This window comes from Hordeum vulgare, chromosome 5H (assembly GCF_904849725.1).
Source record: "Hordeum vulgare subsp. vulgare chromosome 5H, MorexV3_pseudomolecules_assembly, whole genome shotgun sequence".
Lineage (NCBI taxonomy): Eukaryota > Viridiplantae > Streptophyta > Magnoliopsida > Poales > Poaceae > Hordeum > Hordeum vulgare.
This window is the reverse complement of record NC_058522.1, coordinates 544,383,114-544,527,292: the sequence shown is the minus strand read 5'-3', so window position 1 is coordinate 544,527,292 and position 144,179 is coordinate 544,383,114. Positions and strand designations below refer to the sequence as shown.

Below are 144,179 nucleotides of genomic sequence, written 5' to 3'. Positions count from 1 at the left end.
TTCAAATGTATGAAGATGCACTCACCCCTCTCTCGTTTCTAGTCTCTCCATAGGAAGATCTGAATATGGCGTAGGAAATTTTTGAATTTTTGCTACGTTAACCAACACCTTCCTCCCTCCTATATATACTAGAGGAGAGGGAGGCAGCCGCACGAGAAACAACCACGACGCTGCCCTCTTCTCTCTCTTGTAGTTCCTCTCTCTCGTTCTGTCGTGGCACCGCTTGGCAAAGCCTTGCCGGGACAGCTCCACCACCACCACCACCACACCATCGTGTTGCTGGGAACTCAAGCTACCACTTGACCATCGCTTGCTGGATCGAGGAGGTGAAGGCGTCATCGAGCCGTACGTGTGCTGAACGCGAAGGTGTCGTCCGTTCGACACTTGATCAGGACGTTCGTGATTGGATCATGGGGCAGATCATGATTGAATCGCAAAGACATTCGACTATATCAATCGTGTTTCTGAACACTTTCGCTTAGCAATCTACAAGGGTATGTAGATACACCCCCCTCTCGTGGCTGTTGATCTTCATAGATTGATCTTGATGAGCGTAGGAATTATTTTTTGTTTCCCATACGACATTCCTCAACAAATAACAAGATATTTAACACACGACTCACTAGGTACCATACCGTTGCGAATTGTTTTCCACGCTTAATAATGTTTTCATGTTTGCTAGTAGGTAAAGTGGGAGGAAATCGTATACAACATATGTGATAATAAATTATCCTATTTTTTCAGATATATATCGATTATTTAATATAATTATGTGATATCGAGCCATCGACCAAAAATTGAGCGAGTGAGTGTTGGCTTAAGATCAGCTCGTTTTGTAATCAAGCTACATAAAATGATCATACTCAACTCATTTTTTATCGAGTCGATTTTGAGTAGAGCCAAACTACGAATCGATCTTGATCCAGTGGCTCACGATCCTCGAGCTTTTCTTGCAGCCTACTGCCACCCTTTTTAGGCCTCGTTTGGTTAGCAGGTAAACCACGTGGTTTGCCTGGGATCTCGACCCAATCCACGTGGGTCGTTTCAGGCCGGGAACTGTTTCACGTGGGTTTTATTTTGTTGTTTGGTTTGGGCCACGGTGGGGAAAATCCCGGGCCAAAACACGTCGGTCCGCTACATTCCACGGAGTCCAGAAGAATCGTGTCAAAGGCGTGGAACTAAATCCACACGAGATGAGGCACCAGACCTAGGGTTGACGAGGCGAAAGTGGCGGCGGCGACGCGTTGTCTCCGGCAACGACAACGAGCGGCGACGCGGTGGCTCCGGCGACCACGATGGCTTCCTTCTCTCTGGTAAGTCCTCTCCTTTTTCTTGCCGATCTGCTGCATCTTTGCTCCGTCGCCGGCGCCGGACAAAATCGTCGTGGGGCTCGAGTACAACTGGAGGGAGTAGGAGAGAGGGAGTGAGTGAGAGATGGAGAGAGGAAGTGAGGGCGGCTGCACTGGAGAGGTCGCCGGTGTCGGCCGCGCTCTCCGGGACACGCGTCAGAGCCAGGTTCATGCGTAGATGTCTTCTCGAGTAGAACACAAAAGTTTTTGTGGGCGGTGATGTGCGTTTTGCTGCCCTCCTTAGTCTTTTCTTGATTCCGCGGTATTGTTGGATCGCAGCGGCTCGGACCGACATTACTCGTACGCTTACGAGAGACTGGTTTCATCGCTACGAGTAACTCCGTTGCTCAAAGATGACTGGCGGGTGTCAGTTTCTCCAACTTTAGTTGAATCGGAATTGACCGAGGAGGTCCTTGGATGAGGTTAAATAGCAATTCATATATCTCCGTTGTGGTGTTTGCGTAAGTAAGATGCGATCCTACTAGATACCCATGGTCACCACGTAAAACATGCAACAACAAAATTAGAGGACGTCTAACTTGTTTTTGCAGGGTATGCTTGTGATGTGATATGGCCAACGATGTGATGTGATATATTGGATGTATGAGATGATCATGTTGTAATAGTTAATATCGACTTGCACGTCGATGGTACGGCAACCGGCAGGAGCCATAGGATTGTCTTTATAACTAACGTTTGTGCTTGCAGATGCGTTTACTATTTTGCTAGGACGTAGCTTTAGTAGTAATAGCATGAGTAGCACGACAACCCCAATGGTGACACGTTGATGGAGATCATGATGATGGAGATCATGGTGTGAGGCCGGTGACAAGAACATCGTGCCGGTGCTTTGGTGATGGAGATCAAGAAGCACGTGATGATGGCCATATCATGTCACTTATGAATTGCATGTGATGTTAATCCTTTTTATGCACCTTATTTTGCTTAGAACGACGGTAGCATTATGAGGTGGTCTCTCACTAAAATTTCAAGATGAAATTGTGTTCTCCCCGACTGTGCACCATTGCTACAGTTCGTCGTTTCGAGACACCACGTGATGATCGGGTGTGATAGACTCAACGTTCACATACAACGGGTGCAAAACAGTTGCGCACGCGGAACACTCGGGTTAAGCTTGGCGAGCCTAGCATGTGCAGACATGGCCTCGGAACACATGAGACCGAAAGGTCGAGCATGAATCGTATAGTTGATATGATTAGCATAGAGATGCTTACCACTGAAACTATTCTCGACTCACGTGATGATCGGACTTGAGATAGTGGATTTGGATCATGTACCACTCAAATGACTAGGGAGATGTACTTTTTGAGTGGGAGTTCTTAAGTAATATGATTAATTGAACTAATTGTCATGAACATAGTCTAATGGTCTTTGCGAATTACGATGTAGCTTGCGCTATAGCTCTACTGTTTTTATATGTTCCTAGAGAAAATTTAGTTGAAAGTTGATAGTAGCAAACTTTGCAGACTGAGTCTGTAAAACCGAGGATTGTCCTCGTTGCTGCGCAGAAGGCTTATGTCCTTAATGCAACACTCGGTGTGCTGCACCTCGAGCGTCGTCTGTGGATGCTGTGAACATCCGACATACACGTTTCTGATGACTGCACGATAGTTCAGTGCAAAATACTTAAATGGCTTAGAAGCAAGGTGCCGAAAACGTTTTAAAACGTCACGGAACATAAGTGATGTTCTAAAGAGATAAATTGTGATTTCATGCTTGTGCCCTTGTTAAGAGGTACGAGACCTCCAACAAGATTCTTTGTCCACAAAGTAAAGGAGAAAAGCTCAATCGTTGAGCATGTGCTCAGATTGTGTGAGTACGACAATCACTTGAATCAAGTGGGAGTTAATCTTCCAGATGAGATAGTGATGGTTCTCCAAAGTCACTGCCACCAAGCTGTGAGAGCTTAGTGATGAACTATAACATATCAAGGATAGATACAATGATCCTTGAGCGATTCGCGATGTTTGACACTGCGAAAGTAGAAATCAAGAAGGAGCGTCAATAGTTGATGGTTTGTAAAACCACTAAGTTTCAAGAAAGGCAAGGGCTAGAAGGGATACTTCGTGAAACGGCAAAACAGTTGCTGCACTAATGAAGAGACCCAAAATTAAACCCAAACCCAAGACTAAGTGCTTCTGTAATGAGGGGAACAGTCACTGAGGCGGAGCAACTTGGTAGATAAGAAGGCTGGCAAAAGTCGAAAGATGTGTACTTTACTAGTACTCCTAGTAGCATGAGGGTATTGGATACCGGTTCGGTTGCTAAGTGATTAGTAACACGAAATGAAAGCTACGGCATAAACGGAGACTAGCTAAAGGCGAGGTGACGATACGTGTTGGAAGTGTTTCCAAGGTTGATATGATCAAACGTCGCACGCTCCCTCTACCATCGGGATTGGTATTAAACCTAAATAATTGTTATTTGGTGCTTGCGTTAAGCATGAACATGATTGGATCGTGTTTATTGCAATACGATTATTCATTTAAAGAGAATAATGGTTACTCTGTTTTCTTGAATAATCACCTTCAATGGTTTATTGAATCTCGATCGTAGTGTTACACATGTTCATGATATTGGTGCCAAAAGATACGAGTTGATGATGATAGTACCACTTACTTGTGGCATTGCCGCTTGAGTCATGTTAGTATAAATTGCATGAAGAGGCTCCATGCTGATGGATCTTTGTAATCACCTGATTTCGAATCACTAGTGACATGCAAATCATACCACATGAGCAAGGCCTTGTTTTCATTGAGATGAAATAAGATAGTAACTTGTTGGAAGTGATACATTTTGATGTATGCAGTCCAATGGGTGCTGAGGCACGCAGTGGATATCATTATGTTCTTACTTCACTGACGATTTGAGTAGATACTAGAGTATTTACTTAATGAATCACAAGTCTGAAATATTGAAAAGTTCAATTCTGTTTCGGAGTGAAGTTCGTCGTAACAAGAGGATAAACTGTCTACGATATGATCATAGAAATGAATATCTGAGTTACGAGTTTTGGTACGCAGTTAAGACAATGTGGAAATTGTTTCGCAGTTCATGCCACCTGGAACATCATAGTGTGATGATGTGTCTGAACGTCATAGCCACGCACTATTTGGTATGGTGCATACTATGATGTCTCTTATCGAATTACCACTATCGTTTATGGGTTATGCATTAGAGACAACCGCACTCACTTTAAATAGGGCACCGCGTATTTCCGTTGAGATGACACAGTATAGACTGAGGTTTAGAGAAATCTAAACTGTCGTTTCTTGAAAGTTTGGGGCTTCGACACTTATGTGAAAAAGTTTCAGTCTGATAAGCTCGAACCCAAAGCGGATAAATGCATCTTCATAGGATATCCAAAACAGTTGGGTACATCTCCTATCTCAGATCCGAAAGCAAAGTGTTTGTTTCTAGAAACGGATCCTTTCTCGAGGAAAGGTTTCTCTCGAAAAAATTGAGTGGGAGAGTGGTAGAACTTGATGAGGTTATTGAACCATCACTTCAACCAGTGTGTAGCAGGGCGCAGGAAGTTGTTCCTGTGGCACCTACACCAATTGAAGTGGAAGCTGATGATGGTGATCATCAAGCATCGGATCAAGTTACTACAAGCCTCGTAGGTTGACAAGGTCGCGTACTACTACAGAGTGGTACGGTAACCATGTCTTGGAGGTCATGTTGTTGAGCAACAGTGAACCTACGAGTTATGGAGAAAGCGATGGTGGGCCCAGATTCCGACAAATGGCTGGAAGCCATGAAATCCGAGAGAGGATCCATGTATGAAAACAAAGTGTAGACTTTGGAAGAACTACTTGATGGTCAGAGGACTATTGAGTAAAGATGGGTCTTTAAAAGAAAGACAGACGATGATGGTGATAAATCACTATTAAGAAAAGCTCGACTTGTCACAAAGATGTTTCCGACAAGATCAAACTGTTGACTATGATGAGTCTTTCTCACTCGTAGCGATGCTAAAGGTCTGTTAGAATTATGTTAGTTGTTGATGCATTATTTATGAAATATTGCACATAGGATGTCAAAACATTGTTTTCTCAACGGTTTCTTTGAGCAAACATTGTATGTGATACAACCAGAAGGTTTTGTCGATCCTAAAGATACTAGAAAGTATGCAAGCTCCAGTGATCCTTCAATGGACTGGTGCAAGCATCTCGGAGTTGGAATATACACTTTGATGAGATGATCAAAGATTTTGGGTTTGTACAAGGTTTATAGAAACTTGTATTTCCAAAGAAGTGAGTGGGAGCACTATAGAATTTCTGATAAGTATATGTGGTTGACATATTGTGGATCAGAAGTAATGTAGAATTTCTGTAAAGCATACAAGGTTGTTTGAAAGGAGTTTTCAAAGGAATACCTGGATTGAGCTACTTGAACGTTGAGCATCAAAGATCTATGGAGATAGATCAAAAGCGCTTAATAGAAGTTTCAACAAGATGCATGCCTTGACAAGTTTTTGAAAGAGTTCAAAAATAGATCAGCAAAGAAGGAGTTCTTGGTTGCGTTGTGAGGTGTGAATTTGAGTAAGACTCAAAACCCGACCACGGCAGAATAAAGAGAATAGACGAAGGTCGTCTTCTATGCCTTAGCGGTAGAATCTAAAGTATGCCATGCTGTGTACCGCACCTGATGTGTGCCTTGACTCAAAATCTGTTGAGAGGTACAGAGAGTGATCCATGATTGAATCACTAGCAGCGGTCAAAATTTATCCTTAGTAACTAATGGACTAAGGAATTTTTCTCGATTATGGAGGTGCTTAAAGAGTTCGTCGTAAAGGGTTACGTCGATGCAAGCTTTGACACTAATCCGAATAACTATGAGTAGTGAAACGGATTCGTATAGTAGAGTAGATATTTGGAGTATTTCCGAATAGCACATAGTAGCAGCATCTATAAGATGACATAAAGATTTGTAAAGAACACACGGATCTGAAAGTTTCAGAACCGTTGACTAAAACCTCTCTCAAGAGCAAGATGCGATCAGACCCCATAACAATATGGGTGTTGGATTCGTTGGAATCACATGGTGATGTGAACTAGATTATTGACTCTAGTGCAAGGGGGAGACTGTTGGGAATATGCCCTAGAGGCAATAATAAATTAGTTATTATTATATTTCTTTGTTCATGATAATCGTTTATTATCCATGCTATAATTGTATTGATTGGAAACACAATACTTGTGTGGATACATAGACAAAACACTGTCCCTAGTAAGCCTCTAGTTGACTGGCTCGTTGATCAAAGATGGTCAAGGTTTCCTGGCCATAGGCAAGTGTTGTCACTTGATAACGGGATCACATCATTAGGAGAATCATGTGATGGACTAGATCCAAACTAATAGACGTAGCATGTTGATCGTGTCATTTTGTTGCTACTGTTTTCTGCGTGTCAAGTATTTATTCCTATGACCATGAGATCATATAACTCACTGACACCGGAGGAATGCTTTGTGTGTATCAAATGTCGCAACGTAACTGGGTGACTATAAAGATGCTCTACAGGTATCTCCGAAGGTGTTAGTTGAGTTAGTATGGATCAAGACTGGGATTTGTCACTCCGTGTGACGGAGAGGTATCTCGGGGCCCACTCGGTAATACAACATCACACACAAGCCTTGCAAGCAATGTGACTTAGTGTAAGTTGCGGGATCTTGTATTACGGAACGAATAAAGAGACTTGCCGGTAAACGAGATTGAAATAAGTATGCGGATACTGACGATCGAATCTCGGGCAAGTAACATACCGAAGGACAAAGGGAATGACATACGGGATTATACGAATCCTTGGCACTGAGGTTCAAACGATAAAATCTTCGTAGAATATGTGGGATCCAATATGGGCATCCAGGTCCCGCTATTGGATATTGACCGAGGAGTCTCTCGGGTCATGTCTACATAGTTCTCGAACCCGCAGGGTCTGCACACTTAAGGTTCGACGTTGTTTTATGCGTATTTGAGTTATATGGTTGGTTACCGAATGTTGTTCGGAGTCCCGGATGAGATCACGGACGTCACGAGGGTTTCCGGAATGGTCCGGAAACGAAGATTGATATATAGGATGACCTCATTTGATTACCGGAAGGTTTTCGGAGTTACCGGGAATGTACCGGGAATGACGAATGGGTTCCGGGAGTTCACCGGGGGGGGGGGGGGGGCAACCCACCCCGGGGAAGCCCATAGGCCTTGGGGGAGACACACCAGCCCTTAGTGGGCTGGTGGGACAGCCCACAAGTGCCCTATGCGCCAAGGAGAAGAAAATCAAGAGAGAAAGAAAAAAAAGGAGGAGGTGGGAAGGAAGGGGGACTCCCTCCCACCAAACCTAGTCCAACTCGGTTTGGGGGGGGGAGAGTCCTCCCCCTTGGACTCGGCCGACCCCCTTGGGGCTCCTTGAGCCCCAAGGCAAGGCCCCCTCCCTCCCACCTATATATACGGAGGTTTTAGGGCTGATTTGAGACGACTTTTCCACGGCAGCCCGACCACATACCTCCACGGTTTTTCCTCTAGATCGTGTTTCTGCGGAGCTCGGGCGGAGCCCTGCTGAGACAAGGTCATCACCAACCTCCGGAGCGCCGTCACGCTGCCGGAGAACTCTTCTACCTCTCCGTCTCTCTTGCTGGATCAAGAAGGCCGAGATCATCGTCGAGCTGTACGTGTGCTGAACGCGGAGGTGCCGTCCGTTCGGTACTAGATCGTGGGACTGATCGCGGGATTGTTCGCGGGTCGGATCGAGGGACGTGAGGACGTTCCACTACATCAACCGCGTTCACCAACGCTTCTGCTGTACGATCTACAAGGGTACGTAGATCACTCATCCCCTCTCGTAGATGGACATCACCATGATAGGTCTTCGTGCGCGTAGGAAATTTTTTGTTTCCCATGCGACGTTCCCCAACACATTACCGTCAGCGTCCGTCTTCTTCTTAAAGATCCATTTGTTCTGAATAGCCTTGCGGCCCTCAGGTAGTATCTCCAAAGTCCACACTTTGTTCTCATACATGGATCCTATCTCGGATTTCATGGCTTCTAGCCATTTGTTGGAATCTGGGCCCACCATTGCCTCTTCATAATTTGCAGGTTCATTGTTGTCTAACAACATGATTGATAAGACGGGATTACCGTACCACTCTGGAGCAGCGCGTGATCTCGTCGACCTGCGTGGTTCAACAAAAACTTGAACTGGAGTTTCATGATCATCATCATTAACTTCCTCCTCAACCGGTGTCGCAATGACAGAGGTTTCCCCTTGCCCTGCGCCACCCTCTAGAGGGATGAGAGGTTCGACAACCTCGTCAAGTTCTATCTTCCTCCCACTCAATTCTCTCGAGAGAAACTCCTTCTCGAGAAAAGCTCCGTTTTTAGCAACAAACACTTTGCCCTCGGATTTGAGATAGAAGGTGTACCCAACTGTCTGTTTTGGGTAACCTATGAAGATGCACTTTTCCGCTTTGGGTTCCAGCTTTTCAGGCTGAAGCTTTTTGACATAAGCATCACATCCCCAAACTTTAAGAAACGACAACTTTGGCCTTTTGCCATACCACAGTTCGTATGGTGTCGTCTCAACGGATTTTGATGGTGCCCTATTTAAAGTGAATGCAGCTGTTTCTAATGCATAACCCCAAAATGATAACGGCAAATCAGTAAGAGACATCATAGATCGCACCATCTCTAACAAAGTACGATTACGACGTTCGGACACACCATTACGCTGTGGTGTTCCTGGCGGTGTTAACTGCGAAACTATTCCACATTGTCTTAAGTGAGCACCAAACTCGAAACTCAGATATTCACCCCCATGATCAGACCGTAGGAACTTGATCTTCTTGTTACGATGATTTTCCACTTCACTCTGAAATTGCTTGAACTTTTCAAATGTTTCAGACTTGTGCTTCATCAAGTAGACATAACCATATCTACTTAAATCGTCAGTGAAGGTGAGAAAATAACGATATCCGCCGCGTGCCTCTACGCTCATTGGACCACACACATCGGTATGTATGATTTCCAACAAGTCACTTGCACGCTCCATTGTTCCGGAGAACGGAGTCTTAGTCATCTTGCCCATGAGGCATGGTTCGCACGTGTCAAGTGAATCAAAGTCAAGTGACTCCAAAAGTCCATCAGCATGGAGTTTCTTCATGCGCTTTACACCAATATGACCCAAGCGGCAGTGCCACAAAAATATGGTGCTATCATTGTTTACTCTAACTCTTTTGGTCTCAATGTTATGTATATGCGTATTGCTATCAAGATTCAATATGAACAATCCTCTCACATTCGGTGCATGACCATAAAAGATGTTACTCATAGAAATTGAACAACCATTATTCTCAGACTTAAAAGAGTAACCGTCTCGCAATAAACAAGATCCAGATATAATTTCCATGCTCAACGCAGGCACTAAATAACAATGATTTAAGTTCATCACTAATCCCGATGGTAGCTGAAGTGACACTGTGCCGACGGCGATTGCATCAACCTTGGAACCGTTTCCTACGCGCATCGTCACTTCGTCTTTCGCCAGCCTTCGTCTATTCCGCAGTTCCTGTTTCGAGTTGCAAATGTGAGCAACAGAACCGGTATCAAATACCCAGGCACTACTACGAGAGCCGGTTAAGTACACATCAATAACATGTATATCAAATATACCGGATTTTTCTTTGCCCGCCTTCTTATCTGCCAGATACTTGGGGCAATTGCGCTTCCAGTGACCCATACCCTTGCAATAGAAGCACTCTGTTTCAGGCTTAGGTCCAGCCTTGAGTTTCTTCGGCGGATTGGCAACAGGCTTGCCGCTCTTCTTCGAATTGCCCTTCTTGCCTTTGCCGTTTCTCTTGAAACTAGTGGTCTTGCTCATCATCAACACTTGATGCTCTTTACGGAGTTCAGACTCTGCGACTTTCAGCATCGCAAACAACTCGCCGGGAGACTTGTTCATCCCTTGCATGTTGTAGTTCAACACAAAGCCTTTATAGTTTGGCGGCAGTGATTGAAGGATTCTGTCAGTGATAGCTTCTTGCGGGAGTTCAATCCCCAGCTCAGCTAGACGGTTTGAGTACCCAGACATTTTGAGCACATGTTCACTGACAGACGAGTTTTCCTCCATCTTGCAAGCATAGAATTTATCGGAGGTCTCGTACCTCTCGATCCGGGCGTTCTTCTGAAAGATAAACTCCAACTCCTGGAACATCTCAAATGCTCCATGATGCTCAAAGCGACGTTGAAGTCCCGGTTCTAAGCCATACAAGACTGCACATTGAACTATTGAGTAGTCCTCCTTACGTGCTAACCAAGCGTTCTTAACATCCTGATCAGCCGTAGCGGGTGGTTCATCTCCTAGCGCAGCATTAAGGACATAATCCTTCTTTCCAGCTTGTAAGATTAGCTTAAGATTACGAGCCCAGTCTACAAAGTTGCTTCCATCATCTTTCAACTTAGCTTTCTCTAGGAACGTATTAAAATTCAGGATGACTGTCGCGTGAGCCATGATCTACAACACAAATATATTCAAAGTGGACTTAGACTATGTTCAAGATAATTAGAGTTCAACTTAATCAAATTATATGCTAAACTCCCACTCAAAAAGTACATCTCTCTAGTCATTTGAGTGGTTCATGATCCACTTACACTATCCCAAGTCCGATCATCACGTGAGTTGAGTATAGTTTCAGTGGTAAGCATCCCTATGCTAATCATATCAACTATATGATTCATGATCGACCTTTCGGTCTCATGTGTTCCGAGGCCATGTCTGCACATGCTAGGCTCGTCAAGCTTAACCCGAGTATTCCGCGTGCGCAACTGTTTTGCACCCGTTGTATGTGAACGTTGAGTCTATCACACCCGATCATCACGTGGTGTCTCGAAACGACGAACTGTAGCAACGGTGCACAGTCGGGGAGAACACAATTTTGTCTTGAAATTTTAGTGAGAGATCACCTCATAATGCTACCGTCGTTCTAAGCAAAATAAGGTGCATAAAAGGATTAACATCACATGCAATTCATAAGTGACATGATATGGCCATCATCACGTGCTTCTTGATCTCCATCACCAAAGCACCGGCACGATCTTCTTGTCACCGGCGCCACACCATGATCATCCATCAACGTGTCGCCATCGGGGTTGTCGTGCTACTTATGCTATTACTACTAAAGCTACATCCTAGCAAAATAGTAAACGCATCTGCAAGCACAAACGTTAGTATAAAGACAACCCTATGGCTCCTGCCGGTTACCGTACCATCGACGTGCAAGTCGATATTTCTATTACAACATGATCATCTCATACATCCAATATATCACATCACATCATTGGCCATATCACATCACAATCATACCCTGCAAAAACAAGTTAGACGTCCTCTAATTTTGTTGTTGCATGTTTTACGTGGTGACCAAGGGTATCTTGTAGGATCGCATCTTACTTACGCAAACACCACAACGGAGATATATGAGTTGCTATTTAACCTCATCCAAGGACCTCCTCGGTCAAATCCGATTCAACTAAAGTTGTAGAAACCGTCACTTGCCAGTCATCTTTGAGCAAAGGGGGTTACTCGTAACAATGAAACCAGTCTCTCATAAGCGTACGAGTAATGTCGGTCCAAGCCGCTTCAATCCAACAATACCGCGGAATCAAGAAAAGACTAAGGAGGGCAGCAAAACGCACATCACCGCCCACAAAAACTTTTGTGTTCTACTCGAGAAGACATCTACGCATGAACCTAGCTCATGATGCCACTGTTGGGGAACGTCGCATGGGAAACAAAAAATTTCCTACGCGCACGAAGACCTATCATGGTGATGTCCATCTACGAGAGGGGATGAGTGATCTACGTACCCTTGTAGATCGTACAGCAGAAGCGTTAGAGAACACGGTTGATGTAGTGGAACGTCCTCACGTCCCTCGATCCGCCCCGCGAACAATCCCGCGATCAGTCCCACGATCTAGTACCGAACGGACGGCACCTCCGCGTTCAGCACACGTACAGCTCGACGATGATCTCGGCCTTCTTGATCCAGCAAGAGAGACGGAGAGGTAGAAGAGTTCTCCGGCAGCGTGACGGCGCTCCGGAGGTTGGTGATGACCTTGTCTCAGCAGGGCTCCGCCCGAGCTCTGCAGAAACGCGATCTAGAGGAAAAACCGTGGAGGTATGTGGTCGGGCAGCCGTGAGAAAGTCGTCTCAAATCAGCCCTAATTGCTCCATATATATAGGAGGAGGGAGGGGGGACCTTGCCTTGGGGTCCAAGGACCCTCAAGGGGTCGGCCGAGCCAAAGGGGGGGAGGACTCCCCCCCCAAACCGAGTTGGACTTGGTTTGGTGGGAGGAGTCCCCCTTCCTTCCCACCTCCTTCCTTTTTTTTCTTTCCTCTTGATTTTCTTCTCTTGGCGCATTGGGCACTTGTGGGCTATCCCACCAGCCCACTAAGGGCTGGTGTGGCTCCCCAAATGCCTATGGGCTTCCCCGGGGTGGGTTGCCCCCCCCCCCCCCCGGTGAACTCCCGGAACCCATTCGTCATTCCCGGTACATTCCCGGTAACTCCGAAAACCTTCCGGTAATCAAATGAGGTCATCCTATATATCAATCTTCGTTTCCGGACCATTCCGGAAACCCTCGTGACGTCCGTGATCTCATCTGGGACTCTGAACAACATTCGGTAACCAACCATATAACTCAAATACGCATAAAACAACGTCGAACCTTAAGTGTGCAGACCCTGCGGGTTCGAGAACTATGTAGACATGACCCGAGAGACTCCTCGGTCAATATCCAATAGCGGGACCTGGATGCCCATATTGGATCCTACATATTCTACGAAGATCTTATCGTTTGAACCTCAGTGCCAAGGATTCGTATAATCCCTTATGTCATTCCTTTTGTTCTTCGGTATGTTACTTGCCCGAGATTCGATCGTCGGTGTCCGCATACCTATTTCAATCTCGTTTTACCGGCAAGTCTCTTTACTCGTTCCGTAATACAAGATCCCGCAACTTACACTAAGTTACATTGGTTGCAAGGCTTGTGTGTGATGTTGTATTACCGAGTGGGCCCCGAGATACCTCTCCGTCACACGGAGTGACAAATCCCAGTCTTGATCCATACTAACTCAACTAACACCTTCGGAGATACCTGTAGAGCATCTTTATAGTCACCCAGTTACGTTGCGACGTTTGATACACACAAAGCATTCCTCCGATGTCAGTGAGTTATATGATCTCATGGTCATAGGAATAAATACTTGACACGCAGAAAACAGTAGCAACAAAATGACACGATCAACATGCTATGTCTATTAGTTTGGGTCTAGTCCATCACGTGATTCTCCCAATGACGTGATCCAGTTATCAAGCAACAACACCTTGTTCATAATCAGAAGACACTGACTATCATTGATCAACTGGCTAACCAACTAGAGGCATGCTAGGGACGGTGTTTTGTCTATGTATCCACACATGTAAATGAGTCTTCATTCAATACAATTATAGCATGGATAATAAACTATTATCTTGATACAGGAATTATAATAATAACTACATTTATTATTGCCTCTAGGGCATAATTCCAACAGTGGGGACAGGGCCTATAGCCCCGGCCCGTAAGGGGCTTTAGTCCCGGTTCACCAACCGGGACTAAAGGGGCGGGACTAAAGGCCTAACCTTTAGTCCCGACCCTGTTCCAAGCCGGGACCAAAGGTGCTCCTCGTGGCCGCCTCGGAGGGAGTACCTTTAGTCCCGGTTCTACTTACGAACCGGGACTAAAGGATTCGTCTGTTTTTTTTTTGGTTTGTTTGACCCGAAAAGGTAGATTTTTTTAATTTTTTTCAAATTTTATTTTTGAATATTTTTTATGTTTTATTCCAATTTTCTAATCTTTGAATTATTTGACAATTTAATGTCTAATCACCCATCCTCACTGCTCTAGCGTGGATCACTCATTTCAAATCGTCTAACTTCCCGGTCGATCATCCATCCTTTCACTGCTTCAGCCCGAGCACACTTAACTTTCTGGTTCTATCGCCCCTAGTTACCAAGTGTGCACTTGTTGTTTTCCTGACAATAGTAAGCTATCAATCCTAAACAACTTGGGTCTTGATGTCATGCCATGTTCCTCAAATGTATGATGCACAGACTGCAAAGCTAAAAATTCATGATAAGGCTTTATAGCATGAGAAAATATGTCTACATATACAAGAACACATCATTATTTTCACAGCAAACAAAAAATACAAATCAACATACATAAATAGCCAAAACAAAACCCTGAGTATATGGGACTCGTCAAAGCCCCTTCAACAGATATAAAGGTCCTATTCATACATATGAACTGTGGTACTATTTGTAGAAAGCTAGTATATATTATTTCATCTACCACGCTTTGCTTTCTTCTAGTATGTCTTTGCAATTGCATTGAATCTATATAGATGAGCTTTATGTATATGCCAGTTGTGGAGACACACGAGTCATAAACATTACTATGGTCTAATCTAAAAATAGGAACCTGATACATGCTCCCTTGTTCTTCACATAGAAATAGGAAAAGATGCAAATCTGCATTTTGCAATTTCATTTTCGATATGGATACTAACCTACTACCTTTGTACCATAATATATGACGTTTTAGCAGCTCAAATGAACTGCTAAAACGTCATGTATTAGGGTACGGAGGGAGTAGTATTTACCATTGGAAATTGACAACTCTATATAGCCAATCAAGCAGAACCAATTGTCAATCCCTACACTGACAGCCCTGCATCAAATTGGCAAGGAGAAAAAATAATAGTGAAAATCAGAATTAATTTGGTGAAAGAGGAAAGGTAGGAAGGTGAACCATGGCAATATATTCAATTAAATTCGATGGAACAAGAAGCAATTCACAAGAAATCAGAAATTGCTAGTATTAATTTCCGATATATGTACAGTGCCACATCCATAATGTCCAGTGTCAGCCAATCATCAAATTCACAAGCAGTAACGCAATTCACAGTAATGGACCCATATAACCTAGCTCATTACAAGCATCCATTTAGGACAGAAAACAAAGAGAGTATATAAAATAGAAGCTACTTCTATGCGATAGAAGGGAATTACAGCAGTATAGGCACATGACTGTCGTGGGCCTTACAGCCATGATTTTATTGATTCGTTAATAACAACTACACAACCAGAATATCCTAAATAATGGAGACCTGAAAGTAGTCAAAATAAAGCAACGAGGTTAAACTATACACCTAAATTCTTTGCAAGGTATATATTTAGTTGAGCATATAACATGTTTGACTGCAGTGGGGGCCCGAAAATGGTTTTGCTCAGTTTGATACGAGCCATGTTATTTTCTCTTGCATATCACACGGGTTTTTCTTTCCAAGTATGTTAAAAGAACAAGAATTTTGCACAGCATAATTTTTTGAGAAAGCTAAAAAAAAAAAGAAATCCGCACAGAATATTCAGGGAAGAACTTATCTCCTATTTTCTATGACAAGAAACAAGAGGACCACTAAGGAAACAAAAGACAAGTGTATGATAAGAAACAAACATGCTTTTAACAAAGCGGTCCATTAATCCGGTGCCTGCTTAATTGAATTCAATGTAGCAAAGTGGCTCATTAATCTGTGCCCGCTTACTTTGGGGCTAAGCTCTTGTTGGTTCGCTAGCATTGTTGTTCAATGTTGGTAGCTTGGGATGTTCCGAGTAAAATGACTCTGACATGCAAGTGTATGATCATTCCCAGCCTTCATATGCTACAAATAATAGGGCCAAAGGTTGTGTTGTTTTGAAATAGCCTGTCAAGAATAAGAAACACTTCCTATCTTTTAGTTTTTAAGATACCATAATTTCACCAGTAGTTACTTTAAGCCAAAGGGATAGATGAACTTACTATAGAAGTGCAGATCACTGCATGTTCTTATAGACATTGTACATGGAGCATATGTAGAACCACACACTGGACTTCATAACATGACTCTGACATGCAAGCGTATGTATCATCCCCAGCCTGCTTATGGTACCAATAATAGGGCCAGAGGTTGTGTTGTTCTAAAATAGCCTGTCCAAAAATAACAAGCACATCCAATCTTTTAGTTTTCAAGATAGCATAATTCTACCGGTGCTTACTTTAAGCAAAAGAGATAGATGGACTTATTACAAAGTGCAGATCGCAACATGTTCTTATAGACATTGAACAAGGAGCACATGTAGAAGCAGATACTGGACTTCCAATGTCGTGATCATTAACCTACAGGAACTATTTCAATGAAGAGGACAACCATACTCCAAGACATGCATGGAAAGAATCATAGGTTAAGCAATCAGACCAGACATGACTAACGTAGTAACAATAAATGCATTTTCCTTAGTATCTGAATCTCCATTATAGCTAAGAAAACATATTCTCTTCAACAGGATAATACATGACTTTCTGATGCTAATCACAAGAGAACCTGAAGAACCCGCATTCAAGTATGCAACTGAATAGATGGTGACAATTGAGCATATCTGAATTTATGTCACAGTCCAACTACCAAGTACTTCCTCCGTTCCTAAATATAAGTCTTTTTAGAGGTTTCACTATTAGACTACATACGGATGTATATAGACATACTTTAGAGCATACATTCAATCATTTTGTTCCGTTTGTAGACCCCTAGTGAAATCGCTTAAAAGACTTATATTTAGGAACGGAGGGAGTAGGATATAGACGAAGTTGTTCCATTATCCTGCAGGTGCAAAAAAATGGAGGCAAATTAAGTAAGACTGAGTCCTAGATTCCTCGCAACATTGCCAACAATTGTATTCCAAACTGAATACTACCATCAATGAGGGAATAAGAACAAAACACTTTCATAAAAAAAGAATAAGAACAAAACACAGACCTCCCCATCCCCGCGGTCGAAATGCAGCAAGCTCTCGCCGAGCAATTAAATCCTCGCGAACGCCGGCGCCCCCTCCGCAGCACGACAAACATCACAAACAACCCGAGGAACCGCACAACGCCGTCCACCCCATCGGTGACCATCCTGCCCGCCTGCCGCGACAGCTCCGCACGCGCCCCGTCAGAGCCCGACGCGAGAGCCTGGACGAAAGTGTGATCGTGGGGAGCTTAGTGTGAACCAGCGGGGCCGGAGCAGAGGACGTAGGAAACGAGCGCCGCTACGGCCTTGACGAGGCGAGGCCTAAGCGCGGAGACGGGGGGCGGATAGGGCGTCGTCGGGGCGAGGATGTCGGCGCGGGTGTCCGCGACGCGGGCGAGCGATGCTGAGGCGTAGGCGGCAATAGCGGCGTGCGGGTAGCGACGAGGGAGGAGATGACGTCGCGGCCGGCACCGGGGAAAGGAGAGGAGAGGAGAGGGCAGAGTGACAACCAGATTGCTCATCCGCAGATTTATTTTCTGCAAGGCCGAAGCGGGCTTCACGCCAAATTGAGGGCCCAATTAACCACAGGCCTCCGATTAGGTTACGGGAGCAGCTGCCCATTTAGGACAGTCGGTCCAGTTGCTCACAGTACTGCCCTTACAGTTTGATCGAATGACCAAAAAATGTTTAAAGATGAGATCGGACGGACCAGAATGCTAAGGGCGTGAGAGGCCTGGGATTAGGCTCAGTTTTACTGTCCTAATTATATATTGGACCTAGTCAGATGATCCAGCAATTGATGAAGTATTCTTTTGTAGTAGATTCAAACTATTTGTAGTAGACTGATGACATTGTACATGATAATTCAGACTATTTTTATGCAATTAATGACATTTAGGACAGTAAAACTGAACCTAAAGCGAGCCCTCTCAGCGTTTTGCTTTTTTAGCCGTCCATTTTAGCGACCGGGTCATTTTTAGCCGTCGGATGTGATGTATACCGCCACCTCCAGCACACTTTTTCATCGTCGGCCCGACTGTCCTAATGGGCCGCTGCTCTGGTGGCCGAAACCGTGTTATCTGATGAAATGGGCCTATTTTCTCAGCCCATCCAGGGTCAAAAAAATTCATATTTTCCATATGTTATCTACAAAATATATGCGAGTACACAAATGAAACATGCATAATTAAACAAATAAATTTATATTACCAGTTTCAACACCATCCATTCATGCTAATTTTATTCGAACAACAAACCTACAATACACAATAAATTTCAACAAATTTAACATACAACTATTACTCATTATTCAAAAAAAATAAAGAATTAAAGACAACAAAGTTTAACAAATATAATCATACCTACAACCAACACAACTGAAAAAGAATTAAGTCCAGCTCACAAACTAAGAACTGCATACACCAACATCGAAACAAACAGAAAGGATGGTGTATATATATAGAGCAAGTAAGCTACTAACGTCCCTCTACTTATAACTACCGTTCATAAATACAAACGTCAACAAAGTTACAAATTCTAATGCAAAACCTACAGCCATTCCTATCCTAGATCAATACCAAATTAATGCCTCACTAAAAACGTTCAACATACACATCAATACACAAAAAATGCTGACGCAAAAGTATTAATACCTAAACAGGCCCATATCACCCCAATTACAATATTACACACAAATTACAAAATTACTATTATGTGGCCCATAACACCCCAAATTTTCCAAAAAGTAAAACAAAAAAATTGCATCAAAATAAAGATCGCAAACCACAAGAAAATAATTAATGTAATACAAATATATCTTAAGCGATTATGATCCTATGTAAATATACAGAATTAAACCCTCACTAAAAACGTTCAACATACACATCAATACACAAAAACTGCTGCTGCAAAATTATTAATACCTATGCAGACCCCTATCAGCCTAATTTAAATATTACACACAAATAAGAAATTTACTATTATGTGGCCCATAACACCACAAATTTAAAAAAAAACAACAAATAAAATGCAACAAAATAAACATCGCAAACCACAATAAAATAATTACTGTTATACAAATATGTCAATAATAATTTCATCCTAAATTCATAATAGACGGACGCAGCAACGCGCGCCTTTCATGATCTAGTTGTACATGATGATTCAGACTGTTTGTAGTAGATTGTGTAGTACTTGAGTATCTTTGTAGCAAAATCTGATAAACTGATATCTTTTATTCTCTTTTTGTTTTGTAGATCACTTTCTTTGCAGGTCGAGTGGGAGAGGACGAATTACCTCCGTCGTGGGATCCAGTTAAGACACCAGTTCATCATCTAGATAAACGACATAAGCAACAACGTCGAAAAAATCAAGTCAAAAATTCAGGTTTGATACCATACGAAAGTTACGTCCTCTCAAACCTCTTGCAAAGGATTCTTTGTTCCTTTCCTATGTTGCAAACAAACAAACCAAAATCATGTACAGTTAAGGTGAAGGTGGCATTGCAATCCTATATGTTTTTTATTATCTCTGCCTTTTTAAATTCGTAAGAATCAAAGAAACCATAGTGCAGATTAATTTACTGGCTAGCACATGAACTAATAACTTTTATATTTCTTTACGGATGGAGTAAGTTTTAGCATCATTGTCTGCTTTGGACGATGGTGGTCTCTTTTGCTAGAGTCGTTTTCAGTTTCCCATGTCCGGGTATCTTTTGCTAGAAGTTTATGCCGACTAGTCGAAGTCACGACGATTATACATTTTCCTGTCCGTTATAAAAGGTTATTCCTCCGGGTATTTTTTACAGCATTTAGTGCCCCTTTTTTGTGGTCGAGGGAACCCTTTCTTACTACCTGAAAGGTGAAAGCAAGATCCGTGAGTCCTAAGATAGGAGGTCCCTATTTTCTTACTACCTGAAAGGTGAACTTTTTATTCAGCAAAATCTAATACTAATAGATAAGTTGCTCTAGGATATCGAATGGGGTTGTTGTTTATTGAGCTGTGCTCTTCTTGCTCACTAATATGAGATGCTAAGTTTGCCATTAAGAAGAATGATCTGCTACCATCCCTTCCTTGTTATTGACTAGCTTTTGGTCACTTTATTAATCCTTTGTTCCTGTGTTGTGCTTGTGGGTTCTTCAGTTTTGTTTCAAGCTTTGGTCTGATTCAGTTTCCTGTAGTTTTGCAAATATATGGGTCCTATTATCCTGTAGTTTTGCTTAATTAGGTCTTTGTTTAATGATGAGTTCATGGTTCATGACCCTTATTATGCCTTGCTTGAACCAGAAATGCCAGCTGAAGAACATGGATATGAGTAGGCCCATCGGCGGGAAGTGCACAATCGTGGAACAAGTGTTGTTTATTTATTTTTCGAATGAATCGCAAAAGTTTGAAGTAGTTTGTACTAAATTATCAAGGATGATATGTAATCTGTGCTGAATTATCACAAAAGTTTTTGCTTATATATGCTAGTGCTGCATTCAAATGCTATGTTGCACACCATTTTTTGTATGATTATCAAGGATTTTTGTTTATCTTGTTATACGGTGCTCATCAATTTTGTATGGTTATCTAGGATGTTTGTTTTTCTTGTTGAAATTGATGGGTCATTAATAACTGAACCAAACCTCTCTTTGAGTTTGAGAGAACCAAATGAGTCTGAAGAGAAGGGGTTTGACATGAATGAGCTATGCAGTGGATTGGTGACAGACATGGATTAATTCGATCCCCTTGTGGATTAGTTCCACTAGGGGATTAGTTTAGTTTCCCTGGAACCAAATAAGGCCTTAGGTGTATCTAAAAGAATGGGATATGTATTCTAGATCTCCTAGCATTTTTGGTGAGATTCTCGAAGCCAGAACGAACAGCAGATATTCCATCAAGAATAATGTGTAATTTAATTTATTTGTATGTGTATAGCACGAGTGGAACAACTAATAAATCTTCATGGTATGGGCAACATTACATGGATCGAGGAAGTGCGATTGATCACACCGTGCACGATGTGATGACTAGCAAAAAAACAGACACGAACAACGTATAGTTGGTACCGGCCGGGCTCTGGCCGGCAGATCATCACCACTTGGAAACAAAGGGCCGCCTGGACTTGTGAGGAGTAGACGACGATGGTACCGTCGACGACGGAGCTGGTGCAGGTGCAGGCGCAGGCGAAAGCGCGTCCGCCGCGAGGATGGTGACGTTGAGCTTCATGCCCATCTGGCAGTGGTTGCGCACGGTGCATATGAACCACCTCCTCCCCGCGTCGCCGAGGTGCACCTGGTCGGCGCCGGACCTCCAGGCGGCGGCGCCCTTGGTGTCCTTGCACGCCTTGAAATCCGGGCCGCTCACCTCCACCACGTTATGGAGGGCCTTGTTGTACTTGAACACTGCAAGCGCGCACATACACACGTCCATGAATCAGTAATCGTTTCGTGCAGCGAGAACGAAGGGCACGTGGTAATGGATGATGGATGCATGCATGATTACCTAGCGCGTCACCGACCGTGAACTGCTTGCTCTCGGACCAGGTGGTGTAGTGGAAACCGAGCGTCCACCCACTGCCGTCGCCCACGGGGTGGACGGTGGCTGAGGCGGCGAGCAAGGGGAGGAAGACCATGGCGATTGCCACCGCAACGGCAAGCATCTGCTTGGAAGCCATAGAGATCGTACGTCGAGCCCTGAAACTGAAACTACACCTTCCTATTTACTTCGTGCTCTCAGGCTGTGCTACCGTGTGATGAGAACAAACTGCATAGACATGGTTATATATATAGGGTGACACTGATCGTGTACGTGCATGGGAGAAATAGTCAAGACACGGGCTGGTGCTGGTAGCTCATCGTCGGAGTTACCAATGGAAGGATTGTGATGTATGGTTGACACGGTCTGCATGCATCTTCCTTTGCAGACCTTCGTCCAAATGTCATCTGAGAGCACAGGTTTGACACTTTCACCAGACCCATCAGGACAGGAGCAAGAAACAACGGCTAGTAAAAACAAGATTTCAAATATTAATTTTGCTCTTGTACTTTCGAGTTGATGAATGAAAATTTTGGAAAGCACACAATTCTGTACCTCTTTGTTTAGAGTAAAATGCATCAGTGCACCCTAAACTTGCTGGTTAGGACTAAAACAGTCCTCAAACTGTGAAACTGCATTAATACAGTCCTAATACTTGTTCCTACAGTGTTTATGCGGTCCTCCAATTTGGTTCATAGGTCCTGACGTACAGGCAACATACGAATTCGCTGTACAGAGCATATTGGGGTGGTCACGTGAGCGTTCGTAGGCTGAGTTGACTTGGTCTCTAGTGGGCAGAAATCCCCAAATCGCTCTTAAATCACTAACCCTCGCCATGTGCTCCTGCAGCGCCCAAATCCCTCCATCAGCTGTCGCACTCATGTAGCTGCCACGCATGTTGCCGGCCATCAGATTTGCACAAATTAAGCACACATAAGCATTATATTTGCACTTGAACAATCTGGTCAATTAAGTTGCACAGTACAAATAACACAAAGTCTGTAATAGTTGTTTCCTAATAAAAGACAGCTCTTCCACTTCATGATCAACGCAATGATCCTAAAAAAAGTATTGCCATTACAAGTTTTGCGCCTGATCATAAGCAGAAACACAAAAAAGAGATGAGGATTGTTCCAAACTTCACGTCCCTTTACCTAAATTCATCGAACATGTTAACCTTTCTAGGTTTCTTAAAACATGTCATGTTCTGATTGGTAGGTGCAGATTTTTTCTTTGTATTGTTTCCTTGAATAGGGCATGGATTAAATCTTGCCTCCTCGGCCCTTGAACTAGTTGCTGCAGCTCTTTGTTTTATTTGTTCCTCCAACGCAGCTTGCTTCCTTGCTTGACCTGCCATATTGTCATCCATTGCTTTCTTGTTTGTTTCTTCAGCTCTCCTCTTTCTCAGCTCCCATTCTTCATTCCTTGTCGTGTCTTGTTGATTGTTCTGTTGCTCCCAAGCATTTTGCCTTGCAGCCTCCTCATCCTCCTTGAATTTTCTCCAACTCTCGTGCCTCTCAAACTCCTCTGCTTGATGTATTAGAAAAGCTGCCTCCTCCTGCTGGTATTTTTTATTTGTAATCATTTTCTTTTCCTCTGCAATCCTTCTCTTCTCAGCAGCCTTCTTTTGTTTTTCCATCTCTGCAGTTCTTTTCCTCTCATCCATCATTTTCCTTTTCTTCTCTGCCATTTGAAGTTTCTCCTCTTGGGCTTTTCTCTTTTTTTCCTCAGTAGCTCTTCTCTTCTCTTCTGCAGCAAGTCTCTTTTCCTCTAGAATAGTTTTCTTCTTTTCCTCAGTTGCTTGTTTCTTAGCTTCCAACTCTTCCTTTCTCTTTTGAGCTGCAAACTTAATTTTGTCCTCTTCTTCTTTCAACTTTGCCTACATTGAAAGCTAGTCCTCTGGCCCTCCCTAGCTTCCCTCTTTTAATTGTCATGTTGAAATCTTCCTGCACAAGTGCTGCCAATCCCTTGAGGGTCATCTTCTCATTAGCTCTTATTTTCTCTACATACTTGTTAGCAATGTACTTGGCAGTAAATGCCCTCACTTGCCACTTCTTGCTACAATGATGCACATCATTGAAGGTTTTCACCATAACTGAATCTGTCCTTTTGTCCAATGAGGCATAAAGATACCATGGACATCCATCCTCACACTTAGCTCCAATCCTACATTTATCATTCTTGGGAAATGTGATGCTCACTCTCTCTTTCACACTATACTCCCTGATTGCTCTTCGTAGCAAATCAACAGATGAGAATAGCTGCCCCACATGGAACTTTGGATCATGCATATCTTCTGCTGTAAAAGATTTGAAATTGAACTTCATCTCATCCTCGTCCGACTGTGGAGCTTCTAATTTCTCATCTTCAGATTTACAATCCTCAACCACTTTCTTCCCTTTCCTATCACTAACAGTATGTAGTTGATCCTGCACCAAGTCCCCATCACCATCCTCCAATTCATAATCACTGTCTACAATCTCGGGAACATAATCACTATCTTCACTATATCATCATCATCATCATCATCATCATCATCGTCACATCCTTCTTCATCGACATTTCCTCGCTTTGCTCTTGGCCTCAACCTAACAACTTCCTCATTGCTTGCAAATTTATTGGCCTCACAAATGGTGTTGTCGTCAACATAACTGCCATCAATTGTGCTTTGCTCCTCACCACTAACAACATCCATGATTTTCTTCTTAGGACTGATAACATGAGGTAAATATACTAGTGGAGTGGCAAGCACATCATCCCATGTTGATCCTCCTCCACCATTGTAGCTGCTTTCATGATCCAGAAAAATCATCAAGTATCGGTGCCCTCCTTTTATCATTCTCACAATGTCAATACAAACTTCGTCTTCCTTCGATAACAACCTTGCACCATCTTCATTCAGTTGAGAGCCAGGTAGCAACCAATACATGGAAACCCTACCATCCGTCTCATACCCAATATGCTCTACCAAATCTTCAAACATCTTCATGCATACACACTCAGTTTCACAAAAATCGTAGCAAGTCTTTTTCCCATTCAGATAGGCTCTGTTTCTTCCATTGCCATGGAAAAATCCTCCATGAACAAATTCCAAAGTGAAAAAGTTACTGTCTTTCACTGCAAAAAGAGCAAAGTTTAACTAATTCAGTCATTCAGTTTGAGATAAACCCTACAATTACCTAAACCCTAGCCTAATGTGAGTCAGATGCCACCAAATTAGTGCATAAATCATGGGGGATCGCTAAACAACTGCCTAATCTAGTGGAAACACTTTTCATGGGCAAATTTTCACAATCATGTGGGAAATTTGACACTCACCGTACGTGGGTGCCACCCCTTTCTCATGGCGTTGTACAGGGCCGACCATTGCTGCCGTGAACCGCCGCTAGTAGTTATGGGAGTGCGGCTCTGCGTTCCTTCACCGTTCCTGGTGCTCGCATAGACCGTCAGAGGTGCCGATCAACCAGCCCCTTCCACCGTGTCCCTATTCTCTGTGCTCGTGACTCGAAACAGGGGAAGAAGAGAGTCTCGTCCAGATCAGGGGAAACAGGGGAAGAAGAGAGTCTCGTCCAGATCAGGGCAGATGGGGAATTTTGTACGTGCAGCAGGGGCCGAACACAAAGTGCACATCTCTTTACTTCCTCATGCTGACGTGGCTAGTCTATGTACAACCCTTTCGTATGTTGCTCGTATGCCAGGACCTATGAACCAAATTGGAGGACCGTATAAACACTGTAGGAACAAGTATTAGGACTGTATTAATGCAGTTTCACAGTTTGAGGACTGTTTTAGTCCTAACCAGCAAGTTTAGGGTGCACTGATGCATTTTACTCTCTTTGTTTACACTGGCTTGCGTCAGAAAAGCTAGCTACCGGTCGATTTTGTATCTCTTTGCAGAGCTTGATGATACGCTCCACATTACCTCACTAGAGCTTGATGAGGTTGACATCAAACAGGTGGTGTCTAAGCTTACCTTAGCGATGCCACGTAGAATAATCGCTTACACGTTATTAAAGATATTTTTATACAAGTTTTAGAGCTTCCATTGATATTTTTGAAAAGAAAATTATTGTGATAGAAAATCAAATCTGTAATTGAAACTTCTATTTCGTCATACTAAATTACTACATGAGCTAAAAACTGCATGGAAGTAATTTAATGATATGCAAGAGTCGGTATACAAGAAACTTGATTTTGACCCACAACAATTCGTAATAAATGATTGCTTTGTAGGTTTGTGGTGGAAAAGCATTTTTTATCAACACTTCATTTTCATAACACAAGTGTTTAAATATCAATGCATGCCCCACCTTGGAAATTGTGAAGGCGTCTTCTAATTGCTATTTTAATGAGATGCCTTGCGGGGCTGTTTGGTTTGAGACTAACTTTGTCAAAGGTTGCCACATCTAAGGTTTGGCAAGTTTTATCGACATAGATGGGTGTTTGGTTCAAACCCCACCTTAGACAAGCCACAATAGGGCCTCATATCACATACATAAAAAATGTAGCAAGATTCCCTTAGGCTTGTCAACATGGCTCTTATTTTGGAAAACTAACTTTAGACAAGTGTAACAATATTGTGTGGCAAAATGCAGCATTGCTACGATGAAGGGAGTAGACGCACAAGATCCCTACTTCAGGCTCACCAGAGATATTTGTAGGCAACTCTCATTCTCTCCTAATAAGTATAAATGCACAATCGCTATGAGTATGCTTGAAGACATCGCCATCTACGTCGTTGGTGAAACAATCCATATGGAGGACAGCACACGCCTAAAGTATCCCTCATGTATTAGAAAAATATTAAACATATAGGAAAAATATTTCATATGTATAAAAATGTAGACGCTGAAACGTATATTTGTAAAAATAAATCATGTACTTGCAAAATGTTAAAGGTGTATAAGAAAAATATTTCCTATATGTATGAAAAAAAGATATCTAAACATAAATATATAAAAAAAGTTAAGCATGTATTCACAAAATACTAAATGTGTATAAAAATGTTCCTTATTTATTCAAAATAGACAATATATAAAAAATTATAAATCATAACATATATCCGTAAAATTGTTAACGTTATATTTGTTTTTTTTTAATGAGTATAAAAAGTTCATATAGGAAAAATTTACAATCTGCATGGAAAAATAGACATGAGAATTTGTTTGAAACTAATCCTGTAATTTAAAAATGATAAACATGTATGAATAATATTACTGTTGCATATGAAAAAGTATAGCTTGTATAACATGTGTAAAAAAAAAGAAAAACCGAAAATAAATAAATAAAAGCCACCAAAATAAACAGAAAACGGACAACAGAAAAGACCGACCAAAATAATGAAACATAGTGAAAAATAAAAACACCAAAAAAAACTAAATAAAACCGAAACAGAATAGAACAATAAAAATAGAAAGAAAACAAACCGATGCAGAACAGAGAAACAATTTGAATACCGACGAAAATGAAAAATAAATCCAAAAGTAAAATGAAAACAGATTAAAAACCCGGAGAAGCGATGCGAAACAGCGGACATAGGGAAAAACGATGCTACAGTGTTCGCCAGCTCACAGCGGCTTTTAAGTCCATCAGGTGAGAGAAGTAGCTCTTCTACTTCAAAAAAAATTCTGATTTGAGTAAATTCGAAAAATATTTTGAAATTGTCAAAAAAACTCTCATTTTTTATAACGCAAACTTTGACAAATGCTTTAATAGCTTGTAAAATTTCAGGACGAAATCATATTTTTTGGTGTCATGAAAAAACAAATTAGTGCTCCAAAATACTTTTTAAAGTAGCATCTTCAGAGTTCTAATTTTGTCTTTTTTGCCACGACTTACAAAAATGTGATTTCATGATGAAATATTACAAGCGCTTAGAACATTTGTCAACGTTTTCCCAAAAATTTCAGAGTTGTTTAAACATTTTTATAATATTTTTTGAATTTACTATTCATCCGAGCTCATTTGAGCTCGTGTGCAAAAACATCATGTCCGAGTGAACGTAGCCTTTGTAGCCATTTGGTTCACTGTAGATTGTTTAGTGCCAGTTTTTTTAGGTTTTACAATAAAATTTTAGGTTAGGCTGCAATAAGCTGGCTAGGAAGTGGCTTATTTTGACAGTCATGTGTAAACGCACAGAAAGTGCGACTAATTAGAACAAAACTTCACTAAATATGTCATATACTCATATCTCAATGTTTCAGTGTAAAACCCAATGGTTTTCACTAATCGGCTGAACCATGGTCATGAAAAATGCCTCTCAAACAATAAAGCTGATACATAACAAGCCGCACGACAACACAAGCAAAAAAGAAAAAGAACACGACGCGACGCTCTCGGTCGCTCACATATATAAAAGATCGACGGGGTTGTAGCTTAGAGCACGAGCACGGCCATGGCGAGCGCAGTGACCGCGGCCGCTGCCTCACCGAAGCGCGCCTGCAGCTTGCCAGCAGGGTTGGTCGGTTCTGGCTGGGGAGTCGGCGCGGCGGTCTCGAGGATGGTGATCTTGAGCTTCATGCCGTTCTGGCAGTGCTGGCCGACGGCGCATAAGAACCACATGCGTCCGGCCTTCTCGAGCGTGACCCGGTTCTCGCCGGTGGTCCAAACGACGGCGTTGGCCGGCTCGGTGCACGAGAGGAAGTCCGGGCCCCCCACCTCCACCAGATTGTGGACGGCGCTGTTGTACTTGAACACTGCAGTATAGTTAACACGTGAGCGCGCGGCGAGCAGTTTAGTTTCCGACGAAACGAAGACAGAGCGCGCGCCGTGTTCTGAAGCCTGGCGAGATGGATGCGCGGCGCGTGGTTGGACTAATGGATGTGTGATTGCTTACCTAGCGTGTCGCCGACGACGAACTGCTTGGTCTCGGCCCAGGCGGTGTAGTTGAAGTTGAGGGTCCAGCCCTTGTCGTCGCCGACCATGTGCTCCGTCGCGACGGCGAGCCCCGGGAGGAAGGCCAGGGCGAGGGTGGCCGCGGCGACCACGGCGACGAGCATCTGCTTGGACGCCATCACTGACTGAGTAAGCAGCAAAGCTAGCGAGATGGCTGGCTTGTTGCTACTAAAGGGGAAGTGTCCTGTGATGGGATGGATGCAGCTCGTGGGTTGTGCTTCTAGCTCTGGATTCGCATGTATATATAGGGATTAGGGAGGGAGAGACAGAGCTCAGTGATGACTATACGTAGCGTAGGTATATGTATCGTAATCATCGTTGGCACTGGAGCGCGTCTTGTCGCTTACTGGTTCTATCAGCTAGCAGCTGGCCGATGGCGGCAATGGTGTGACGAGTTGAATGTGCCCGTGTGGCGCCAAATGTAGCATTGCTTTGGTTTCATCGGAACAGAGGAACAGTACGACGCAGATGCTGATTATTTGGTTGTGTAAAATAAAATATTATCATCCTCGATCTGTTTCCAAGGGCGTGGTCTCGGAACAGACTTTCTCGCCCCGTTTTAAATAGGAAAACTTTTGTTTTTAACCGGCTGATCTGTCTGTCACGTAAACCGTCTTCTCTGTTTGACACGTTGCTCTCTATGGACCCAGCCCATGACCCATACCCACCGCATCTCCTTCCAATACAGAAAAAATATGTTTTACAGTGTGGTAAGCCATAAGCCGAGTGTTTTTTTCATGTACTCGGCTTATCTGCATCTAAGCCATGTATTTCATAGAAAACACCAGGTAACAACAAAGCACTCGGCTTATGCTATCCTTCAAGTCGAGTGATCTGAAAAATCTCTCAGTTTATATGCGATACACGGTATCTATATAAAAAGCACTTGGCTTCTAGCGCGTCACCCGATAAAGATACCTGTCAGGTGTCTACAACATAGGCGGCTGACGACGCCGTCACGGTGTAAGTTGTAAGCCGAGTGGCATTCCATAGCTCTCGGCTTATATAGACTATAAGCCGTGTGTTCCACACAAGCACTCGGTTTACTTTTTATAGATTTTAAAATTCAAAAAAAGTTTTAAATTGATTTTCCTTGCATTTATGTTTAGTACTTGAATATTATTTCTTTATCCATTTTACCACAAGAATGTCTCTATATCGACTATGGACCGTGTGGGCCCTACGGTCCGGTGCATCACCGAAAACCGCGCGAGCAAGGGTAGAAAGACCGCACCCACATGGGTTTTTACCTAAATATATGTACGAAATGGTGGAGAGATGTTTGAATACTCAATACAACACTTTTGATGTGAGGATGGAAAGAACATACCCACCAACTTGTGGCCCAAATGTATTTATGAAAGGGTGGTGCGAAGTATACGTAACCAATACAAATATATATTTTGTGCCATGCAATTTCCATGCTGAAACCGTGTAAATGCAATAAATGTCTTGCCTTCTTTCTCATCCATTTTCTACCAACTAGTTTTTATTGGTCTTATTTTTTATGCCCTGCAATTTCCGGTGCTGAAACCATGTAAATGCAATAAATGTCTCAAATATTACAGGCCGGTTAGAAAAATGCGGGGGCCTGACACGCCTCATTCGATGGTCTTCTTTGAGAGCACGGAAAGTTTCGAGGCCAACGGAGCAGCAGAACCAGCACTTCCTTCACAAACCCAACACCTTCCCTATTGATACCGAGAGACTACCTCGGAGATGGTGCGGTTTAGAAGCGACCTCATGTGAGGCCTATTCGAAACACGCCCAAACTTTTACCACACCCTACACGGGTCATGTGATGACGCCATGCCAGATCCCGTGGATTTCTGGCATCATATGATTTTTCGTGGATTTAAACGGTTGGACGAGTCATGCCGTCGAAGTAATTTCTCCCCCTGATGGCCGGAACTGCCCCTCCCTCGTCTGCAAAAGGGAGGCGCATGTCGCTAATACATCACGTAGGATTTTCCAAGCCACTTCGAGGCATGGTTTCATGTGTCGCCTTGCAGATCTGCAATTTCCGACGGTGCAAATGTGTAAATGCAATAAATGTCTGAAATATTACGGGGGGTCAGAAAAATGAGGGGGCATGACACGTCTCATTCGATGGTCTCCTTTGAGAGCACGGAAAGTTTCGAGGCCAACGGAGCAGCAGGACCAGCACTTCCTTGACAAACCCGACACCTTCCCTCTCGATACCGAGAGACTAACTCGGAGATGGTGCGGTTTACAAGCGACCTCATGTCAGGCCTATTTGAAATGTGCCCAAACTTTTACCAAACCTACAGGGGCCATGTGATGACGCCGTGCCAGATCCCGTGGATTTCTGGCATCATACGATATTTCGTGGATTCAGACAGTTGGACGAGTCATGCCGTCGAAGTAATTTCTCTCCCTGATGGCCGGAACTGCCCCTCCCTCGTGTGCAAAAGGGAGACGCATGTCGCTAATACATCACATAGGATTTTCCATGTCGCTTCTGGGCATGGTTTCATGTGTCGCCTTGCAGATCTGCAATTTTTGGCGCTGAAACTATAGAAATGCAATAAATGTCTCAATTATTACATGCCGGTCAGAAAATGCGGGGGCATGACACGTCTCATTTGATGGCCTCGCCTAAGAGCACGGTAAGTTTCGAGGCCAATGGAGCAGGAGGACCAACACTTCCTTCACAAACCCGACACCTTCCCTCTCGATACCGAGAGACTACCGCAGACATGGTGCGGTTTACAAGCGACCACATGTGAGGCCTATTCGAAACGCGCCCAAAATTTTACCACACCCTACAAGGGGCATGTGATAACGTCGTGCCAGATCCCGTGGATTTCTGGCATCATACGATATTCCGTGGATTCAAACGGTTGGACGAGTCATGTCGTCGAAGTAATTTCTCTCCCTCATGGCCGTAACTGCTCCTCCATTGTCTGCAAAAGGGAGACACATGTCGTTAATACATCACATAGGATTTTTCCATGCTGCTTCTGGGCATGGTTTCATGTGTCGCCTTGCAGATCTGCAATTTCCGGCGCTCAAAACCCTAGAAATGCAATAAATGTCTCAAATATTACACGCGGGTCAGAAAATGCGGGGGCATGGCACGTCTCATTCGATGGCCTCACCTAAGAGCACGGAAAGTTTCGAGGCCAACGGAGCAGCAGGACCAACACTTCCTTCACAAGCCCGACACCTTCCTTCTCGATACCGGGAGACTATCTGGGACATGGTGCGGTTTACAAGCGACCTCATGTGAGGCCTATTTGAAACGCGCCCAAAATTTTACCACACACTACAGGGGCCATGTGATGACATCTGCCACATCCCGTGGATTTCTGGTATCATACAGTTTTCTGTGGATTCAAACGGTTGGACGAGTCATGCCGTCAAAATAATTTCACCCCCTGATGGCCGGAACTGCCCCTCCCTCGTCTGCAAAAGGGAGACACATGTCCCTAATACATCACATAGGATTTTCCATGCCGTTTCTGGGCATGATTTCAGCTGTCGCCTTGCATATCTGTAATTTTCGACGCTAAAACCCTAGAAATGCAATAAATGTCTCAAATATTACAGGCGGATGAAAAAAAAATCTAGGGGCATGGCACGTCTCATTCGATGGCCTTCTTTGAGAGCACGGAAAGTTTTGAGGCCAACGGAGCAGCAGGACCAACACTTCCTTCACAAACCCGACACTTTCCCTCTCGATAGTGAGAGACTATCACGAAGATGGTGCGGTTTACAAGCGACCTCAGGTAAGAAAGAAAATAAAAGGTTGGGTCGCATATAGTTCATGAGGCGAATGTTTTTACCCTTTCTACATCCGTGTGTTGTTGTAGGGTACTCGGCTTACCTTCTTTCTCACGGCTTACTCCATGTACACAAAGCACGAAAGTTAGCCAAATATCGCGCGTGCTCTCTCATTTCCCCCAAGTCGACCGTGCGCTCTCATTTTCCCATGCGACCTCTCCCCTGTACCGCCTCCCTCGCTCGCACAGTAGATCCACTGTGCCCAGGTCCCCTCCACCGGCGCCCCCACCACGGTTGAGGTCCCGTCCACCGGCGCCCCCATCCTCGCTCGCATAGCAGATCCACCGCGCCCCAGCTCCCCTCCACCGGCGCCCCCACCGGCTCCTCCCACCGGCCCCTTCACCGGCGCCACCACCGCCCCCTCCATCGGCGACCCCCACCGGCCCCTGCATCGGCGCCCCCTACATCCCCTCCACCACCCCCCACCCCCCAAGATGTCCCTCAACTTGTGCGCCACCGCCGGCCAAGGTTGAGGTCGCCGGGCCACCGCCGTCGCTCCATCTTCTCTCCATCGGCAGGTATCTCTCTCTTCTCTCTTTCTCTCTTTCTCTTTCTATCCCTCTCTCTGATCAGGTGATTTAGTTTCTCCATACTAGGCTAGGCTCCTCCAGCAGCAAGGTGCTCGGTGAGGAGAAGGACGTCGGCAAACATCCTCCATGGGCATCATCTCGACGAGGAGAAGTTCTCACCAGGCTCGACTCTCTTTATCTCCGACTGGTCCATCTCGATTTGTCTCCTAGAATTATTTGAGGTGGAAAGTTCATCTTCACTTGTTGAGCTATGGTGCATGTATGTATGTAGCTAAGGTGGATATGCAGATATGCTATGGTGTGGTGTCAAGTTTTAGGTGATTTAAAATCGGGGATTCATGTGTTGTTGGTGGTGCAACATAAGACAACCTGAAATATGTATGAACGGTTGCAGATTCCTACATTAAAAGAACACAAAAAAATCTGATTTGTTTGAGAATTACATCAAACAAAGTAGCAACCAGTTGCTAATGCAGACATGTACAAAGCCTGGCAATGAACTAACTAGCAGAGCTCCAAGTGGTCACATTCAATAGCACTTTTGGAGTTTTGGTCTTGCTAATAATTTCTTGGGCTTGTTTAATTTTGAAGTAATAGTAACTAGGGTGTCAAATAAATGAAGAGCGACTTATTAAGGAACTGTATAGTATGTTGTGTTTGTGTTTGTGCATGTGAATTATGTTTGATTCTAGTTTTCACTTTATTGCAGGACACACATCAGTTTGACATTGGGACTGTCGTGGCAAGGGTTTTTGCTGGAGGGGTAACCATTGCCGAGCACACTTCGAGGGTAAGAATCATTCACCTCGTAGGAGTTATATATATGTAAATCATGTAGCTAGCTAGTAGCGTTACCTATGTGTCTCCCGTTCGAAAAAGTTAAATTCTTTATAAATATGCAACTCTTTGTATATTTATAACCGTAACTCTTTCGAATTGTCCAGTGTTTTCCACGGACAGCCCGAGGATGTGTAGACTGGCTTCGCCTTCATGCACTACACCGATCCAATACAGAATTTTGGCAGCGTCTCCCCGTTGTTCTCCGGATGCACATTCTCTCTGCTTATGTCGATATGTGTATTTGGAGAACAACGGGGAGGTGTTGCCGAAATTCCGTGTCGGATCGGAGTAGGGCATGAAAGCAAAGAAGCCTACACATCCTCGGGTGGGATTAGGACCTATCCTTACCTATGAGGTAGTTTTGAGTTCATGCTGTAAAAACTGAATAATTATAATTAACTGAACTAATACTAGATGAAACTACTTGGTCAATGAAAAACACATCAGATGGAGGATTGTGAGTGGATGTATAGTGGATGGCTGAGTGGAGGGGATGTGCTTCCAGAATGGATTACAAAGACGAATTAGTTCTTGGAAGTAGCATTTGCCAGGCACACGGGACATGCTGGAGTTTGGTGCCCTTGCACCAGCTATGGGAACAACAAGGAAAAAACAAAGGATGAAATGGATCGGCACCTTCTTAAGAATGGGTTTATTGCAAACTACCATCGGTGGGTCGCCCATAGTGAGTTTGAGCCCCACGGTGCGAGAGAGTCGGTGGTACGACAACGCGCAGACTCACCCGGGTATGTTACTCATGTTGAATTCATGCTAGATGAACTAGAAAATGATGCATCGCCAGAAAATCCTGCCGCAGGTGAAGAAGGACCAGGGGAGGAGCATGAGGAGCAAATGACGAGTAAGTTCTATGGAACTTTGAATGGGGCACAGAGACCCTTACACGGGCATACATAGGTCACTCAACTGGATGGCATCACATGCGTGCTTGCCGTGAAGGTCCGGTTTGGCTGGACTAGATCTTCCTTTAATACACTTCTGACCGTTGTTCGCACTCTTTTGCCAAAAGACAACATTTTGCCAAAGAACATGTATGAGACAAACAAAATCTTCAGTGAACTTAAGCTACCATATGAGCGAATGCATGTTTGTCCAAACAAATGTATCTTATTTAGGAAAGAACACGCAAATGCAAATTACTGCCCAAAGTGCCAATCCTCTAGGTATATTGAGGTTGACGGTGATCATGGTCAGAAGAGGCAGCTCAAGATCCCACACAAGGTCCTTCGGTATCTTGATCCCATACGAAGGATCCAACGTCTCTTTATGTCCACGGAATCTGCCCAAAACATGAAGTGGGCGGTAGAAGGGACTAGATATCGCCGAGGCCCTTTTTGGCACAATCTTCGACATTGAGAAGACGAAGGACAACGTCAAGGCTAGACTTGATCAAGAGAAACTTTGTGATAGGCGAGATTTAAAAATTTTCAAACACGGGCCGAAAAGAAAAGGGTGGCGCAAGCCACCAGCCCCGTTCTACCCTGTAAGGAAGCATAGGAAGGTAATGATGAAGTGGGTCTTGGATAAATTGCAGTTCCCTGATGGGTACGCATGAAATATAATGAAGGGAGTGAATATGAATACGTTGCAAATAGGGGGTCTCAAGAGCCATGATTATCACGTCTGGCTTGAACCGGTGATGTCGGTGATGATTCGAGGCTTTGTCTCCGAGGAGATTTGGCAAGTGTGGTGGAGTTGAGATATTTATTCCGTCATGTTTGTGCTAAATAGTTGGACCCAAAAGTTCTTGACAAGCTAGAGAAACAGGCACCAGAGTTGGTGTGCAAGCTAGAGAAGATCTTTCCACCAATCTTCTTTAATCCAATGCAACATATGATCTTGCATCTTCTGTCTGAGGCGCATTTGGGGGGGGGGTGTGCAGTACCGTTGGATGTATGGACTAGAGAGAAAAAATAAGAATCTATGTGCCAAATGCACGAATAAATGTCGTATTGAAGCATCTATAGTCGAGGCCTACCTCAATGAGGAGGTGTCAAACAACAAGACAAAGTACTATGATGCTAATATTCCCACTCAACATAATCCAATCCTTCGTTACAATGTCATCACCTCGAGCGATCTACCTCGACTTAGTATCTTCTTAGGGATAGGTGGCAGACCAAGTGGTAGCAGACCCAGACACATAAAACATCGAGAGTGGATGACTATTATGTCGTACGTGTTGACAAATATGCCTGAAGTACAATCATACATTGAGTAAGTGCTTCCTATATTTTTCACAGCTAATCACAATTAAGTTTATCTATGACTTAGCTTCCTTCTAATTGCTACAGAGAATTCACTCTTGAATGCTGGAACGTAGAAATGCCTCCTACCGAAGAGGAGAGGGAACATATCTTAAAAAAGGCGGTAAAGGAAATGGCGGTTTCATTCCTTGGTTCGTGGCAAAAGTATGCCAATTTGTCCAACTTTCTTGAAGTGTCGACATTTCAAGTTGGTGTCGTTTTCAACTCATACATCAAATTTTCTTATTGAACTTGTAGGCAAAAGGGACCCTATGAGAGCCGATTTGAAAGATTTCTCCATAGGCTTCACATGTTCCGCCAAGAAATTAAATGCTTACGATGTGAATGGGTATTGCTTTCATACCCATTCTTAAGACATGAGTCGGCCCGGTGTAAAGAAAATAAATAGCGGGATCGAAACACTAGGGTCAGATGGACTTTACTACTATGGTAGAGTCGAGGAAATGATCGAGCTGGATTACGGTTTGGGCGACCGGCAAAACCCCGTTGTATTCAGATGCCATTGGTTTGACCCAACCAGAGTCAGGCGACACCCAGACATTGGATGGGTCGAAATTCGGCGAGCATACAAGTATGACGGAGATGATCTCTATATTTTGGCTAACTAGGACAAGCAAATATTCTATCTACCCTATGCATGCGAAACTGTGAAGAACCTAAAAGGCTGGGATGTTGTGATCAATGTACCCGCGCATAGTAAACCAGCTGCTCCAACCGATGAAGATTATCAACGCATAAATCCTAACAAATATTAGGGTGAGTTCTATCAGGAAGATGGGCTCATAGGAGAATTTAGTATTCACTTGCCCACTAACGACGACATGGAAGTAGACAATGAGCAAGATGAAGATGATGGAATGGAAGGAGGCGACGAGCCAGACGCTGATGAAATCATTGAAGACCCCATGGACCTGAATTTACTTGAACGAGTCCGTCTAGGTGAAGACGATGAGTCAGACGTTCCATCTCCAGACTATGATTCAAGATGGTGGGACGACATGCGTGACAGCGATGATGAAACTCCAGGGCCAACTAATGATCCAAACGATGAGGACTATGACTTTTGAAACTTGTAACAACTCTATGTACCATCAATTTGTACCAACAAGATGTGTGATAGCGATGTAAACCAACTCTACGTACTATCTACTCCTGAATGTAAACTTTGCTAAGTCTAAATACTTGATGTACTTCTAGACGTAAGACAAATCTATGTTCTATGAACTTGTGCTTCTTGGCAAGAAGTTCTCACCCTATGATTTTGAACTTTTGCACATGTTTTTTGTGATATCATATGAACTTTTAAACGTGAACTTATGAAGTGCTCTACTTTTGCATATGAACTTTTAAAGATGGCCTTCTCAACTACTTTAGTTTCGCATATGAACTTTTGAACTGCTTCTGCATATGAACTTTTTAAATGTCCCTTTCTGAACTGATTTTGTTTTGGATATGATGCTTTCAACATGAACTAATCGCAATATTGTTTCTCGGTGTAGGTGACTGAAAGATGACATGCAACAAAAACAAAAAAGTTGTGAGACTTGGCAATGTGATTGAAAGGTTAGGCAAGGCGACGAGGGTCAAAAAGAAGGGCACATGTGTGACACGTTCCACACAGGCAGGCAGGGGCAAACATGACACAACGAGCCACAGTGGATGGTCCCCGGGCTAGACGAGTTGATCATACCCTTGTACCACGTGTTGCCAGCCCTATCCCCTCCGCCCATTCCGAGGAGGAGTCGGAGGAGGAGGAGAATGAGGATCCATCTATGGAGGAAAGGGAGGAGGCAGAGGAGGAGAGGGAGGAGGCAGAGGAGGAGTGGGAGGAGGACCTACTTGCGGAGGAGGAGTTGGAGGAGGGAGAGTATGCGGTGGAGGATTCGGCAAAGGACATGGAATGGCCGGTTCCTAAGGAGACCAAAATCTGGTTGCGTGGGGTGTCCACTCTCCCTTCGCGACCATATCTACATAAAGGGATCATTGTTAAACCAGTCGGTGTGAAGTAAGTGCTTCTATGGACTCTTAACTATGTCTTTACTTTCAAGTTTTTTGCCAATACTAACTTACTTGCCTTTCCATTGTGCACGGCCTTGGTGGTTATTCCAGAAAGCACAATCCCACCACGCCAGCCAAGCACCATCATTGGTTGTCTTTGCAGGCATTATGACCCTGTCCTGGTTCCCGTAGGAGACGACAAGGAGGAGCCAGCTTGGTCTTTGGAGCATTGGAAACACGCTCCAGATACCAAATACAAGTGGGACAGGGAATACCGCAATGCTGCAGAGCCGGTGGTCAATGATTTTTGGGTAAAATTCTTAGACAATTTTCATAGTTATTTCTTTGCCAATATTCAAAATCATTGCATCGGTAACTGTCTTATGTGAATTGATGCATTTTTGTAGGACTTCTTTACTTGCGTTGAGGGTATGGAGGATGAAGCTAGTGATATTGTGGAGGATATTGCCAAGAAGGTTGTCCAAAACATGCCTTACCACGCTCGTGTCAATTCCGTGGTGAAGTATTTCGCGTATGAACGCAAGATGCTTCTCCCAAAGGCGCTAGCCCATAGAGTGCATCTCACCCGTCCATGTACATGAAGGTAGTTTCCATTTAGTTGTGATTGTCTGGATTAAAACAACTTAGTTTCATTCCTAAGTTGGATGTATTTGACATGTTTCAAGCGGTTCCTCCATGGTGCAACAACAAGATTCCTTGTTACCAGCAAATCATATCCAGGTGGATAAACCTAGACTGGAGGTCCACACACACAGCGGCTTCGGAGCGGCGTGCCTTGATGGGTGGTCCGGTACACCTTCAAGGCAACCTCAACCTCCATGCTTACCTGCAGAAGAAGGTACTAATATCATTTGGCTTATGAACTTCTCAACTTGCGCCTTTATGGATATTATTGCTTCTATTGCAGAATAGGGAGAGAGGTGGGGGTGAAGCGCTTCTCAATAGCTTCATGGGATTATGTCTCCCTGTAAGTCAAAGAAACCGGAAGGGGGTGGGTCAACCCAGGGGCTGGCTTGAGGATTAATGCATATAGTGCAAAGTTCAAGGAGTGCAACGGGCCCGACTCTGATCTGGCCTCACAAGGCATTGACGTTATGGTTTCCCTAAAGTCGGGAGAAGGCAAGAAGCATGGCCGGTTATATGTTGGTGACAGCTCTATCTGTAAGAAAACCATTCCAAAACTCCCCACCTCCGTGCTACCACATCGAGCTCAGGCCCTGCTATTGAGCGTCACCCACAACCTTGGATGGACATGCTGCATCAGTTCCATGTATGCTTTGCTTCACTGATCTTCCTTTTGATTTCTTCTTTGCATTGCAACGATGGTGAACTTTTTGTGCTGGCATATTGTAGGTCCGCCTAGAGGAAGAAAGTAGGTTGCGACAGGAAGAAACCAGGTTGCGGCTGGAGGCTCATGCCAATGCCCTACTTCAACAAGAGCAAGCTATGAAAATGCGGCAAGCCCTAATTCAACAGCAGGAATTCATGGCTAAACAACATGCAGCCTCGCAAGAGAAGTTTGCTCGGTTCAATAATAGTATGGAGTGTTCTACTTTGCGAATCTTCCTCCTGTTTCGCCTCTTCCTACTTTCAGCTTTGTAAGTCTTCAAGTTTTCAACCATGCATCTTACCATCATGCTTAAAGCATCTTACCATCTTATCATCATGCCTGAAGTGTCCACATTCAGGAGAAGGCTTAAATGACTTTGTGGTTGCTGGATCTACACCTGCCCAAGTAAGCCTAGTGACACGCACTATGGCTCAAGATGCTTTGACCTCCATGCCACAATGATCACTCGAAGTAGTTGTGTATGCTTGTGCATTGTTCATGCTTGTGTCTTGTCGTTGGTTGTGCCTCTCAACTCACAACTTTGCATTGCTGATAGTAGAGCCCACAAGTGTTGATCCTTGTATTATTCATACTTCTTAGCTTCAAGTTGAAACTTATATGTTGATGCTTGTCGACTCTTGTGCCTTATCGATCATTTGCAATTGAATTTTGGAAACTCATGCATGTGGTAATGAACTTATAGGTTTGCATCACGGATGCCGTCGATGGTGGGCATACATGTTGCGGTGGAAGCTCATTGCATATTGTAGGTTGAACTCATGATTTCTTTTGTGAACTCTTGTTGCATATGTCCGCATGTTGTTGTGAACCCTCCTTGAATATGTATGCGTGCTTTTGTGAAACTATATCGGATATGTATGCGTGTCTGGACTTTGAACTCATCATCGGTTTGTTATTGTTGTGAACTTGTAATATATTGGATATGTATCCATGACTGTATCGTTTGTAAATTCTTGTTGCACATGTACGCATGCTTTTGTGAAACTATATTGTTGTTGTGATCTATTGAATATGTAATATATTGTTGTTGTTGTTGTTGTGATATATTGGATATGTAATATATTATTGTTGTGACATATTGGATATGTAATATATTGTTGTTGTGATCTTCATTGGATATATAAATAAATACATATATATATATATATATATATATATATATGTTGTTGCTGCTCCCTGGAAAAAATATATGTTAGTGTGCGCTATACACTAGTGGAGAAAGGGGTATTAGAACCGGTTGGTAAGGGCCTTTGGACCCGGATACACATTCGGTGCTATGTATCCGGGACTAAAGGCCCCCCCTTTAGCACCGGTCTCTTACAAACCGGTGCTAAACGCCTCCACGTGGGCGCCGAAGAGTGTGCGCAGGCGGAGGACCTTTAGAACCGGTTGGTAACACCAACCGGTCCTAATGCTTTTTTTTCTTTTTTTTTCCTTTTCTTTTCAGGGTTTCCGATTCCGTATTTCGGTGTTTCCGTGTTCCGTATTTTCAGGGTTTTCGTTTACGTGTTTCCGGTTCCGTATTTCCGTTTACGTCTTTCCGATTCCGTGTTTCCGATTCAGTGTGTCCGTGTTCCGTTTTTTACGAACACGGAATCGGAAACACGTAATCGGAAACACGTATCCGGAAACACCGATTCCGTGTTTGCGGTTAAGTGTTTCCGATTCCGTGTTTGCGGTTAAATGTTCATGCACCAAATAAAAGTACATATATACATGTAACACGAAGTACTGGACTGATTATCATTACATAATTTGAAGTTCGTTTCCTATAGCTGTATACTTGCATAGAGAAGGGAGCTGGCTATTGGTTCATAGGATGGAAAAATTCTCCGCCTTCATCTATGACTTGCGTGAGGAGAAATCCTGCCAATTCCTCTGCAACTGCCTTGCAACGTTGGATTGGTCTGAGCATCGCCCGCTTTCGTTGCAGCTTTAAAAGAAGTAGATGAAAACAATTAAGTTATGAACAAAACTAAACATAATTGATGGTAACATAAATAAAGTTGTGAAGATCCGGTTACGTACCTCTAGATTTCTGGAAGTACGGGATTTCTCATTGATAATCCTGTGAATGTACTCGCAAACGTAGTATCCACAATAATCAGTGCCCTGTGGTTGTTGCGGGACGCCCTATATACGAGAACATAATTCAGTCAAATTAATAATAATCAAGAGAATGGTAATGGTATTGAAACCAGGGTACGTAGTACTACTTACTTTGTTAATCTGAAAGTGGAGCTTGTCTGCCCATGTACCAGGTTCTTCCTTGATGAACATTTGCCAAACCCTGGCCGACAAAGAAAAATGAATACAAGAGTTAATTATTACTTACTTGATATCAGGAAATGAACGAAAAAGAGGCCGATGAACGAAAGAGGCCGATATATATATACCTTTGAAGCATCTGACGCGCGCTCTTCCATTTGTCAGCGTCCCAGGTTAACGGGTCCCAGACTTCAACTTGTCCTTGATCGATTCTAATGATGAACAACATGAAGTGGGACCTGCGCACGTGTACACACGCAGTCATGCATACTCATCAATTACACTTAACATCAGGTAAGCAAAATGGAATGTGTACAAGACAGTAACACTCACTTGAATCCATAGGGCCAAAGTATTTCTTTTTTGGTACTTTGTCGCTTCAAAAACCTTAGCAAATCATCCGGTGTATCTTTGTTGAACTTTTCTATTGTCTCTTGATGAAACGAATACGGGTCAATGAACCCAAAGTCCCAGATTCCTGCCAGCCTGCATTCACGAATCTTCATTCTGCGTAGTAGCGTACAAAAAAGAATGTCTCATGAGTGATAATTATACGGGCAATGAACGCGAGCTTAACTAAATAATTAAATTACACAAATAAATCACTTACAAACAGTAGCAGCTGACGATAGCTTTGTCGAGGGCACGTTGATTGTACATCTGGAAAAAATCATCGAACCCAACCTCCACACCGTACTCTTCGAAGTAGTGTTGATCCTGAACTGCCGCCATGATATAGTCTCTCTTTTGCCTTGCGGCCTCCAAGTACCAACCATGTAAATTCCATAGTTGGGTTTTTAGAGCACTAGGATTTTCGACCAGAGGGTGCTCGTGCTTATATTTATATACCACATCAGCAATAGCGTAACCTATGTCGCCCATGCGTGGACCGGACACTGAAGCCTGGTCAGATAACACCTTGAGCGGGGCAATTGACTATGCTTCTTGTTGTCCGAGCTGGGGAACTTGTTTCCCGCATTTCGTCTGCTCCGCCTGCTTCATCTGTGCGGTGTGCATCTTTTCAATGAACCGTTCATAGTCTGAAAGGGGCGGCGGTGGCAGCGGTTCAGGATAATATAAGTTGTCGATGGTGCGCTCAATTTTCCACTTTGGTACGTTCTTCAGAGTTTCCTTCTAGATGTCTGGAGGGGGCTTCAGGGGAAACCGTGTGAACCATGCTTTGTTTTTGGCTTTCACGACCTCGTCTAGTTCCTCCGGAGTCATCAGGCCTGGTAACTTTGGGGGAGTCTTGACTTTATTGGGTTTCCTTTCTCTTTTCTTGGGAGGAGTCCCGTTTCTTCTGAACTGCAGCTTCCGCTTTGCCGTACCCGTAGTGGGCGCATCCGTCGGCTCACTGGAGTGCACGGGCGATGGACTCTCGGCCTCGGGCTCCCTATCTTCGTTGTGGGGTGGACTTGGAGGTGCGTTGGGGGGTGGACTTGGAGGTCGTGCATTCTCTGTACGAAAGTGAAAAAACTATTAAAAATAGGCTTACATGTGGTGCAACATTCAGTAATTGTTGGAGGTGGTGCATTTGTACCTGGAGGAGTCGGTGGCCTTGGCGCCGCGTTAGGAAACACGATGTGTTTCTTCTTCCACAAGATGATACCAAGCTCCATTTCTCCCAGTGTCTTCTCGCCTTCACCTCCAGGAATATCAAGCTCAATTGACTGGCATCCCGGCGTAATTGTTGACAACCCGACACGAGCATGGGATGCTGGAATCTGACCACCATGGTAGGTTGCTCCAGGTTGATTCGGTAAAGCATAGCCTGACGCCACCATGAAGGATATGTTCCCCATTGGCATATGTATCTCACAGTTTGTCTTCTCCGTGACATCATCCACGGGGTAGTGAGGCGCCGACGGTTCGACTGCAGGACCGTCTTCTAGCTGCAGCTGCGTGGAACCCACGCTGCTTCTATGCTGAGATGGGACGGCATCTGCTACAGGATCGTCTTCTAATTGCTGCTGATCAGCGTCAGGTGCAGGATCTTCTTCCTCCTCTTCAGTGTCAGGTACAGGGTGTCCCCCTTTCTTCAAGAGAAATGCCACCTTTTCTTCTAATGTCGATATCCGTTCCAGCGCCTTCCTCTTGCTTCTACCACGGCTTCTGTAAGTGCCAAGGTCCGCCGGAAACCCTTGGTTCCACGGGGTAGTGGCTCCAAAGCCTCGTGTTCGTCCCCACTTTTTGGGGTTCCCGAGTGCCTTCGTCAACTCGTCGTTCTCTCTATCAGGAACAAAAGTTCCTTTTCGAACAGCTTCTATTGCCTTCTCTAGATCTGATACGACTTGTCTTATTTTTTCCGACCATGGTCCCTCCGCAACAATCATCCCATTCTCAGCGTCCAACGTTGCCCCATGCGCGAACATCCAGAACTTGGACCTATCGGGCCAGTCATGTGTCTGTGGAATGATATTTCTTTTCAGAAGCGCATCTTCATAGCGTCGCCACCTAGGCAGGGCAGTCATGTAGCCACCTGACCCCAAAATATGGTGATATTTCTTCTTCTTCGCATTCCCCGTATTTGTGGCTGATCGGGATGTAAAGACACCCGATTTCTTGTACGCCTTAAAATCAGGCCAAGCGTCTCTTATCTTCACTAGGTGCCTAGTGAAAACTGGATCTTCGTCCTTATATTTCTTCCACAAGTCTTTCTTCCACCTCTGGAATTGTGTGGCCATCTTCTTCAAAGCCCACTCCTCGACTTTCTTCTTCTGATCTTCCGCTACGCTGAAATTTAGCCAGACCGTGTCGCAAAGCACTCTTTTCAATCTGTCATCGACATAAGTAGCTCCAACGTTGGCGCCGGTCTTCGGCTTATTCCATTCTATTAAGTTGATCGGGACCAGGTCTCTTACAACAACTCCGCACTGATTTACAAATTTGCGATAAGTTTCTGGGGGTTCCAGTGGTTTGCCATCAGCAGCAACTTTATCGATCGAGTACCTTGCAGTATCTTTCAACCTTGCGGCCGGGCCTCGTTTCGACTTTGTCTCAGTACTTGCGCTAGGTGTTCCGGAGGGCACCTAAACGGGAAAATAATGATTCGTTAGTAAGTGCAATACAAATTAATTGTTGCGTGAACAGTGACTTGAGATATACATTGGCAGAGTTTGTTCCGGAGGGCACTTCTGCATCTACTACATCTTCTATATTCTCAGCTCCGTCACCGGAGTCGTTCAAAAATTGATTGCTAAATGCATGTCCACCGTCGTCATCATGATATATGGCCGTTGCATCTTCAAAAATCATCTGGCACATGTATCTTTCCTTCTCCGCCTCAGCCATTCCCGCGAGCTGATCGGCGTGCTGATCATGTGGTTCTTGGGGATCCATAGCTCAACACCTGCTAGTAACAAGAATTTAACTTAGCAAAATTATTTACGGAAAAGTTTTACGGAACCGGAAATTTTACGGAAAAGTTTTACGGAATCGTCGGAAAGTTTTACGAAATCGTCGGAATCGTCGGTTTAGGGTTTTACGGAATCGTCGGAATCGTCGGAGTCACCTCACGTTGCACGAATGTTGACCGACTTCTTGGAGTAGGGGAGTGTCATAGGGGCCGAAAGTGAAAGCTCAAGGAATCGGTGTTGCAACTGTGCAAGTAAAGCAAGAAGAAACAGGTGGCCGGTGATGATGGTAGCCATCACCCATCCCTTTCACCGTCCAATCCATGCCAACTAATATCTCTCTCGATTTTTATGCTAAAATATCAGAGCTCTAGGCGATGTGAATCCTATTTTCTGATTATGTATGCCGCGACATTACAATTTGGAGCTTTGATGCCAAAGAAAGTTCACGGGACCTTGGTAGCGAGAAACACACGAAGTTCAGGGGACCTTGATAGCCAGAGCAACACGTATGGCGATTTTGACTGAAAAAGTGGGTCTACTAGAATCGTCTTCCTCGCTTTAGCGACATAAATGATGAAGGCGGCTTCAAATCGAGCCGTGAGAGCATCTCTAGCAGGTACGATTTGTACGTCGATAGAACAAATCCCATATAAACCAATTGAATTTACGACAAGGTCCAACAAAATAGCAGCCTCTCCCGTAGAAATGGCCGAGAATATGCATGATCACGTAACTTTTTTTTTATAGGATGTCCTATTCGGGCCGGAAAAAAACTAATATCTGTTGGGGAACGTCGCGTGGGAAACAAAAATTTTCCTACGCGCACGAAGACCTATCATGGTGATGTCCATTTACGAGAGGGGATGAGTGATCTACGTACCCTTGTAGATCGTACAACAGAAGCGTTAGTGAACGCGGTTGATGTAGTGGAACGTACTCACGTCCCTCGATCCGCCCCGTGAACAATCCCGCGATCAATCCCACGATCTAGTACCGAACGGACGGCACCTCCGCGTTCAACACACGTACAGCTCGACGATGATCTCGGCCTTCTTGATCCAGCAAGAGAGACGGAGAGGTAGAAGAGTTCTCTGGCAGAGTGACGGCGCTCCGGAGGTTGGTGATGATCTCGTCTCAGCAGGGCTCCGCCCGAGCTCCGCAGAAACGCGATCTAGAGGAAAAACTATGGAGATATGTGGTCGGGCAGCCGTGAGAAAGTCGTCTCAAATCTGCCCTAAAAGCCCCATATATATAGGAGGAGGGAGGGGGACCTTGCCTTGGGGTCCAAGGGACTCCCAAGGTGTCGGCCGAGCCAAGGGGGGGAGGACTCCCCCCCCAAACCGAGTTGGACTTGGTTTGGTGGGAGGAGTCCCCCTCCCTTCCCACTTCTTCCCTCTTTTTTTTTCATTTCCTTTGATTTCTTTCTCTTGGCGCATAGGCCCCCTTGGGGCCGTCCCCCCAGCCCACTAAGGGCTGGTGTGCCTCCCCAAAGCCTATGGGCTTCCCCGGGGTGGGTTGCCCCCCGGTGAACTCCCGGAACCCATTCGTCATTCCCGGTACATTCCCGGTAACTCCGAAAACCTTCCGGTAATCAAATGAGGTCATCCTATATATCAATCTTCGTTTCCGGACCATTCCGGAAACCCTCTTGATGTCCGTGATCTCATCCGGGACTCCGAACAACATTCGGTAACCAACCATATAACTCAAATACGCATAAAACAACGTCGAACTTTAAGTGTGCAGACCCTGCGGGTTCGAGAACTATGTAGACATGATCCGAGAGACTCCTCAGTCAATATCCAATAGCGGGACCTGGATGCCCATATTGGATCCTACATATTCTACGAAGATCTTATCGTTTGAACCTCAGTGCCAAGGATTTGTATAATCCCGTATGTCATTCCCTTTGTCCTTCGGTATGTTACTTGCCCGAGATTCGATCGTCAGTATCCGCATACCTATTTCAATCTCGTTTACCGGCAAGTCTCTTTACTCATTCCGTAACACAAGATCCCGCAACTTACACTAAGTTACATTGCTTGCAAGGCTTGTGTGTGATGTTGTATTACCGAGTGGGCCCCGAGATACCTCTCCGTCACACGGAGTGACAAATCCCAGTCTCGATCCATACTAACTCAACGAACACCTTCGGAGATACCTGTAGAGCATCTTTATAGTCACCCAGTTATGTTACGACCTTTGATACACACAAAGCATTCCTCCGGTGTCCGTGAGTTATATGATCTCATGGTCATAGGAACAAATACTTGACACACAGAAAACAGTAGCAACAAAATGACACGATCAACATGCTACGTCTATTAGTTTGGGTCTAGTCCATCACATGATTCTCCTAATGATGTGATCCCGTTATCAAGTGACAACACTTGCCTATGGCCAGGAAACCTTGACCATCTTTGATCAATGAGCTAGTCAACTAGAGGCTTACTAGGGACAGTGTTTTGTCTATGTATCCACACAAGTATTGTGTTTCCAATCAATACAATTATAGCATGGATAATAAACGATTATCATGAACTAAGAAATATAATAATAACTAATTTATTATTGCCTCTAGGGCATATTTCCAACAGTCTCCCACTTGCACTAGAGTCAATAATCTAGTTCACATCACCATGTGATTCCAACGAATCCAACACCCATATGGGGTCTGATCACGTCTTGCTCGTGAGAGAGGTTTTAGTCAACGGTTCTGAAACTTTCAGATCCGTGCGTTCTTTACAAATCTTTATGTCATCTTATAGATGCTGCTACTACATGCTATTCGGAAATGCTCCAAATATCTACTCTACTATACAAATCCGTTTCACTACTCATAGTTATTCGGATTAGTGTCAAAGCTTGCATCGACGTAACCCTTTACGACGAACTCTTTAACCACCTCCATAATCGAGAAAAATTCCTTAGTCCATTAGTTACTAAGGATAAATTTTGACCGCTGCTAGTGATTCAATCATGGATCACTCTCTGTACCTCTCAACATACTTTGAGTCAAGGCACACATCAGGTGCGGTACACAGCATGGCATACTTTAGATTCTACGGCTAAGGCATAGAAGACGACCTTCGTCTATTCTCTTTATTCTGCCGTGGTCGGGTTTTGAGTCTTACTCAAATTCACACCTCACAACGCAACCAAGAACTCTTTCTTCGCTGATCTATTTTGAACTCCTTCAAAAACTTGTCAAGGCATGCATTTTATTGAAACTTTCATTAAGCGCTTTTGATCTATCTCCATAGATCTTTGATGCTCAACGTTCAAGTAGCGCAATCCAGGTATTCCTTTGAAAACTCCTTTCAAACAACCTTATATGCTTTACAGAGATTCTACATCACTTCTGATCCACAATATGTCAACCACATATACTTATCAGAAATTCTATAGTGCTCCCACTCACTTCTTTGGAAATACAAGTTTCTCATAAACCTTGTACAAACCCAAAATCTTTGATAATCTCATCAAAGTGTATATTCCGACTCCGAGATGATTGCACCAGTCCATTGAAGGATCACTGGAGCTTGCATACTTGCTAGTACCTTTAGGATCGACAAAACCTTCTGGTTGTATCACATACAATGTTTGCTCAAGGAAACCGTCGAGAAAACAATGCTTTGACATCCTACGTGCAATATTTCATAAATAATGCATCAACAACTAACATAATTCTAACAGACTTTTAGCATCGCTACGAGTGAGAAAGTCTCATCATAGTCAACTGTTTGATCTTATCGAAAACATCTTTGCGACAAGTCGAGCTTTTCTTAATAGTGACTTATCACCATCATCGTCTGTTTTCCTTTAAAGATCCATCTTTACTCAATAGTCCTCTGACCATCAAGTAGTTCTTCCAAAGTCTACACTTTGTTTTCATACATGGATCCTCTCTCGGATTTCATGGCTTCCAGCCATTTGTCGGAAACCGGGCCCACCATCGCTATCTCCATAACTCGTAGGTTCACTGTTGCTCGACAACATGACCTCCAAGACAGGGTTACCGTACCACTCTGTAGTAGTACGCAACCTTGTCAACCTACAAGACTTGTAGTAACTTGATCCAATGCTCGATGATCACCATCATCAGCTTCCACTTCAATTGGTGTAGGCGCCACAGGAACAACTTCCTGCACCCTACTACACACTGGTTGAAGTGATGGTTCAATAACCTCATCAAGTTCTACTACCCTCCCACTCAATTCTTTCGAGACAAACCTTTCCTCGAGAAAGGATCCGTTTCTAGAAACAAACACTTTGCTTTCGGATCTGAGATAGGAGATGTACCCAACTGTTTTGGATATCCTATGAAGATGCATTTATCCGCTTTGGGTTCGAGCTTATCAGACTGAAACTTTTTCACATAAGTGTCGAAGCCCCAAACTTTCAAGAAACGACAGTTTAGATTTCTCTAAACCTCAGTCTATCCTGTGTCATCTCAACGGAAATACGTGGTGCCCTATATAAAGTGAATGCGGTTGTCTCTAATGCATAACCCATAAACGATAGTTGTAATTCGATAAGAGACATCATAATATGCACCATACCAAATAGTGCGTGGCTATGACGTTCAGACACATCATCACACTATGATGTTCCAGGTGGCATGAACTGCGAAACAATTTCCACATTGTCTTAACTGCGTACCAAAACTCGTAACTCAGATATTCATTTCTATGATCATATCATAGACAGTTTATCCTCTTGTTACGACGAACTTCACTAAGAAACAGAATTGAACTTTTCAATATTTCAGACTTGTGATTCATTAAGTAAATACTCTAGTATCTACTCAAATCATCATTGAAGTAAGAACATAATGATATCCACTGCGTGCCTTAGCACCCATTGGACTGCATACATCAAAATGTATCACTTCCAACAAGTTACTATCTTGTTTCATCTCAATGAAAACAAGGCCTTGCTCATGTGGTATGATTTGCATGTCACTAGTGATTCGAAATCAGGTGAGTACAAAGATCCATCAGCATGGAGCCTCTTCATGCAATTTATACTAACATGACTCAAGCGGCAGTGCCACAAGTAAGTGGTACTATCATCATTAACTCGTATCTTTTGGCACCAATATCATGAACATGTGTAACACTACGATCGAGATTCAATAAACCATTGAAGGTGATTATTCAAGCAAATAGAGTAACCATTATTCTCTTTAGATGAATAATCGTATTGCAATAAACACGATCCAATCATGTTCATGCTTAACGCAAGCACCAAATAACGATTATTTAGGTTTAACACCAATCCCGATGGTAGAGGGAGCGTGCGACGTTTGATCATATCAACCTTGGAAACACTTCCAACATGTATCGTCACCTCGCCTTTAGCTAGTCTCCATTTATGCCGTAGCTTTCATTTCGTGTTACTAATCACTTAGCAACCGAACCGGTATCCAATACCCTTATGCTACTAGGAGTACTAGTAAAGTACACATCAACATCATGTATATCAAATATACTTCTTTCGATTTTTGCCAGCCCACTTATCTACCAAGTATCTAGAGTTGCTCCGCCTTAGTGACTGTTCCCCTCATCACAGAAGCACTTAGTCTCGGGTTTGGGTTTAATCTTGGGTCTCTTCATTAGCGCAGCAACTGTTTTGCCGTTTCACGAAGTATCCCTTCTAGCCCTCGCCTTTCTTGAAACTTAGTGGTTTTACTAACCATCAACTATTGATGCTCCTTCTTGATTTCTACTTTCGCAGTGTCAAACATTGCGAATCGCTCAAGGATCATTGTATCTATCCTTGATATGTTATAGTTCATCACGAAGCTCTCACAGCTTGGTGGCAGTGACTTTGGAGAACCATCACTATCTCATCTGGAAGATTAACTCCCACTTGATTCAAGTGATTGTCGTACTCAGACAATCTGAGCACACGCTCAACGATTGAGCCTTTCTCCTTTACTTTGTGGACAAAGAATCTTGTTGGAGGTCTTGTACCTCTTAACAAGGACACAAGCATGAAATCACAATTTCATCTCTTTAGAACATCACTTATGTTCCGTGACGTTTTACAACGTTTTCGGCGCCTTGCTTCTAAGCCATTAAGTATTTTTGTACTGAACTATCGTGTAGTCATCAGAAACGTGTATGTCGGATGTTCACAGCATCCACAGATGACGCTCGAGGTGCAGCACACCGAGTGGTGCATTAAGGACATAAGCCTTCTGTGCAGCAACGAGGACAATCCTCGGTTTTACAGACTCAGTCTGCAAAGTTTGCTACTATCAACTTTCAACTAAATTTTCTCTAGGAACATATAAAATAGTAGAGCTATAGCGCAAGCTACATCGTAATTCGCAAAGACCATTAGACTATGTTCATGACAATTAGTTCAATAAATCATATTACTTAAGAACTCCCACTCAAAAAGTACATCTCTCTAGTCATTTGAGTGGTACATGATCCAAATCCACTATCTCAAGTCCGATCATCACGTGAGTCGAGAATAGTTTCAGTGGTAAGCATCTCTATGCTAATCATATCAACTATACGATTCATGCTCGACCTTTCGGTCTCATGTGTTCCGAGGCCATGTCTGCACATGCTAGGCTCGTCAAGCTTAACCCGAGTGTTCCGCGTGCGCAATTGTTTTGCACCCGTTGTATGTGAACGTTGAGTCTATCACACCCGATCATCACGTGGTGTCTCGAAACGACGAACTGTAGCAACGGTGCATAGTCGGGGAGAACACAATTTCGTCTTGAAATTTTAGTGAGAGATCACCTCATAATGCTACCGTCGTTCTAAGCAAAATAAGGTGCATAAAAGGATTAACATCACATGCAATTCATAAGTGACATGATATGGCCATCATCACGTGCTTCTTGATCTCCATCACCAAAGCACCGGCACGATCTTCTTGTCACCGGCGCCACACCATGATCATCCATCAACGTGTTGCCATCGGGGTTGTCGTGCTACTTATGCTATTACTACTAAAGCTACATCCTAGCAAAATAGTAAACGCATCTGCAAGCACAAACGTTAGTATAAAGACAACCCTATGGCTCCTGCCGGTTGCCGTACCATCGACGTGCAAGTCGATATTTCTATTACAACATGATCATCTCATACATCCAATATATCACATCACATCATTGGCCATATCACATCACAATCATACCATGCAAAAACAAGTTAGACGTCCTCTAATTTTGTTGTTGCATGTTTTACGTGGTGACCAAGGGTATCTAGTAGGATCGCATCTTACTTAAGCAAACACCACAACGGAGATCTATGAGTTGCTATTTCACCTCATCCAAGGACCTCCTCGGTCAAATCCGATTCAACTAAAGTTGGAGAAACCGTCACTTGCCAGTCATCTTTGAGCAAAGGGGGTTACTCGTAACGATGAAACCAGTCTCTCGTAAGCGTACGAGTAATGTCGGTCCAAGCCGCTTCAATCCAACAATACCGCGGAATCAAGAAAAGACTAAGGAGGGCAGCAAAACGCACATCACCGCCCACAAAACCTTTTGTGTTCTACTCGAGAAGACATCTACGCATGAACCTAGCTCATGATGCCACTGCTGGGGAACGTCGCATGGGAAACAAAAATTTTCCTACGCGCACGAAAACCTATCATGGTGATGTCAATCTACGAGAGGGGATGAGTGATCTACGTACCCTTATAGATCGTACAGCAGAAGCGTTAGAGAACGCGGTTGATGTAGTGGAACGTCCTCACTTCCCTCGATCCGCCCCGCGAACAATCCCGCGATCAGTCCCACGATCTAGTACCGAACGGATGGCACCTCCGCGTTCAGCACACGTACAGCTCGACGATGATCTCGGCCTTCTTGATCCAGCAAGAGAGATGGAGAGGTAGAAGAGTTCTACGGCAGCGTGACGGCGCTCTGGAGGTTGGTGATGATCTCGTCTCAGCAAGGCTCCGCCCGAGCTCTGCAGAAACGCGATCTAGAGGAAAAACTATGGAGATATGTGGTCGGGCAGCCGTGAGAAAGTCGTCTCAAATCTGCCCTAAAAGCCCCATATATATAAGAGGAGGGAGGGGGACCTTGCCTTGGGGTTCAAGGGACTCCCAAGGTGTCGGCCGAGCCAGGGGGGGAGGACTCCCCCCCCCCAAACCGAGTTGGACTTGGTTTGGTGGGAGGAGTCCCCCTCCCTTCCCACTTCTTCCCTCTTTTTTTTTCTTTTCCTTTGATTTCTTTCTCTTGGCGCATAGGCCCCCTTGGGGCTGTCCCACCAGCCCACTAAGGGCTGGTGTGCCTCCCCAAAGCCTATGGGCTTCCCCGGGGTGGGTTGCCCCCCCGGTGAACTCCCGGAACCCATTCGTCATTCCCGGTACATTCCCGGTAACTCCGAAAACCTTCCGGTAATCAAATGAGGTCATCCTATATATCAATCTTCGTTTCCGGACCATTTCGGAAACCCTCGTGACGTCCGTGATCTCATCCGGGACTCCGAACAACATTCGGTAACCAACCATATAACTCAAATACGCATAAAACAACGTCGAACTTTAAGTGTGCAGACCCTGCGGGTTCGAGAACTATGTAGACATGACCCGAGAGACTCCTCGGTCAATATCCAATAGCGGGACCTAGATGCCCATATTGGATCCTACATATTCTACGAAGATCTTATCGTTTGAACCTCAGTGCCAAGGATTCGCATAATCCTGTATGTCATTCCCTTTGTCCTTCGGTATGTTACTTGCCCGAGATTCGATCGTCAGTATCCGCATACCTATTTCAATCTCGTTTACCGGCAAGTCTCTTTACTCGTTCCGTAACACAAGATCCCGCAACTTACACTAAGTTACATTGCTTGCAAGGCTTGTGTGTGATGTTGTATTATCGAGTGGGCCCCGAGATACCTCTCCGTCACACGGAGTGACAAATCCCAGTCTCGATCCATACTAACTCAACGAACACCTTCGGAGATACCTGTAGAGCATCTTTATAGTCACCCAGTGACGTTGCGACGTTTGATACACACAAAGCATTCCTCCGGTGTCCGTGAGTTATATGATCTCATGGTCATAGGAACAAATACTTGACACGCAGAAAACAGTAGCAACAAAATGACACGATCAACATGCTACGTCTATTAGTTTGGGTCTAGTCCATCACATGATTCTCCTAATGATGTGATCCCATTATCAAGTGACAACACTTGCCTATGGCCAGGAAACCTTGACCATCTTTGATCAATGAGCTAGTCAACTAGAGGCTTACTAGGGACAGTGTTTTGTCTATGTATCCACACAAGTATTGTGTTTCCAATCAATACAATTATAGCATGGATAATAAACGATTATCATGAACTAAGAAATATAATAATAACTAATTTATTATTGCCTCTAGGTCATATTTCCAACACATACAACAATATGGATATACGAAAATATGGATATACCGTACGTGAAGAAGATGAAGTGGGCGGCGAGGAGGCGGCGTGGGGCGGCGCGCGAGGAGGCGGCGAGGAGGCGTCGCGAGGAGGCGTCGAGGAGGCGACGGCGCGGCGAGGAGGCGACGGCGCGGCGAGGAGGCGGCGAGGATCGGCGAGGAGGCGACGCGAGGAGGCCGCGCGCGAGGAGGCGGCGAGGATCGGCGAGGAGGCGGCGGCGCGGCGAGGAGGCGGCGAGGATCGTCGGCCGGCGAGGCGGCGCGAGGAGGCCGCGCGCGAGGAGGTGGTGCGCGAGGAGGCGGCGAGGAGGCGGCGAGGATCGGCGAGGAGGCGACGGCGGCGAGGAGGCGGCGAGGAGGTCGAGTCGGCGAGGAGAGAGGCGGCGAGGAGAGAAGGCGAGGAGAGACGCGCGGCAAGGCGAGAAGTTGGCGACCCCGGAGAGGTCTAGACCCTTTAGCACCGGTCTGTGTTAACAACCGGTGCTAAATACCCTTTAGCACCGGTTGTTAACACAGACCGGTGCTAAAGGGTCCAAAAATTGGGCGCGAACCGAACCCACCTTTAGGACCGGTTGTTGTTACAGACCGGTCCTAAAGGTTTTTTTCCTTTTTCTTTTTTCCTTTTTTCTGTTTCCTGTTTCTTCTTTTATTTTTATTTTTTCCTTTTTTCTGTTTCCTGTTTTCTTTTTCTTTTTGTTTCCTTTTTCTTTTTCCTGTTTCTTCTTTTATTTTTCTTTTTTCCTTTTTTCTGTTTCCTTTTTTCTTTTTCTTTTTGTTTCCTTTTTCTTTTTCCTGTTTCTTCTTTTATTTTTCTTTTTTGTTTCCCTTTTTTGTTTTCTTTTACATTTATTTACAAATTGTCAAAATGTCATTTTAACACTTAAAAAATAAAAATGATATTTATCAAAATGGTCAAATTTAGTGGAAACTGGTCAAATTTTTAATATTTATCAAAATGGTCAACACAATTACATAAAAGGTTTGATACATTATTACACATCACCAACAACACCCAATATCTATTTTTCTTCTTGCCTTTCTTCTGATTGCGCCGTAACCATGGACTATCTTCATCATTTAACGGGATGCTTGGATCATCTTTGACTTTGAAGGGAGGAATTTCATCAAATTTATTGTAATCTTCTGACATGTCTGTCTTGTCCTTGACTCCCACGATGTTTCTTTTCCCTGAAAGAACTATGTGGCGCCTTGGCTCATCGTCTGATGTATTCGCTTCCTTATCTTTTCTTTTTCTCGGTCTGCTAGACATGTCCTTCACATAGAAAACCTGAGCCACATCATTGGCTAGGACGAATTGATCATTGCCGTACCCAAGATTCTTCTGATCCACTGTTGTCATTCCGTACTTCGGGTCTACCTTCACGCCTGACAGGTTGAACCATTTGCACCAGAACAAAGGGACCTTAAAGGAAGGTCCGTAGTCAAGTTCCCATATCTGCTCTATGTAACCATAGCATGTGACCCTTTGCCCGTTGTCGTCTTTTGCATCAAACCGGACGCAACTGTTTTGGTTTGTGCTCTTTTTATCTTGGTCTGCCGTGTAAAATGTGTTACCATTTATCTCGTACCCTTTAAAGGTCAATACAGTCGAAGATGGTTGCTTGGCCAACAAGTATAGCTCATCTTCAACAATGTTGTCATTAATGAGACGTCTTTGCAACCAACCGCCGAAAGTCTTCTCGTGTTCTTTAGCAATGAAATCTTCAGGTTGCTCCGGGTATTCCAAGCGTAAAATATCCTTGTGTTCCTGGATATATGGAGCCGCCAAGCTGGAATTAACTAGAACTGTGTAGTGTTCTTGAGTGAAAGATTGCTCGTCCATACATGTTGTTGATTTCTTTCCTAGTGTGCCTTTTCCATGCAGTCTCCCCTCATGGCGCGACTGAGGAACACCGATCGGGTTCAGGTCAGGAATAAAGTCAACACAAAACTCAATGACCTCCTGTGTTCCATAGCCCTTGACCATGCTTCCTTCTGGCCTAGCACGGTTTTTAACATAATTCTTCAAGACTCCCGTGAACCTCTCAAAGGGGAACATATTGTGTAAGAATACAGGACCGAGAACGGAAATCTCTTGGACTAGGTGAACTATGAGGTGCGTCATAATATTGAAGAAGGTTGGTGGGAACACCAACTCGAAGCTGACAAGACATTGGACCACGTCCTTCTGTAAACTTGGTAGAGTTGCTGGATCGATTGCCTTCTGAGAAATTGTGTTGAGGAATGCACATAGCTTCACAATGGGTACTCGCACGTTTTCTGGCAGAAGCCCCCTCAATGCAATCGGAAGTAACTGGGTCATGATCACGTGGCAGTCATGAGACTTTAGGTTTTGGAACTTTTTCTCTTCCAGGTTTAGTATTCCTTTTATGTTCGACGAGTAGCCAGACGGGACCTTGATACTGCTCAGGACTTGGAAAAAGATCTCCTTCTCTTCCTTGGTAAGAGCGTAGCTGGCAGGACCTTTAAAATTCTTTGGATTCATCAGGTCGTCTCGTTCATGCATACGTTGGTGGTGCAGCCGTGCTTTTGGTGTATCTCTCGACTTCTTCCCATGCACGCCCAATAAGTTTAGCAGGTTCACGCAAATATTTTTCGTCACGTGCATCACGTCGATCGCAGAGCGAACCTCTAGGAATTTCCAATAGGGTAGTTCCCAGAATATAGATTTCTTCTTCCACATAGCTACGTGGTTGTCGGCGTCATTCGGAACAGATTGTGCGCCAGGACCCTTACCAAAGATTACTTTTATATCCTTGACCATGTCATATATATCAGTACCTTTAGGGAGGGTTGGCTTCCTCCGTGTATCTGCCTCGCCTTTGAAATGCTTTCCTTTCTTTCTTACGGGATGCCTGTCTGGAAGAAATCGACGATGCCCCGGGTACACATTCTTGCCTATATGTATACTTTCAGTCTCGCCTAAACAGTGTGTGCATGCGCTGTATCCCTTGTTTGACTGTCCTGAGATGTTACTAAGAGCGGGCCAATCATTGATGGTTACAAACAGCAACCCTCGTAGGTCAAATTCCTCCTGTTTGTACTCGTCCCACACACGTACACCTTCGTCAGCCCACAACTCTAAAAGTTCATCAACCAGTGGCCTCAGGTACACATCAATGTTGTTGCCGGGTTGCGACGGGCCTGGGATAAGCACTGGCATCATAATGAACTTACGCTTCATGCATAACCAAGGAGGAAGGTTATAGATACATAGAGTCACGGGCCAGGTGCTATGACTGCTACTCTGCTCCCCAAACGGATTCAGGCCATCTGTACTTAGACCAAACCTTAAGTTTCTTGGGTCACGTGCAAAGTCCTCGTACTTATCGTCGATGTTTCTCCACTGCGACCCATCAGCGGGTTGTCTCAGCATATCGTCTTCCTTACGGTCTTCTTTGTGCCATCGCAGCAACTTGGCATGCTCTTTGTTTCGGAACAAACGTTTCAACCGTGGTATTATAGGAGCATGCCACATCACCTTGGCAGGAACCCTCTTCCTGGGGCGATCGTCGCCCTCAACATCACCAGGGTCATCTCGCCTGATCTTATACCGAAATGCACCGCATACCGGGCAGGCATTTAAATTCTCGTGCTGACCGCGGTAGAGGATGCAGTCATTGATGCATGCATGTATCTTATGCACTTCCAATCCTAGAGGGCAGACAACCTTCTTTGCTTCGTACGTACTCCAGGGCAGCACGTTATCTCTTGGAAGCATCTTCTTCATTATTTTCAGCAGCTTTTCAAATCCCTTGTCAGATATTCCATTCTCTGCCTTCCATTGCAGCAATTCCAGGGTGGTGCCCAGCTTTTTCTGGCCATCTTCGCAATTTGGGTACAACAATTTTTTGTGATCTTCTAACATGCGCTCCAACTTCAACCTCTTGTTTTCACTTCCGCAATTTATCTGTTCTTCACGAATGACCTGACGAAGATCATCATCAGACTCATCAACAATGTCCTCAAGTTCAGGCTCGTCTTCCCCCATTTCAGTATCACCGTGTTCACCGAACATAGGATAGTTATCATTATCCTCTTCTTCTTCATTGTCTTCCATTACAACCCCTCTTTCTCCGTGCTTGGTCCAACAAAAATAACTGGGCATGAAGCCTTCTTGCAACAGGTGGGTGTGTATGGTTCTTGAGTTAGGGAAATTCCTCTTATTCTGGCATTTTTTACATGGACAAAAAATAAATCCATTCTGCCTGTTTTTCTCAGCCACATTGAGAAAACTATGCATGCCATTAAGGAATTCGGGACGACGTCGATCACTGTACATCCATTACAGGTTCATCTACATTATATAAATTTATCAAAAACCATTATGCTAAATCATCATGACTAAATTAATTAATTAATACAAAAAGTTCATCACATGTTAAAACCAAAGTAGCGTAGTGACCATACATATATAGTTCTCATAAAAACACACACTGAAACCAACCATAAAAACTCTCTCTAATTAATGCATTTAAAAACAACAACAAATGCGATCAAAATCGCAACAAAGGTAACAATTGACCCGACGGCATAATGATACCAAGCCTCTTTACTAATTGCATATTTTCTAATCTTTCTAATCTTCAGACGCATTGCGTCCATCTCGCTCTTGTGACCATCGACGACACCGGCAAGAACCTTTTCCAAGGTCATCTTCTCTCTTTCAGTTTTTTCCAACCTTTCTTCAGTTTTTTTCAATCTCTCTTTCAGGCCAACATTTTCTTGTTCAACTAAGTGTAACTTCTCAACAATAGGGTCGATTGGCATTTCCGGTTCCACTACCTCCTAGATAAAAATATCTATGTCAAGTTGGTCGGCGTAATTAATTGTCATATAATCAGGAAATGAAAATATGTAGTTATAAAAGATAATATACCACATCCGAATCATAGACTGGACGAGGGCCAACAGGGACGGATATCAAAACCATGGCGCTATACATATAAAAAAAATCTTACACAATAAGAAAATTATATACAAGTAAATATGTAAATCATACAAATCAAAATTTGTTTTGGTAAATAAAAACAATAGGCTCACCAAGGTTGTGTCGGTGACGGGGCGATCGACGGCGGTGAGGAAGGGGACAAGGCGCGCGACACTAAAAAAACCACAAATCATAATTAAATTTGAGCTCAAATTGCATATGTATACATAACAAATGATGAACTCTCTGTAGCTTAGGCATTTCATCAAACACCTAGCTAGCACAACAAAAATGAAATGAGCAAGAAAACGAGCAAAACTTGCAATGCCGGAAGAGGGAATGTTGATGCTAACCGTAGGACCGATGGGTGCCAACAATCTTGACAAATGGTGGAGAAAAATGGGGATGGATTAGAGCTCCCAAGAGGAAGGAGAGAGCAAAAATGGAGTTGAGCTCGAGCTAGAAAAAATGGAGCTGAGCTCGGGGTGGAATATAGGGGTGCTCGGGGAGGAAGGAGAGGAGGGCTTTAGGACCGGTTTGTGTTAAAAACCGGTGCTAAAGGGTCTGACAGCGGGGCCCCGCAGTTGCTGCAAAAATGAGAAAACCTTTAGCACCGGTTTGTGATACAAACCGGTTCTAAAGGGTCTGTCCACTGGGCCCCCCTCCCTGCAGCAAATGGTCCAATAACCTTTAGGACCGGTTTGTGTTACAAACCGGTCCTAAAGGCCTTGCGGCCATTTGCTGCAGGGAGGGGGCCCAGCGGACAGACCCTTTAGAACTGGTTTATATCCAATCCGGGTCCAATGTGGTTGGCTCAATGCCCTGTTTTCTACTAGTGATAAGCCGTGTGTCCCACGCATAGGCACCCGGATTATACGACATCTGGGTTGTAAGCCGTGTGTCCCAGGTATTGACACCCGACTTATAGGGATGTAAGTTGTGTGTCCAGCGGGAGGCGCCCGACATATAAACCGTACATGTCACATTGGCAATTGGTTTATATATAACCCGTGTGACCGGATCCAGTACTCGGTTTATATATAAACCGTGCATGTCACATTGGCCCTCGGTTTATATATAACCCGTGTGAGCGGACTCTGCCCTTGGCTTATATATAGACCGTGTGACTGTAGGCCCTCGGCTTATATAAACCGTCACGTGGCTTGCCATTAGTACTAGGATGCCTTCATGTATAAATCGTGTGCCCGTTGGCACTCCGCTTACATGGGGTTCCTCGGCTTACATGTAAGTCGAGTATTTTCGCTATTGCTCTTAGCTTACACCTGATAAGGAGGTCCTTAGTAAGTCATGTGCAATAAGCCGGGGAAAATACTCGGCTTATATATAAACCGAGTGTAAACCGGTATACGCCGAGTGTTTCAGACACTCAGCTTATAATTTTTTTCCTGTAGTGGTCTATCCTTATCTTCTCTCACCCTATCCTCTCGTTTCCAGCCGTTGGTCGTCTCCTTTCTCTGGAATCCAGCCGTCGAGCGTCTTATTCCTCTCTTCTCTCTCGCTTTCGCCTCTCCCCCCACCTCGCCACTAATGAGATTTTGCTTCCCCTCCTCCTCCTTCCGCCAACGTTGACGTATGAGGGATGCTACAAGCTGATAACCCACAAGTACAGGGGATCGCAATAGTTTTCGAGGGTAGAGTATTCAACCCAAATTTATTGATTCGACACAAGGGGAGCCAAAGAATATTATTGAGTATTAGCAGCTGAGTTGTCAATTCAGCCACACCTAAAACACTTAATATCTGCAGCAAATAATTTAGTAGCAAAGTAGTATGGAAGTAATGGTAACGGTGGCAAATGTGACAGTAGCAGTTCTGTAGTGATCGTAAGAGTAGCAACGAAAAAGTACCTTAGCAATGATCAATATGCGGAAAGCTCGTAGGCAATGGATCATGATGGATAATTATGTTGGATGGCATTCATCATGCAACAGTCATAACATAGGGTGATACAGAACTAGCTCCAATTCATCAATGTAAAGTAGGCATGTATTCCATATATAGTCATACCTGCTTATGGAAAAAAACTTGGATGACATCTTTTGTCCTACCCTCCCATGGCAGCGGGGTCTTAATGGAAACTAAGGGATATTAAGGCCTCCTTTTAATAGAGAATCGAACCAAAGCATTATCACATAGTGAATACATGAACTCCTCAAATTACGTAATCACCGGAAATAATCCGAGGTATTGTCACCCTAGCGGATGCGAATCATAACTCGTAATAGTGGTTTATAACTTGAAAGATAGGATCAAGAACACACATATATTCATGAAAACATAATAAGTTCAGATCTGAAATCATGGCACTCGGGACCTAGTGACAAGCATTAAGCATATAGCAAAGTCATAGCAACATCAATCTAAGAACATAATGGATACTAGGGATCAAACCCTAACAAAACTAACTTGTTTACATGATAGATCTCATCCAACCCATCACCGTCCAGCAAGCCTACGATGGAATTACTCACGAACGATGGAGAGCATCATGAAATTGGTGATGAAGGATAGTTAGTGATGACGACGGCGTCGATTTCCCCTCTCCGGAGCCCAAATTAGACTCGAGATCTGCCCTCCCTGTTGGGTAACGTAGCATAAATTCAAAATTTTCCTACGCATATTCAGATCTTCCTATGGAGAGACCAGCAACGAGAGAGGGGTAAGAGCATCTTCATACCTTTGAAGATCGCTAAGCGGAAGCGTTGCTAGAACGCGGTTGATGGAGTCGTACTCGTAGCGATTCCGATCTAGTGCCGAACAACGGCACCTCCGCGTTCAACACACGTGCAGCCCGGTGACGTCTCCCGCACCTTGATCCAGCAAGGAGGAGGGAGAGGTTGGGGAAGAACTCCAGAAACACGACGGCGTGGTGTCGATGGAGAGACGAGGTCTCCCGGCAGGGCTTCACCAAGCACCGGCGGAGAGGAGGAGGGAGAGGAGCGGGGCTGCGCTGAGAGAGAGGAAAAACCGTGTGTCTCAATGGCCAAAAGTGCCCGATATATATAGGGGGAGGGGAGAGGGGGTGCCACCCCTAGGGTTCCCACCCTAGGGGGTGCGGCAGCCCCCCCCCAGATGGGAGGTGCGGTGGCCAGAGGGGGAGGAGGGGGTGGCGCACCAACTGGTGGGCCTTAGGCCCACCTGGCTTAGGGTTTGCCCCCCCTTTTCTCTCCCCTGCGCATTGGGCTGAGTGGGGAGGCGCACCAGCCCATCTAGGGGCTGGTTCCCACCCCCACTTGGCCCACCTTATCTCCCGGGGTCGTTGCCCCCCTTCGGTGGTCCCCCAGGGCCACCTCCGATGGTCCCGGTACGTTACCGGTGACGCCCGAAACACTTCCGGTGTCCGAAACCATCCGTCCTATATATCAATCTTTACCTCCGGACCATTCCGGAGCTCCTCGTGACGCCCGGGATCTCATCCGGGACTCCGAACAACTTTCGTTAACCTCGTATGACAATTCCCTATAACCCTAGCGTCATCGAACCTTAAGTGTGTAGACCCTACGGGTTCGAGAGACAGGCAGACATGACCGAGACACCTCTCTGGTCAATAACCATCAGCGGGGTCTGGATACCCATGGTGGCTCCCACTAGCTCCACGATGTACTCATCGAATGAACCACGATGTCAAGGATTCAATCAATCCCGTATACGATTCCCTTTGTCTGTCGGTATAGAACTTGCCCGAGATTCGATCGTCGGTATACCTATACCTTGTTCAATCTCGTTACCGGTAAGTCTCTTTACTCGTTCCGTAGCACGTCATCGTGTGACTAACTCCTTAGTCACATTGAGCTCATGATGATGTTCTACCGAGTGGGCCCAGAGATACCTCTTCGTCACACGGAGTGACAAATCCCGATCTTGATTCGTACCAACCCAACAGACACTTTCGGAGGTACCTGTAGTGCACCTTTATAGTCACCCAGTTACATTGTGACGTTTGATACACCCAAAGCACTCCTACGGTATCCGGAAGTTGCACAATCTCACGGTCGAAGGAAAAGATACTTGACATTGGAAAAGCATTAGCATACGAACAATACGATCTAGTGCTAGGCTTAGGATTGGGTCTTGTCCATCACATCATTCTCCCAATGATGTGATCCCGTTATCAACGACATCTAATGCCCATGATCAGGAAACCATGATCATCTATTGACTAACGAGCTAGCAAACTAGAGGCTTGCTAGGGACACATTGTGATCTATTTATTCACACATGTATTACTGTTTCCTGTTAATACAATTATAGCATGAATAATAGACGATTATCATGAACAAGGAAATATGATAATAACCATTTTATTATTGCCTCTAGGGCATATTTCCAACAGTCTCCCACTTGCACTAGAGTCAATAATCTAGTTACATTGTGATGTATCGAACACCCATAGCATTATGGTGTTGATCATATTTTGCTCGTGGAAGAGGTTTAGTCAACGGATCTGCAATATTCAGATCCGTGTGTACTTTACAAATATCTATCACTTCACTCTGGACATGGTCTTGGATGGAGTTGTAGCGGCGTTTGATGTGCTTCGTCTTCCGGTGAAACCTGGGCTCCTTGGCTATGGCAATGGCTCCAGTGTTATCACAGAAGAGTGTCATAGGACCCACGCGCTTGGAACCACTCCAAGGTCGGTGATGAGCTCCTTCATCCAAATTCCTTCATGAGCCGCTTCTGAAGCAGCTATGTACTCCGCTTCACATGTAGATGCTGCCACGACTTCTTGCTTGCTGCTGCACCAGCTCACTGCCCCACCATTCAACACATATACGTATCCGGTCTGTGACTTGGAGTCATCCGGATCTGTGTCGAAGCTAGCGTCGACGTAACCCTTTACAACGAGCTCTTCGTCACCTCCATAAACAAGAAACATTTCCTTAGTCCTTTTCAGGTACTTAAGGATATTCTTGACCGCTGTCCAGTGTTCCATAGCGGGATCACTTTGGTACCTCCCTACCAAACTTATGGCAAGGTTTATATCAGGTCTGGTACACAGCATGGCATACATTAGAGAGCCCACGGATGAAGCGTAGGGGACAGAACTCATCTTCTCTCTCTCTGCTGCCGTGGTCGGCGACTGAGTCTTACTCAATCTCATACCTTGCAAAACCGGCAAGAACCCTTTCTTTGAGTTTTCCATATTGAACTTCTTCAATATCTTGTCAAGGTATGTACTTTGCGAAAGACCTATGAGGCATCTCGATCTATCTCTATAGATCTTGATGCCTAATATGTATGCAGCTTCTCCAAGGTCCTTCATTGAAAAACTCTTGTTCAAATAGGCCTTTATGGTCTCCAACATCTCTATATTATTCCCCATCAATAATATGTCATCCACATACAGTATGAGGAAAGCTACAGAGCTCCCACTCACTTTCTTGTACAGACAGGCTTCTCCGTAAACCTGTATGAACCCAAACGCTTTAATCACCTCATTAAAGCGAATGTTCCAACTCTGAGATGCTTGCACCAGCCCATAGATGGAGCGCTGGAGCTTGCACACTTTGTTAGCACCCTTAGGGTCGACAAAACCTTCTGGTTGCATCATATACAACTCTTCCTTAAGGTTCCCGTTAAGGAACGCTGTTTTGACGTCCATTTGCCAAATTTCATAATCATAAAAGGCGGCAATTGCTAACATGATTTGAACTGATTTCAGCTTCGCTACGGGAGAGAAAGTCTCTTCGTAGTCAACTCCTTGAATTTGTCGAAAACCCTTTGCGACAAGTCGAGCTTTGTAAACGGTTACATTACCGTTTGCATCAGTCTTCTTCTTGAAGATCCATTTCTTTTTTATGGCTCGCCGGTCATCGGGCAAGTCCACCAAAGTCCATACTTTGTTCTCATACATGGATCCTATCTCGGATTTCATAGCCTCAAGCCATTTGTTGGAATCCGGGCCCGCCATTGCTTCTTCATAGTTCGAAGGTTCACCGTTGTCTAACAACATGATTTCCATCACAGGGTTGCCGTACCACTCTGGTGCGGAGCGTGCCCTTGTGGACCTTCGTGGTTTAGTAGTAACTTGATCCAAAGCTTCATGATCAGCATCATTAACTTCCTCTTCAGTCGGTGTAGGCGCCACAGGAACAACTTCCCGCGCTGCGCTACTTTCCTGTTCGAGAGGGGGTGTAATTACCTCATCAAGTTCTACCTTCCTCCCACTTACTTCTTTCGAGAGAAACTCTTTCTCTAGAAAGGATCCGTTCTTGGCAACAAAGGTTTTACCTTCGGATCTAAGATAGAAGGTATACCCAATAGTTTCCTTAGGGTATCCTATGAATACGCATTTCTCCGCTTTGGGTTCGAGCTTTTCTGGTTGAAGTTTCTTCACATAAGCATCGCAGCCCCAAACTTTAAGAAACGACAACTTAGGTTTCTTGCCAAACCATAGTTCATACGGTGTCATCTCAACGGATTTAGACGGTGCCCTATTTAAAGTGAATGCTGCAGTTTCTAATGTGTATCCCCAAAATGATAGCGGTAAGTCGGTGAGAGACATCATAGATCGTACCATATCCAATAAAGTGCGATTACGACGTTCAGACACTCCGTTGCGCAGCGGTGTGCCAGGCGGCGTCAGTTGTGAAACGATTCGACACTTCCTTAGGTGTGTGCCAAACTCGTGACTCAAATATTCTCCTCCACGATCAGATCGTAGACATTTAATTTTTCTGTCACGTTGATTCTCAACCTCACTCTGAAATTCCTTGAACTTTTGAAACATCTCAGATTTGTGCTTCATCAAGTAGATATACCCATACCTACTCAAATCATCGGTGAGAGTGAGAACATAACGATAACCACCGCGAGCTTCAACGTTCATTGGACCACACACATCAGTATGTATTATTCCCAATAAGTCAGTTGCTCTCTCCATTATTCCTGAGAATGGAGTCTTAGTCATCTTGCCCATGAGGCACGGTTCGCATGTGTCAAATGATTCAAAGTCAAGAGACTCTAATAGTCCATCAGTATGGAGCTTCTTCATGCGCTTAACGCCGATATGACCAAGGCGGCAGTGCCACAAGTATGTGGGACTATCATTATCAACTTTGCATCTTTTGGTACTCACACTATGAATGTGTGTAACATCACGATCGAGATTCATCAAGAATAAACCATTCACCAGCGGAGCATGACCATAAAACATATCACTCATATAAATAGAACAACCATTATTCTCTGACTTAAATGAGTAGCCGTCTCGCATTAAGCAAGACCCTGATACAATGTTCATGCTTAAAGCTGGTACTAAATAACAATTATTAAGGTTTAAAACTAATCCCGACGGTAGATGTAGAGGTAGCGTGCCGACGGCGATCACATCGACCTTTGAACCATTCCCGACGCGCATCGTCACCTCGTCCTTGGCCAGTCTCCGCTTATTCCGCAGTTCCTGCTTTGAGTTGCAAATGTGAGCAACAGCACCGGTATCAAATACCCAGGAGCTACTACGAGCGCTGGTAAGGTACACATCAATAACATGTATATCACATATACCTTTAACGTTGCCGGCCTTCTTGTCCGCTAAGTATTTGGGGCAGTTCCGCTTCCAGTGACCCTTTCCCTTGCAATAGAAGCACTCAGTCTCAGGCTTGGGTCCGTTCTTTTTCTTCTTCCCGGCATCTGGCTTACCGGGCGCGGCAACAACCTTGCCGTCTTTTTTGAAGTTCTTCTTACCCTTGCCTTTCTTGAAACTAGTGGTCTTGTTGACCATCAACACTTGATGCTCTTTCTTGATTTCTACTTCTGCAGACTTGAGCAACGAGTACAACTCGGGAATGGTCTTCTCCATCCCTTGCATGTTGTAGTTAAGCACAAAGCCCTTGTAGCTTGGTGGGAGAGACTGGAGGATTCTGTCAATTATAGCATCATCCGGAAGTTCGACTCCAAGTGAAGTCAGACGACCGTGTAACCCAGACATTTTGAGTATGTGCTCACTGACAGAACTATTCTCCTCCATCTTACAGCTAAAGAACTTGTCGGAGACTTCATATCTCTCGACACGGGCATGAGCTTGAAAAACTAGCTTCAGCTCCTGGAACATCTCATATGCCCCGTGTTGCTCAAAACGCCTATGGAGCCCCGTTTCTAAACTGTATAACATGCCACACCTGACCAGAGAGTAGTCATCACTCCGCGTTTGCCAGACGCTCAGAATGTCCTGGGCTGCTGCGGGAGCGGGAGGGTCACCTAGCGGCGCATTAAGGACATAAGCCTTTTTAGCTGCTTCAAGGATGAGCTTCAAGTTGCGAACCCAGTCCGCATAGTTGCTACCATCATCTTTCAGCTTGTTTTTCTCTAGGAATGCGTTGAAATTGAGGTTGACGTTGGACATCTACAATATTTATAAAGACAACTTTTAGACTAAGTTCATGACAATTAAGTTCATTTAATCAAAATAAGTATGAACTCCCACTTAAATCGACATCCCTCTAGTCATCTAAGTGATACATGATCCATGTTGACTAACCCGTGCCCGATCATCACTTGAGACGGACTAGTCACCATGGTGAGCAACTTCATGCTGATCGTATTCAACCATACGACTCATGTTTGACCTTTCGGTCTCTTGTATTCGAGGTCATGTATGTACATGCTAAGCTCATCGAGTCAACCTAGGTGTTTCGCGTGTGTAAATCTGGCTTACACCCGTTGTATGCGAACGTTAGAATCTATCACACCCGATCATCATGTGGTGCTTCGAGACAACGAACCTTCGCAACGGTGCACACTTAGGGGAATACGTTCTCGAAATTTTAATAGGGATCATCTTATTATGCTACCGTCGTTCTAAGCAATAAGATGTAAAACATGATAAACATCACAATGCAATCATATAGTGACATGATATGGCCATTATCATCTTTGCTCTTTCGATCTCCATCTTCACGCATCACATGATCATCATCGTCACCGGCGTGACACCATGATCTCCATCATCATGATCTCCATCATCGTGTCTCCGTGAAGTCGTCACGCCAACTACTACTATCACTACTGCTATAGCTAACCGTTAGCAATGAAGTAAAAGTAGTAAGCACATGGCGTCGCATCTCATACAATAAATTAAGACAACTCCTATGGCTCCTGCCGGTTGTCATACTCATCGACATGCAAGTCGTGAAACCTATTACAATAACATGATCATCTCATACATCATACATGCAACATCACAACTTTGGCCATATCACATCACATGTCAAACCCTGCAAAAACAAGTTAGACGTCCTCTAATTGTTGTTGCAAGTTTTACGTGGCTGATTTGGGTTTCTAGCAAGAACGCCTTCTTACCTATGTGACAGCCACAACGATGATATGCCAAAGCTATTTACCCTTCATAAGGACCCTTTTCATCAAATCCAATCCGACTAGAGTGGGAGAGACAGACACCCGCTAGCCACCTTTATGCACGGTGAGCATGTCTGTCGGTGGAACCAGTCTCACGTAAGCGTACGTGTAAAGTCGGTCCGGGCCGCTTCCTCCCACAATACCGCCGGAAAAGAATAAGACTAGTAGCGGCAAGCAAATTGACAAATCATCGCCCACAACTTTTGTGTTCTACTCGTGCATAGAATCTACACATAGAAAACCTGGCTCGGATGCCACTGTTGGGTAACGTAGCATAAATTCAAAATTTTCCTACGCATATTCAGATCTTCCTATGGAGAGACCAACAACGAGAGAGGGGTAAGACCATCTTCATACCTTTGAAGATCGCTAAGCGGAAGCGTTGCTAGAACGCGGTTGATGGAGTCGTACTCGTAGCGATTCCGATCTAGTGCCGAACAACGGCACCTCCGCGTTCAACACACGTGCAGCCCGGTGACGTCTCCCGCACCTTGATCCAGCAAGGAGGAGGGAGAGGTTGGGGAAGAACTCCAGTAACACGACGGTGTGGTGTCGATGGAGAGACGAGGTCTCCCGGCACGACTTCGCCAAGCACCGGCGGAGAGGAGGAGGGAGAGGAGCGGGGCTGCGCCGAGAGAGAGGAAAAACAATGTGTCTCAATGGCCAAAAGTGCCCGATATATATAGGGGGAGGGGAGAGGGGGTGACACCCCTAGGGTTCCCACCCTAGGGGGTGCGGCAGCCCCCCCAGATGGGAGGTGCGGCGGCCAGAGGGGGAGGAGGGGGTGGCGCACCAACTCGTGGGCCTTAGGCCCACCTGGCTTAGGGTTTGCCCCCCCCCCTTTCTCTCCCCTGCGCATTGGGCTGAGTGGGGAGGCGCACCAGCCCATCTAGGGGCTGGTTCCCACCCCCACTTGGCCCACCTTATCTCCCGGGGTCGTTTCCCCCCTTCGGTGGTCCCCCGGGGCCACCTCCGGTGGTCCCGGTGGTCCCGGTACGTTACCGGTGACGCCCGAAACACTTCCGGTGTCCGAAACCATCCGTCCTATATATCAATCTTTACCTCCGGACCATTCCGGAGCTCCTCGTGACGTCCGGGATCTTATCCGGGACTCCGAACAACTTTCGGTAACCTCGTATGACAATTCCCTATAACCCTAGCGTCATCGAACCTTAAGTGTGTAGACCCTACGGGTTCGGGAGACAGGAAGACATGACCGAGACACCTCTCTGGCCAATAACCATCAGCGGGGTCTGGATACCCATGGTGGCTCCCACTAGCTCCATGATGATCTCATCGAATGAACCACGATGTCAAGGATTCAATCAATCCAGCATACGATTCCCGTTGTCTGTCGGTATAGAACTTGCCCGAGACTCGATCGTCGGTATACCTATACCTTGTTCAATCTCGTTACCGGTAAGTCTCTTTACTCGTTCCGTAGCACGTCATCGTGTGACTAACTCCTTAGTCACATTGTGCTCATGATGATGTTCTACCGAGTGGGCCCAGAGATACCTCTCCGTCACACGGAGTGACAAATCCCGATCTTGATTCATACCAACCCAACAGACACTTTCGGAGGTACCCGTAGTGCACCTTTATAGTCACCCAGTTACATTGTGACGTTTGATACACCCAAAGCACTCCTACGGTATCCGGGAGTTGCACAATCTCACGGTCGAAGGAAAAGATACTTGACATTAGAAAAGCATTAGCATACGAACAATACGATCTAGTGCTAGGCTTAGGATTGGGTCTTGTCCATCACATCATTCTCCCAATGATGTGATACCGTTATCAACGACATCTAATGCCCATGATCAGGAAACCATGATCATCTATTGACTAACGAGCTAGCCAACTAGAGGCTTGCTAGGGACACATTGTGATCTATTTATTCACACATGTATTACTGTTTCCTGTTAATACAATTATAGCATGAATAATAGACGATTATCATGAACAAGGAAATATGATAATAACCATTTTATTATTGCCTCTAGGGCATATTTCCAACACTCCCGAGGAAGAACAGGAGGTGGCGGCGGCTCTGTATCATAAAACGCGAGGAACTCTTCTCTCTGATATTTTCCTCCACGGATGGGAATATATAGAAGTGGTAATTGTTGGAAATATGCCCTATAGGCAATAATAAAATAGTTATTATTATATTTCATGTTTCAAGATAATCGTTTATTATCCATGCTATAATTGTATTGAATGGAAACATAAATGCATGTGTGGATATATAGACAAAACAATGTCCCTAGGGAGCCTCTAGTTGACTAGCCCGTTGATCAAAGATGGTTAAGGTTTCCTCGCCATAGACAAGTGTTGTCACTTGATGACGGGATCACATCATTAGGAGAATGATGTGGTGGAGAAGACCCAAACTATAAACGTAGTATATGATCGTGTTATTTTGTTGCTATTGTTTTCTGCATGTCAAGTATACATTCCTATGACCATGAGATCATGTAAATAACTGACACCGGAGGAATGGCTTGTGTGTATCAAACGTCGCAATGTTACTGGGTGACTATAAAGGTGCTCTACATGTATCTCCGAAGGTGTCATTGAGTTAGCATGGATCAAGAATGGGATTTGTCACTCCGTGTGACGGAGAGGTATCTCGGGGACCACTCGGTAATACAACATCACAAACAAGCCTTGCAAGACATGTGACTAAAGAGTTAGCCACGGGATCTTGTATTACAGAACGAGTAAAGAGACTTGCCAGTAACGAGATTGAATTAGGTATGTCGATACCGACGATGGAATCTCGGGCAAGTAACATACCGAAGGACAAAGGGAATGATATACGGGATTGTGTGAATCCTTTACATAGAGGTTCAACCGATAAGATCTTTGTAGAATATGTAGGATCCAATATGGACGTCCAGGTCCCGCTATTGGATATTGACCGGAGAGTGTCTCGGTCATGTCTACATAGTTCTCGAACCCGCAGGGTCTGCACACTTATGGTTCGGTGCCCTTTCAGTATAGTTGAGTTATAGGTGTTGGTGACCGAAGGTTGTTTGGAGTCCCGGATGAGATCCTGGACGTCACGGGGAGCTCCGGAATGGTCCGAAGGTAAATATTGATATATAGGAAGTCCTGTTTTGGTCACTGGAAAAGTTCCGGGCGCATCGGTAGTGTATCGGGAGTGTTGGGAGGGTACCGGGGACCACCGGGAGGGGTGTGACGACCCAAGAACCTTGTGGTCTGTGGGAAGAGGTGGACCAGCCCCTGGGGGCTGGCGGAAGCCTCTTTCAAAGGCCCATGCGGCTAGGAGAAGAGATAAAAGGTAAAAGACATTTAAAAGGAAGGGAAGGAGGAGTCCTCCCAAAGTAGTCCATCTCCCCACAAGGGAAGATGGACTCTTCCTTGGCTCGGCCGACCCCTTCTCCCTCGAGTAGGGGCCAAGGTTGCCTCCTCTCCTCTCCTCCTATATATACTAGTGGTTTTGAGGGTTTTGAGACAACAACAATTAGCCACGTGCTGCCCTCTCTCTAGATCTGTTTCTCCTCTAGTCTAGTATTGAGCGGTGCTTAGGCAAAGCCCTGCTGGACTAGCTCCACCACCATCGCCGTCACACTGTCGTGCTGCTGGAGAACTCATGTACCTCTCCGCCCCCTCTTGATGGATCAATAAGGCGGAGATCATCGTCGAGTTGTATGTGTGCTGAACGCGGAGGTGTCGTCCGTTCGGCGCTAGATCAGGACGGATCGTGGGACGGCAGCGATTTGGATCGCGAAGACGTTCCACTACATCAACCGCGTTTATTAATGCTTCCCGCTTAGCGATCTACAAGGGTATGTGAATCCGAGCTCCCTCTCGTAAATGATTATCACCATGATAGGTCTTCGTGTGCGTAGGAATGTTTTTGTTTCCCATGCAGCATTCCCCAATAGAAACGAGGTCGTGGAGCCTCATGGACCACACAAGCCAGGGGGACGGCCTAGGGGGGGGGCTTGCAGGCTTGTGGCCTGGGGGTGGCTCCTCTCAGGTAGATTCTTTCGCTAGTATTTTTTATTAAATCCAAAAACAATCTCCGTAAATTTTCAGGTCAATCCAAGAACTTTTATTTCTGCACAAAAATAACACCAAGGCGATTCTGCTGAAAACAGCGTCAGTCCGGGTTAATTCCATTCAAATCATGCAAATTAGAGTCCAAAACAAGGGCAAAAGAGTTTGGAAAAGTAGATACGTTGGAGACGTATCAACTCATCAAGCTTAAACCTTTGCTTGTCCTCAAGCAATTGAGTTGATAAACTGCAAGTGATAAAGAAAAAATGTTACAAACTCTTTTTGATCTTGTTGTTGTAATATATGTCTAACTTATGTTTAGATTTTTAGCTCATATTATAGACTAACCACATTCACAATAAAATTTAGGTCTCATGTTTATTTATATCAGTGGCATAATCAACTAGAGAGTAATAACAATAAGTCTCGGATGACAACAATTTAATCAAAACAATCGTAATACAAAATGATAAACTGGTATCTCGCTAGCCCTTTCTGAGACCGCAAAACATAAATGCAGAGCACCTCCAAAGAACAAGGACTGACTAGACATTGTAATTCATGGTAAAAGAGATCGAGTCATACTCATACTCAATATCATTTAATAGCAAAGCATACAGATGACGGGGATGCTCTCTAGCTGGTGCCTTTTTATAAGAAGAGGATGACTAAACAGTAAAGTAAAATATATAGGCCCTTCGCAGAGGGAAGCATTGATTTGCAGAGGTGCCAGAGCTCGAGCTTTTAAAACAGGGATGAATCAAAATTTTAGGTGGTATGCTTTCATTGTCAACATAACAACTAAGCGATCTCAATATCTTCCATGCTAAATACATTATAGGCGGTTCCCAAACAGAATAGTAAAGTTTTTACTCCCCCTCCACTAATCAATCACATTCCACGGCGGGCCGAATCCATGGGTACCATTCATACAAACAACAATCCTGGGGGAGTTTTGTTTCATTATATTTGATTAGACTTTGAGCATGGAACTGGGCATCCCGTTACCAGCCACTTTCTCGTGAATTATAGTGAATCAACACATATCTTGAGAATAAGCCACCTAGCATGGAAGATACTCACATCCCCTAGTCACTACATGAGCGATTCAGGCATACAAAACAGAATATTTATTTAAAGGTTTAGAGTATGGCTCATGCAAATTTACTTGGGACAGCAGGTAAATACCGCATATAGGTAGGTATGGTGGACTCATATGGAACAGCTTTGGGTTTATGGAAATGGATGCACAAGCAGTATTCCCGCTTGTACAAGTGGAGGCTAGCAAGAGACTAGGAAGTGACCAACTAGAGAGCGACAACAGTTAAACAGGCTTTGAGACTAACCAACATTGAGTGCAAGCATGAGTGGGATATAAATCACCATGAATATAGACATCATAGAGGCTATGTTGGTTTTGTTTCAACTACATGCGTGAACATGTGCCAAGTAAAGCCACTCGAATCATTCGAAGGAGGATACCATTCTATCATACTGCATCATAACCATTTTAATATGCATGTTGGCACTCAAGACAAACCATTATGCACTCATATCTAATTAAGCATGACATTAGTAACTGTAATCTCTAATTGTCATTGCAAACATGTTCAATCCATAACAAGTTGAATTCAGAACGATGAGCTAATCATATTTACAAAAACAAAATAGGTCAAGTTCATACCATTTTTTCTCCATATCCGTCACTTCATTATATATCGTCATTATTGCCTTTCACTTGCATGACCAAACGGTGTGAAAAATAATAAAAAGAGTGCACGTGCATTGGACTAAGCTAAAATCTCAAACAATAACTCAAGGGAGAAGACAAGGTAGTATGGACTTTCTGATAGATAAATGATAATGAATATGAGAGCCACTCAGCGTGTCATCGTGGTCTTCTCCTTACTACCCAAAGAAGAAAGAAAAACTATATACACGGGAAAGCCCGCAACAAGCAAAATAAGGACAAAAAATCTTTTTGGGTTTTTTTTTAACACTACAACTAAGCAGACTAGAAGGTAAAGCTAGAACAACCTTTTTTGGATTTTCTAAGGGTTAATGAAACACACAAGAAGAAAACAAAAGGAAGAAATAAACTACCATGGATGATACAAGGAAAAAGTATGAACATCGACAACTGAAATATGTGTGTGAACATGCATGTAATGTCGAAGAGAAATATGTACTCCCCCAAGCTTAGGCTTTTGGCCTAAGTTCGTCTAGGGCCATGGCTGGAAATAACCCTCTCCTTGAAATTCCGGAGGATACTGAGGGTTCCATTGGTTTGCGAGCTCATGCGGCTCCCACTGAAAAACTGGAACCTGATATGGATCGAGTGCTAGTGCAGGCTCCAGTGCTGGGGGTTATGATAGGCCCAAATAATTGTAAATGTCCTCGGACATAATAGTGTACCTTCCTGAATGGATATTGAACAAAGAAAAAGCAGGCTAAGTAATAATTTCACAAGTACCCTCACTAAATACTAAGTTATAAAGCAGACCCTTATTATTGTCTTTCTTAATGAAATCATGTGCTACCATCCTATCATAATCTAGACATCTCATAGGAAGTAGCATTTCCTCTTCCTCATCAAGCCTAATAGGTATCTCAAATGTTTAGCTAAACGAGATGCATAGATACCTCCAAATATAGGGCCCTTCGAACGGTTTAAGTTCAACCGTTGGGCCACTATAGCGCTGAGGCTAAATGTTCTATCAGCAAATAAAGCGTGGCACAGAATAGTGGGGTCGGGAGCACTAAGGCATCCACTCTCGCCGCAACGAACTAAACATCTGCCTGCAAATAATGAACAATAACGTAGAACATGAAAGTGTACGCTGGCCGCTCTTGCCTTAAACACCCCTCTCTCTTCCCTTACACTGATTGCGGTAATAAAATCATCCATGTGTCTTGGATGTGGTTCACTAATGCTGCCCTCAAAAGGTATTTTGCAAATATTGCAAAAATCGTAAAGTGACATTTCCTTAGGCACATCATATAAATGAAATTCTACCATGGGAGGATTCTTCCTAGGGTAAAAGTGAAAATTTTGCACGAAAGTATTAGTAAGTAGGAGGTACTTGTCACACTTATCGTTGACGAAATCGGTGATGCCTGCATTTTCTACTAGATAGTAGAAATCTTCATAAATTCCGGCCACCCTTAAGAATGCCTCACTTGACCATTCACATGGTCGAACTTCCGCTGTGCGGGGAATATTGTATCTAGGCTTCTCATTTTCATTTTCTTTAGAACCCTGACTCAAAGAGCTTATCAACAATCTCCTCATCTTTTCTTTCTATGAAAAATAAATCTGAATTTTTTAGTGACTCCATATAAAAATGAACAAAACTCAATCAAAGCTTATAGCTACTACTCCCACAAGTTCCTAGAGTCTATATCATGCATCAAAACTACTTGGGACCCTACAAATTTGACATTCGAGCTCAAGAACAAGGTCACCGCAACAACAAGATTTTGCAATATTTGAAGCACTAGAACAAAAATTAATTGGACTATTGGAGGAGTCACATACCGATGACCAATCCCCTAAAATAGTTTTGCAAATGAAGCTTTGGACAAGGAGATCGAAAATGGCAGCAAGATGAGCTAAAACACGGGTTTGAGCAATGGTGGGATTTTTTCTTGAGGAAGAAGGAGTGGATAGGTACTGGAATAAGTGAAGGGGCCCCACGTGGGACCAACAAGCCACGGGGGCGCGCCCATGGGGTGGCCGCGCCCTACAAGCTTGTGGCCCACTGGTGCAGTACCCTGATGTATTCTTAGCGCGAGAAATTCTTAAATATTCCAGAAAAAACCATACTAAATTTTCAGGCTGTTCTGAGAACTTTTATTTTCAGGTCATTTTTCTATTGCACGGATAAAACGGAAAATAGAGTAATGATAGCATTTTTACTAAATTGAAAGTGAAGAACAGAAAATAGAAGTTGAGTACAGAAGGTTGTGCTTTCTAAATTCATCCATCTCATGCTCGTCAAAAAGAATCCATCAATAAGGTTGATCAAGTCTTAACAAACTTTTTTTGAATGACATGGAACCGGAGAACTTTGGAATAACACTACGTTACCTCAATGGGGATATGCATGTCCCCAACAATAAGTATATCATATTTCTTCTTGGCAGTATGAAGAGGGAATTCGAAGCCTCCAATAGTAAACGTTGGAATTTTTTCAATGGAGTTGATGCTATGAACTTGAGATTGTTTCTTCGGAAAGTGTATTGTATGCTCATTACCATTAAGATGAAAAGTGACATTGCATTTGTTGCAATCAATAACAACCCCTGTAGTATTCAGAAAGGGTCTACCAAGGATGATCGACAAACTGTCGTCCTCGGGAATATCAAGAATAACAAAGTCCGTTAAGATAGTAAGGTTTGCAACCACAACAGGCACATCCTCACAAATACCGATAGGTAAAGCAGTTGATTTATCCTCCATTTGAAGAGAGATTTCAGTAGGTCTCAACTTATTCAAGTCAAGTCTACGATATAAAGAGAACGACATAACACTAACACCAGCTCCAAGGTCACATAAAGCACTTTTAACATAATTTCCTTTAATAGAGCATGGTATAGTTGGTACTCCGGGATCTCCCAGTTTCTTTGGTATTCCACCCTGAAAAGTATAATTAGCAAGCATGGTGGAAATCTCAGCTTCCGGTATATTTCTTTTATTTGTAACAATATCTTTCATGTACTTAGCATAAGGAGACATTTTCACAATATTAGTTAAGCGCATACGTAAGAAAACATGTCTCAACATTTCAGCAAAGCGCTCAAAATCCTCATCATTCTTTTTCTTGGATGGTTTAGGAAGAAAGGGCATGTGTTTCTGAACCCATGGTTCTCTTTCTCTACCATGCTTCCTAGCGACAAAATATCTTTTATCATATCTCTTATTCTTTGGTTGCGGGTTATAAAGATCAACAAGAGGTTCAATCTCCACATCATTGTCATTACTAGGTTGAGCATCGACATGTACATCATCATTAATATTATCACTAGGTTCATGTTCATTACCAGATTGTGTCTCAGCATCACAAATAGAGGTATCATTTGGTTTTTCATGTGACTCTATAACAGGTTTACCAGCAGCATGCAAAGTCCCATCATCATTATTTTTATTTTTATTAGAAGGACCAGGTATGTCAATATTAACTCTTTGAGAAACTTGGTCAACTCTCTTATAACGGCCCTCATGATACAAAGGTTCCGGAGTCATTCTACCACCTCTAGTCACAACTCTAACAGAATGATCATTGTTCTTACTAGTCATCTCATTGAGCAAATCATTTTGTGCCTTAAGTACCTGATCTACTTGAGTAGTTACCATGGAAGCATGTTTACTAATAAGCCTAAGATCATTGCCAGTTCTACTCATATAATCACCCAAGCGATCAAGCATGTAAGCATTATGTTTCAATTGTCTACTAACATATAAGCATTGAAGTTTTCTTTTTGAACAACAAAGTTATCAAATTCATCCAAGCATTGGCTAGCAGACTTATTATAAGGAATATCACCTTGATCAAATCTACGAAGAGAATTTACCTCTACTACCTCTATCGGATTATCAAGACCATGTATTTCTTCAATAGGTGGTAGATTCTTAACATCTTCAGCTTTAATACATTTTTCTTTCATAGATTTCTTTTCCTCTTGCATATGTTCAGGACTGAGGAATAGAATACCTCTTTTCTTCGGAGGTGGTTCGGGAATAGTCCAATCATTATCATTGCTCAATATATTATTCAATAGTAGTTCAGCTTGTTCAATAGTTTGTACCCTGAAAATGTTGGGGAACGTCGCAAGGGAAACAAAAAATTTCCTACGCGCACGAAGACCTATCATGGTGATGTCCATCTACGAGAGGGGATGAGTGATCTACGTACCCTTGTAGATCGTACAGCAGAAGCGTTAGTGAACGCGGTTGATGTAGTGGAACGTCCTCACGTCCCTCGATCCGCCCCGCGAACAATCCCGCGATCAGTCCCACGATCTAGTACCGAACGGACGGCACCTCCGCGTTCAGCACACGTACAACTCGACGATGATCTCGGCCTTCTTGATCCAGCAAGAGAGACGGAGAGGTAGAATAGTTCTCCGGCAGCGTGACGGCGCTCCGGAGGTTGGTGATGATCTTGTCTCAGCAGGGCTCCGCCCGAGCTCCGCAGAAACGCGATCTAGAGGAAAAACTATGGAGGTATGTGGTCGGGCAGCCGTGAGAAAGTCGTCTCAAATCAGCCCTAAAACCTCCGTATATATAGGTGGGAGGGAGGGGAGGAGGCAGCCTCAAAACCTAAAGGTTTGGCCGAAATTGGAGGTGGAGGAGTCCTACTCCAATCCTACTTGGAGTAGGATTCCACCTTCCCACTTGGAAACTCTTTCCACCTTGTGTTTTTTCCTTCTCAAACCTTATGGGCCTTAGTGGGAACTTATTCCAGCCCACTAGGGGCTGGTTTATCTCTTCCCATAGCCCATGAGACCCCTTGGGGCGTGACACCCCTCCCGATGGTCCCCGGCACCCCTCCCGGCACTCCCGGTACACTACCGATGAGCCCGAAACTTTTCCGGTAATGCACGAAAACCTTCCGGTAACCAAATGAGGTCATCCTATATATCAATCTTCGTTTCCGGACCATTCCGGAAACCCTCGTGACGTCCGTGATCTCATCCGGGACTCCGAACAACATTCGGTAACCAACCATATAACTCAAATACGCATAAAACAACGTCGAACCTTAAGTGTGCAGACCCTGCGGGTTCGAGAACTATGTAGACATGACCCGAGAGACTCCTCGGTCAATATCCAATAGCGGGACCTGGATGCCCATATTGGATCCTACATATTCTACGAAGATCTTATCGTTTGAACCTCAGTGCCAAGGATTCATATAATCCCGTATGTCATTCCCTTTGTCCTTCGGTATGTTACTTGCCCGAGATTCGATCGTCAGTATCCGTATACCTATTTCAATCTCGTTTACTGGCAAGTCTCTTTACTCGTTCCGTAATACAAGATCCCGCAACTTACACTAAGTTACATTGCTTGCAAGGCTTGTGTGTGATGTTGTATTACCGAGTGGGCCCCGAGATACCTCTCCGTTCACACGGAGTGACAAATCCCAGTCTTGATCCATACTAACTCAACTAACACCTTCGGAGATACCTGTAGAGCATCTTTATAGTCACCCAGTTACGTTGCGACGTTTGATACACACAAAGCATTCCTCCGGTGTCAGTGAGTTATATGATCTCATGGTCATAGGAATAAATACTTGACACGCAGAAAACAGTAGCAACAAAATGACACGATCAACATGCTACGTCTATTAGTTTGGGTCTAGTCCATCACATGATTCTCCTAATGATGTGATCCCGTTATCAAGTGACAACACTTGCCTATGGCCAGGAAACCTTGACCATCTTTGATTAACGAGCTAGTCAACTAGAGGCTTACTAGGGACAGTGTTTTGTCTATGTATCCACACAAGTATTGTGTTTCCAATCAATACAATTATAGCATGGATAATAAACGATTATCATGAACTAAGAAATATAATAATAACTAATTTATTATTGCCTCTAGGGCATATTTCCAACAGTCTCCCACTTGCACTAGAGTCAATAATCTAGTTCACATCACCATGTGATTCCAACGAATCCAACACCCATATAGTTATGGGGTCTGATCATGTCTTGCTTGTGAGAGAGGTTTTAGTCAACGGTTCTGAAACTTTCAGATCCGTGCGTTCTTTACAAATCTTTATGTCATCTTATAGATGCTGCTACTACGTGCTATTCGGAAATGCTCCAAATATCCACTCTACTATATGAATCCGTTTCACTACTCATAGTTATTCAGATTAGTGTCAAAGCTTGCATCGACGTTACCCTTTACGACGAACTCTTTAACCACCTCCATAATCGAGAAAAATTCCTTAGTCCATTTGTTACTAAGGATAAATTTTGACCGCTGCTAGTGATTCAATCATGGATCACTCTCTGTACCCTCAACAGACTTTGAGTCAAGGCACACATTAGGTGCGGTACACAGCATGGCATACTTTAGATTCTACGGCTAAGGCATAGAAGACGATCTTCGTCTATTCTCTTTATTCTGCCGTGGTCGGGTTTTGAGTCTTACTCAAATTCACACCTCACAACGCAACCAAGAACTCCTTCTTTGCTGATCTATTTTGAACTCTTTCAAAAACTTGTCAAGGCATGTATCTTGTTGAAACTTCTATTAAGCGTTTTCGATCTATCTCCATAGATCTTTGATGCTCAATGTTCAAGTAGCGTAATCCAGGTACTCCTTTGAAAACTTCTTTCAAACAATCTTGTCTGCTTTACAGAAATTCTACATTACTTCTGATCCACAATGTGTCAACCACATATACCTATCAGAAATTCTATAGTGCTCCCACTCACTTCTTTGGAAATACAAGTTTCTCATAAACCTTGTACACACCCAAAATCTTTGATCATCTCATCAAAGTGCTTATTCCAACTCCGAGATGCTTGCACCAGTCCATTGAAGGATCACTGGAGCTTGCATACTTGCTAGTATCTTTAGGATCGACAAAACCTTCTGGTTGTATCACATACAATGTTTGCTCAAGGAAACCGTCGAGGAAACAATGTTTTGACATCCTACGTGCAATATTTCATAAATAATGCAGCAACTACTAACATAATTCTAACAGACCTTTAGCATCGCTACGAGTGAGAAAGACTCATCATAGTCAACTGTTTGATCTTGTCGAAAACATCTTTGCGACAAGTCGAGCTTTTCTTAATAGTGACTTATCACCATCATCGCCTGTCTTCTTTTAAAGATCCATTTTACCCAATAGTCCCATGACCATCAAGTAGTTCTACCAAAGTCTACACTTTGTTTTCACACATGGATCCTCTCTCGGATTTTATGGCTTCCAGCCATTTGTCGGAATCTGGGCCCACCATCGCTTTCTCCATAACTCGTAGGTTCACTGTTGCTCTACAACATGACCTCCAAGACAGGGTTACCGTACTACTCTGCAGCAGTACGCGACCTTGTCGACCTACGAGGTTTGTAGTAACTTGATTCGAAGCTTAATGATCACCATCATCAGCTTCCACTTCAATTGGTGTAGGCGCCACAGGAACAACTTCCTACGCCCTGCTACACACTGGTTGAAGTGATGGTTCAATAACTTCATCAAGTTCTACTACCCTCCCACTCAATTCTTTCGAGATAAACCTTTTCTCGAGAAAGGATCCTTTTCTAGAAACAAACACTTTGCTTTCGGATCTGAGATAGGAGATGTACCCAACTGTTTTGGATATCCTATGAAGATGCATTTATCCGCTTTGGGTTCGAGCTTATCAGACTAAAACCTTTTTCACATAAGTTTCGAAGCCCCAAACTTTCAAGAAACGACAGTTTAGATTTCTCTAAACCTCAGTCTATACTGTGTCATCTCAACGGAAATACGCGGTGCCCCATTTAAAGTGAATGTGGTTGTCTTTAATGCATAACCCATAAACGATAGTGGTAATTCGATAAGAGACATCCCAGCATGCACCATACTAAATAGTGCGTGGCTATGACGTTCAGACACATCATCACACCATGATGTTCCAGGTGGCATGAACTGTGAAACAATTTCCACATTGTCTTAACTGTGTACCAAAAATTCGTAACTCAGATATTCATTTCTATGATCATATCGTAGACAGTTCATCCTCTTGTTACGACGAACTTCACTCTGAGACAGAATTGAACTTTTCAATATTTCAGACTTGTGATTCATTAAGTAAATACTCCTGTATCTACTCAAGTCGTCAGTGAAGTAAGAACATAATGATATCCACTGCGTGCCTCAACACTCACTGGACTGCATACATCAAAATGTATCACTTCCAACAAGTTACTATCTTGTTTCATCTCAATGAAAACAAGGCCTTGCTCATGTGGTATGATTTGCATGTCACTAGTGATTCGAAATCAGGTGAGTAAAGATCCATCAGCATGGAGCCTCTTCATGCAATTTATACTAACATGACTCAAGCGGCAGTGCCACAAGTAAGTGGTACTATCATCATTTAACTCGTATCTTTTGGCACCAATGTGTAACACTACAATCGAGATTCAATAAACCATTGAAGGTGATCATTCAAGCAAATAGAGTAACCATTATTCCTTTTGAATGAATAATCGTATTGCAATAAACACGATCCAATCATGTTCATGCTTAACGCAAGCACCAAATAACAATTATTTAGGTTCAACACCAATCCCGATGGTAAAGGGGGCGTGTGACGTTTGATCATATCAACCTTGGAAACACTTCCAACACGTATCGTCACCTCGCCTTTAGCTAGTCTCCGTTTATGTCGTAGCTTTCATTTCGCGTTACTAATCACTTAGCAACCGAACCAGTATCCAATACCCTCATGCTACTAGGAGTACTAGTAAAGTACACATCAACATTATGTATATCAAATATACTTCTTTCGACTTTTGCCAGCCTTCTTATCTACCAAGTATCTAGAGTTGCTCCGCCTCAGTGACTGTTCCCCTTATTACAGAAGCACTTAGTCTCGGGTTTGGGTTTAATCTTGGGTCTCTTCATTAGCGCAGCAACTGTTTTGCCGTTTCACGAAGTATCCCTTCTAGCCCTCGCCTTTCTTGAAACTTAGTGGTTTTCCAAACCATCAACTATTGATGCTCCTTCTTGATTTCTACTTTCGCAGTGTCAAACGTCGCGAATCGCTCAAGGATCATTGTATCTATCCTTGATATGTCATAGTTCATCACGAAGCTCTCAAAGCTTGGTGGCAGTGACTTTTGGAGAACCATCACTATCTCATCTGGAAGATTAGCTCCCACTTGATTCAAGTGATTGTCGTACTCAGACAATCTGAGCACATGCTCAACGATTGAGCTTTTCTCCTTTACTTTGTGGTCAAAGAATCTTGTTGGAGGTCTAGTACCTCTTAACAAGGGCACAAGCATGAAATCACAATTGCATCTCTTCGGAACATCACTTATGTTCCGTGACGTTTTACAACATTTTCGGCGCCTTGCTTCTAAGCCATCAAGTATCTTGCACTGAACTATCGTGTAGTCATCAGTAATGTGTATGTCGGATGTTCATAGCATCCACAGACGACGCTCGAGGTGCAGCACACCGAGTGGTGCATTAAGGACATAAGCCTTCTGCGTAGCAACGAGGACAATCCTCGGTTTTACAGACTCAGTTTGCAAAGGTTGCTACTATCAATTTTCAACTAAATTTTCTCTAGGAACATATAAAAACAGTAGAGCTATAGCGCAAGTTACATCGTAATTCGCAAAGACCATTAGACTATGTTCATGACAATTAGTTCAATTAATCATATTACTTAAGAACTCCCACTCAAAAAGTACATCTCTCTAGTCATTTGAGTGGTACATGATCCAAATCCGCTATCTCAAGTCCGATCATCACGTGAGTCGAGAATAGTTTCAGTGGTAAGCATCCCTATGCTAATCATATCAACTATACGATTCATGCTCGACCTTTCGGTCTCATGTGTTCCGAGGCCATGTCTGCACATGCTAGGCTCGTCAAGCTTAACCCGAGTGTTCCGCGTGTGCAACTGTTTTGCACCCGTTGTATGTGAACGTTGAGTCTATCACACCCGATCATCACGTGGTGTCTCGAAACGAAGAACTGTCGCAACGGTGCACAGTCGGGGAGAACACAATTTCGTCTTGAAATTTTAGTGAGAGATCACCTCATAATGCTACCGTCGTTCTAAGCAAAATAAGGTGCATAAAAGGATTAACATCACATGCAATTCATAAGTGACATGATATGGCCATCATCACGTGCTTCTTGATCTCCATCACCAAAGCACCGGCACGATCTTCTTGTCACCGGCGCCACACCATGATCATCCATCAACGTGTTGCCATCGTGGTTGTCGTGCTACTTATGCTATCACTACTAAAGCTACAGCCTAGCAAAATAGTAAACGCATCTGCAAGCACATATGTTAGTATAAAGACAACCCTATGGCTCCTGCCGGTTGCCGTACCATCGACGTGCAAGTCGATATTTCTATTACAACATGATCATCTCATACATCCAATATATCACATCACATCGTTGGCCACATCATATCACAATCATACCCTGCAAAAACAAGTTAGACGTCCTCTAATTTTGTTGTTGCATGTTTTACGTGGTGACCAAGGGTATCTAGTAGGATCGCATCTTACTTACGCAAACACCACAACGGAGATATATGAGTTGCTATTTAACCTCATCCAAGGACCTCCTCGGTCAAATCCGATTCAACTAAAGTTGGAGAAACCGACACTTGCCAGTCATCTTTGAGCAAAGGGGGTTACTCGTAACGATGAAACCAGTCTCTCGTAAGCGTACGAGTAATGTCGGTCCAAGCCGCTTCAATCCAACAATACCGTGGAATCAAGAAAAGACTAAGGAGGGCAGCAAAACGCACATCACCGCCCACAAAACCTTTTGTGTTCTACTCGAGAAGACATCTACGCATGAACCTAGCTCATGATGCCACTGTTGGGGAACGTCGCAAGGGAAACAAAAATTTTCCTACGCGCACGAAGACCTATCATGGTGATGTCCATCTACGAGAGGGGATGAGTGATCTACGTACCCTTGTAGATCGTACAGCAGAAGCGTTAGTGAACGCGGTTGATGTAGTGGAACGTCCTCACGTCCCTCGATCCGCCCCGCGAACAATCCCGCGATCAGTCCCACGATCTAGTACCGAACGGACGGCACCTCCGCGTTCAGCACACGTACAACTCGACGATGATCTCGGCCTTCTTGATCCAGCAAGAGAGACGGAGAGGTAGAATAGTTCTCCGGCAGCGTGACGGCGCTCCGGAGGTTGGTGATGATCTTGTCTCAGCAGGGCTCCGCCCGAGCTCCGCAGAAACGCGATCTAGAGGAAAAACTATGGAGGTATGTGGTCGGGCAGCCGTGAGAAAGTCGTCTCAAATCAGCCCTAAAACCTCCGTATATATAGGTGGGAGGGAGGGGAGGAGGCAGCCTCAAAACCTAAAGGTTTGGCCGAAATTGGAGGTGGAGGAGTCCTACTCCAATCCTACTTGGAGTAGGATTCCACCTTCCCACTTGGAAACTCTTTCCACCTTGTGTTTTTTCCTTCTCAAACCTTATGGGCCTTAGTGGGAACTTATTCCAGCCCACTAGGGGCTGGTTTATCTCTTCCCATAGCCCATGAGACCCCTTGGGGCGTGACACCCCTCCCGATGGTCCCCGGCACCCCTCCCGGCACTCCCGGTACACTACCGATGAGCCCGAAACTTTTCCGGTAATGCACGAAAACCTTCCGGTAACCAAATGAGGTCATCCTATATATCAATCTTCGTTTCCGGACCATTCCGGAAACCCTCGTGACGTCCGTGATCTCATCCGGGACTCCGAACAACATTCGGTAACCAACCATATAACTCAAATACGCATAAAACAACGTCGAACCTTAAGTGTGCAGACCCTGCGGGTTCGAGAACTATGTAGACATGACCCGAGAGACTCCTCGGTCAATATCCAATAGCGGGACCTGGATGCCCATATTGGATCCTACATATTCTACGAAGATCTTATCGTTTGAACCTCAGTGCCAAGGATTCATATAATCCCGTATGTCATTCCCTTTGTCCTTCGGTATGTTACTTGCCCGAGATTCGATCGTCAGTATCCGTATACCTATTTCAATCTCGTTTACTGGCAAGTCTCTTTACTCGTTCCGTAATACAAGATCCCGCAACTTACACTAAGTTACATTGCTTGCAAGGCTTGTGTGTGATGTTGTATTACCGAGTGGGCCCCGAGATACCTCTCCGTTCACACGGAGTGACAAATCCCAGTCTTGATCCATACTAACTCAACTAACACCTTCGGAGATACCTGTAGAGCATCTTTATAGTCACCCAGTTACGTTGCGACGTTTGATACACACAAAGCATTCCTCCGGTGTCAGTGAGTTATATGATCTCATGGTCATAGGAATAAATACTTGACACGCAGAAAACAGTAGCAACAAAATGACACGATCAACATGCTACGTCTATTAGTTTGGGTCTAGTCCATCACATGATTCTCCTAATGATGTGATCCCGTTATCAAGTGACAACACTTGCCTATGGCCAGGAAACCTTGACCATCTTTGATTAACGAGCTAGTCAACTAGAGGCTTACTAGGGACAGTGTTTTGTCTATGTATCCACACAAGTATTGTGTTTCCAATCAATACAATTATAGCATGGATAATAAACGATTATCATGAACTAAGAAATATAATAATAACTAATTTATTATTGCCTCTAGGGCATATTTCCAACAGAAAACACAACCAACACAACTATCTAGAAAGTCCCTAGAACCATCGGTTAGTCCATTGTAAAAGATATCAAGTATTTCATTTTTCTTGAGAGGATGACCAGGCAAAGCATTAAGTAACTGGAGAAGCCCCCCAAGCTTATGGGAGACTCTCTTTTTTAATTTGCACAAAGTTAAATATTTTCTGCAAGGCAGCTTGTTTTTTATGGGCAGGAAAATACTTTTCACAGAAGTAGTAAATCATATCTTGGGGACTACACACACAACCAGGAGCAAGAGAATTACACCATATCTTAGCATCACCTTTAATGAGAACGGAAACAACTTAAAAATATAGCAATAACATATTTTTTCCTCGTGAGTAAATAGGTTGGCTATATCATACAATTTAGTAAGGTGTGCCACAACAGTTTGAGATTCATAACCGTAAAAAGGAACATATTCTACCAAAGTAATTCACTCAGGATCAACAGAGAATTCATAATCCTTATCAATAACACAGATAGGTGAAGTAGCAAACTTGGGATCATATTGCATTCTAGCGTTCAAAGATTTTTCCTTCCACTTGCATAGCAGTTTCTTAAGATCATCTCTATCCTTACAAGCAAGAAAGTCCCTAGCTACTTATCCTTCCATAACATAACCCTCAGGTATATTGGGCAATTCATATCTAGGAGAGCTAGGTCTAGCAGGTGCATCATAGTGTTCAGTTTTATCAGATTCAGCAATCTTATCAGTTTCATCATTCACTCTAGCAATTTGTTCATCAAGAAATTCACCAAGTGGCACAGTAGTATCAAGCAAAGTATCATCATAAGCATCATTCATAGCATAAATAGCATCATCAATTACTTCTGAGATATCAGATTCAGTAGCAGGTGGTGGTGTCGCAAATTTACTCATAACAGCCGGTGAATCAAGTGCAGAGCTAGATAACAGTTCCTTACGTGCCCTCGTACTTGAGGGGTAGATCTTGGTTTTAGCGTCCTTCAGATTCTTCATTGTGATCAACATATATAAATTCCAAGTGACTCAGAGAATAAAACTGTTCTTCCCCGGCAACGACGCTAGAAAAAGGTCTTGATAACCAACAAGTATAGGGGATCGCAACAGTTTTTGAGGGTAGAGTATTCAACCAAAATTTATTGATTCGATACAAGGGGAGCCAAAGAATATTCTCGAGTATTAGCAGCTGAGTTGTGAATTCAACCACACCTTAAAGACTTAATATCAGCAGCAAAGTATTTATTAGCAAAGTTGTATGGAAGTAACGGTAATGGTGGCAAACATGACAGTAGCGGTTTTTAGTGCTCGTAACAGTAGCAACGGAAAAGTAACTTAGCAAAGATAAATATGTGGAAAGCTCGTAGGCAATGGATCAATGATGGATAATTATGTCGGATGGCATTCATCATGCAACACTCATAACATAGGGTGATACAGAACTAGCTCCAATTCATCAATGTAATGTAGGCATGTATTCCATATGTAGTTATACATGCTTATGAAAAAGAACTTGCATGACATCTTTTGTCCTACCCTCTCGTGGCAGTGGGGTCCTAATGGAAACTAAGGGATATTAAGGTCTCCTTTTAATAGAGAACCAGACGAAAGCATTAACACTTAGTGAATACATGAACTCCTTAAATTACGACAATCACCGGAAATAATCCCAGTTATTGTAAGCCTGGGGGATGCGAATCATAACTCGTAATAGGTGTCTATATTTTACAAGATAGGATCAAGAACACATATATATTCATGAAAACATAATAGGTACAAATCTAAAATCATGACACTCGGGCGCTAGTGACAATCATTAAGCATATCAAAGTCATACCAACATCAATTTCAGAACATAATGGATACTAGGGATCAAACCCTAACAAAACTAACTCGATTACATGATAGATATCATCCAACCCATCACCGTCCAACAAGCCTACAATGGAATTACTCACGAACGTTGGAGAGCATCATGAAATTGGTGATGAAGGATGGTTGGTGATGATGACGGCGTCAATTTCCCCTCTCCTGAGCCCGAATCAGACTCTAAATCTGCCCTCCCGAGGAAGAAGGGGAGGTGGCGACGGCGGCTCCGTATCGTAAAACGTGATGAACTCTTCTCTCTGATTTTTTTCCTCCACGGATGGGAATATATAGAAGTGGAAACAAGGTCGGTGGAGCCTGAGAGACCCCACAAGCTAGGGGGCGCGCCTTAGGGGGTGTCGCGTCCTGTAGGCTTGTGGCCTGGGGGTGGCCCCTCTCTGGTAGATTCTTTCGCCAGTATTTTTTATTAAATCCAAAAATGATCTCCGAATTTTTTTAGGTCAATCTGAGAACTTTTATTTCTGCACAAAAATAACACCAAGGCAACTCTGCTGAAAACATCGTCAGTCCGGGTTAGTTCCATTCAAATCATGCAAATTAGAGTCGAAAACAAGGGCAAAAGAGTTTGGAAAAGTAGATACGTTGGAGACATATCACAAGCCCGCTGCTCAAAGTCCATGCTGCAATCCAACACTCGCTCGTGTTGTGTTGCAAGTGCTCGCCGGTATTGTAGCGATGTGATGCGCCACGTGTCGGCGATGACCGATGCTGCAACGCAATACCCGTCCTCGCTGCCGACGTTTTGTTGTGGGGCCGACCGCGAGAGAGGGCATTGCCGGTTCGCGACAACACAACTCCTTCGTGGAGCCTTCGTTGGAAGCACCGGCGGGAGTCACAGATGTTGTGATGAAGCTTTACCGGCGGCTGCGAAGGTAACCCTGACGGGGCAAACGCTGCATTGCAACACTCACGTTGCTGCAGAGAGGCACCTCCGCCATAGCCATGGGCGCGCTGCTGCCAAGCTCCATGCGCCGATGTTGTGATGCAATGCTTGCCGGTGCTGCCAGGTGTCGGTGATGCAATGCAGTGCTCGTTGGAGCCCGCTGGTGCTGCAACAAACATTCCTTCAACGGCTGCCAGCGTTGTGATGGGGTGCTCGCCGGGGCTTCTGCCGCTGCATTGCAGCATGAGCATCGCCGGAGGAGGTCGCATTGTGTCTCGCTGGAGTTGCGATCATGGAGGTCGCAACATAGGTTGTTGCGTTGCCGCCGGCGCCACATCACTCCCGTCGCAGCCATGGAGGCTACTCGTTGTCTCGTCACTACACATGTTGGGTTGGTTGCATGCTTCGATCAAACGGCCGCGCACGCCTGAATCTGATGGCTCGGGAGGCGACTTACTTTTCATACTAATCAACCAACTAATTTATAGCAATCGCCTTAGGATAAACGGTAATCAGTCGGATGAAATCAAGCATTTTCCTTAATTAATTATGCTCTCTTATTTCATTGAGATATTAAATATCGTATTTCGTTCATGATTTTGACACGGTCAACATTTTTTAAAATTAGTTATAACCAACCGTCCTATAAAAAACTTATCAATCCTATGCACCCTCTCATCACCTTGATAAAAATAGAGTCAATATGTGATACTGTAACACCAATATAGTACGGACCACCGACGGATAAGTTTTTCCCACATAACTATGGGTTGATTAGCATATCACAAAATCGCATCATGAAAGCTCACTAAAACACCACATTATATGAATAAAAAAGAAAAGAAAAACACTCCATCATCTTCCCCACTAACCAAACCTAATACTCACTCCATTCTAAAATTGAAGGTGTATTGAAAAGTCAACTTTTTTTTAACTTTGATAAAGTTTGGACGCATAAATATCGACATTCACAATACTAGATAATATGAAAATTCATTTTATGATGAATCTAAAAATCAAATTTGATATTGCGGACACTGATATATTTCTATAAAAATGTGGTCAAATTTAAAGAGGTGTGACTTTTCAAAAAACTAATACACATTATACTTTAAGATAGATTGAATACAAATTACGAAAATCCAAAAACATGCAGCAAAGCGCGTCGAACGCTTCTAGTGAATGCATGATTAGGTCAATCACATTTTTTTTTGGTCCGTCCTATGGTGCAGCTCTGAATATTTAAATATGCTTAAGTGGTTACACTCTTACTGTGTGAGAGCATCTACAATCAGACATAGCAAATATGACTCCCTAAACGACTGTAGATGTGCCCATTTCCTTCTCATATGTTCGTTCGTGCAGCCACACTCCCCATTTCCTTCTCATATATTCGGTCACTTGCACGTGATTAATGGATAGAAAAAGAGAGAACGAAAAGAATGAATAAAACAAAGAAATGATGGTCTGAGATGGGGTCGTGTCCTACATTACGGACTGACCGGACGCGCCCGGGCGTGTCCGCAAGCCCTCATATCCTCCCTGTTTTGAGATGCATATGAGGGTTCGCAGACAGCCCAAACATATAGGGATGATATAAGAGGTCCGGTTGGGTCATTTGTTCCTTCTCTTTTGTCAGGTTACTGAACGGGCACGTTTATGGGTGTATAAGAGACCGTTTGAGGTGTTCCGCTCTGACATCTTCAAGAAACATTGGCTCATCTACAAGATCAAAAGGTAAAAGAGGTAGCAAATTCGGATTTAACACTGAAAGCTATACCGAGCCATTTTGTGTCATTCATATTTTTGTGCGCATTGTAATCTAAAATGTTAATATTGAGGAATATTGTCCAGTTGAAGGTGTTGCCACATAGTTTTCAGATTATTGAATGCATTGAATGTTTTAATTGAGCACATCAAACTCACATGGAATTTATCTTAAGATCTAGCCTTTTCCAGTTGTTTTCTGGACTGCCGTATAGCTCATTTAGCCTATGCTGGTTATATGTACGACACTTTATGAATGGATGAAAAAATTAATTGTCTAAAGCGTGGATGGATCCGAACCCATCCGGGATTAGATAGTTAGGGGGACAGTGTTATTTATATCCCACCAGGGTTCAAGTCCTTGTGTTTACATTATTTTTGATTTCCTTTTCAGGATTTTCGAGAGTGCACGTTTAATAGAAGGAGACGTTTTGTCGACGACGAGGTGCTTACAATGACTTCGTAAATCTTAAGATGAAATGTCGGTTCTGTTTTTCGAAGATTGTTATAGAAATGAGTGTATTCATGTGTATACTAAAGCCTGCATATGTATCATGTAAAAAATTGCGTGGACGGAGAAAATGTGAAAAAACACACAGTTCTTTATTACTAGAGAAAATCTCTCCTAATAATAAAGCGCTATCCGTCACAGCATTTTTGCAAAAACAGCCCTCGATTTTCCGATATTCAACCCGCGGTACGTTTGTAAGTCATGCAAACAGAAAAATGTTTCATTTTTGTAGAAACGTCCCTGTAGTTTTCGGAATTCAACCTGCAGTCCATTAACCAAACACATCACACCAGATCCCCTTCCTCACGCACGAGCGCACCGCCGCCGCCGCCGCAGGCCTAGCGTTGGACGCACCCAGCACCTCTCGCGCCGCCCGACAACCCAGCACCGAATCGATGGAGTCTGACGGCGAGGAGGAGGCGGCGGCGACGCCGACGCCGGGGACAGCCGCGGCGGCGCCGGCGGCGGGGAGGCTGAAGGGCTGCCCGGAACTGACGGTGGAGGGCGACATGCGGGAGATGGCCAAGACGGCCGCCTGGAGCGTCAGCTCCTGCAAGCCCGGCAATGGCGTCGCCTCCCTCCGCGACGACAACCTCGACACCTACTGGCAGTAAGCGCCCTCGACAGCCTCGACAGCCTCGACACCTACAGGAACGGCGGCGTCGGCGGCGCCGAGGGGGACTCCACCGCGTTCCCCGCGTGGCCGCCCTCCGCGGGCGGGATCAGGCGGCAGCACAGCGTGGAGTATTGGATGATGGCGTCCCTGCAGCAGCAGCAGCAGGGAGGAGCGGCGGCGGCGGAGGCCGTCCGGGTGCGGGATCCCGCCGCCGCCGAGGCCTTCTTCGTGCCCTTCTTCTCCTCGCTCAGCTTCAACGTGCACGGCCGCAACATGACCGATCCCGACACCGAGGCCGACCGCCTCCTTCAGGTACCAGGCGCTCCTCCACTCTCCCTTATCTCATTGCCTTTGCTGGTAGCTCTCTCCTGTGGCCTAGAATGGGTCGTCTCGCCTCCCATTGAGACGTCTCTGCTCTGAATCGTGTTTTGTGTTCGTGCAAAATCGTTCGCGTACGACCGTCCGCCAACAGCCAAACTGCCCGATGAAAACTGTACCGCTACAAAACACACTAAACGGACGAGAGGGTAACAGTAGATTAATGATCCATGGAACACTGTAAGCTCATCAAAAGATAAAACACCCAGGCTTTGAACATGGCTCTCATAGCTGGTGTTCCATCGCTGTCGACAACGCTGTATATTTAGCAGCAGTGGTCTCCCCAAATTATGGCAGACATGGCAGGTCGCTGTCTCCTTTATTTACAATGTGGCTTCCCTTGAAAGAAAAGAATGTTTGGGAGTTAGCAAGTATAATTTGTGAGGTGCCGTGATGTGGATTTGCGGGTAAGCTATCTGGCTGGTTTATGTATGAGTCGTAGGGGCAGGTTAGTAGGCTCTGATCACCATGGAATGTTCTAACTGAATCAAAATTGCAGAATGGAAGGCTGAAGTAACCTACTGCCTACCACACTTGACAATACGTGTTCGTACGGTTTGATCTTATAAGAAATCCTCGATTGGATATGGTGTGTCTATACATTTCGAGGGCTAATCGATATTACTTATTGTGGGTAGTATGGCCACAAGCAGACTTGATGCACACAATGTCTATGCATCTTTTGTCGTGATTACCAACCACTGCAAATTTATAGCCGACAATCAGGCTACATTGGTTTTACAAACATATATTAGGATGATAACAGAGTAACTTAGTGCTCCATGACGATGACACTGAGGCTGGATTCCTATGTTTCTGTCTTCAGTATCTCTGAGAATTGTGCACTGCACAGCCCATTATGTGTAATCCTAAGTAAAAATGCTCTGGATCAAAGACCTGTTATATAATTAAACAAATCAATGAACATTATATTGCTTGCATCGCATGTCACCTGTTTGTTTTTTTTGTTATGTCAACCTGTAAAGTTTGCTTAGCCACAAAAAAAATTGTTTTTTCTTAACTGTGGAACATCCTGTAAGGCTTGGGTGAGAACAAAAATCACACAAAAAACTGCCTATAACTGTATCGATACGCTCCCCTGTAAATGTGTAATTCTGTCCTCATTATTTTTTTCATCCTAAGTAAATATTTCATCGAGTAATAATTAAATTAAACTGCTTTTTAAACGTGTTTCTATCTTGTTCTTGTAGGTGGAACTTATGGACATTTTAGGGAAGTCTGAATATTGGCAACGATCTGCGGGACGTGACCATGTGATTCCGATGCATCACCCAAATGCTTTTAGATTTCTGCGAGATATGGTGAATGCCTCTGTTCTTATAGTTTCAGACTTTGGGAGATACACAAAGGAACTGGTTTCCTTGAGGAAAGATGTTGTAGCACCATATGTGCATGTTGTAGATTCCTTCCTTGATGACAATGCATCTGATCCATTTGAGGCTCGCCCTACACTGCTTTTCTTCTGGGGGCGTACAGTCAGGAAAACTGTATGGAATTGATTTATGTCTCAGCCTAGCATTAACTGTAGTGGAATCTGTCTTGAGAGTATGGGATCATAGGTTTATTTTTCTTCCAGGAAGGGAAAATCCGTGGAAAACTCGCATAGATATTAAAGGACAAAGATGGTGTGCGCTTTGAGGATAGTCTTGCCACAGGCGACGACTTTAAAATCGTAAGCATCCTCTGTCATTCATATCGTTCTCTATTTAGTGACATGGAATTAAATGGACTTGCCCCTCACCATACTCGTTCCTTCTAAGTGTATAGTGGCTTTTGTTTATGGTTTCAATATGTTGACGTGATTCACTTCTCTGTTAAGGCCTCTTGATATGAGAACTGATATTTTATAAATGGTTTACTCCTTACAGTCTACAGATGGTATGCGATCATCAAAGTTTTGTCTCCATCCCGCCGGGGACACTCCTTCGTCATGGCGGCTGTTTGATGCCATTGTCAGTCATTGTATTCCTGTGATTATCAACAGCCGGATCGAGCTCCCTTTTGGGGATGAGATTGATTACAGCGAGTTCTCACTTTTCTTCTCGGTTGAAGAGGCTCTAGAACCTGATTACTTGCTCAACCAGCTCAGACAGATGCCCAAAGAGAAGTGGGTTGAGATGTGGTCAAAGCTGAAAAACGTCTCTAGCCACTACGAGTTTCAGTATCCCCCCAGGAAGGATGATGCTGTGAACATGATATGGCGGCAGGTGAGGCACAAAATCCCGGCAGTTAATCTTGCGATTTACAGGAGTAGGAGACTAGAAGTTCCAGACTGGTGGTGAGGATTTGGTTAATCGTGTACATATCATCCTTCATATGGTTCATGACACGAAGCCATGGTCGTGCACCATGACACTGGATCCAGGAAGATGTACTGACAGGCACTAACATTTTTGCCCCTTTTCATTGATCTTACAACACCGTAGCCATTACCCCCCTTGAGGTCATGATATAGTGAGAACATGTAGTTATGTTATAGAGCAGGCTTGCCTGGCAGAAGCATGTGCATTAGAAACACACTTACAAACATGTGGACCAACAAATTGGATGTTGACAATGTATTTCAAGTAGATATAATATCTCTTACTAATTGCTACTTGTCGAGGCCTTTAACATCCAAGGTATCTTTTGACATGGTTCATTTAGTGTTTCCTGTGAGAAACTTTCTCTGGGTTAACAGCCATGGTATCTTTTGACATGTTAACTCTCTATTTCCTGTGAGGAACTTTCTCCGGGTATTGACGGGACAACGAAGACTTTTGTGAATAAACTGCCAAATTTGAACCTTCTATATGTGGTCATATGGCTCTTTCCCTTTGCATGCGGCTGCAGATTGTGAACTAACTGCAGATTGAGAAACTTTCTCTTGGTTAACAGCCATGGTATCTTTTGACATGTTAACTCTCTTTTTCCTGTGAGGAAATTTCTCTGGGTATTGACGGGACAACGAAGACTTTTGTGAATAAACTGCCAAATCTGAACCTTCTATATATGTTCATATGGCTAAAACACTTACAAGCATATGGGCTTGAACCGTCTAAACTCCACTTTCGAATTCAGAAAAGTCTAAAACAGCAGGCAGTTGCAACCCATCCACTTTCGAATTCAGAAAACGGTCTGCGAGAAGGGCCCGTGAAGAAATCCTGCAGATGGAATCGAAGGTGCTCGCTGTGGTACACAGCGGAACAAAAGCTTGTCAAGACGTCCATATGACCAAATTTTAATTTTAAGATTTGGTTGGGGTGCGCCTGCTCGGGCGGGCCCGTGAAGAAATCCTGCAGATGGAATCGAAGGTGCTCGCTGTGGTACACAGCGGAACAAAAGCTTGTCAAGACGTCCATAGGACCAAATTTTAATTTTAAGATTTGGTTGGGGTGCGCCTGCCCGGGCAATAGTGCAACGCACTGGGCGACACCCGAGGGCCCCAGCAGCAAGCCACTGTGGCGGGCCCTCCCCCACAAAAAATAAATTTAATATCGTTGTGGGCACATGGCCCACATATCAGATATCTCCCATAATCTTTACCTACTAATAAAGCAGCTAACGCTTCTGTCGTACGTCGTCATGGTAGTTTTGCAAAAAAGCCCCTAAGGTTTTAGATGTTCAACCCGCAGTCCCTGTTTAAGTGGCACTCTAGGAAAAATGTTTCGCTTTTTACGTAAAAACCATTGCAATTGTTAGAAATTATGCCCGCAACCCTTATCCCTGACCCCGAGCTCCTCCTCCCCTAGCGCCTCCTCCCTTATCCCCGACCCCGAGCTCCTCCTCTCCTGCGCCTCCTCCTGGGCCTCCCTCGCGCGTCGTCCAGCATCCGGCGCAGCCGCCGCCGATTCCTAGGTCACGCCGTCGCTCCCCTGCCTTCTCTCTTTCCTCTCTCTCTCTTTCTTTAATCTCCTTTTCTCTCCTTCTCTCCAGGAGCTCAGCGCACCATGGGATCTCCACCGGGCAGATCCGGTGCCTCCCTCGCGTAGTCCGGCGTCCGACGCCACCGCCGATTCCGAGGTCAAGCCGCCGCTCCCCTGCCTTCTCTCTTCCCCCCCCCTCTCTCTCTCTCTAATCTCATTTTCTCTCCTTCTCTCCAGGAGCTCAGCGCGCCACGGGATCTCCACCGGCCAGATCCGATGCCTCTCTCCCGGATCCGCGCGCCATACGACACAGGATGACGATGGAAGGGCTCTGGGAGGCGGGGGACGGCGGGAAGTGGCGGACATCAGCACGAGGCGGATCAGGTCAGGACCCGTCGCGGCGACGCGTATTGGAGGCCACCGACGGCGGCGCTCCATGGCCATGGCTGCTCGGCCTCCTGGGAATAAAGGACAATGTGGATGGTGAAAAGAGAAGGGAGAGTATGTACCTACCGATTCCTTTCACATTAATGGTGACAGTTTCATTTTCTTGTTAATGACTTGCTTTGGTAACGTCAGAACAAAGGCATGTAATGTCTACCTAGAACATTAATTTCATGCCGAAGAAGGCCTTTATGCAAAGGAAATTTAGATGGTGTTGTTGTGTACTCTAAAGTCTGACAGGCATATATTCTCATGGTACCTTTATATTTGCAAAGAAATTTAGATAGTGTTGTTGTGTACTCTAAAGTCTGACAAGCATATACTCTCATGGTACCTTTATGCAAAGAAATTTAGATAGTGTTGTTCTGTACTCTAAAGCCTCACAGGTATATATTCTCATGATACTCTCCTCGATGTCTACTCCATTCCAGGTGCATTTGTGTGGATGAAGATAACAATATAATCGCCTAACAGAAGTCACCCAACCTGTAAATTCAGTCTGCTGCTTCCAAAAAAATGTCAGGTATAACCAATCCGGTTTCTTCATCTTTCAGCTTGATGTAGAGGCTGTGAGATCGACAGTCTTTCTTAGAAAAATGTCTTGCATTGCTGATGTGTTTACTAATTTGTAATGACGTGTTTTGCATGAAGTGCGGCGACGGTCAGAGAGCACGGAGGGTCTGTTCTTATTCGACGAGCGAAAAGATCGGAGGTCAGACGTGGAGAACTCGGAGGATGAGAGGAGAAGGCTGTCCATCGGCGGGTCACTCAAGAAGAAAGCGCTAAATGCGTCAAGCAAGCTTACGCATTCGCTCAAGAAGCGGGGGAAGAGGAAGGTGGAGCATCGGGCTTCTTCCTTCACAATTGAAGATGTCAGAGACGAGGAGGAGGAACGCGCCGTGTTCACATTTCAGCAAGAGCTTTTGAGCAAGAACTTGCTGTGTGACAAGCAAAATTACTATCACATGTTGCTGAGGTTGGTGCTCAAACATAACTCAGCAGCAAACAAAGAGCTGCCGAAGCATGGACAGAGAATTTCTTGTCTTAATTACTCTAGAAGCCTAAAACTACCCTGCCTTTTTACGCACTGTAGGTTTTTGAAGGCAAGGAAATTTGATATTGAGAAAGCCATTCATATGTGGGCTGAGATGCTTCAATGGAGAAAAGAATTCGGTGCGGATACAATACTCGAGGTGAGTGAGACTAATGATGTTGGCCTGCAGGAAAAGTATCCTTATTCTTAAACTAGACTTTTACTTCTTCTCGACAATATAACCACCACTTGCCTCTGACAACTGAATCCTGTAGGATTTTGATTTTGAAGAGCTAGACGAGGTGCTTTCCTACTATCCTCAGGGTTACCATGGAGTTGTCAGGCAAGGAAGGCCAGTATACATCGAGAGATTAGGGAAAGTTGACCCGAATAAACTGATGAATATCACTACAGTTGACCGCTACATCAAGTATCATGTGCAAGAGTTTGAGAGAGCCTTCTTGGACAAGTATCAGGGCATGCTTCTACATCGAACGACGTTGCCTCTGAGGCCCCTTTCTTTGGCTATTTTCCTTGATTATTAGTCTAATTGCATAATCCCATGCAACAATCCAGTGGTTCTTGCTCGAATCACTTGGTCTGTTTGAGATTTTCTTTGGTTCTTGAACTGTTCGGTTTCAACAACTCTGGGGGTATAATTTCCCATTGAATGTGAGTCCTTGGCATGAGTATGTAGCTAGATACTGATTCATTTAGTGAATATGCGCTTATGTGATGCAAGTGCATTTTTTTGGCGTTAGCTGATGGTGTGCTTGGGTATACGCTTGATCTCCTCTTTCTGGATATAGTTCTTTTCTTGATTTGTTCTTTTGAGGGACTTTTCCTTCATTTAGTTTTTTAATCAGGATATCATCACATACATGTTAGTATTCTTATTAAGAAATATACTTCCTTCGTTCCTGGTAGAAGTAGCTTGACATTGTTTGTTTGAACTGTTCAATTTTTACAATAGATATCATGGCTATCTGATTTGGCTGGATGTTCATCTACTATTAGAGATTTCGATTTACACTATGTCCTTTGTCTCACACACTCAAGAATTTGAAGTTTATTTTCATAAATAATGCATGGCCAGAACTTCAGTCTATTTTCTGTTCTTAGTGTTCAGAGTTTACTTTTGTTTACATCTAAAGAAGTGTTTACTTCAGTTCAATTATTTTCTGCTAGAAATAATGTTTATCGTTTATCTTCCTTTTCTAGCCAACCTCCGATGCCCACCACATAACAAGAAGCACAGTTTTTCCATTACATAGACCTTTGCTTCTATTCGATTTTAAGGACCTCCTTGTACATTAGGTTAGGTGAATCGAAACTCTTTGCTTCTATTCGATTTTAAGGACCTTCACAATAGTTGTTCTGGGTATTCTGTGATAGAGTTAAAGTATGAGCCTGTATGTGTTAAATAATGAGCTGACCAAAGTACTTGGACCCTTCAAATTTTAGTCTGCTATAGTTGAGTATAAGACCGTACATAACGGATCCTACTATTTTTCTACATTACTAAATTACCTACCATCAAATATTGTCTATGTGTAAGTTGCTCATTAACTAGATAATGAAAGTATTTGTTGCCGAAGAAAGAGGATAAACGGCGACATGTGTGCGAACTGTGTTGAAGTAGAGAACGTAAACGCGTCCTCCTTCCGTTAGGAGTATGTAGTATTTTTTTCCTGTTAGGATGCAGCAAGTATGTTTATCTTTCCCAGAGATCACACATGACATATTTGGAGCTTGCAACACTGCACTTCTTTGCTGCAGCATAATGAGCCAAACGCCCCCGCGATATCCCGCTCCGAGTCGTCCCGTTTCTCTCGGGTGTAAGCATTTTATTTCCAAAGTAAACTACAGCCAAATTCCTTTCGTGCAAGATACTTGCATCATTCTGGATTACACATTGGCTGATGACATCCTTCCTTCTCCTTCTTTTTTTTGTTACAGGGATTTGAGTTTCAACAACATCACATGCCAAGTACCACAAACCTTGTTGGATCTGAACTCATTAAGCTTCTTGTATGGACTACCTTGACTTGCAAAGCATATTTCTATGAAATGAAGGCTTTCATCATTATTGTAGCTAATGTTTATAAATTTTCTTGTGACTAGATTTCTTGGGAATAATAGCCTTTCAGGGAACCTCCCAAGCTCAATAGGATCTTCGCTTAGAAATTTGTATGTAATGTGGTTAATTTTATTTACACAGTAAACGAAAGAAGGTGTTTATTTAATCTCTGATGGTGCTTTCATGTTTTTTTACTTTGTAGAGATTTTTCTTACAACCAGCTCTCAGGAACTGTTCCTTCTTGGGCTAAAGATTCACAATTGTATGTTCCAAGTCCTGAAACTTTCCTTTTTTGCTCAATCAAATATAGCCCAACTAAGGGCACGTTTGGTCTAAGTTAGGCCCCTGAGCTTACTTGCTAGGCTTATAATGTACAGATGAAATAAGCGAGAACCATATTTGATATACCTGAAACACTGTTTTGGTGCATTTATCTTACAAGTATTTATAAAATTGTTTAAGATGCCTATGGCTCCTATTCTGAGTGAAGTGAGACATTAATCTTACAGACTAGCTCAAAATTTATGCATGAATTAACTTTTCTTATTTAAGCTATCGCAAAGAAGTCCTGAATATGGTATGAAGTACGATCAATGCCTTCTGATTTTTTGCCTGTTGTTCCTTCTACTTAGGAATCTGAATCTGGTGACAAATAATTTCATGGTTGATAGTTCCAACAACAGGTTCGTCCATATTTCAGTATCTCCTCAACATCTTAAGTATATTTAGTAGGTTCTCTCGGCTTTCATTTTGGGTTCAAAATGTCACTGTTATGTTTTCAGTCTCTTTACATTGTTCCTGTCACGAAGAACTTTCTTGAGATTCGTCTCTTCTGGGCTCACAAGGGCACTTGCTGCATTCCTACTCAAGGCTACTACGGGCCTGCGATCTCAGCTTTGAGTGCAACACCAAGTACTTCTCTTGACTTGAAATAATGGTTTTAATACCACCATCATATATTCTCCAGATTAACTTGGTAGAAATACATACTAAGTTATGCTGAATGTAATCCTATGCAGCTTGAAATAATAGCAAAGGAAAATACTTAAGAAAATGATGGTCGACCTGTACATGTTTCATTTAGTCCTTGATGTACTCATAACTGTAATAGAAATTCTAATTATTCTACTTTAATTACCATGGAATGTGGAAACATTGAGCCTTAGACATGCAGCAATCAGATCTAATAGCATTGTTTTGTTGACTATTTAAACCAAAATCATTCGTCAACTTTGATTGGAAATCTTATCCCAATACTTTCGATATTGTACTTCGATTTTGACAACAAAAAGTGTTTCAACTTGCCATTTGGAAAATCAAGGAAGAGCATATCCATGTTTACTTATTAGTTTGTTTTCTGATAATGATATGGGATTTAGAAACTGAAAAAATATTTTAAACCAAAATTATTTGAAAAAATTATTTTTAAATGGTTGTTTGACTCATTACAATTTTGTTTTAGTGGTAGTTTTTTCCAACTGTCTAAGCATATTTTATTTACATCCGGTGCAACGCACGGGCCCTTTTACTAGTAATAATAAAGCGCGTAGCCCTTCTGTCGTCCGTCACGACATTTTTGCAAAAACACCCCCTCGATTTTCCGGTATTCAACCCGCGGCACGTTTTTAAGTCATGCAAACAGAAAAACGTTTCATTTTTGTAGAAACACCCCTGTAGTTTTCGGAATTCAACCTGCAGTCCATCAAACAAACACATCACGCCAGATCCCCTTCCTCACGCACGAGCGCACCGCCGCCGCCGCCGCAGGCCTGGCATTGGACGCACCCAGCACCTCTCGCGCCGCCCGACAACCCAGCACCGAATCGATGGAGTCTGACGGCGAGGAGGAGGCGGCGGCGACGCTGACGCCGGGGACGGCCGCGGCGGCGCCGACGGCGGGGAGGCTGAAGGGCTGCCCGGAACTGACGGTGGAGGGCGACATGCGGGAGATGGCCAAGACGGCCGCCTGGAGCGTCAGCTCCTGCAAGCCCGGCAACGGCGTCGCCTCCCTCCGCGACGACAGCCTCGACACCTACTGGCAGTAAGCGCCCCCAACCCATCCTCTCCCCCTCAAAATCTCTTCCTTGTCTCGCGAAATCACAAGCTGAGCCGCGTACCTGGAATCCGACGTCCCAAAGGAGCAGGCCAGGTACAAGATCATATTCGTCCATGGCTTCTTCTGCTGCAGGCACGACGTGCTCAATGTCTCCGAGGTACACGGATGATTTGGATTTCAGAATCAATCCGTCATACGCAGACCAACCAGAGCGATGAATAGCTCGAGTTGGGCTCTGTTTCCAGGGGCTGCTACAAGAGCTTGGCATCTACGTGCTGTCCTTTGACCGGCCGGGGTACTGCGAAAGCGACACGCACCCGGCATGGACGGAGGAGAGCATCGTCTTCGACATCGCCGAGCTCGCCGACAACTTGCAGCTGGGGGCCAGGTTCCACCTCATGGGCTTCTCCATGGGCGGCGAGATCATGTGGAGCTGCCTCAAACACATCCCGCACAGGCAATAAGTGGTGGAATCTCATCTTCTTCCCCCATCTCAACCTGTTGACAGTCTTTCTTACCCATATTGCATCGCGTGCCATGGATGAAATCGACAAGCGCAGGCTCTCCGGCGTGGCCATTCTCGCGCGCGGTGGGAAACTACTGGTGGTCCGGCCTGCCGGCGGACGTGTACCAGGAGGCGTGGTACGCGCAGTTCCCGTAGGACCGGGTCGCCGTCATAATCACGACAAGACAGAGACACAGACAAGGAAATATGTGGGTTTGCAGTGTTTAAGCCTGAAGTTTCTAAAATGAGTTTTTTTTTCTGTTTCACTGACAAGACAGAGAAGCGCTATAATCCAAACATGTCTCCCGTCATTAGAAAGGATAAATGGATGAAAGGATCACAGGTTCTTGTGATTTCATGGCTTTCTTTTTGCTGTAGATTTTTCATACTTGTTTAAGAGCTTAACTCTGAATCCATCTGCCATCTCATTTTAGTGGGTAATGTTAATCAGAAAGCACACAGAGGTTGTTGTTGGTGACAAGCATGTCTTTCAACTATTCAGAAAGCATTGTAAGGTAGTTGTTGTTGTGGTGATGTGGATGCTGGAATTTCCGCGGACGTGAAGTAAATGTTACATTGTTTTTGGATGTGTTTGTTTGAGTTTCTCTTCATGTGCTACTGCCATGAATCTTAAACTTACAATTCGTTTAACAAATAATGCTAGCAATAGAAAATGTGTTGTGTCCTTTCATTAAGTACATGTATATGAAAGCCTGGCCTTTATATACCCTCCGTTTTCGAGCATTCAACCGCAGTCCCTGATTAAGTGGAAAAACGTTTCAGATTTGCAAGAAAGCCCCTCGCCCCCGGATCGGATCCGCCCCACCGCCGCCAGGGCCGCCCCGCGCCAGCCACCCCCGCGCCTCCCCCGGCCTCCTCCTCCCCCCCATGCCCCTCCTCTCCACCGACCGGCTCCTCCTAGCACCCGGCCACAGCCCCGTCGGCCACCACGTCGCCACAAGCCACCTCCTCCACCTCCGGCCGGACGCGTCGAGGTGAGTCTCTCCCGGCCATGGGGTCGGCGAGGAAGGCCTCGGTAACGCCGAGGATGGGGTCCTTGGGCGCCGGCTCGACGTGGCCGAGGAGCAACGCCATGGCCCGCGCCGGGAGCATGGGTGGGGCCCCACGCCGCCGGATCGCGGAGGCCGCGCGGCGGTACAGCGCCATGGCGGATCCGGCTTGAGGGGTAGGCGGTGGGCTTCTTGGCCGGCCGGTCAGTCGCCGGAGCAACAAGCGGTACAGCGCCATGGCGGATCCGGCTTCATTTATATTGTTTACTAACAGTATCAAACTTGAAGAAACCTAGACGACATTCATGGCCATCAAACTTCTCTTCTGATTTGCCAAATCATGTGCAAATTTTACAGGGCCACATGACTCAGAAAATAAGAGTTCAGAGTTTCAAACAGAAGCTAGCATCGAGCTCATTGATTCATGTTTGCAATGCAGAGTTATTGCACTTCTTTAATCGTAATCGGCTGCATAGTAGAAATACAGTACTGTACTCTTTAAGGTTTAGTGCATTTCTTCTTTGAACTTCCGATTACAAGACAACAGGGTTCTCTAAAAAATAGATTTCAGAGCTTATGTATGACAAATCCTATAGACAGAGGACAGCATCAACGTGTTTGGTTGGGACAACAAGCATGCCGGCCTCAATGTCCTCATTTCCAAGATTCTCCCATCAACCCTGTTTCATTTCTAACACAACTACCAAATTAACATAACACAAGACTGACTGATTTGGTCTGCAGGAATTCATACAAGGCGACAGATTCTGAAGTTGCAGATTTACAAAGGGAGGCATTACATCTCACCAGCAGCAGGCAGCAGCACAGGTCATTCCGGGCGGAGGAGCATCAATTTGCAGAGCATCAAAAGCAGCAGGATCAGGACCTTCGATGCAGCAGGAGGAGCATGACCGGGGTGCCGGAGGAGCTTGTCGGTCGAAGAAAAAAAATAAGTTTGACTTTAGTCAACCCTAATATGCAGAGTAGATAAAATTATAAAAACGAAGGGAGTACCATATGACATTCAAATAATGGAAAACCAACTTGTACATGTGATTGGAATGGATGTGTGCATTTGTTGGGTAAATGTGGCAAAGATAGAAAGACGTGCATACCTTCACAACAGGCATCCAGTTCTTTGTCGATGCTGCCCAGTTGCTGCAGCACACATCTTGGGAGCTTCTTTAAATCAGGACAACATGTAACTCTAAGCCATTTTAGAGACCCGTATGCTTGCAGACCCGTATGCTTGCTGCTCATTCGGCAGTGATGCCAAGGTTCTGCATTTATCGAGCAAAAGGGATTCCAACGATGGGGGGTGCTCTCCCGATAGAGACTCCAAGCCGAGGAGCACGAGTCCATATTGATGAAGGGTTGGATGCGGGGAAGTAAGCATTGGCGAGGCACTGTCATGGAGGTCGAGCGGTGGCCGAAGAGTGATGGATCCGACGTCCCGTTGCACGTATGCATAGTAGTGGAGGTCGGATCCCATCGGGAGGGAGGATACGGGGTCAACGGTGGATGGATCTGTGTGGAGGCCACGACCATCCCGGAGATGCGGGGAGGCGCAGGAGGCAGGGCGGCGCGGCTGCTCGCGGGGGCGGCGCTCCGGATTTGGGCGGAGCTCTGGAGGAGGCAGGGTTGCGAGCGACGGCTTAGGCAGCTCGCCGGCGGCGGGATCCGACGTGGATCGGGGCCGGCGACCGGTGGGAGGAGCGGGGCGGCGGCGCGGTGAGCAGATCAGGGGCTTGGGAGGAGTCGGTGGCTGCCTGCTGCCTTGGCCCGCCCCGATGCAGGGGCTTTTTTGGAAAAAGAAACGTTTTTTCCACTTAATGAAGGACCGCGGGTTGATTATCAAAAAACAGGGGGCATTTTTGCAAAACTGCCACGACGGACGATCAGAAATTGTATTTGCTTTATTATTAGGGAGAGATTGGACTTGAGATCAGTGCATGCACTATAATTTTTGTATGTTATTCTAGGGTAAAAATATGATAAATTACGTGCTTGATTTTTGAGAGTAGACGGATATTGTAAACATGTTTTGTTTTTGATTTTTCCACATAATTAGGTTATTTTATTATTAAGGGAGATTTTAAAACTTTAAAAGAAACTCCTTCCGTTCAAAAATAGATGTCTTACATTTAATATTATAATTGACATTTATTAAAATTAATGCCGCATAATGACAAAACAAGTAGGTTTTACACTTTTTTCTAACCCGGTGCAACGCAAAGGCATTTGTACTGGTAGTTATATAATATGTTTAGATTTATGTGACTTTTGAACCGGCCCACTGTTGATGTGTTTAGGGTAGCCTGGTTCTTATTATGCGGACAGGGCCGGCTGGGGAGTCGGCGCCGCGGTCTCAAAGACGGTGATCTTGAGCTTCATGCCGTTCTGGCAGTGCTGGTCGACGCCGCAGAAGAACCACCGGCGTCCAGCCTTGTCGAGCGTGACCTGGTCCTCGCCGGAGTTCCAGATGATGGCGTTGGCCGACTGGGTGCACGTGAGGAAGTCCGGCCCGGCGACCTCCACCACATTGTGGGCGCCGATGTTGTACTTGAACACTGCAATATACTTAGTTAACACGAGAGCACGCGCGAGCAGTTTATTTTCCGACGAAACAAACACAGAGAGCGCGCCGCGTTGTGAAGCATGGCGAGATGCATGCGTGGTTGGATTAATGGTTGTGTGATTGCTAACCTAGCGTGTCGCCGACCGCGAACTGCTGGGTCTCGGCCCAGGCCGTGTAGTTGCAGTTGAGGCTCCAGCCCTTTTCGTCGCCGACCATGTGCTCCGTGGCGACGGCGAGCCCCGGGAGGAAGGCTACGGCGAGGGCGGCCGCGGCGACCACGGTTACGAGCATCTGCTTGGAAGCCATATCAGTGAGCAAGCAGCAAATTAAACCGTTCGATCGGGATGGTCCAATAGCTATAGCTCTCCTGCCCTGCTGCTAGATGGATGCAGGTCGATCGTGTGTTGTGCTTCTAGCTCAGGCTTTGCATGTATATATAGTAATCAGATACGTATGTATACGTAGTAATCACCGTAGACACTGGAGCGCGTTTTGTCTCTGGCCGGAGCTGTATCACCTAGCAGCTTGCTGATGCATGGTGGCAATGGTGTCGATCGGGAGTTGAACGCGTCAGTGTGGCGCCAAATGTAGCATTGCTTTGGCTTCATCGGAACAAAGTATACGCAGCATCAGTCAGATGCTCGTTGTTTGGTCGGGTAAAACAAAGGACATCTTCAACTTTGATTCGAAGCGTCTTGTTGTGCTTCCGTTCACGTCCGTTCGTCAAGAGGAGTTGGCACCGCTGCCCGCGACTACGTGGTGGCGGATGGCTGCCGTAGAGGAGTCCGCACGGCTAGCAACATGTTGAGCGGCTGCCGTGGTCGAGCAGTCCGACTGTCCGCCGGCGAGGATATCGTTCGGCGCGGCCCTGGACGAGATTTCTCGATGGCGGTAGCATGGTGCCATGTGGGTGACGGCGCCTAAGTCATTTGGCGCCGCCATGGCTGTGAACCATACAAAGACAAGCGAACCCTAACTTAGTCGTGCGAGTTGCGTACGTATGTAAAACAACAGCTTAGGATACGTACAGGGTAAGGCAGGAATCGGTAGTTGGGAATAGAAACTGATGGCAGATGAGATTCCTGCTTTGAGATTGTGAAGGCAACGGTCTCATAGAATTTTTTTCCGTACACAAGAATGCGGGAACCGGCCACTTAACGCTGCCATGCATACATGTCAAACACGATATTAACTAGCCTGATAAAATTCATGCAAATACATCAGATTTTCTTGTAAACTAGACGAGATTTATGCAAGCCCAGCGAATTTTTATTAAATTTTAGACATTTAAGACAAAAAAAAAACCCCACCATAAACCTATCCTACGTCGGTGAGCATCGTTCAATTTGTATGTATTCCACATTGGCGATCACGTCCTCCATCCGTCGGGTTTAAGACCCATAAAGTGAAGGTGCGGTCTCCGATAAAAAAGAATAGAATATGAGAGACGAACCGGCCTACATGAGACACATCAGGCCATGCCACCTCCCGTACCCTATTCATCATTGAAGGAGTCTCTCACTTGTTTGTCGTCAGTGTCAGTGGACGTGAGGTCGATGATGGACGTGGATTGTTCATCACTATCCACCTGCCACATGCGTCCACGAAAGTTCGATGGCGGCACGTAAGACACACAACTAACAGTGTTCTTGTCATCGGCTGCATGCGCCGCCAGTATGTGCGCGCTTGTTGCCGCCTCCACGCCCGTCTACGCCAGTTATTCGTTCTGAGCGACGCTTTAAGCACACACAACGTCCATAGTTCTGCAACGAAGTTCGGGTTTAGCACAGTCATGGTGGCCATGGCATCCTCGTTGTAGATCTGGCCCTCCACCCGTCGGTGCTGCTCGAAGGCCTTCCGGAATGCACACATAGCAGTCAGCACATGATGTTCCTCTTCAGTCATGGCGGCGTCATAGTGCGCTTGTACCTGCTCCATTGTCAGGCCGACATTCACCGACACAGGGTCCGACGCGATTTCATCGTTCGAGCCCGTCTTAACCATGGGATCATCGTACGTACGAGACCTCGGTCAAGCTAGCCGGCATGCCCTACTCGATCCGCCTGGCGTGACGGGACTACCAGGCAGCTGCTAGAGCTGCCACCTTGTGCTTCATCTCCAACCAAAAACTATCCCACGGAGCGTCTTTGCTCGTAGTCATGACGGATGTGGAGCAAAGGAAGAAGATGTGGAGCGGAAGTGGTGTGGTATGAATTAGCCAAGAGTGGTTGCCTTTTAACAGCGGATTCTGGCTGGCCGTGTGAGTGCATCAATGCGTTGCGCCGGAGTTTGTTCCTCAGTCGGCGAACCTGTATAATGGTGGCATGCGGTTGGAAGGGGCATTGAATAGGTATGGTACATATCCATCCCAATCCCGTATAGCCAACGTCGCCGACAGTGAACATGCGTGGACACGAGAGAAGCAGTGTGAGTGGCTCTCTGGCTGATGCACCACTTCAATACCGATGCGAGTGAAAGGTCATGTCCACTCTGGGCAGACGGTTCGTACATACATGGGAGGTTTGAGGGTCCGCTTTGAAGATGCCGTATGGAGTGTCGTCGTTTTCTCACGAAAGATGCCATGGGGTGGCTAATAGAGTGATTGGAGTCGTAAGGACGCCAGCGGGCTCCGGAAACGGCACTGGGTACAAGAGGTGCGAGACACACGATGTACCCAGGTTCGGGGTCCTTCGTGAAAGATAGCACCCCTAGTCCTACTGGTATGGTTGATGAACCGGATGGGATTACAATGGTGCTCCTTGATCTGTGCGACGGAGGAGGAAGAGGAAGCATGTAGCCTTCTCTACCTCTCCAATATGAGTGTGTGCGTGCGATCGGCCGACCCCCTGCATGGGGCGGTACCACGGGGTTTTATAGGCCAACCCCTGGCTTACAATAAAAATAATGTGTACCGGCGGGACCCGGCTGGTAGCCTCTCTAGTCGGCTAGGGGGCCCACGGGTTGAGGAGTCTTGTCGTGCGTACGGGTTCGCCGGCTGTAGGGTCCCGCCAGGGGCCGAGACCCGCCGTCCACTCGCCACTATTGGTGCTGTTTGTTACGTAGCGGCGTGTTCCACACTATGCAACATCGTCTTGCGGCAGCCGGTTGTAGTTAGCGGTATGGACGGCTACGTTGTAGCCACGTCGGGATAGGTATTGGAGTAGATGAGGGTGTGCCACCACTATGTCGTCTTGATTGGTCGCAATCAGTGATGGTCAATGGTACGACCGCCTCCACTGTAGCCACGCGCGGTCAGGTTAGCGGTACCTGGGCCACTGTCGTCATGCCTTTGATGATGCGCCACTGACATGTTTGTACGGGCAATGTTGTTGGAATTATGCCCTAGAGGCAATAATAAATGTATGGTTATTATTATAATTCCTGTATCAAGATAATAGTTTATTATCCATGCTATAATTGTATTGAATGAAGACTCTTTTACATGTGTGGATACATAGACAAAACACTGTCCCTAGCATGCCTCTAGTTGGCTAGCCAGTTGATCGATGATAGTCAGTGTCTTCTGATTATGAACAAGGTGTTGTTGCTTGATAACTGGATCACGTCATTAGGAGAATCACGTGATGGACTAGACCCTAACTAATAGACGTAGCATGTTGATCGTGTCATTTTGTTGCTACTGTTTTCTGCGTGTCAAGTATTTATTCCTATGACCATGAGATCATATAACTCACTGACACCGGAGGAATGCTTTCTGTGTATCAAACGTCGCAACGTAACTGGGTGACTATAAAGATGCTCTACAGGTATCTCCGAAGGTGTTAGTTGAGTTAGTATGGATCAAGACTGGGATTTGTCACTCCGTGTGACGGAGAGGTATCTCGGGACCCACTCGGTAATACAACATCACACACAAGCCTTGCAAGCAATGTAACTTAGTGTAAGTTGCGGGATCTTGTATTACGGAACGATTAAAGAGACTTGCCGGTAAACGAGATTGAAATAGGTATACGGATACTGACGATCGAATCTCGGGCAAGTAACATACCGAAGGACAAAGGGAATGACATACGGGATTATACGAATCCTTGGCACTGAGGTTCAAATGATAAAGATCTTCGTAGAATATGTAGGATCCAATATGGGCATCCAGGTCCCGCTATTGGATATTGACCGAGGAGTCTCTCGGGTCATGTCTACATAGTTCTCGAACCCGCAGGGTCTGCACACTTAAGGTTCGACGTTGTTTTATGCGTATTTGAGTTATATGGTTGGTTACCGAATGTTGTTCGGAGTCCCGGATGAGATCACGGACGTCACGAGGGTTTCCGGAATGGTCCGGAAACGAAGATTGATATATAGGATGACCTCATTTGATTACCGGAAGGTTTTCGGAGTTACCGGGAATGTACCGGGAATGACGAATGGGTTCCGGGAGTTCACCGGAGGGGGGCAACCCACTCCGGGGAAGCCCATAGGCTTTTGGGGGACACACCAGCCCTTAGTGGGCTGGTGGGACAGCCCCAAGGGAGTCTATGCGCCAAGATAAGAAAATCAAAGGAAAATAAAAAAATAGAGGGAAGAAGTGGGAAGGGAGGGGGACTCCTCCCACCAAACCAAGTCCAACTCGGTTTGGGGGGGGAGTCCTCCCCCCCTTGGCTTGGCCGACCCCTTGGGAGTCCCTTGGACCCCAAGGCAAGGTCCCCCTCCCTCCTCCTATATATATGGGGCTTTTAGGGCAGATTTGAGACGACTTTCTCACGGCTGCCCGACCACATACCTCCATAGTTTTTCCTCTAGATCGTGTTTCTGCGGAGCTCGGGCGGAGCCCTGCTGAGACAAGATCATCACCAACCTCCGGAGCGCCGTCACGCTGCCGGAGAACTCTTCTACCTCTCCGTCTCTCTTGCTGGATCAAGAAGGCCGAGATCATCGTCGAGCTGTACGTGTGCTGAACGCGGAGGTGCCGTCCGTTCGGTACTAGATCGTGGGACTGATCGCGGGATTGTTCGCGGGGCGGATCGAGGGACGTGAGGACGTTCCACTACATCAACCGCGTTCTCTAACGCTTCTGCTGTACGATCTACAAGGGTACGTAGATCACTCATCCCCTCTCGTAGATGGACATCACCATGATAGGTCTTCGTGCGCGTAGGAAATTTTTTGTTTCCCACGTGACGTTCCCCAACAGTGGCATCATGAGCTAGGTTCATGCGTAGATGTCTTCTCGAGTAGAACACAAAAGGTTTTGTGGGCGGTGATGTGCGTTTTGCTGCCCTCCTTAGTCTTTTCTTGATTCCGCGGTATTGTTGGATTGAAGCGGCTTGGACCGACATTACTCGTACGCTTACGAGAGACTGGTTTCATCGTTACGAGTAACCCCCTTTGCTCAAAGATGACTGGCAAGTGACGGTTTCTCCAACTTTAGTTGAATCGGATTTGACCGAGGAGGTCCTTGGATGAGGTTAAATAGCAACTCATATATCTCCGTTGTGGTGTTTGCGTAAGTAAGATGCGATCCTACTAGATACCCTTGGTCACCACGTAAAACTTGCAACAACAAAATTAGAGGACGTCTAACTTGTTTTTGCAGGGTATGATTGTGATGTGATATGGCCAATGATGTGATGTGATATATTGGATGTATGAGATGATCATGTTGTAATAGAAATATCGACTTGCACGTCGATGGTACGGCAACCGGCAGGAGCCATAGGGTTGTCTTTATACTAACATATTTGTGCTTGCAGATGCGTTTACTATTTTGCTAGGATGTAGCTTTAGTAGTAATAGCATAAGTAGCACGACAACCCCGATGGCAACACGTTGATGGATGATCATGGTGTGGCGCCGGTGACAAGAAGATAGTGCCGGTGCTTTGGTGATGGAGATCAAGAAGCACGTGATGATGGCCATATCATGTCACTTATGAATTGCATGTGATGTTAATCCTTTTATGCACCTTATTTTGCTTAGAACGACGGTAGCATTATGAGGTGATCTCTCACTAAAATTTCAAGACAAAATTGTGTTCTCCCCGACTGTGCACCGTTGCTACAGTTCGTCATTTCGAGACACCACGTGATGATCGGGTGTGATAGACTCAACGTTCACATACAACGGGTGCAAAATAGTTGCGCACGCGGAACACTCGGGTTAAGCTTGACGAGCCTAGCATGTGCAGACATGGCCTCAGAACACATGAGACCGAAAGGTCGATCATGAATCATATAGTCGATATGATTAGCATAGGGATGCTTACCACTGAAACTACTCTCGACTCACGTGATGATCGGACTTGGGATAGTGTAAGTGGATCATGAACCACTCAAATGACTAGAGAGATGTACTTTTTGAGTGGGAGTTTAGCATATAATTTGATTAAGTTGAACTCTAATTATCTTGAACATAGTCTAAGTCCACTTTGAACATATTTGTGTTGTAGATCATGCCTCACGCAAGTGTCATCCTGAATTTTAATACGTTCCTAGAGAAAGCTAAGTTGAAAGATGATGGAAGCAACTTTGTAGACTGGGCTCGTAATCTTAAGCTAATCTTACAAGCTGGAAAGAAGGATTATGTCCTTAATGCTGCGCTAGGAGATGAACCACCCGCTACGGCTGATCAGGATGATAAGAACGCTTGGTTAGCGCGTAAGGAGGACTACTCAATAGTTCAATGTGCAGTCTTGTATGGCTTAGAGCCGGGACTTCAACGTCGCTTTGAGCGTCATGGAGCATTTGAGATGTTCCAGGAGTTGAAGTTTATCTTTCAGAAGAACGCCCGGATCGAGAGGTATGAGAGCTCCGATAAATTCTATGCTTGCAAGATGGAGGAAAACTCGTCTGTCAGTGAACATGTGCTCAAAATGTCTGGGTACTCAAACCGTCTAGCTGAACTGGGGATTGAACTCCCGCAAGAAGCTATCACTGACAGAATCCTCCAATCACTGCCGCCAAGCTATAAAGGCTTTGTGTTGAACTACAACATGCAAGGGATGAACAAGTCTCCGGGCGAGTTGTTTGCGTTGCTGAAAGTCGCAGAGTCTGAACTCCGTAAAGAGCATCAAGTGTTGATGGTGAGCAAGACCACTAGTTTCAAGAGAAACGGCAAAGGCAAGAAGGGCAATTCGAAGAAGAGCGGCAAGCCTGTTGCCAATCCGCCGAAGAAACCCAAGGCTGGACCTAAGCCTGAAACAGAGTGCTTCTATTGCAAGGGTATGGGTCACTGGAAGCGCAATTGCCCCAAGTATCTGGCAGATAAGAAGGCGGGCAAAGAAAAATCAGGTATATTTGATATACATGTTATTGATGTGTACTTAACCGGCTCTCGTAGTAGTGCCTGGGTATTCGATACCAGTTCTGTTGCTCACATTTGCAACTCGAAGCAGGAACTGTGGAATAGACGAAGGCTGGCGAAAGACGAAGTGACGATGCGCGTAGGAAACGGTTCCAAGGTTGATGCAATCGCCGTCGGCACCGTGTCACTTCAACTACCATCGGGATTAGTGATGAACTTAAATCATTGTTATTTAGTGCCTGCGTTGAGCATGAACATTATATCTGGATCTTGTTTATTGCGAGACGGTTACTCTTTTAAGTCTGAGAATAATGGTTGTTCTATTTCTATGAGTAACATCTTTTATGGTCATGCACCGAATGTGAGAGGATTGTTCATATTGAATCTCGATAGCAATACGCATATACATAACATTGAGACCAAAAGAGTTAGAGTAAACAATGATAGCGCCATATTTTTGTGGCACTGCCGCTTGGGTCATATTGGTGTAAAGCGCATGAAGAAACTCCATGCTGATGGACTTTTGGAGTCACTTGACTTTGATTCACTTGACACGTGCGAACCATGCCTCATGGGCAAGATGACTAAAACTCCGTTCTCCGGAACAATGGAGCGTGCAAGTGACTTGTTGGAAATCATACATACCGATGTGTGTGGTCCGATGAGCGTGGAGGCACGCGGCGGATATCGTTATTTTCTCACCTTCACTGACGATTTAAGTAGATATGGTTATGTCTACTTGATGAAGCACAAGTCTGAAACATTTGAAAAGTTCAAGCAATTTCAGAGTGAAGTAGAAAATCATCGTAACAAGAAGATCAAGTTCCTACGGTCTGATCGTGGGGGTGAATATCTGAGTTTCGAGTTTGGTACTCACTTAAGACAATGTGGAATCGTTTCGCAGTTAACACCGCCTGAAACACCACAGCGTGATGGTGTGTCCGAACGTCGTAATCGTACTTTGTTAGAGATGGTGCGATCTATGATGTCTCTTACTGATTTGCCGTTATCATTTTGGGGTTATGCATTAGAAACAGCTGCATTCACTTTAAATAGGGCACCATCAAAATCCGTTGAGACGACACCATACGAACTGTGGTATGGCAAAAGACCAAAGTTGTCGTTTCTTAAAGTTTGGGGATGTGATGCTTATGTCAAAAAGCTTCAGCCTGAAAAGCTGGAACCCAAAGCGGAAAAGTGCGTCTTCATAGGTTACCCAAGGGAGACAGTTGGGTACACCTTCTATCTCAAATCCGAGGGCAAAGTGTTTGTTGCTAAAAACGGAACTTTTCTCGAGAAAGAGTTTCTCTCGAGAGAATTGAGTGGGAGGAAGATAGAACTTGACGAGGTTGTCGAACCTCTCATCCCTCTGGATGGTGGCACAGGGCAAGGGGAAACCTCTGTCGTTGCGACGCCGGTTGAGGAGGAAGTTAATGATGATAATCATGAAACTCCAGTTCAAGTTTCTGTTGAACCACGCAGGTCGACGAGATCACGCGCTGCTCCAGAGTGGTACAGTAATCCCGTCTTGTCAATCATGTTGTTAGACAACAATGAACCTGCAAATTATGAAGAAGCAATGGTGGGCCCAGATTCCAACAAATGGCTAGAAGCCATGAAATCCGAGATAGGATCCATGTATGAGAACAAAGTGTGGACTTTGGAGATACTACCTGAAGGCCGCAAGGCTATTCAGAACAAATGGATCTTTAAGAAGAAGACGGACGCTGACGGTAATGTGACCGTTTATAAAGCTTGACTTGTGGCAAAGGGTTTTTCACAAGTTCCAGGAGTTGACTACGATGAGACCTTCTCACCCGTAGCGATGCTTAAGTCCGTCAGAATCATGTTAGCAATAGCTGCATTTTTCGATTATGAAATCTGGCAGATGGATGTCAAAACGGCGTTCCTTAACGGTTTCCTTAAGGAAGAGTTGTATATGATGCAACCCGAAGGTTTTGTCGATCCTAAAAATGCTGACAAGGTATGCAATCTCCAGCGATCCATTTATGTTCTGGTGCAAGCATCTCGGAGTTGGAACAAACGCTTTGATGAGGTGATCAAAGCATTTGGGTTTATACAAGTGGTTGGAGAATCTTGTATTTACAAGAAAGTGAGTGGGAGCTCTGTGGCGTTTCCAATATTATATGTGGATGACATATTACTGATTGGAAACAACGTAGAGCTTTTGGAGAGCATAAAAGGTTACTTGAATAAAAGTTTCTCTATGAAGGACCTAGGAGAAGCTGCTTACATTCTAGGCATTAAGATCTATAGGGATAGATCAAAGCGCCTGATAGGACTTTCACAAAGCACATACCTTGATAAAGTTTTGAAGAGGTTCAAAATGGAACAGTCCAAGAAAGGGTTCTTGCCAGTGTTACAAGGTACGAGATTGAGTAAGACTCAGTGCCCAGCAACTGATGAAGATAGAGAGCATATGCGCTCCGTCCCCTATGCTTCAGCCATAGGCTCTATCATGTATGCAATGATGTGCACTAGACCGGATGTTAGCCTGGCCATAAGTATGGCAGGTAGGTTCCAGAGTAATCCAGGAGTGGATCACTGGACGGCGGTCAAGAATATCCTGAAGTACCTGAAAAGGACTAAGGAGATGTTTCTCGTGTATGGAGGTGACGAAGAGCTCGCCGTAAAAGGTTACGTCGATGCAAGCTTTGACACAGATCCGGACGACTCTAAGTCGCAAACCGGATACGTATTTATTCTTAATGGGGGTGCAGTAAGCTGGTGCAGTTCCAAGCAAAGCGTCGTAGCAGATTCTACATGTGAAGCAGAGTACATGGCTGCCTCGGAGGCGGCTAAGGAGGGTGTCTGGATGAAGCAGTTCATGACGGATCTTGGAGTGGTGCCAAGTGCACTGGATCCAATAACCTTGTTCTGTGACAACACTGGTGCCATTGCCTTAGCAAAGGAACCGAGGTTTCACAAGAAGACCAGACACATCAAACGACGCTTCAACCTCATCCGCGACTACGTCGAGGAGGAGGACGTAAATATATGCAAAGTGCACACGGATCTGAATGTAGCAGACCCGTTGACTAAACCTCTTCCACGGCCAAAACATGATCGACACCAGAACTGTATGGGTGTTAGATTTATTACAATGTAATTCACATGGTGATGTGAGGGCTAGATTATTGACTCTAGTGCAAGTGGGAGACTGTTGGAATTATGCCCTAGAGGCAATAATAAATGTATGGTTATTATTATAATTCCTGTATCAAGATAATAGTTTATTATCCATGCTATAATTGTATTGAATGAAGACTCTTTTACATGTGTGGATACATAGACAAAACACCGTTCCTAGCATGCCTCTAGTTGGCTAGCCAGTTGATCGATGATAGTCAGTGTCTTCTGATTATGAACAAGGTGTTGTTGCTTGATAACTGGATCACGTCATTAGGAGAATCACGTTATGGACTAGACCCTAACTAATAGACATAGCATGTTGATCGTGTCATTTTGTTGCTACTGTTTTCTGCGTGTCAAGTATTTATTCCTATGACCATGAGATCATATAACTCACTGACACCGGAGGAATGCTTTGTGTGTATCAAACGTCGCAACGTAACTGGGTGACTATAAAGATGCTCTACAGGTATCTCCGAAGGTGTTAGTTGAGTTAGTATGGATCAAGACTGGAATTTGTCACTCCGTGTGATGGAGAGGTATCTCGGGGCCCACTCGGTAATACAACATCACACACAAGCCTTGCAAGCAATGTAACTTAGTGTAAGTTGCGGGATCTTGTATTACGGAACGAGTAAAGAGACTTGCCGGTAAACGAGATTGAAATAGGTATACGGATACTGACGATCGAATCTCGGGCAAGTAACATACCGAAGGACAAAGGGAATGACATACGGGATTATACGAATCCTTGGCATTGAGGTTCAAATGATAAAGATCTTCGTAGAATATGTAGGATCCAATATGGGCATCCAGGTCCCGCTATTGGATATTGACCGAGGAGTCTCTCGGGTCATGTCTACATAGTTCTCAAACCCGCAGGGTCTGCACACTTAAGGTTCGACGTTGTTTTATGCGTATTTGAGTTATATGGTTGGTTACCGAATTTTGTTCGGAGTCCCGGATGAGATCACGGACGTCACGAGGGTTTCCGGAATGGTCCGGAAACAAAGATTGATATATAGGATGACCTCATTTGATTACCGGAAGGTTTTCGGAGTTACCGGGAATGTACCGGGAATGACGAATGGGTTCCGGGAGTTCACCGGAGGGGGGCAACCCACTCCGGGGAAGCCCATAGGCTTTTGGGGGACACACCAGCCCTTAGTGGGCTGGTGGGACAGCCCCAAGGGAGTCTATGCGCCAAGATAAGAAAATCAAAGGAAAATAAAAAAAAAGAGGGAAGAAGTGGGAAGGGAGGGGGACTCCTCCCACCAAACCAAGTCCAACTCGGTTTGGGGGGGGGGAGTCCTCCCCCCCTTGGCTCGGCCGACCCCTTGGGAGTCCCTTGGACCCCAAGGCAAGGTCCCCCTCCCTCCTCCTATATATATGGGGCTTTTAGGGCAGATTTGAGACGACTTTCTCACGGCTGCCCGACCACATACCTCCATAGTTTTTCCTCTAGATCGTGTTTCTGCGGAGCTCGGGCGGAGCCCTGCTGAGACAAGATCATCACCAACCTCCGGAGTGCCGTCACGCTGCCGGAGAACTCTTCTACCTCTCCATCTCTCTTGCTGGATCAAGAAGGCCGAGATCATCGTCGAGCTGTACGTGTGCTGAACGGGGAGGTGCCGTCCGTTCGGTACTAGATCGTGGGACTGATCGCGGGATTGTTCGCGGGGCGGATCGAGGGACGTGAGGACGTTCCACTACATCAACCGCGTTCTCTAACGCTTCTGTTGTACGATCTACAAGGGTACGTAGATCACTCATCCCCTCTCGTAGATGGACATCACCATGATAGGTCTTCGTGCGCGTAGGAAAATTTTTGTTTCCCACGCGACGTTCCCCAACAAATGTACCTAAGGCTGACCCGTCGGCTGGCGAGGCATATGAAAATGCATCATTGCCCTTAATTATTTTTGACAGTTATGACAATTTCATTTGTATTTCTAACCACATGTTCAAGTGTAAATAGCACTGACAAATTTAAAGAGAAGCATGGATGGTTACTTCCGCTCTAACCGGAAAAAGGAAAAAGACGGAGTGCCATGAGAGTTTTTGTTTCCTTATTGAGTCCATAGGGCAACCGCACTATTAAGAGGGGATGCATCATGAAAATTATCTGGGAATCAGCTCTACATAGAAATAAGTTCTCGCAAAATCATTTCTCAAGTCTCTCAAAATTGAGAGTGCAAAGACTCTATCTAGGCTGGAGCTTCCGGGATGGCTGGAACATCCGGGGACCAAAAGGTCTGGGAAGCTTCCGGGCCAACCATAGAAACTGCCATTTTTCATGAAATCTTTCTCGTTAGGCCGGAACCTTGCCGGACCCTAGCCTAAACTTCCGTCTCCCAAAACTTTCGAGTCAGCCGGAACTTCCGTCCCCGTTCTGGCAGCTTCCGTGGCACTCCAACCAGGGTGCAAACACTTTGTGTAGCCCGGAACCTGGCCGGAATTTTCGAGGTCCGGAACCTCCGGTCTTCCTCGGAACTTTTGGGGTTAGCAGGAAGATGTCCTCCAACGACTGGATTTCATCCCCACGTGTAAATAGCCTTGGTCCTTGGTCTTCCCCACGCACAGAGCAGCTACTCCATTTTCTCTCTCCACTATTTTCAGACCTCTATTTCTTGGAGTTCTCCCTCCTTATCCAACCAAAGGTCTTGATATTTTGAGGAGTGAAGGAGGAGTGCATGATCTACACATCCACCAAAGCAAAAGTTGATCCCCCCTTGTTCTCGTGGTGCATCTTGTAACTCTGGAGGTTGGAGACTCCTAGGCGATAGGAGTACTCTGGCAAGGAATCGTTCATTGTGATTACCCCCGGAAAGTTTGTGAGGGTTTGGAGACCACCCCAAGGTCTACCACTAGTGGTTGAGAATCGCCTTCATGGTGTTGTCTCAAAAACACAATAGGGTGAGCCTTCGTGGTGTTGGTGTGCCTTCGTGGTAACACCCATGTGGTGAACGCTCTCTAAACGGTGACGTAGCTTCCCTCTAAGAAAGTGAACATCGGCATACATCCTCGTCTCTCGGAGTTGCGGTTATCCCTAACCCTAGCTCTCTACTTGTGGTTATTTGTCTTTGTGGTATTTCTTATATTACTTGTATTACATGTGCTTACATATTTACTTAATTGTTGTCTTGCTCAGTACACATAGCATGACTACCATCTCTGCAATTGTTAGGCTCACTTTCATATTCCGCATTATTGCCTAAAATTGCTAAGAAACAATTAAAATTTGTAATTGTACCTATTCACCCCCTTTAGGTCCATCTCGATCCTTTTAATTGGTACCAGAGCCTCGTGCTCTAATTTTGTGACTTAACCGCCCTAGAGCGATATGGATAAGGTTGGGAACCCACTGTCTGCTCCTCCTCTTGAAGGAGGAGCTTCATCCACGGATGAAGGGAGATGCTTCACTTTTGAAGATCTCGAACGGACCTTCACTAAGTAGAAAGAGGAGCATGATGCTTCTATTGAGGCTTTGGTCAAAATGAGGTTGGAGGCATTTGGTGTGAAAATTACACCACCGGAGAACCCAACTGGTGTGATAAAGCAATCAACTGCATCTCTTCCTAATTTGGGCCAACAACCTCCAACTGACAACAACACCGGTGTTCCATGGCTATATGCAAAACCTAGAGCGGAGAAACCTAAGTATAATGATGGGGAAAATCCTCCTTTACTTGATGGCACTTTCCATTTTTATTTGTGGAAAGTTGGTATGCAGGATCATCTTAGGTATGCCAACTATGAGATTCTGGAGATCTTGGAGAAAGGTTACAACCCTGTGAACCCCAAGGATCTCACGCCGGGTGAAGTATATGACAAACACCTCAATGACACCCCGATCATGCTCATAAGAAAGGGCATGTCTGACAAGCAGAGAAAGCCTTACATTCACTTATGAAATGCAAAAGAACTCTGGGATAGCACTATGAACATCATCTCTTCGTCTTGCACAATATGTGATTCCAAAAGGGGCACTACAATATTTCTGCATGAAGAAAGTAGAGAAACCAAAGCATCTTCTTGAAAGATTGATGACACTTGCTGCCGACATAGAATCATATGATTGTGACAAGAGTCAAGGTGGATTCAATCTGACGAAACGTTTTCTTGTGGATAAACTTCTAAATGCTCTTGATCCATACCACCATCAAATGGTATGGTACATAAAGAGAGAACATGGTTTTAAGGACATGTCTCCTGATGATGTCATCTCTACCTTCCAATTATTCTAAGAATCAAAGGCCAATGATACGAGGCATCTTGCCATGCATGGCTCCTTATCACCCAAGACAAATCTTGCCTTGAAGGCCAAACATGTGAAGGATGATGATGTTAGTGAAGAAGAAGAGGAAGATGAAGAAGAAAGCTATGAAGATGAATCAGATGAGAGCTCTCATATGAAGACACGGCTCTCTTTGCCAACAGGTTCAGTGATGGAAAATTCAAGGGAAGATTCCAAAATAAGAAAGTAAGGACTTGTTACAATTGTGAAGAAACCAACCATTTCTCAAACGAGTGTCCCTATGAGAAGAGAGAAGACAAACCAAGATTTCCGAAGACTTTGTGAAGAAGAAGTTGCCTAACCCATTAAACTCCAAGTTCAGAAAAAGAGATGGGAAGGCAATGGTTGCTCAAGATGAATCTGACCCCGATGATGTTGGGGGTGTTGCAGGTGTAGCCTAACACACTCAAACCACATTAAGACTGATCAACAAAGGTGGTGATGTTGTCACATACAATTACATGAAAGACTACAAAGGTAATGCACACAAATGTATCATGGATAAAGGTGTGATGGAAGATGATGAGGGACAAACATCTTCAGACAAAGTAAAGGTAAATCCATGACCTAATCCTTCTCTATTTTCCTCCAACACATCTAGTGATGAATATCTTGATGCTGATGATCATGATCATGAAGCTGAAATATGTGATGCTATGTTTGATAAAATGAATAAAGTCATGTGCTCCCTCAAAGTAAAGAAGCTCATTATGTTTGTATGCTTATGGAGATGGTGAGTAAGCACACCACCTCCATTAAGGAACTCGAAACCCTCGTTACTGAGGAAAAGGAAAAATGTGAAACCCTAGAGCAGAAAGTCCTATATGAGGAAGCACGTAATGAGGAATTGTGCTTCAAAATAGGCGCGAACATTGATAAGAACACTGAACAACTTGCCTCTTTGACAATGACCGAAAACGCTTATGAGGTGTTAACAAGAGACAAGTGTAAGCTTGACGAGTCTCACTCTGCTCTTTCAAAATATTTTGATCTCTTACATTAGTCTCTCAAGGCAAAGGAGGTAGAGGTCAACACTCTTACAAAGAAGTTTGACGAACTCAAGCTTACATATCTTAACATTATAGGCAAAGTTTACTCCTCACCTATTATAAATGTTGATGCTTGTGCTACTAACCCGAGTGGTGACCTAGATAGTGTTCTTGAGGAGAACCGATTGCTAAAAGCTTAAATTGAAAAAGGGCTCATGTCATGTGCCCAAGGATAAAAAAACCCTCTATGAGGCGTTGAGTCAACACAAGGAGGTTGTGGTCGAAGAAGGGCTTAGATTTGATCCAAGCCTGAACAGGAATGCAATAACGACACATAAGTCCACTGCTCCCCGTCGTGAATGTGTTTAGGATGGAATATATTGGATATTCTAATGTGACTTTTGACTAGAAAAGCCTACCTATCGAAATACAATTATCTTCGGTTAAACAAGGAGTTGTGGAACCTCTACAAGTCACTACTCCCCTCCACGAAGGGTCTATCTATTAACCTTAATTTTCGAGTCATCACCATCTCATTCAAGCACCATCCTAAGAGTGATGTTGTCACTCTTAGTGTAACATGCATTTGGTGTGATTAATGTTGGGTGTAAGTATGAATGGATGTTTTCTACTCTAAATTACAATGTTTAGTCGTTGCTTGAACTTTTGAGGTGATACGAATTTATGTTTTGCGGTCTCAAAAAGGGCTAGCGAGATAGCACTCTATCATATTGTATCATGCTGGTTTTAGTAAAATGTTGATATTCAAGATATAGTATTATGAGACATTTACATTTGTGTCTCTAACTCAAACCCACTACTCAGAATTGCCCCTAATTTCAAAACATACTCAAATTTGCCTCTCTTCTATTAATTCCACATATAGAAATGTCATCCATACATTATCCGTCCAGTCAAAGGACTTTGACCGTTAGATTTTTCTATAAGCACACTTCACAGTCAAAGTCCTTTGACTTGACGAAAATTTTACGGAAGGACATTTCTATAAGTGCACTTAACAGAAGATGAGCAAATTTTGGCATGCTTAGAAATTAGGGGCAAATCTGAGTAGTGGGTTCAAGTTAGGAGCACAAATGTAAATGTCCCTAGTATTATTGCTCGCTAGATATATGTGGTTAGTTTATGATGTTTTTTGTAAACTTGATCCCCGGGTAAATTCATATACAGAAACATGAACAAAATGGGTTTGTAAATGTTTTTCTTTATCATTTTCAGTTTATCAACTAATTGCCCCAAAACAAGTAATGAGTTAAGCTTGGAGGAGTTGATATGTCTGCGTCATATATACTTTTCCAAAAACATCTTTTCTTATTTTTTACTCTAATTTGCATGATTTGATTGAAACTAACCAGGACTAACGTTGTTTTCAGCAGAACTATCATGGTGGTGTTTTTATGCGGAAATATAAATTCATGGAATTGGACAAAACTTCACGAAGATTTTTTACTGAATATATACAAAATATTTGTGCAAATAATTATCGGAGGGGGCCATCAGCCGCCCACAAGGCAGGGGCGCGCGTACCCCCAGGGGCATGTCTGGCTGCCTTGTGGGGCTATCAAGCCTCCGCCTGACATAATTCCAAGCCCACATATATAGTCTTTCCGAGAAAAAATCAAAGAGAAAGTTTCATTGTGTTTTATGATATAGAGCCGTCATCACCTCTTGTTCTTTGTTGAAAGGCCTAACTTGGCATTCGGAGCTTCGGAAAAGGGGATTCATCGCTGACGGCATCATCCATCTCGACAACAATAGTTAAAAAGATCTAATATCCAACCAGGGTCATCAAAGGTTGTTATTTAACTCAATAGTTATCACTGGAGAATAAAGAGTCTGTTTAAAATTGTTCATCTTCAATTTTCTGTTGTGGTCGACTTTGGTAGCTGAAAGCCATTTGTTTTACGAGTTATAATCATGTAGGAATCCATCAACGTTGGACAGATACAGAGCTAGATTGACAGCTCAAGTACTCTATCGGCCAATTATATGACAGTGTATTGACCAATGTTTTAAATAGTGGACTATACCATTTAACGGCAGCTCGGCCACAAGCTATAAAAAGCTATAGCGGAGCTAAGCCTCATTTATTATTTTTTATAAATCATAAAAAATTAAAAATAAAAAGTATATAAAAAAGCATCCTATTTAATATATCACATATATTTAACATATACATATGTTTGTACGTCAAAATCCGAGCACCAATCAGTTGTCCTAATTAAATAACCAAGCTTCGTAATGCATTTCATCTATCAAAAACAAGAAAAGAATGTCAAGGTTTATATAGCGGCATAGCTGGTTAAATGACTCCAAATTTAGTGATATAGCGGAAAATAGTAGGTTGTTAGTGTCATTTTTAATTTCATGCTAAAATTGCATAGCTTTGGCGAGAGAGGTCTGAAAGGCTGTAGCGGGGCTATAGTCGGATATTTAAAACTTTGGCATTGACCCAAATAAACCAAGTACGGCTCTACCATTTAGTCAGTTTCAAAAAATGGCATTTAATTGTATAGAAGGCAGGACGAGCTTGCATAGTCCCAGATTACGCACGGTGATGACTCAACAACAATTTGCATCCTCAAGTATTGTCTCGGTTCAGTCTTGCTGGTGCCGGGGAGTGCAAACTATGAGAAACGTGTTCTATCTATACTGTAATAATGTATACATGGATTATGTGGTTAAAATTTGGTGATGCAGGTTTTCTTAGGTTTTCCTATTTTTCCATGCCTAGCACATGCTCTTTCTGCATTGTGTTTACTAATATTGCATGCTTGATTATAATTTTATACATTTATGAATGAGAACATCTCAACATATGGAAAGGAGTATAAAAGATTGATAACAATGTTTGTTGGAGATATGCCCTATAGGCAATTATGTATGATGATATTTTCTATGTATTTATGAATAATGATAGTCCTTGGTCATTATCAATCATGTGTATCAACAAATACATGACTTGTTTGTGAGACTATGCATTGTATAATGGCTATCCTAAAGGGTCCCTGGTCGAAAGGGCTATGTGGACGCGCAGCCAAACAAACTAGCATATGGCACGGTAGATGGTCCGGTCTTGACCATGTAGCATTGGATGATAGCCGGATAATATGGATTCAGAAAGAGTTGGTCGGATTCGACGTAGTCGGATCTGAGTCGAGATAAGATCCGAGTTGGGTAGACCCAACTATGAGACAGAGCGATAGGTCATCTATGAGTCTATGGTACAAGATACGTTCTATGTCTAGGACCTGAGCTGGCACATGTACTCGGGATGGTGATAGACCTACTTCGGGCCAACCAAACGCTACTCTCTGACTGCGTAGTTAAAAAGGTAGGTTTCAGACTTGTCTAGATCAATGCCATGAGACATGGTCGAGCAAGATGGAATTTCCCATCCGATCAGGAGAGATATACTCTCGGGCCCTCAGATGATCCGACATGGATAAGCATGGTCATGCGATGAGAACTATGAGATAATCCGAAGTGTTGGTCAGATTCACCAGAACAAGAAAGAGGTTCTGCTGCAAGAAGGTTGCCCATGTCGCCTTGAGCACGACAACATATATGGTGTGGAAAAGGAAACAAAAGTGTGAAGTACATGTTCGCTTAACTAGCTTCATCAGACACTTGGAGTCGCCATGCTTTGCTAGAAGCTGCTACCGACTAGCCGAACCGGATGTGATGTGACTCCTGACCAAGTGAACAAGAACCTTAGGGGTCGCACGCTTAAGGGAAGGAACTTGTGGGATTTAGGATTCATACGAGGCCAAAGACTTGAGCCTGTGATGGATGCCTATATATAGTGTAGGTGCGGCACACTCATTTGGCTGATCACTTCAGCGTCGTCATTAGGGCTTTGCATGTGTTGCACGTAGCCACCTCAACTCGATGTCTATTGTGTGACCGGACCTATCAGTCGTCAAACGGTGTTCTTCCTGCACACGCGAATACCATTAAAGGCGGTGGACTTGCGTTGGTCTGGCGAACCTGTACGTGGGATCCTATGACCGATTGTTCGAGGGAGATCGGGCAAGTTGATTGCATGCATTGTACTTGAAAAAACAGCATGAAGGCATACCATGGGTAGTATTGTGGCAAGTCTCGTGGTGTAACAATTGTACTAGAGGTCGTAGCATCTGAGGATTTATGGACTTGGCATTGCTTTTTTGGTAGCCGGGTACTCTCAATGACATCAATGTGTTGCAACACTCTCATTTGTTTGCTAGACTTGCTAGTTGCGATGCTTCTATTTGCTACTACATGATGAATGTGCATGAGTACACGAAGGGATACTATCTTGCATATGGTATTTATCCGTCTTGGTGTACATTAGTCAAGAGCATCAAAAATCCCAAAACTATGAAGCATATTGAATTTGCAAAGACATAAGTGGCTGCGTGAAAAGATATTGGAAGAGCCACTAGTGGGGACGGGGCCTTTAGCCCCGGCCCGTAAGGGGCTTTAGTCCCGGTTCACCAACCGAGACTAAAGGGGCGGGACTAAAGGCCTAACCTTTAGTCTCGGCCCTGTTACAAGCCGGGACTAAAGGTGCTCCACGTGGGTGCCTCGTAGCGCCCCAGGGGCAGGACCTTTAGTCCCGGTTCGTTACACGGGCCGGGACTACAGAGTTTCAGATTTTGCTTATTTTTGGGTTTTTTTTGAATGAAATTATTTTTGGGTTTTAGGGTTTTAGGGTTTAGGTGTTCGGGGGATTAACGTGATGCCTCGTTTGGTGTTAGGGAATTAGTTTTCATATAATTTAAATAGAAATAATTATGCATATATATAATATTAACTTATCTTACAAGCGAGCATATATATACAATTATATGGAGATCTGAATTATCGGGACTAGAGCCCATCTATTCGATTACATGGACGAACATCAGTAATGGCCCCTAGCTACACCAAATCGTCATTTGTCATCTATAGCTTCCGTCCTCAGAAAGGTCGCAAGCTCCTCTGCAACAGCAATCGCGCGTTGCTCTGGTAGGACCTTTGTCCTCATGGCCGTGTACTATATAAGAAGAGGAGATGAATATGAATATCAATCATGATAACAAAGAATGACAGGTAAAAATAGAGGTGTGAATGTTCATTGCTTACGTCGAATCTGTGATCCTTGTGCTCAGAGGTAAACGTGCGAATGGTCTCGCAAACATAGTATCCGCATAGATGCGTTCCCCGTGGGTGCTGGTCGCACTTTACGAGAATAAAATATATATAATCAAAATAATAATCTAGCATCATAAATGTATTGAAAATAGAAGTATATCATACTACTACTTACCTGAGCCGCTCTAAAGGTCAGCTTCTCAGGAAAGTTACCGGGAGTCACGCACTTGAACCGCTTCCAAACCCTGCCCGACAAGGATAATGATTTGCTAAGTTTTTCATTAATTGATATATCAGAAAATCATCGAAAGAGACCAATAGAGCGCAAGAATGATTGAAATTACCCTTGGAGCATGTCCTGCAGGCTTTGGAACTGTTCCAAGGGTCTCGATAATGGGTCGAAGGCATCAACTCTTCCCTTATGAATTTGAATGTCCAACAGAATCCAATAGAAGTTGCACATGTATATATATGTGTGTGTGTGTCAGTAACTTATCAATTACACTTATAAGTGAATGGACACAACAGAGTAAAGACCCTCACCTGAAGTTGTATGGAAACAGTATGTGGTCACAGAAATTTTGATCTGTTAGAAATCTTAGAAGGTTTTCCTTTGTCTCCTTGGGTTTATCAGTTAGCGTCACTATATGTATTTTATCTGGGTCAATAAACCCAATATTTAGGATGCTCTTACTTTTACAATCCAGAATCTTCATTCTGCATAATAGAGTACAAGTTATATATAGACAATGAATTGAAATAACTAAACAAGTTATATGTAGACAACGAATTGAAAAACTTACAGACAATAGCAACTCATAAGCGATTTGTCGAGGGCGCCGCCATTGTACATCTGGAGGAGTTCATCAAAGTCGATATGGATTTCTTCGGGGCGGCCGTAGTACTCCCATGGGACACTCACCACGATCATCGTTCTCCCATTCTTTGATTCACTTAAGTACCATGTATGCAAGTAACGCATATTTGTTGGGAGATCATCTTTGCTGACCAAAGGCTCTCCCATGACAAACTGTGGCTTAGGGGCTACCACAGCCTTGGGTAACCTGTCAGCTTGGGAAGCCAAAACATCTTCAACCGAGACACCCCATTCAGCCGCCCACTTCTTTGCTAATTCAAAATCTTGCCCCTGCACCGGAGGGGGAACATTCTCGATTAACACCTTGAGGGGTGGGATCGACTGTTTGGCCTGTTGTCCAAGCTGAGGAACGTCTGATTTTTTCCTTCATGTAGTTGAACTTGATTTGCTCCCACTTTCACTTGCACGTGATCTGCTCTTTTTCACTTCCTTCTGCAATGTGCGTGTATAGTCATCAGGCTTATGCTGTAAGTCATATTGTGATGTAAGGGTCGTGAAGTATTTTGCAAATGCTATTTGCTTCTCGGTGTATTCCGGGCGGGGCTCGGGTTCCTTCTTTTTCATCTGTGCATCATGATGTTCCTTTGCTATCCTGGCGTTTTCCTCGGGGGTACGATCATAAGGTCTGATAGGAAGATTAGCATGAGATACCTTTGGGAGGGGCGACCGTTTGCGCTTTGGGGGGCTCCGTCGCTTAGAAATCGTCGGCGGAGCGTTCTTGGTGGCACGCTTCCGCTTAGTATCCTGTGCGGGCGGCGGCGGAGACAGACAACCCAAGTCCGGCGGCGGTGATCGAGATGGACTCGTGTTGTGCTGGCCGACGTCATGTGGAGGGCTTGGAGGTAATGGAGGTGTAGGTGACCTGCGACTACTCGGAGGCGATGTTGTCCTTGGGGCCAAGCCTGGAAGCTTGATGTAGTTCTTGTCCCATAGGATGACTCCACCCAGTACTTCTCCGAGTGTCCTCTCATCTTCGGGTCCAGCTATGTCGAGCTCCATATCATGAAACCCCGCCAGGATTTCATCCACCCCGACTTTAGCAAAGCCAGCTGGAATCTCACGGCCATGCCAGCGTGCATCAGGGCCAGAAGGTAAAGCTTGTCCGACGGCCACCTTCATGGATATGTTCTTGAATTTCCGATGGAGTTCACATGATGTTGACTCCTTGATTCCATCCACGGGGTAGCCGGGACCGCCCTCTATCATTCTTCGTGCATCGTCGGGCGGGGCCTCAGATTCAGCCACGCTGCTTTTCCGCTTAGATGGGGCGCCGGTAATATCAAGTGCAGGATCTTCCTGGCGCGCTACTCCTCTAAGCTCATCAATCTGCTTCTGTTGCTCGTTAATCCTGGCAAGCAACTGGTTGAACTTGTCATTCTCCTCATCCTGCTGCCGCTTCTTTTCTCTCTCTCGGCTTCTGTAAGTGTCTTGGTCTCTGGCAAACCCAAGCCACCACGGGTAAGAAGGACCGAAGCCTCGCATTCGTCCTCCATGTTCGTCATTGCCGAGGACCAGTGTGAGCAAATCTTTCTCTCTATCTGCAGTGAACTTTCTTTTTCCCTCCTTAATTTCTTTCACTATCCTTTTCCAATTCTCCCTGGGTATCCTAAGACCGTCACTGTAGATGAGGTCCCCTGTTTTTTCGTCGTACGACCCACCATGCGCAAGGAACCAATTTCTTGCTCTCAATTCCCACTCATCACGGAGTAGTTCAGGTACGATGCCTTTATCTAGCAGATCTTGCTCTTTCTCATCCCACTTTGGGATGGCAGTCTCATAGCCCCCTGGCCCCATCTTGTGGTGATATTTCTTCTTGTCGGCATTTATCTTGTTCTTTTCTGATAATGCTTGGGCATCTTCTAACTCCTTGTACTCTTGAAATGCCTTCCAGTGATTCGCCTGCTTGGCTAGATACCCCTCGAATACTGGCACTTTCTTTGTCTTCAGATAGTTTTTCCATAGCTTCTTCTTCCAGCTACAGAACAGTTCGGCCATCTTCTTTAGAGTCCACTGCTTGACTTTGGCCCTCAGTTTGTCTGCGGCGTCTTCATTCTCACATTCTGGCAGGTTGAAATGTGACATGAGATCATTCCAAAGATTATCTTTGTACCTTTCGGCGACATAGTCACTATCGGCTACCCCTTTGCGCTTGTGACACTCCCGAACGCTGATCGGGACGTGATCCCTAACGAGAACTCCGCATTGCTTCTTGAATGTGTCAGCAGCATTCTTAGGAAGCTTGGGTTCGCCCGTAGGCAATATCACCTCAAAGGTGTAATGCGTCCGTGCATCCAACTTTCTAGTCGGGCCTCGTTTCGTAGCTTTGCTCGATGTGGAGGCCTAAGAGGGAGAAACATTCGTCAAATGAATGTATATGTATACAATATAGAGCTATCTCCAATATTTTTCACATATTACAAGTGATTGTCGAACTTCATATGTATACCTCGCCGGACTTTATTATTTCTTCACCGGCTTCTCCATCAGTGGGACTATCACCTTCTCCGTCATTGGACCTATCTCCTGCCCCATCGGCTTCATCTTCGTGTCGCTCGACCTCCATTCCAGCGTCGGGGTTTAGATATGACGACGGAGATTCAGCTGGTTCAACGTCGGGGCCGTCTTTGATTATATCTTCGAGAAGTTCTTCCTCTTCGAGGTTCCTGATATGTGGATCCATAATTCTGCAAAAAAACGGATTCTCTTAACCTTTGTACCAAAAAAGAATTATTCTAGCAGGAAGTCCGTTCCAAAACAACTTTAGTCCCGGGTCGTGGCTCCACCCGGGACTCCTAGATTTCTGCATAGTATTCAAAGTAGGAGTACTTTTCCAATTTGAGCATTCAATAAGCAAAACCAAATCGTAAAACAAAGTAGTATTCAAATTAGCATGCATTCAATTATAAGCAAATACATCATCTCTTTTGTCCGTACATCGTCGAATATTATCACTAATACTCCTCGAATACTATCATACATATAGCATCACTGATACATCTAGAACCGTAGCGCCCGACGGGTATCGGCGCGGGCGGTGGACACCCAAAGAGAAGGAACCATCACAGGATCATAGCTCCAGTGAGATCCCCGAGGAACCTGCCAGGTATGCTCGAACCTGCCCTCCAACGCAACCATGTAGCGACGGACGTGCTCATCCTCCTCGCTGACACGGTGACGTACCACCTCCGCGGTGTCCGGAAGCCTCGACACCCTCACTGGCCCACGCGACCGCCACCAAACAAGGATCGGGTCAACGACGTGCTGGCTCCTCACCAACCTACGCCCCCCGGAAGGTAGCACCTCCCAATACCAGCCGGGCGGAGCCCAGTCCCGGACAGGGCCCCTCTGATCAAGCAGGTGTCCTCCGCCGAGTCGACGACGAGGATGCGGGATAGGCATCGTAAAATGAACTAAAAAAATAAACTAGTTTTATTAATTTTCTTGCTAAAAATAAACTATTAACACTTAAGCATATACAATAGCAAAATTAAACTATTAACACTTAAGCATATACAATAGCAAAATTAAGCAATAATCTAAGAAACACTATTAACACTTAAGCATATACACTATACAATATTTCTTCTTCTTGTAACCCTAAACTAATTTTTTTCTCTTCTTCTATTTCTCCTCTTCTTCTACTTCTTCTTCTACTTCTACTTGTACTTCTCCTCTTCTTCTACTACTTCTCCTCTTCTCTTCTTCTACTTCTCCTCTCCTCCTCTTCTAATTTTTTCTCTTCTTCTACTTCTCCTCTTCTTTTATTTTTCCTCTTATTCTCCTCTCCTCCTCTTCTTATTCTCCTTTTTCTTATTTTCTTCTCCTCCTCTTCTTATTTTCCTTTTTCCTAATTCTAAATATTACTAACCCTAATAATCTAGCACAAACCTAATAACAATAGGAATTAAATGACAAAAAAAATCTTTTTCTTCTTTTCTTCCCTTTTTCTTCCTTTCTTCTCCTTTTTCTTCCTTTCTTCTCTTTTTTCTTCCTTTCTTCTCCTTTTTCTTCTTTTCTTCTCCTTTTTCTTCTTTTCTTCTACTGGCCGGAGTGTTGGGGAGGAGGGGGCGGGGGGCTTACCGGCCGGAGGTGTCGACGACGCGCGGCGAGGAGGACGGCGCGGCGCGCGGCGAGGAGGATGGCGGCGCGCGGCGAGGAGGGCAGCGCACGGCGAGGAGGACGACGGCGATGGCGAGGAGGACGGCAGGCGGCGACGAGCAGGACGGCGGGCAGCCTGACGGTGTCGTCGAGTTCGTCGCTGTGCCACGCCGGGCAGGAGAACGAGAGGAAGAAGAAGAGAAATGGACGATTTGGGTTGGAATTTTTCGAAGTCCCGCTTATATAGGTGGATCTTTAGTCCCGGTGCGTGGCTCGAACCGGGACTAAAGACCCCCTTTAATCCTGGGTGGAGCCACGACCCGGGACTAAAGGCCCTTTTTCAAGCAGACCAGAAGGCGGGAAGCAGGGCCTTTAGTCCCGGTTGGAGCCACGCACCGGGACTAAAGCCCCTCCTCGGCAGGCGGCAGGCGAGGGGCTTTAGTCCCGGGTCGTCTCCTCGCCTGCACGATAAGTTTAGTCCCACCTCGCCCAGCGAGGGGGACTAACACTTGTTTATAAGCCCCGTCGCAGCTTCTCCATCGAGCTCCTCTCTAAAACGGGCTTACGGGCCTAAACTGACTGAAAATTGAAACTATATTCGAAATTATGGAGAAAAATCAACCTGAATTCAAAGTGAGTTCAGTTTGAATTTAGATTGAATTTTATCTATAAATTCTCATATAGTTTCAATTTTTTTCTATTTTCATAATTAATAATTTTGACTATCCAAACTATTATCTATTTTGTTATTTTCAATTAAAAACTATGTTTATTAAAAATTCTTTTTGCATATTTGAGAATTTGACAAAACTATGATAATGAAAAGTGTTTGAAATTGAATAAATAATGCAAAACTATTTTCTATTTTCATAATTAATAATTTTGACTATCCAAACTATTATCTATTTTGTTATTTTCAATTAAAAACTATCTTTATTAAAAATTTGAACTCCGTACTTTTTGTGTTTTCAAAATGCACCATTCAAAGGCACATCACAAAATTTCAACAATTTCTGACTTCATTTGGTATTCTTCGTGCATTTACTTATTTTTTTGAGCTAGTTGACCCTGAAAGTGAAAACCACTACAAATGAACTTTGAAAATGTTGAAATTTGACATGCTATCATCATTTCAACCACATAGCATGTGTTAAAAAGTTGAGAGGGCTACGACAAAAACTGGATGCACTTCGTGTACAAAACGGACAATCTCTCTCGAAGTATCAGCGTTTCGAACGAGAACTCATCTCTTACAAAGGGATTTCATTTTTTGAACTTATTTAAACTCCATACTTTTTGTGTGTTCAAAATGCACCATTCAAAGGAACACAAAATTTCAACAATTTCTGACTTCATTTGGTATTCTTCGTGCATTAACTTATTTTTTTTGAGGTAGTTGACCCTGAAATTGAAAAGCACTACAAATGAACTCTGAAAATGTTGAAATTTGGCATGCTATCATCATTTCACCCACATAGCATGTGTTAAAAAGTTGAGAGGGCTACGACAAAAACTGGACGCACTTCGTGTACAAAACGGACAATCTCTCTCGAAGTATCAACGTTTCGAACGAGAACTCATCTCTTACAAAGGGATTTCATTTTTTTGAACTTATTTGAACTCCATACTTTTTGTGTGTTCAAAATGCACAATTCAAAGGCACATCACAAAATTTCAACAATTTCTCACTTCATTTGGTATTCTTCGTGCATTTTTTTTTGAGCTAGTTGACCCTGAAATTGAAAAGCACTACAAATGAACTCTGAAAATGTTGAAATTTGGCATGCTATCATCATTTCACCCACATAGCATGTGTTAAAAAGTTGAGAGGGCTACGACGAAAACTGGACGCACTTCGTGTACAAAACGGACAATCTCTCTCGAAGTATTAGCGTTTCGAATGAGAACTCATCTCTTACAAAGGGATTTCATTTTTTTGAACTTATTTGAACTCCATACTTTTTGTGTGTTCAAAATGCACCATTCAAAGGCAAATCACAAAATTTCAACAATTTCTGACTTCATTTGGTATTCTTCGTGCATTAACTTTTTTTTAGGTAGTTGACCCTGAAATTAAAAAGCACTACAAATGAACTCTGAAAATGTTGAAATTTGGCATGCTATCATAATTTCACCCACATAGCATGTGTTAAAAATTTGAGAGGGCTACGACAAAAACTGGACGCACTTCGTGTACAAAACGGACAATCTCTCTCGAAGTATCAGCGTTTCGAACGAGAACTCATCTCTTACAAAGGGATTTCATTTTTTGAACTTATTTAAACTCCATACTTTTTGTGTGTTCAAAATGCACCATTCAAAGGCACATCACAAAATTTCAACAATTTCTGACTTCATTTGGTATTCTTCGTGCATTAACTTATTTTTTTTAGGTAGTTGACCCTGAAATTGAAAAGCACTATAAATGAACTATGAAAATGTTGAAATTTGGCATGCTATCATCATTTCACCCACATAGCATGTTTTAAATAGTTGAGAGGGCTACGACAAAAACTGGACGCACTTCGTGTACAAAACGGACAATCTCTCTCGAAGTATGAGCGTTTCGAACGAGAACTCATCTCTTACAAAGGGATTTCATTTTTTTGAACTTATTTGAACTCCATACTTTTTGTGTGTTCAAAATGCACCATTCAAAGGCACATCACAAAATTTTCACAATTTCTCACTTCATTTGGTATTCTTCGTGCATTAACTTATTTTCATATATGGTGGACACTAGCTCACCTATGGTATATGGTGGACATTCTTTTTCTCTCATATATGGTGGACACTAGCTCACCTGATTTTTCGACCGCCGATGATGGTCGCTACTCCTACTTCCCCTAGTGCATAACCAATATCTAGCACAAGGAGAAGAAGGAGAAACGACCCCCCACAGCAACAGTCGGCATTCTTCTTCTCTCATGTATGGTGGACACTCCCTCACCTGATTTTTCGACCGTCGACGATGGTCGCTACTCCTTCTTCCCCTAGTGCATAACAAATATCTAGCACAAAGATAAGAAGGAGAAGCAACCCCCACAACAACAGTCTGCATTCTTCTTCTCTCATGTATGGTGGACACTCCCTCACCTGATTTTTTGACCGTCGATGATGGTCGCTATTCCTTCTTTCCCTAATGCATAACAAATATCTAGCACAAGGAGAAGAAGGAAAAGAGACCCCCACAACAAAAGTGGTTCCGCGGCACACCACGTGGTTCCGCTGCACGCCACGTGGGACTAATGGTCTTTCATTTTTAAATGACTGTTTTAATCAAAAACAGATCTGTTACAAAAGAGATTTCATTTTTTGAACTTATTTGAACAGAAGACTTTTTGTATATATATGTGGTTGAAATGCATGATACCATGAAGTTAGAAAGGGCTAAACCATTCAAAAGTAGCAAATGAAGTTAGAAAGGGCTAAACCATTCAAATTTGGAAACTATAATGGCACAAACAGAAACTAGACATATATAAATTGGTCCAAGCAGTACATGATACTAGTCCAAACAGTACATAATAATAGCTATCATAGATATATAGCTGGCCATAGTTGATACTAGTCCATTCAGAATGTCCACCTTATTCGAGGTGACGCTGGCCATAGTTGACGACTCGAATCTTGCGGTACAACTCGTATGAAACGTATGCATCTTTTGCTGCATACTCAATGTTAATACGATCAAGTGGGGCCTTCTCCCAAAGTTTGTGCTGAGACTTTGGGAAATTGGTCTTCATATCACCATATTCCTCGTCGATCAAGGCAACTGCCATATGAACCATCGAAGTCCTGACATGTCGAAGCCTGAATACCGTTTGGAGATCAATGAGGCAACCAGTTGGTATCTCAATACCGAAGATGTACCTCATCTTCAGCTTGTCGTTCGTTATGTCAACGGTAGCAAAAGTGATGCCGCTGCAAAGGAAGTCCATGAGTTCTGGACAATGCTTGCCACTACTGCAACAGAAACAAATTAAAATGGAACAAATGTTACATACTGCTGCAATAAGGAAACATGTTTCACTACAACTAAAGAGAAAATTATCTTTAGGATTCAAATAGAACATATGCAATGGAACCTAGAGAGATCACTATAGCTATCCAATGGAACCTAGAGAGATCACTAGCTATATGCAATTTTCATGACTATGACATATCATATTGTTATCCAATGGAACCTAGAGAGATCACTAGCTATATGCAATTTTCATAACCTTGGATCAAAGAACACCGCATAAAATTGTATCACTACAACTATGATTTTAATGGAACATATTGAACCAATCAGATTTTTCAGATTGTGGAACACTATTCCAATCAGATTGTGTTCCCTTCAACTAATCAAAATTGTTTCACTACAACTATTTGAAGCGAACCAACTATGATTCCAATGGAACATATTAAACACTAGTTGATTCTAATACGATTTTTCAGATTATGGAACACTATTCCAATCAGATTGTGTTCCCCTTCAACTAATCAAAATTGTTTCACTACAACTATTTGAAGGGAACCAACTATGATTGAAACAAATAAACTTACAATGACATTACCTTGGATCAAAGGAAGCCTCAAAACTTACCTCGCCCATTGGAAGATCAAGACATGGTGTGCGAAGCATAGTTGGATGACGGCAACACCGCGTTGATCGGCCGTGTACTCCAGATCAAGCCCCAAGAACTTCTCATGATCCATTGCGGCGTCAAGCCATCGTTCCTTCAACTGTTCAAGAAAATACGGCATCTCCCTGCTCTCGTTCATGTACACGACATCGAGCATGGTCGTGTCATGTGTGAGCACCTCTCCAAAGCGAGTTGGCATGGTGGAAGAAGAGAAGGGAAGAAGAGAGGAGAAGAATAGAGAGCGAGAGCGAGAGAGAAGAAGAAACAGAGAAATGGCGACTCTGCTTCGGTTCGTGCTTTTCATCGCCCGAAACGACGCGGGATGCAAACCGTTTAGGGCCTTTAGTCCCGGGTTGAGCCACCAACCGGGACTAAAGAGGTATACCAACGGTTGCCACCACTACGGCAGGCCACGTGTTAGGCCTTTAGTCCCGGGTTGAGCCACCAACCGGGACTAAAGGGGGATACGAACGGTTGCCACCACCACTGCCCACCGCGTAGCCCTTTAGTCCCGGTTTGGGACACGAACCGGGACTAAAGGCTCCTTACGGGCCGGGACTAAAGCCTCGAGGGAGGCATTGAGAATTGGGGCGACGTGGCCGGGCGGGTCCCGGCCAAAGGCCCGTTTTCCACTAGTGAGCTTGGGGTTATGCAATAAAGGTTTGCCATTGTTCGTGGTCCTGCTCGTTTTTTGGGACACGCGAACCTTGAAGACCATCATGACATGTTGTGTGACTCTTCACTACATGATCATCGAAGATGAGAGGAACATGAACTTCGAGTTCTTCTATGACAATGTCGGTAGTCTTGTGAAGCCAGCTAAAGACCCTGACCACATACAATCGTTCCTTCAGACATACCAGCAGATTGAAGACGCAAATACCTACTATCAGCTTCAGGAGGATCTCATTGAGCACCATTGACAAAGGCATGAGCGGTAAAACCTGCCATTTTTACATTCATTTCATTTAATTCATTGTGATTTGTATCATTGTTGTATACGGGACAATTCTTGTATTGAATTATTAGTTTAATTCGGTGATTTGAATAATTATTGTAATTCGAATGATTGTTATATTATAATATTTACATTTTACATTATGTTTAATTTATAATTTTGTGTAATATGTGACATATGTGTTCAATTCAAAAAATACCACGCATTTTGCGGGCTGCCACGGCCTGCGGCCGAACAGACCCCGAATAACGGATCTGTAAAGCGGAATGTTCACAAAATATTAATTTTACAGTTCCGTTATGTGGGGTCTGTTCGGTAGCAGCACGCGCCAGCCTGCAATAGGCGTTTTTTCGCAAACTATAAACATACTATTAGATATAAGGGGTCTGCTAGAGAATATGCTCTAAGGTAGTAACGAAAGTATATAAGTGCTCTGAAAATTAGATTCACTTTTATGTAACCTCAGTACAGTAAACTAGATCATCCAGAATTAGTTTATGTTTGGTGTAATCTGATTGTGGGTGGGGTTTCTTTTTGTATTTGCAACTATACTACTTGATTTTTTTATAACAACTATACTACGCTTACTGTGTATGTACATAGTAATTGCTACTTTTTCACAGAGAATATTATACTGAATACATATTGTGTAATTCTCTCAATGAATTCAACAATTTGTTACTAATTTGGTGTATTTTGATGCACCCTCCCTTCCCAACAAGGATTAACAACACTTGCCACCCCCTGGTTCCATGTTCTTGGCTCCACCACAGGTCGCAGTTGACTTACGAATTACAGCTATATGAATATACAGATGAACAAGCAAGCTATTTTCCCTAAGAAAAGAAATGCTTCATTTGCACGGTTCTGACGCCATACATATATTTGGCGAGGATGACTTGCCGCAGGTGGTGCTTGAGCACCATTAAACATAAAAACAAATTCCCACTAGTATCTTTTCCCAGTTGTTTTTTGGACTGCCGTATAGCTCATTTGGCCTAGGATGGCTATGTACGACACTTTATGGACGCATGGAAAGTTTAATTGTCAAATGCGTGGACGGAAAAAAAGTTTTAAAAAACACACCGTTCTTTATTAATAGAGAAATAGTTATACTCCATATATGTATAGATTGATGTGCCTTTCGACGGGCCCACTGTAGATGTGTTTGGTGTATCGACGCAAAAAAAAAAAAGATGTGTTTGGTGTACCCTACTACCCTGGTTCTTATTATCCGGAGAGGGCCGGCTGGGGAGTCGGCGCCGCGGTCTCAAAGACGGTGATCTTGAGCTTCATGCCGTTCTGGCAGTGCTGGCCGACGCCGCAGAAGAACCACCGGCGTCCGGCCTTGTCGAGCGTGACCCGGTCCTCGCCGGAGTTCCAGACGATGGCGTTGGCCGACTGGGTGCACGTGAGGAAGTCCGGCCCGCCCACCTCCACCACATTGTGGGCGCCGATGTTGTACTTGAACACTGCAATATACTTAGTTAACACGAGAGCACGCGCGAGCAGTTTATTTTCCGACGAAACAAACACAGAGAGCGCGCGGCGAGCAGTTTATTTTCCGACAAAAGCAAGACAGAAAGCGCGCGATGTTGTGAAGCATGCGTGCCGCACAAAAAAAGAGAGGATTAATGGTTGTGTGATTTGCTTACCTAGCGTGTCGCCGACGACGAACTGCTGGGTCTCGGCCCAAGCCGTGTAGTTGAAGTTGAGGGTCCAGCCCTTGTCGTCGCCGACCATGTGCTCCGTCGCGACGGCGAGCCCCGGGAGGAAGGCTACGGCGAGGGCGGCCACGGCCACCACGGTTACGAGCATCTGCTTGGAAGCCATATCAGTGAGCAAGCAGCAAATTAAACCGTTCGATCGGGATGGTCCAATAGCTATAGCTCTCCTGCCCTGCTGCTAGATGGATGCAGGTCGATCGTGTGTTGTGCTACTAGCTCAGGCTTTGCATGTATATATAGTAACCAGATACGTATGTATACGTAGTAATCACCGTAGACACTGGAGCGCGTTTTGTCTCTAGCCGGAGCTGTATCACCTAGCAGCTTGCTGATGCATGGTGGCAATGGTGTCGATCGGGAGTTGAACGCGTCAGTGTGGCGCCAAATGTAGCATTGCTTTGGCTTCATCGGAACAAAGTATACGCAGCATCATCTCGTTGTTTGGTCGGGTAAAACAAAGGACATCTTCAACTTTGATCCGCATCTGTTTGTGGACAAGGAAAGTCAAAAAAAAAATCATCGATCATGGTCAAAGTACTAAAATTGCCATGATCTATCAACAAAATTTCTCATGCTGGATTACTAAAAATTGCCATGATCCATGCATTAGTTTTGTCGTGGTTAATTACTAAAATCACCATGATCAATTAATAAAAATTGCCATAAAAATAGTTGAAGATATAACGTCAGCTTTAAATCTAGAAAAAAAAATAGATACAACATGTCATGGCAATTGTAGTCTAAATACTATATCAACTACAGTGTAACATCATAACAACTGTTGTAAAGAAAAATATTGGCGGCTACCAGGGATCAAGCGACTGATATCAGTCGCCCCCCGCGTCGTCAGATCGTTCCAGCCTAGCCCTTTGATGATCTTCCAAAGAAACTAGACTAGCAAGGACAATAACTCAGGCGCGAGTGTTTTGCAGCTCCCGTGCTGCCGGTTGGCTCCTGTCACCCCGTGTATCGCTGACGTCGTCACCCCCAGTTGGCTCGCTCATCGACGCTGCTATGCAGCATCTTCGTCTCTCCCCTGTAGCTAGCACACCTCCATGGATGCTTCTTTGAAGCTAAGGGGCCAATAGCTCCTGTGCGACGTATTTCCTGGGAATTGTATGGAATGAGACGTTGTTCAACAGAATGGCTTGGGAGCGACACTTTTATACGAGTAAATAGCTCCTGTGTGACATGACCCTTAAGCTGAACTGGTATCCTTATTAGCTGTTATGGGTTAGACCCACAACCTATCCACGTAAGCGCGGGACCTACCTCGTCGCGGCTAGAAGCGATTCTGCCCGTGCCCGTCCGTCCGCTGCCGCCCATTGCTTTCCCCTTTCCCCATTCTTCCTCGGGTCTCCGGCGACCTAGTGCAGATGTCCACCTCCTCCGCCACGCAATCAAACTGGCGTCAGTATGGTCCAGTGATGCTCACAAGGTGCCCTAACTGCCCACGCACAGAGCCTCTCAAACGGTTGGTGACTAAGACGGATGAGAATGGCAATCTTGGGCGGGAGTTTGTGAAATGCTTGAGCAAACCAATGGCAGGAAGGGATGGCAAGGTTAGATCTCGGTTCTAAGTCCGTTCTTTCGCTGTTGTTTGCTTTGATTTCTCCATATTTTGTTTTTTCTCCTCGAATTTGAGATTTATGGTTCATTTTGTGGTTTGCAGATCCTGAAGAAATGCACACATTTTGAGTGGATTGATGAATATGTTCAGAGGATTAAATCTGAGGGCTACATTGATTCTAGCGTGGCCGCAACCTGGGAGCTCAATTTGGGCGGGGTGCCGCAGATGGAGAATTGGGGGAGCTCGGACAGAGGGGCGGGCAGAGTTTTGCCGATGGCGAGGTACTTGGAGTCTGAACTGACCGATGAACTGAAGAAGATCAAGAAAAATCAAAGGGAGATGATCGATTTGCAGAAGCAAGCAAATATCATGGCAGTGTTTTTTATTGCTGTGTCATTGCTCTGTTTATGTTTTACTTGCTATTCATCGTCATTAAGGGGGCATTTAGGTCTGTCCAGGGTAGATGATGTGATCTATGCGCCATGACAAGTTCATGTATCTTAAACGAATCAGCAATTTGGAACACAAATTATTCAGTTTTCATGTTGTGTTTCCTCTATTTTTGTTCTTCAGTTAACAGAGTACACATCAAAATTCAGTTTGTAGTAAAAAAACAAAAATGGGCTGCCGAGTGCGAGACCAAACAAAGTTTAGTTTCAGTACAAAAAAATTATTCGTGGGCTGGCGAATAGATGTTGGACCATGACGCTGAAGTTGAGGAATAACCAGGCCCAAAGGTGTAATTTACAGAGCTAGTACTGATTTCAATAGGAATAACCAGGCCCAAAATTATTTGACTGGTCATGTATGATTTTCAATAGGAAATAAAAACGACGGATTATGGTCTGTATATTTTACACGTGTAACAGGGTTGTAAACGACAATCCAATTGCTGCCGAGGAAACAGAACATCATCTACGACAATCCAAGTTCATGTATCTTAACAGGGTTGAACATCTAATCTGATCTGTATTATTTACAAACATGGCCTAAGCGGCCTGCAAGATACAAGTGTAAAATAAACACCTATTTATTTAATTACAACCATTGCAAACCCGGCCTAAGGCCTTCTTTGGTTAGGATACAATCAACATGGATCACAGCCCGATCCACGTGGTCAATTATTTACAAGTGTATTATCTATGGGCACATTATCTACAGAGCTAGTACTACACGTGAGGAACGTCTTCTGACTGCTCCTTTTCTGCCCCTTAGTCGCTGCAGAATCGCCTGTGATGCGTGGAACAGGGGCTGGAACAGATCCACACGAGGAAAGGAACGTCTTCTGACTGCTTTTTTCTGGCCCGCCCCTTAGTCGCTGCGGCTGCGCCTCTCCATTGGCCCCTCCATTGCTGCCTTGCTGCTCCTGGGTCAACCAAACGAGAGCTTAAAGAGAGATTAGTTCCTTTAATCATAATGTAGAACATAACCATGAATGGTGACAAAAAAGGATCAATCACCTGGTGCACCGCGTCACTGATAAATAGATAAACTGGCAGATAAACACATGGATGTGCACAACATAGATAAGATAAACACATCACATAAACTGGCACAACAGATACATAGTAGTAGCGGGCGGGCACAACAGTACGATTACAATAAACTGCCCAAACTGATACGATAGTGTTTAACCTTACAGATACGATAGATAAGAAAGAAACTATGATAAACCCGACATGGAGACGCGCGTCTTCACTCCTCGGGCGCCCTCACTCGTCATCGTCGTCGGCCGGCAGGTTGTAGGGGAGGGTGTGCATGGCGTGCTCGTTGGGCCAGATGCTGTCGAGGTCGGTGAAGATGTTGTAGGTGGTGAAGCAGATGAACTCGCACCCCCCCCCCCCAAACCAGACACGGCCGAGGAGGTGATACGCGTCGTAGGGGTTGCGGAAGCGCACGATCATGCCAGTTCCTCCCATGCGAGACTCGTCGATGGTGAACATCTGGGGAGTTCCCACAGGGAGGTGGCGATACAGGGCGCGAAGGAAGAGCCCCGCGAACTCCTGTCCACCCCGCCAGCGGGACATGGCCCAGACCCGGAGCTGGTTCTCCACGACGACCCCAGCGGGGTACATCCTTTCCGGCCTGGTGCCGGGCGCTTGGAACGTCGGGCCGTGGAACTCCATGCCGGTTGCCTTGGGGGCTTGCGGTTGCTTGGATGTGATGCGAGGGGCTGGGGAGAAGGAGGGCAAGGAGGAAGATGATGGTTAGATGTGCACGAGAGGAGGGTTAAATAGCAGGTTTTGGGCTGCGTCGCTTCGTCGATTCAGTTGCCGCAATTAATGGATGCCGCCCATTTGCGTTTGCCTATTGTGTCAAAGGGTGCGTCGTCGATTCACACACTGCGTCGAGCACGCCAGCCCTTCGGACTTTCGTCGGTGCACCGCGTCGAGCACGCCCCTCATATTCAGTGCCCATTCAGACTGCGGTCCTCGATGCGCCGCTAATGGCTCTGATGCGACGCGTGCATGCATGCAAAAAAAAACGGACGCATGTGATGCAATAAAGTAGCACACGAAGTCAGAGGCGCGTACGCCAGATCCATGCACCGCATCATTTCCAATCGTCGGATCTTCACCGAA

The 144,179-nt window shown here is 44.4% G+C and overlaps 5 protein-coding genes and 2 pseudogenes across 5 annotated transcripts; 2 read left to right on the top strand and 5 right to left on the bottom strand.

Moving 5' to 3' along the window:
- Positions 1–21,312: 21,312 nt before the first annotated feature.
- On the bottom strand, positions 21,313–21,895 carry LOC123398763 (mavicyanin-like). Its single transcript, XM_045093218.1, has 2 exons — positions 21,724–21,895; positions 21,313–21,623 (listed from the first exon to the last, which is right to left on the bottom strand). Exons 1-2 carry the CDS (start codon positions 21,893–21,895, stop codon positions 21,313–21,315), a joined length of 483 nt encoding a protein of 160 aa, XP_044949153.1.
- A 6,042-nt stretch (positions 21,896–27,937) lies between these two features.
- On the bottom strand, positions 27,938–28,849 carry LOC123398762 (blue copper protein 1a-like). The gene is made up of 2 exons (XM_045093217.1): positions 28,592–28,849; positions 27,938–28,451 (listed from the first exon to the last, which is right to left on the bottom strand). The coding sequence occupies exons 1-2, from the start codon at positions 28,767–28,769 to the stop codon at positions 28,132–28,134; spliced, it is 498 nt and encodes a 165-aa protein (XP_044949152.1). The 5' UTR covers positions 28,770–28,849; the 3' UTR covers positions 27,938–28,131.
- Positions 28,850–37,749: 8,900 nt separating this feature from the next.
- Positions 37,750–95,948, top strand: LOC123397214 (annotated as a pseudogene).
- Positions 95,949–96,719: 771 nt separating this feature from the next.
- LOC123400466 lies at positions 96,720–96,894 on the bottom strand (annotated as a pseudogene).
- Positions 96,895–98,076: 1,182 nt separating this feature from the next.
- Positions 98,077–98,756, top strand: LOC123397213 (phosphatidylinositol/phosphatidylcholine transfer protein SFH13-like). Its single transcript, XM_045091850.1, has 3 exons — positions 98,077–98,162; positions 98,291–98,619; positions 98,733–98,756. The coding sequence occupies exons 1-3, from the start codon at positions 98,156–98,158 to the stop codon at positions 98,754–98,756; spliced, it is 360 nt and encodes a 119-aa protein (XP_044947785.1). The 5' UTR covers positions 98,077–98,155.
- A 7,895-nt stretch (positions 98,757–106,651) lies between these two features.
- LOC123397212 (blue copper protein 1a-like) lies at positions 106,652–107,207 on the bottom strand. Its single transcript, XM_045091848.1, has 2 exons — positions 107,030–107,207; positions 106,652–106,893 (listed from the first exon to the last, which is right to left on the bottom strand). The coding sequence occupies exons 1-2, from the start codon at positions 107,205–107,207 to the stop codon at positions 106,652–106,654; spliced, it is 420 nt and encodes a 139-aa protein (XP_044947783.1).
- A 32,323-nt stretch (positions 107,208–139,530) lies between these two features.
- On the bottom strand, positions 139,531–140,133 carry LOC123397211 (blue copper protein 1a-like). Its single transcript, XM_045091847.1, has 2 exons — positions 139,956–140,133; positions 139,531–139,772 (listed from the first exon to the last, which is right to left on the bottom strand). The coding sequence occupies exons 1-2, from the start codon at positions 140,131–140,133 to the stop codon at positions 139,531–139,533; spliced, it is 420 nt and encodes a 139-aa protein (XP_044947782.1).
- Between the last annotated feature and the right edge of the window lie 4,046 nt (positions 140,134–144,179).

Excerpts from the sequence above, each read along its gene's own strand:
- LOC123398763 (XM_045093218.1), bottom strand. The coding sequence starts at position 21,895 with ATGGCTTCCAAGCAGATGCTTGCCGTTGCGGTGGCAATCGCCATGGTC. Across the intron at positions 21,624-21,723 it reads CACGGTCGGTGACGCGCTAG|TGTTCAAGTACAACAAGGCC; the intron begins GTAATCATGCAT and ends GCGCGCTTGCAG.
- LOC123398762 (XM_045093217.1), bottom strand. The coding sequence starts at position 28,769 with ATGGCGTCCAAGCAGATGCTCGTCGCCGTGGTCGCCGCGGCCACCCTC. Across the intron at positions 28,452-28,591 it reads CGTCGTCGGCGACACGCTAG|TGTTCAAGTACAACAGCGCC; the intron begins GTAAGCAATCAC and ends ACTATACTGCAG.
- LOC123397213 (XM_045091850.1), top strand. Across the intron at positions 98,620-98,732 it reads ATCACATGTTGCTGAGGTTG|GTTTTTGAAGGCAAGGAAAT; the intron begins GTGCTCAAACAT and ends TACGCACTGTAG.
- LOC123397212 (XM_045091848.1), bottom strand. The coding sequence starts at position 107,207 with ATGGCTTCCAAGCAGATGCTCGTAACCGTGGTCGCCGCGGCCGCCCTC. Across the intron at positions 106,894-107,029 it reads CGCGGTCGGCGACACGCTAG|TGTTCAAGTACAACATCGGC; the intron begins GTTAGCAATCAC and ends AGTATATTGCAG.
- LOC123397211 (XM_045091847.1), bottom strand. The coding sequence starts at position 140,133 with ATGGCTTCCAAGCAGATGCTCGTAACCGTGGTGGCCGTGGCCGCCCTC. Across the intron at positions 139,773-139,955 it reads CGTCGTCGGCGACACGCTAG|TGTTCAAGTACAACATCGGC; the intron begins GTAAGCAAATCA and ends AGTATATTGCAG.